General features: G+C 44.1%; 3 protein-coding genes and 1 long non-coding RNA gene across 11 annotated transcripts in view; 1 reads left to right on the top strand and 3 right to left on the bottom strand.

The window, feature by feature from the left end:
- Positions 1-558: 558 nt before the first annotated feature.
- Positions 559-64,652, top strand: HIP1R (huntingtin interacting protein 1 related). The gene is made up of 32 exons (XM_082203679.1): positions 559-744; positions 24,892-24,955; positions 25,671-25,813; positions 26,053-26,109; positions 26,725-26,805; positions 28,703-28,779; positions 29,578-29,639; positions 32,948-33,088; positions 36,769-36,826; positions 37,341-37,416; positions 37,709-37,849; positions 39,194-39,252; positions 40,294-40,366; positions 43,531-43,714; positions 44,793-44,881; positions 45,272-45,388; positions 45,916-46,017; positions 47,308-47,502; positions 48,404-48,551; positions 49,131-49,217; positions 50,379-50,486; positions 51,319-51,455; positions 52,423-52,533; positions 53,413-53,471; positions 54,978-55,008; positions 55,293-55,355; positions 56,328-56,428; positions 56,549-56,654; positions 58,240-58,363; positions 59,975-60,036; positions 61,094-61,294; positions 62,418-64,652. The coding sequence occupies exons 1-32, from the start codon at positions 652-654 to the stop codon at positions 62,454-62,456; spliced, it is 3,189 nt and encodes a 1,062-aa protein (XP_082059805.1). The 5' UTR covers positions 559-651; the 3' UTR covers positions 62,457-64,652.
- Positions 26,116-31,529, bottom strand: LOC309521312. Its single transcript, XR_014214614.1, has 3 exons — positions 31,475-31,529; positions 29,256-29,450; positions 26,116-26,629 (listed from the first exon to the last, which is right to left on the bottom strand). It is a non-coding gene; the product is annotated as an uncharacterized lncRNA (long non-coding RNA).
- A 3,020-nt stretch (positions 64,653-67,672) lies between the features above and the next one.
- Positions 67,673-95,276, bottom strand: VPS37B (VPS37B subunit of ESCRT-I; the record flags this gene model as incomplete). 3 transcript variants are annotated; one of them, XR_014214664.1, is made up of 5 exons in its annotated part: positions 67,673-67,950; positions 67,989-72,023; positions 74,527-74,609; positions 75,535-75,706; positions 95,172-95,276. XR_014214664.1 is itself a non-coding variant. In XM_082203858.1 (4 exons), 4 exons carry the CDS (start codon positions 95,274-95,276, stop codon positions 71,529-71,531), a joined length of 855 nt encoding a protein of 284 aa, XP_082059984.1. In that variant the 3' UTR covers positions 67,673-71,528. The 3 variants fall into 3 exon arrangements, 1 of the variants encoding a protein (XP_082059984.1); XR_014214665.1 differs by having other exon boundaries at positions 67,673-69,101; positions 69,137-72,023; XM_082203858.1 differs by having other exon boundaries at positions 67,673-72,023.
- Positions 95,277-107,819: 12,543 nt separating this feature from the next.
- ABCB9 (ATP binding cassette subfamily B member 9) overlaps positions 107,820-117,077 on the bottom strand; it is a 32,678-nt gene continuing 23,420 nt past the window's right edge. For all 6 annotated transcript variants that reach the window (XM_082204131.1, XM_082204134.1, XM_082204136.1 and 3 more), the window contains 7 exons: positions 116,822-117,019; positions 114,023-114,151; positions 112,763-112,951; positions 112,332-112,505; positions 111,595-111,754; positions 110,112-110,248; positions 107,820-109,147 (listed from right to left, as the gene is read on the bottom strand). In XM_082204131.1, coding sequence (XP_082060257.1) covers positions 108,857-109,147; positions 110,112-110,248; positions 111,595-111,754; positions 112,332-112,505; positions 112,763-112,951; positions 114,023-114,151; positions 116,822-117,019 — 1,278 coding nt within the window. In that variant the 3' untranslated portion in view covers positions 107,820-108,856. The remainder of the gene's footprint in view (positions 109,148-110,111; positions 110,249-111,594; positions 111,755-112,331; positions 112,506-112,762; positions 112,952-114,022; positions 114,152-116,821; positions 117,020-117,077) is intronic.

The raw sequence follows: 117,077 nt of genomic DNA, 5'->3' as shown, positions 1-117,077 counted from the left end.
CTAAATGTAAAATGTAATAATAAACTCAAGCAGACAATGATCTGGATTAGAAATGGTCACAACTTTAATGATTATATACATATAAACTTTTAAAGAACAGGAGCGGGTGGGTATCAAGATCTCCATGCCCTGCGCTCCTTGCAGGCCGGGCCGGATCCCGCCGCCAGAGGCAGCCGCCCCACCTGGCCTCCAGGAAGAAACCTGCGCGCCAGGTTTGTCCGCCTTCCTTCGCGATGAGGCCGCTTCCGACGAGGCGCCTCCTGCCGCCTGGCAGCCCGGGGGGCGGGGCTGGGCGGCGAGGGGAGGGCGCGGATTGGCTGCCGCTCGGCCCGGGGGCGTGGCCCGCTTGGCCTGGTGGATGGCCGGCTGCTGCTCTCGGGCCAGAAGGCGCGCCTCGAGGAGGGAGGAGGGAAGAGGCGGCGGCGGCAGTGGCAGTTCTCCGTCAGGCCAGCAGGGGGCGGCCTGGTGCGAGTGCGCCTTGGCATCCACGGGAATAATCCGGCGGAGTCTGGCAGGCCGAGCCGGAGTCGCTGCTGCTGCTGCTGCTGCTCGTCTGGCGGGCGAAGCGGGCGGGCGAGGAAGGGAGCGGGGCCGCCGAGAGCAGCTGCTGCTGCCAGCCCGGGCCCAGGAGGCTTCCTGCCGCCTGGCACCATGAACACCATCAAGAACGTGCCGGCGCGGGTGCTGAGCCGCCGAGGGGGGCACAGCCTGGAGGCGGAGAGGGAGCAGTTCGACAAGAACCAGGCAAGGGATTTCCTGGGGCTGGGGGAGGTTTGGGGGGGTGGCCGGGCGGGGGGCGTGTTTGTGCCCCGGGGTGTGTGTGTGGAACTGCATGGCAGAGCTGGAGGTGGCATCGAAAAGGGGGGTGCAGAGTGTGTGTTTGTGTGGGGGAGAGACGGCGCGTGCATGTTATTTTAGTGGGGGGCGAGAAGAGAGACACCCCCCGTTGCATGGATGCACCTTTCTCTCCCCTCCCCCACTCGACCCTGTGCAGGATCCGTCCTGCTTCCTGCACGGCTGCCCCCCTCCCGCCGCCACCCAGTGAAATGGATCCTTTATCTTGACACACACGACTTCTTCCTTAGCGGGGGGGGGGGGGGAGTCTTGCCAATAGAAAACATCCCTCCTGCTTCTCAAATATTGAATGCACCTGGTGTGTGTGGGGGGGGGGATGGAGAAGATCCGTGCACTGCGAGGGTCTCCCTGTCTAGGATTTGAGGTCGATTTGCTACGACTATGCACAGGATTTGAAACATGCACGGAAGGTGGGAAGGGGGGGCAGGAGAAAGGCAGAGCATGAGGGGGGGGAATCACCTTGATCAGAACTAGGTGAGAGAGAAGGAAGGGAGCAGGGAGGGAATCCTAAGAATAGCCGGAATCCCAGATTTCATTTAAAATTATTATTATTAAGGTTGCAGTCCTCGTGGTAGGGAGAGGAAAGGGAAACAAGTCTCCCACATCCTGGGAGGAGGGCAAGAAAATTATTTTTTTCTTCTGAGGTGGCAAAAGGAAAATTGAGAGGCTATTCATTGAAACATACGGTGTTAATTAATCATAATAATGTTGTAGCCCTCTTGGTTACAAGGAGGAGAAAGGAGAGCAATTTTCACATGTCTTTGATGTTGTAAGGGGGAAATGCTTCTGAGGAGTCAAAATAAAAATTGAGGGGCATTCATTGTTGTTCTGCATGACTGTGAGTTCTTGAAACTTAAAAATTAACAGATGCACACGTTTAAAAAATAGTGTGAGGAGGTATTGGTTGGAGCAGCATGTGTTTTGGGTATACATAAGGCTGAATAAAGGGTGCTCTCTAAAGAATGTATTGGGGATTGAGTGATACTTGCAGACAGGAGTTTTGGAGAGGGAGCAAGAGACTGTCTATCATGACCCCCAATGTAGGTTTGTGATTGTCATCCACCTCAGCCCACCTGCAGTCTCCATGCCTCACAGCGGCCTGCTTTTTGAAGCATAGAATAGTTCAATTGTCGAACCATGGAGTTGGAAGGAGCCACAAGGGTCATCTAGTCCAACCCGTTTGCGACGCAGGAGTCTTTTGCCCAATGTGGGGCTTGAACCCACAACCCAGAGATTGTGTCTCTTGTGGCAGAAAAGCATTGGTGTGTGTCTTCCTCTGCTGACGATTGGGGTGTCCCCTTGCGCAGCAATGTGTTAATCGGTTCTGTGTTTGTCTTATGCATGTGTGTGTATCATCCAGGACATGCAACCCTAATGGTTTGAGGTGGGAGGCTAGATTTATAATTTCCAAGAATGACACTTTTCTTTTTTAAAGGGGGAAGGTGAGTGGAACAAACACAAACCTGAGCTGTGACTTTCCCTCCATTTGTAGTACTTTGCCTCTGGCCTGGCCTGTTTTTTGGTGTGTCTGGAGATATTGCTCATAGCTTCAGCCTGTGCATTTCTCTTTGACATTCCTGGGCTATCATGTTTGAGGCCGGGGTGTAGCTTCTCAACTTTAGAGGAGGTTCTGGGGTTCCTACAAGCCACATCCTGTGAACCGGAATTCCTATACATATATACTACTGGGATAAACAATATGGATTTATATACGGTTTGGGTAACGAGAATTTGTCTATTGTTTCAGGGTTTGTAGGGCTGATTCTGTGTAGGTTATCCTGTGTACACTTTTTGTGTGTGTGGCTTTTCCTAGAGACAAACATCTGGCCCTGTTTCTATCATAGGCAGAAGTTGCTTAGTTTTTCTGAAAACAAACAAATCAATAATGTTTTGTTAGTTACCTGTGCAGTCTTGAAGAGGAATGTATTTATTGAGGCAGAAATTTGTGCAGCTTGTGCAGGAACCTGATGAAATGACCCGTATTCCGCAAAAGCTTCCAACATGCCATATCTTTTCCATATTACCATGCCACAATGAACCTGCTTACCCAATCTGAAGCCTTTTCTGCTGGTCTAGATCTTTTCCCATGCCCCAACTTTAAGGAAACAGATGTGAAATAAAGTACAGTGAAGTGGAGTGCCTCTGAGCATGTGCAGAGTCCCTTGCCTTCACCAAAGACAACCTTCCCCAAACACATAGAATGAGGGAGGGCCTCTCTGAGACAGATGGCACACATCTCAAGGCACCAGGCAAGATGGCGACCCTTTTCTCTCTCCCCCTCTTGCACTCTCAGTTCCATACACAGAAATGGACCATTGCTTCAACCCTGCCAGCAAGATGTGCATCTGGGACTGGCAGCAGTTTTGAGGCTGCAGAAAACCAAGGCTGAGGGGCTGTGGAGCTCTGCCTCACCTTTTCTCACAGCAGAATCGAAACACTTTTATTTCCTCCTTAGAAACTGTTGGAAGCAACTCCCACCATTCCTTGCTATATTGGCCCTGCTGGGCCTGGCAGGGGCTGATGGGGGCTGGAATCCAACAAAGTCTGGAGGGTTATAGGGTCTCCAGAGCCATTCTGAAGTCTCTTCTTAAACTTACAGCCACTTGCTTTCGAGGAAGGTCATTTACGTCCATTTCCAGGCAGGGAAAACCAGTGCTTTTTGGGTGTGAAATGTGCTGTGTTTATTGCCTCAAGGTATCTTGGAAAATCCTCCCTTGGAAGGATAGGGAGGGTGCTTTGACAGCCCATCAATTTTTCACTGCAGCGCACCTGTACGCCACAGGTACTCCGTGAACAGCCTGTGTTGACTCTGTGCCTGTATGTGTGTGTGTGTCTGTCAGGAATTCTGTGTGTGTTTCTGAGCCTCGAGGAGAAATAGTGAGAGGGTTTGTGGGCAAATGTCAGGAAGTGTGTGTGTTGGGGGGGGGGTCTTCCTTGAAACTCCCATCTTTAGTTGTCAAAAATGAACACTGGAAACACTTTTTCCTTCCTGGCTGTTTATTTTCTATTTGTTGTGCAGTTTCTCTTTCCCTTTCTCACAAATGTTATGGTCCCAGAAACCTCTCTTGCTTCCTAGTTCGTCTGGTCTTGAATCCAGTTTGGCATTCTCCAAGACTGGAGAGGTGAAGAGTTTGTCGAAGGTTCTGTCATTGGGGCCCAGTTAAGCGGTGTACTTATTGAACCCTATAGCCTTGCTTTGAACAGTTGGGTGGCACAGGTGTTTTGCATTTTTTAAAAAATCAATTTACATACTTTTTTTAATTAGCTGCTTTCTTTGTAACAAATTGGCTGCCCTCTTTTTAGGAGATGAGAATAATTTATATTTCATGCATAAACCTCTGGGCAAAAAACCAACTCTTACCCAGTTATTCATTGCTTTTATAGTCTACCTTTTCCTCAGTGAGTTCAAGGGAACTTAATTAGTTATTTCTATGCCCTTAGAATCTTTGCAACAACCCTGTGAGGTAAGATAGGTTGAGAGAGAGAGACGGGCCTAGTTTCCACAGAACACTAAGCCATGTTTAATGCTAACCATAGTTAATAAACATTGGTTAAACCTGGGACTCCTGGCAGTCAGTCACTTAAACCTCATTTCATTAACCCTCCCCCCATTAAAGCAGACACAAGCCAGGAAGATCCACTCTTCAGCCGTGGCTCGGCTGCTTTTGGGTGGTGACGGTGGTGGGAGGTTCTGGTTCGTACCTCTAAACTCTGGTTAACGTTAACCGAGGTTTGCAAGCCAGCTGGGTTAGGTTCTCACTTAATGCTAAGCCACGGTTTGCAAAAACATAGTTTGGTGCTGTGTACAAACCTTTTTTTATATGTATATACTTTTTTACAAAACAGGCCAGTCATTGGCTTAAGGTTCCCAAGTTAGCTTCATGGCTGAGTAAGAAATTGAACCCTGTTCTTCTGCATTGGGACTCAGGGGTGTGGGTGTGTGAGATATGGCTGATCTCCAGCCGCTGTTGATGGGCCTGCCTGTGCAAATGATATGCAAATGATGCAGGTTATTAAAATAGGCAAATTGTCCACAGCCCTATAGCTTTCAGAGTGGTAGTTCTGGGAGTCAGGGAGGTTGTCTGTTGAAGCTCATTATGGTTCTGGGTGGTGATGAAGTTCTGGTAATGATTTGCTGACCTGCTCTGATGTCAGAGAAGGACAAAAGAAGGAGGGCAATCAGACACCAGGATCCTAGGAAACAAAGAGCGGAAGATGAGCGTATACACAGGAACAAAGGTAAGAGGAGAAGATCAGAGCGAAGAAAACGAGGGGGTGATCTTTCTGACCTATGCTTACAGCTTTGGGCCTCTGGTGATAACAGTAGATATTTAAAGTTTAAAATGTGCTGCTTTTGTCTGCCATCTTTGAGCCCCATTTAGTCAGTGAGTAAATTGCCATCATGTCACGAAATCTTTACAAACAAACATTTAAGGAGGATGATTTTGACAGGAAGATTAAAATCAGTGCAGCTGCTGCAAAGGAAGCAGAGCATTCATCTGGCAGGGTGAAAACCTTGCATGGGGCCTAGAGATGGAAGGGACCAGGGTGCTCAAAGAGAAAACGAAGGAATATGGCGTGCCTGTAAGGCCAGGAGAAAGATGGACTTAAAAAAATATAGTATTGGTCAGCAACTGAAGCCACCTGTTCTAGATGTGGCCCACCACGTCACCCCTTTGTTGATACCTGAGAGGTGAAAGAGAGTTGCCAATATAGTGGCATCTGTGGCAAGAGCCACCTGAAGGTGCCCCTATGGAAATTGGAAGTTGAGGCCCTGGTCTTTCAGCCCAACTCCATTGTCGAAGTGATTCTCTGAGAATGAGCACACATGGCAGTCAAGGCAGCTATCAAGACAGACAACTGGTCCGTCTTACTAGCCCAAAACTGATGACCCCCCATGTCCAGGGGTTCTGCAAGATCTCAACCACACATGCACCTTTCTCAGCCCTCTCGCGAGCAAATCGGCTTGAGCTGGAGTGACCTAGAACTTTCCACGTTCAAAATGTGTTTTCTCTACTGAGTCCCTGTAGTTGCTGACCAGGGAGCAGCAGAGAGATGAAGAAGAAGGCTGAATGCTTATAGGCTGTAAGGAAGCTGGGGGAATTGGGGGGTGAGGGCATATGCAGGGTGCTTTGGGGCAATAACGGCCTGCGGAGGGTCGCGAGGATCAAATACTCTGTTCTTAATTGCTTCTTAGAACGAATCCATCCCCGCTGAGCAAATCTGGATTTATTCATCTGTTACAATTAGCATTTTAAAATACCCTTGTGTGTCTGGAAGATTTGGGTTTCTCTGGGAAGATCTTCTGCCTGTGGGGTTTATTAACTGAAGTCCAAGTTAGTTGCTAGATTTGAGTAATGGAAGCAGTGGGCAGAGGGGGATATGTGTTGCTGATTGGTAACTGTTTCCTTAAATACCTCTTCACTTGGAAGTAGGGAAGAGGGGTTTGATTCACTTCTCATTTAAACGTGAACCTATCTTATCTGCTGTTTTCAGAACAATACAGGAGCTGAAATGCAGGCACCTTTCAAAATCTGCTCTTCTCTGAATTTTTCAGTGCTGTTCTGCACCCAAGGAATGTGTATACAGTGGTATCTCGGGTTACAGACGCTTCAGTTTACAGACTCCGCTAACCCAGAAATAGTACCTCGGGTTAAGAACTTAGCTTCAGGATGAGAACAGAAATTGCGCACCAGCAGTGCAGTGGCAGTGGGAGGCCCCATTAGCTAAAGTGGTACCTCGGGTTAAGAACAGTTTCAGGTTAAGAATGGACCTCTCGAACGAATTAAGTTCTTAACCCGAGGTACCACTGTACTAGGACATAGTTTGCACTAACAAACATATATCACTGAAAAGAACATACAAGTATGCATTATATTAGGAGATAAGGCATACCAAAACTTGCATGTTATGAAAATCCATCAGCAAATTTCTCCTGAGGATTTAAAAATCTGTATGTTTTCAAACTGATGTGAAAATGTGGAGAACTGAACCTCAAGACAGGAAACATAAGGAACGTAGAGAAATCTAAATGGAGAGATTTGCCCCACCCTGGGTGGATGTATACAGTCCTTGTCTCCCTGCGAATAACTACCCTGCCTTGTCTGCCTGTCCCCCTCCGGTTTTGAAATGCGGAGAAGATTTAGGAGTCATAATACAGTGGACAATCTCCTTCATCCCAGCCCAGTTTATCTGCTACTACAAACATGCCTCCAGTATTTGCGGAGAAGGGATTAGAAAGTTTTATGGCAGTGTGCTAAGAAGGGAGAAAAGAAGTGGAATCTCTCCCAGCTGAGAAAGCCCTCTGAAGGTTACAGAAACAGCAGCCCTGGCAGCAAAGAATGCTGAGATGGCGGTTTGTTTGCCACACGCCCAAAGCACAATTCGGGCAAATCCCTGCCCTCCCACTGACCTGACTGCTATTGCAGTTCATAACCCTGGTTGGAGATGAGGAAATCTCAGCTGTTTTTGTCCCAGCAACATATTAAAAGATGTTGTATGGATTTTATGGATGTAACAGTAATCAGCAGTTTATAAGCTTCAGGCACAATCTGGCTGGAAGCTTTCCTGGAAAAGGTCTATTAAAATGAATGGTGGCTTCCTGATGGACTTTTATCCATAAGCCACATTGAGTCACTATCAAAGAAAAAGCTTGAGTACAAATAAATGTATAACAACAACAGCTCCCTCTGCACCAGCCAACGCACAGGTATTTCAGTCCTGCATGATTTGGGTATGCAAGCAAGTTTCCTGCGTACTCAAACTGAGCAGAAAGCAGGACTGAACTCTCTGCTCATCGTCATCTTATGGGCAGAGAGGTCAATCCTTCTCAGGACTATCCCCCCTACTCTCCTTGGGCCACCTTGGACAGGTGGACAGGACAGTCATTTGATGCCTTTATGACATCAGAAGAGTGATAGATTTGACCCCCTCTCTAGGGCATTAGAGGAGAATCTTTCCCAGCCATATTTAGAGATGCCAGAGGTGGAACCTGGGTCTGTTGCATGCAAAGCACGCACTCTGCTGCTGAGCTTGGCCTCCCCAGCAAAATGCACAATTTTAAAATGCAGTGGAGCAGGATATAAATTAAGCAAATTATGTAGAACAGAGCATGCAAGGGAAGCATGCACTGGGAATCCCAGGAGCAGATTTGTCCCTATGAGTGCTGCAGCTCCTACCTGCTTCCCCTCATTACAAGGCCAAAAGAAGTGTGGAGAAAACTGATAACTGAACTGGTAGGCTGCTTTGGCTAGTAGGGTTGACATGTAAGATCCCTAACCTGTGAGCTCATCCTCCCTGGCTAGTAAAATATCTACCATGGAACAGGGACAGGCTGCCAGTCTCTTTCTTTCTGAGAGAGGAGAACCTGGTGCCAACATCAGAGGTGGAGCACAAGTTACAGGCAAATTTGAGGGGACGAGGTCTAACCACCACTAATAATAATCTGTAATAATACTAATACTACTCTGCCCACCTGGCTGGGTTTTCCCAGCCACTCTGGGTGGCTTCCATCACATATAAAAACATAATAAAACATCAAACATTAAAAACTTCCTGATAAAGGGTTGCCTTTAGATGACTTCTAAAAGTTGTATAGTTATTTATCTCCTCAACATCTGGTGCGAGGGCGTTCCACAGGGAGGGCACCACTACGGAGAAGGTCCTCTGGCTGGTTCCATAACTTTCAACTCAAACCAAAACTGGCCCAAGCAATTATTTTTGTCACACCAGCAGCATTATTTGGAAAGCCTAAGCTAAAAACGGAGGGACACAGGTGGCGCTGTGGGTTAAACCACAGAGCCTAGGACTTGCCGATCGCATGGTCGGCGGTTCAAATCCCTGCGACGGGGTGAGCTCCTGTTTCTTGGTCCCTGCTCCTGCCAACTTAGCAGTTCGAAAGCATGTCAAAGTGCAAGTAGATAAATAGGGACCGCTCCGGCGAGAAGGTAAACGGCGTTTCCGTGCACTGCTCTGGTTCGCCAGAAGCAGCTTAATCAGGCTGGCCACATGACCCGGAAGCTGTACGCCGGCTCCCTCGGCCAATAAAGCGAGATGAGCACCGCAACCCCAGAGTCGGTCACAACTGGGCCTAATGGTCGGGGGTCCCTTTACCTCTAAGCTAAAAACAAACCTGTTTGCTCCCTTATTCATCTCTGTTGTTGGTTCTCCCCACTGTGACCATGAGGACTATAGGCTTTCATTGATGCATACTGAAATCTGTGATTCTCGTGGTTTTTACATTAGCTGGTTTAGTGCTGGAATGGCAAAGCTGCAGAAAAGTTATAATAATAATTTTAAAAACTATGAATTCAGCCTAGATTGGGTGGCTGCTGTCTGCCAGAGTTACCCTGGAGACTGCCAGTCACAGCAGACGGTATTGGGCCCCAATGGACTAATGGTCTGACTCAGTTTGAGGCAGTTTCCGGTGCTTGTAACTAGTACAACCTGCTGAAGACTAGAACTCGCAGCTGCTGAAGAATGTAACTCAGCACGTGAGTTAACCTCTGTACTCATTGCAAGCTTCTTAGTCCACAAACGTTGTGCAATGTTTCGTTATTTGGAAATGGTATCTATGAGCTAAGCATTGCTCATTGGTTCTCCTTCACCCCTGTGCCTGTCGCTTAGTGTGCACACACAACTAGGTTTTCCATAATTGCAGGTCTAGTCAGTCTTAATTGTACCTGTTTTAACGGCAGGAAGGCTGGGTGTTGTGGGGGGCGGGGAGACACAAATTGACTTTTTAAACCAGAAGTGGGGATCCAGATGTCCCTGACCATTGGCCATGCTGGCTAAAGGGGCTGGTGGGAGCTGCTCTTGCTAATTTATTTACCACATTTTCTCCAAGTTTATACTCGGAGCAGTTTACAATGAAATAACAGACCAAAACAATGCCACAATAACCACAATGCACACAATTAAAATTATAATACAATTTACAACACCAAATGAACAGTTCAGTAATGACCAATTATTGTTGATTCAGTTAAAATGCATCCAGAAAATGAAACCTTAAAGACACCAACAGGCCAGTTAATACACCCCCCAGTAGCCACAAAGCTGATGAAAGTGGGAACTACAACAGTCAGATTTCTCTTCAACAGATGTATTCACGAAAGGGAGCACCAGGGATGGCCTTGCCTATTCTTGTGGGTAGCCTTGCAAGATCACTGAGCCAAGTTGTAGTTCAACAAGAGCTGGAGTGCCTCACGTTCCCCCTCCTGCGTTTGGGGCTGCAGCTCAGCTGCTGAGGACAGGCGTTGCACGCAAAAGGTCCCCTGTTCCGTCCCTGCTGCCTCCAGCTAAAAGGATCTCCAGTTCTGAGAAAGGGTCCCTCTTGGGAGAGCCACTGGCATGAGAATTGGACAGCAGGCAACTAGATGGACAAGCGTCCAGAACTAGCATTCGCTTGTAGCTGCTCAGGCTGACTGAAAGCTGTGATGAGGCCTGGTCTGGCTTTGGGCAGATCCACACCACACATTTAAAGCACACCCCAGACACATTTAAAGGATATGACTTCTGCCAAAGAATCATGGGAACTATAGTTTCCCACCTCATAGATACAGTTCCCGGCACCCTTAGCAACCGAAGGATCCCAGGATTATAGAATCATAGAATTGTAGAGTTGGAAAGGACCCCAAGGGTCATATAGTCCAAACCCCCTGCAAGGCAGGAATATGCAGCTGTCCCAGACGGGGATCGAACCTGCAACCTTGGCATTATTGGCATTGCGCTCCAACCAACTGAGCTGTCCAGGCTTTAAAAGTATGGTGTGGATCAGCTTGGAAAAGTTTGAATGGCACTGCGGGAAATTTTTAAAAACGGAAAGCCAAAACAGACTTATTTACACCCTCATTCTTTCTGTTGAACTTTGAGTTGGTGATCAGAAAGGAAATGAGGTCACGTTGAAGGAAGTATCCTTTTCTTTTATTTGCAATCAGGAAGGCTAAATGCGTTTGCCACCTGCGAACCAGAAATACCAGTTTAGTTTTGAAAACAAAGCAATTACATCCTTGCTTCGTGACTTCATCACCGCTGTGGTTCCGAGCTGTTTCTGAGTCACTTCCTTTCCCTGGGTTGGCTTGGGAGAGCAGGGTGGGCGGACACATTGGCATCTCGGAAGCTGTTGCCGGCTGGCAAGGAGAGTGGGGCTGACACAAGATGCTTGGACCTGGGTAACACATTGCTAAAGAATCGGCCAAGCGTCTGGATTGTGTTCATGGAGGAATAAGTGTCTGTTAGCTTTGATACTGATGCAAAGCTTAAGAAGGGACAAATTGTTATCCAAATGAGGAGGTTAATGCCCAGATCCTATTTACCAGATTTACTTGAATCTAATGCTCACTTTTTTTGGCTAAATTATGTTGCGAAAATTTAAGGTGTGCATTAGATTTGATGTCATATTTACATTCACCAGAAAATACTTTTTTTGGTTTCACGTTTATATCCCACCTCTCCTCCAAGGAGCTATATACAGTGGACACTCGGGTTGTGAACGTGATCCGTGCGGGAAGTTCGCAACCCGCAGCGCCGCATGTGTGCATGCGTGGGTCGCGATTTGGCACTTCTGCGTAAGCGCTGAAACCTGGAAGTAACCAGTTCCAGTACTTCCGGGTTCGGCGCGGTGTGCAACCCGAAATCGCGCAACCTGAAGCATCTGTAACCCGAGGTATGACTGTACATAGTTATTCCCCCAGCATTGTATTACCACAACAACACTGAAAGGTAAGTTAGGTGTGTACAGACAGACAGACAGACAGATTCACCCCGTGAGCTTCATGGCTTGTCTAAGTGGCAATTTGAACCCTGGCCTCCCAGGTCCTAATCCATCACTCCTCCACTGCACCATGTTGACTCACTTCATTTGGATTTTATTTGAGTTTCGTTGGATATAAGTGCCCCTTTTGTGTGTTCTACTTGACTTGTATGCAATGCTTTGCCTAGTATGCCTTCAGCTGGGGACTTTTCAAAGTGAGCTTTGGGGTGTCCTGTGGTGCTGTAACAGCAAATTCGTCTACACAGGGAAGCGTTGCCGGCTCTGTTTGTCTTTGGAGGCTGTATGCCAGGGAAGGCCAGTTGCCAAGGAGCCACAGCAGGAGCGGGCTTTTGTGCCCCGCTTGTGGGCTTCCAGGCAGCATCCGGTCGGAAAACAGGGATGGAGCTAGCTGAACTTACACGAGGAGAGGCTGCTGGATCAGGCCAGTGGCCAGTCCAGCATTGTGCTTATTGTCCCTGCCACATCCTGTTCTCACAGTGGCCAACCAGAGGCCTGTAGGAAACCCGCAAGCAGGATTCAAGCGTAAGAGCACTTGCCCCTCCTGGGATTTCGAGCAACTGGTTTTCAGAAGCAGTTCATCCTCCAACTGCGGAAGGCAGAGCGTATCCACCTTGGCTGATAGCCATCAATAGCCCTGAATTCGCCCAATCTTCTTTTATTAATATATGTTTTTATTGGTTTTTGAAAATACAGCTGTAAATGGGACAAAAAGGACTGATAATCCCGGGACGGGGGGAGGGGACACTGGAAGAAGATTGGATTGTTTTTATTCTCTTTTTTTATTGTCAGAAATGTTTTTATGAAAGTTGCAAAAATGCTGAAATGAAATTACTAGGCTCTTCTAAGAATGTTTAAAGAATTAGGTAAAAAGGTAATGGTTATGAGAAGCTGGTAAAAATAAGATTTAAATTTTAAGTTTTAAGGTTTTATATAAGATAAGATGAAAATAGAGTAAGGTTATGTATTGACAGAATATTATGAACTATGGGAAGGATTTGCTGTGACAATTATCAATTAAGATACAAGAGATGGGAGGGGGAGGAGGTCATGGAAAGAAGGTAAAGAAAGTGGAGAATTTGAAAAATGATGGTTTTATTTTTTATTTTTTATCTCTGTTTTTGTCTTTTTTCTGTAATTTTGTCTTTTTCTTTTTTTGTGTTTTTAAAAATTCTTTTTCAATAAATATCATTTTAAAAAATATATGAAAATACAGCTGTAAAAAGATGCACTGATCAATAAAAGGAGAATAGAAAACCATAGTTGTAACTGTGTCCATTATTCTTTTAAAGCCATCTAGATACGGCCTATACAGCCTAGGACCCTCGTACCTACGGGACCGCCTCTCCCACAGAGGAACTTACGGGCTTCAAATAAAAACATCAGAGAGGTTAGGCTGGCCTCAACCAGAGCCAGGGCTTTTTCGGCTGCGGCTCCAATCTGGTGGAACGCTCTGTCACAAGAGACTAGGGCCCTGCAGGACTTGACATCTTTCCGCAGGGCCTGCAAGACGGAGCTGTTCCACCAGGCCTTTGGTCAGGGCGCAGCCTGACTCCCTCCTTTGGCAATCTTTACAGAACTTTAGCTTATGGTTGCCATCAATTTGATTTTAATTAATTTTTATAATGCTTTTAGAATGTTGCACTATTTTATTGTTGTTAGTCACCCTGAGCCCAGCTTCGGCTGAGGAGAGCGGTATATAAATTTTATTATTATTATTATTATTATTATTATTATTATTATTATTATTATTATTATTATTGGTGGCCACCGCTACCTCTGCGTGAAGAAGTGCTTAATTGTGGTCTGATCCACCAGGGCTCTTTGTATATCTTTCCCTATTCCTTCCACTCCTCCCTCGCTGAGAGACCTAGCATTCGGAGCCAGTTTGGAAATAGCTGTGGTACTTTAAGGCTGCTATAATCCTAAGTCTTCATATTTGCTTTTCAGATGTTGTGCAGATGAACAACCCCTCCCTCCTACTATCCAGAGGTGCATGCCTCCAATTTTCATCCCATCTCCCAATAGTATTTCAAAGGCTGGAAAGGCCTGGTTGTGTTAGGTGGCAGGGACAATAAGCACAACGCTACTCTGCCTTGCGTGCTGCCCTTGCTGAGCCTCTGATCTAGCTGTCATGGAAACCTGCTCATTAAAGATACTGAGCAGCAAACAAAGCGTAACTTTAATAACAATCAGTGTATTTGCATACTCCGTGCACAATTTGTGTCGCAGTTGAACCACCTTAGTTACGCTCCTGGCACACTTATTCAACAATGTACAGTGGTACCTCAGGTTACATATGCTTCAGGTTACATATGCTTCAGGTTACATACGCTTCAGGTTACAGACTCCGCTAACCCAGAAATAGTGCTTCAGGTTAAGAACTTTGCTTCAGGATGAGAACAGAAATCGTGCGGCAGCAGGAGGCCCCATTAGCTAAAGTGGTGCTTCAGGTTAAGAGCAGTTTCAGGTTAAGTACAGACCTCTGGAACGAATTAAGTACTTAATGCGAGGTACCACTGTAATGGAATTCAACACAAAACTGAGGCCTTTTCAGTATCACACCATATTGTAAAAGGGGTCTGGCAACTTTGTTTTCCTCTTAGAGGCCAACACTCCCAGGGTGTGTGTGTGTGTGTGTGATGCTCCTGCTGATGGACAGAGAGGCTAAAAATGTCCTGGACTTTCAGTTTTCTCTGTGACTACCTCATATTAGGAGGTGTCTTTGGGGTGAGGTGGTCTTGATACTTTTATATTTACTTTGTGGGAGCCTATCCTGGCCTAGCTGTTGAAGCAGGAAAAGTTTGTTAACGGATCTTAAGTTTATTACTTTTTTAAAAAAAGCAAAACACTGGTGTAAGTTTAATTTCAAAATTTACTACAGGATAGCTGCAGATCAAACTCCTCCAGGAATATTTGTTGTTTGGACATATATATATGTGAAGAAGGGAAGGGTAAAAGAAAATAATGCACAAGGCAGTTTGTGTGTTTGCTTTAACAATCACGTGAACGAAAGTAGAGATGCATGTGGGGCCCAGTTTTAAAGTTGATGCTGCGTGCATAAGGGGGAAAAACAGCATCTTCATTCAAGATTCTTGTTCTGGGCCGATGACCTATCCTGGCAGTGGCTGAGGGCCTAGTTTTAACTGAGTCACCAGCCACACGGTGGTGGGGTTTTAAACTGATGCTGTAATCTGTCTGGAAAGATGTGCAGGGCCTCCACCACCACCACCCCGCTAGTGGGTGTGGTGGGCTGCTCTGTTTTTCTTTTCTTTGGTGCTAAATCAAGCTTCAAACTGTTCACTCCTATAGCTTAAGGGGTCAATATAAATGCTTGCCAGATGCTGCTTATTACTCAGAGAACATGATGGATCATGCATGTGTGTGTCTGCAGAGGGAGGCTGCCTTACTTCCCCTCAGCTGAGATGCACTGACTGCAAGACCTTCCACAGAAGCATCTATATTAGTATATCTAGTCTCTGTGCTGGGAGTGTTTTGGTTTTTTTTAATTACCCACTCAGCGAGGAAGTTTACTGGTGTGTCTCTGCACAGCCTATACCTAAGGTGTTGCCTTCTTAATGACCCAGTTCACACATTAATGGTTTGCTGTGAACACACCTAAAGTGGACTGCGTCTTTTCTGCACTTGTGCTGGGAGGAAACAAGCCATGATGATGCCTGCTAGGAAGGGCAAATCTGTCTATTTTGGCTTCTCTCGCTTAAGTTCAGTTCTCCACATTTCCACATCAATTTGCCACAAGTGTAGGGTGAATTTCTCCTAAAATTTTTGCAGAGCAAATTTCCCCAATATAATGCAGTTTTGTATGTTTTTTAAACAAGTATATGCATTTTTCCCCACACTTCACCTCAGTAATATGCACTTCTGTACACATCGCATTGGTGTGGCAGCCGCGGGAGGCTCCATTAGCTAAAGTGGTGCTTCAGCTTTAGAACAGTTTCAGGTTAAGAACGGACCTCCGGAATGAATTAAGTACTTAACCCGAGGTACCACTGTATTTATAAAAGTATTTTTGTACTGCCATACCATAAAGTAGAGTGGTGTGCAACATTAAAACATAAAACACCATTAAAAACAATACAGACCATAAAGTGACTAGCTAATTTAAAAAATGAAAAATGAAATGGCTACAAAGACCTGTTGGCGTAAAAAGGTCTTCAAGAGCACCTAAAAGTCAAAAACAGGGTTTGCCTCCTTTGCTGGAAGAATGTGCCACAAGATGTATATCACTACAAGAACCTTGAACCTGTTTGCTTGTTCTCAGACGAACTGCAGATGAAATAAAAAAATTCCTTCCAGTAGCACCTTAAAGACCAACTAAGTTAGTTCTTGGTATGAGCTTTCGTGTGCATGCACACTTCTTCAGATACATGCACATGAAAAGCTCATACCAAGAACTAACTTAGTTGGTCTTTAAGGTGCTACTGGAAGGATTTTTTTTATTTTGACTATGGCAGACCAACACGGCTACCTATCTGTAACTGGAACTGCAGATGGTAAGTCAAGAACAACCCTCGACTATAGATACTGTTTTTGGGGGAGTAAAACAAACCGCAATCCCTGATTTCAAGGGAACACAAGGCCAGGGATTGTGGTTGGTTTTGTCCCAACACAAGCAGGGAAGAATGAAGTGGGTGCAATTCATTTCTGCACAGTAAGCCTTAGCTTATGGCCTTGCCTTCTATGAACAGGCAGAGTCAAGTGCTCTGGAGGGCAGGCAATGCAGCTGTATTTCTGGAGCACAGATGCACAGGAGCAGAGAAAACTTCCTTTTGCCCACTGGTCCATCAAATCAGAAACTGGGGCGGCTTCTCTAAATCAGGGGCATCCCTGGAAAACAGGGACACTTGGAGGGTCTGTGTTGTGGCTCACCATCTGATGCAGTAGAGAGGCAAGGGAAATGCTGAGGATTGACCTGAGAACCCTCCCAATATATAGGTCTATAGGTTTGCAAGTGGTGGAATGGCAAGCATGCTGCTAGATCTATTAAGAGGGAGGGCTGTTCAGACCCGCCCTGTGCTGTCTGGCCATCTACTTCCCCTGGCTTGCGTTACGTCACCTGCTGCCGTGTGGTTCAACAGCTGCCACTTAAGATATTCAACACTAGGCAACAAATCTAGTACATATTACTCCGAGGTGGAAAATATCACAGGTGTAGGCAGTTCTTATTTTTCCAAGGCTATCTATGCTTGCATTTGTGCATCCTAAAACTGACTCTGTTTATTTGCAGCTTGGATCAAAATGCAGATCACGGCCAATTGTAGGTTTGTGAAGGTACTGAGGGGTTCCTAACAGAATGACAAAGCTGAAATGCATAGGATTCTTTGCTTCCTATTTTATATAGATTTATAGTGGGCTTTAAAAAATAATAATAATAAATTAGCATTTGCTTCCTCCAGTGCCAAGCATGATAATTATATACAGTATTTATTTTTAACACTGATAATTGACTGTAACAAAGAGATTGATTGAAGTACGTACTTATTATTTGAAAATTTACAATTCTCTCTTTCCTAAAATTCTGTATTACAAGATGGCTTACAATACGTATATAAAATACAATAAAATACGGTAAATATAAAACATAAAAATATCAATAGATACTGCTTGATTTAAAGAAAAATTCACATTGTGAAGGCCTGTCTAAACAGTGCAGTTTTCAGAAGGCATCTGAAAGAAGGCAGGGACAGTTCCTATTGAACCTCTACTGGCAGGGAGTTCCACAGGGCAGGGTTGTCACTGCATGTGTCCTAGAAATGAGCTGTGTGGTTCCTCCCCCAAAATTAACCAGGTCACTCTTCCACACACAGTATATGCTGTTAAAAGAGTTCCAAATATTAGTTGAATCCAGAACTTCTGTGTCCAGATGTCGGCCATCTTGATGTTTCCAGAATCTTTATGAAGGCAGACTATGATAGTTACCTGTTATTACTACATTTACCAGTATATCCTACTTTTCTCTCAAGATATGTGCACTCTCCATTTTTATCCTCATGACAGCCTTGTGAGGTAGTTTAGACTTGAGAGACCATGACTAGCCCAAAGTCCCCCAGTACGTTTTATGGCTGAATTGCAACAGGGGTAAACTGACCCTGAATTTCGGGGTTCTTGTTAGTTGCTGTAGCTTGTATAGATGGTTAAAGTTTTATTGGTTTGTTGCAGCTGGTTTATGTGCTTTATTGTGTAAGTTGCTTTGGGTCACATTTATGAGGAAAGTGGCTAATGACTAATGGTCTGTGGTAGATTTGTCCTGGATTGAATTTCAGTGTTCTATAATTTCGGTTTCTGTGGGTGGTGCATGCTAATTAACATCATCTTGGGTCATCTCCTTCAGCCACCCAATTTCACTGGATCTGGGAATGTGCTAGTATCAGTGAGTGACATATTTGCATATATTGCTGAAAAGGAGTGAAGGTCAGGTGTTCTGTCTGGGTGAACTGGGAAGTCCATGAAAGAGAACTCAACTTGATACTGAAAATTCATTTAAAAATTAGCATTTTTACAGCACTCTCTAGCTCTTCAAAGTGCTTTGCAAACATTTACAGCTGCCCTGTCCTATCAGCAGTGTTATCCCTGTTTTATTTTATTTATTTTAAAGATTTATATCCTACCTTTCCCAGAGTGCGACCATTCCCAGAGTGGCTCACCAAGTATTAAAATGAAAAAACCCAACATTATAAAAAGCTCCAAAAATAAATGGATCCAAATTTTATTTATTTCGGGTATTTCTTACATGCTCTTCACCACAAAGTCCAGGGTGGGTGATATTTTAAAAACAAACAAACCCAATTTATAATCAGTATGGAAGAATATGAACATACAATTTTGAAAGAGACGAGCAGAAGAAACTCAGCCACAGCAGAATTAATGTTTTATTTATTGGCTGATGGGCAGCGAGCTAACCCTACTGGGTTGCCTGCATGACCCAGTTCTGCATGGGGAACTTCATCATGTAGCTGATCCCTGAAGAAAGCAGTTTTGCTAGCCCTGTGCCCAGTGCTCTGCTTGGAAAGACCCAACTAAGGGACTTCGATAGGTGGGCAGGATAACCTGCCTTGCGATCATCTGGCAGCTTAATGATGCCAGGTGATTGACAGGTGGGTGATCTCACCCACCTGTCAGAGTTTACCTGTGCGGGGTGGGGTCAGATAATAACTTGGCTTTCCATGCCAAAAATGTTCTTCACCCATGGTTCAGAGCAACTGGAACAATATTTTTAAAATATTGTTCAGCTGCTTGAAGAGTGGGCACCATGTCTGCACCATAACACACAGGTGTGGTACTTCAACCCAGAAGATACCAAATTGGCAGTGTGCAATCTTCAAGGGACTGGCACCCATTGCTTGCTTCTTCTAGACTTGGCTGGGTTGGGATGGTTGTTGGTAGACCAGCAGGCTTCTCTGCCAGTGTTTGAGGGCTCATCCAGACTTCCACTTGCCCTCTCAATCAGAAAACCGTGGGAAAACCACTTGGACCCGTGCCTAGAAAGAAGGGGACAAGCAGAAAACCACTCATGGGACATGTGGAAGTGTGGATGAGCCCTTGAGTCTGGCAGAAGGTTACCGTGTCCTATTAAATTCTGTTACTGTATTGTTGTTGTTATTTTTTAAAGGGCCCAATGAAGTTGACCCTTCTTAAGAGGTTGCGCCAACTGCTTTGAGTTGCACAAGGCTGACAACCTTGCTAGTCTCTTTAAAGCGTAATTTCTTAGCAGAGTGCCTTGTTAAGAATTTAATATCACATAGAAATGAGAGAGAGGGAGTTTTATGTGTGCAAGGCCCACCTTGCTTAGCTAAAACTCTGTCACAGGCAGGATGCGGTGGTGACGTTGTAGAGGAGTGGTTAGCTGAGGAAATACTTTGGATTCTGAAATCGAGTTCCTGGTAAAATGACAGCTTAATGAGAAGGTGCCAGAGATCAAAGGCGGAAGGAGCTTGCCTAAATTAACCGTCACAACTTTGCCCTAAATCTGTAGGTGGGGAGTTGCCCTTGTGGGCGGTTTTTATCATAGGCTGTGTAAATACTGTTTCGGTTTTTCATTGTGTTGGCTGAGACTAACCTATCTTCAATTTGCATAACATTTTTTTTAAAAAAAGTTAAAACACTCTCATTTAACATGGTCAGATTAATCTCTACCTCCTCGCTCTTGCACAAATCTTTGAGGAGATTCCAGTTTATTGATTTAATATTTCTGGTATGTTGATGTTTTAATTCAGATGGCTGTAACCATTGTTTGTCTTTATTTTTATACCAGCAGTTTGGCTTATGAATTGCTTCTTGTTTTTACAGTGTTACCTGCCTTTGATTTTCTTCTGAGTTTTTTTTTATTATTATTATTATTATTATTATTATTATTATTATTACATATTTGCTACCTGAAACCTAGAGGCGCACCTTATAAAACAAATAAGCAGTCGCTAAATTTCCCTAAGCAAAGTAGCTGGCCCTTTCTAGGCCCAAGATGGTGGAAGAGGGATCCTGGGCCAGCTGAGGCACAGGCTCTGCTGTGATGTTACACCCATTGCCCCATTCTTACACTCGGTGAACACATCTGGGTCTGCAACAGCATTACAGCAGCAATCCCTACCGCCCCGCCCCCCGCACGTGTTCATTTTGATGGTATATATTGAAAGTGGGGGACTTTTTTTTCACCTGAGGGCCACATTCCCTTCTAGAGAACCTTCTGAGGGGCCACATTCCCTTCTAGAGAACCTTCTGAGGGGCCGCATGCCAGCGGTGGGTGGGGCAGAGGCAAAAGTGAGCAGAGCTGCAGGTGTGAATTTTGCATTTTGTTCAGTCAGCCAGTTTCTACTCAGGCCCTTGGTCCTCCATCCATCCAAGCAAGCAAGAGACATTCCTGTTGTTCAAGGACACATTCCAGGCAGGCAGAAACAGTCAGGGAGGGTGTGAAGCAGGGCTGGTAAGAGGCATGGCCAGAGAAGGGGGGGAAGAGTCCAAGGGGCCAGATAAAGATACTTCGGGGGCCATAGTTGCTTCTGGTTCCCCATGCCTGGTATGAACAGGATTCCCGTGAGAAGGCGTGTAATGCAGGGCTTTCGCCACACAATTGTGGAGTTTCTGATCCTGTGGAGAGAACCTTGCAGTCATGTAATGATGAGTGCAGAGAGGTGGCCCATGGCGGTTGGGGTGCTGCCACAACTCCCCTCTCACATTTATTGAATGTACGAAAGGGTGAATATAGGCAGTCACCCTTATTGATCCATGAGGCAATAAATAATGTTGAAATATCAATCTGGCGAGGAAATAATTGTATGTAAAACTTCTAAGAATTCAAATTCCCTCTGAATGTGGAAACAGTGTTCCAGAAGTTTCCCCACAAACCTTGTTCTAACTCTACTTAATAGACAAGATATTAATAATGAGCGCCATGACAGAAGTTTATGTCAAGTCAAGCCAAGAATTCACTCTCCCTCGCTCTGCTTTGACAACCAGAGCAACAAATAGCCGTTTGCACTAACAATGTGTAAGAGCATGTCTAAGATGACTCTGTCAGGAATGGATATATAATGCTTTTTTTTGCTACTGACCTGTGGAAATGTTGCAGGTTAAGAAGACAGGACAATTAGTCATATATAGCTCTCCAAAGAGACATCTTCATTCATTTATACAGTTCAGCTGCAGGGCTAGTTCTTGGAATCTAAATGAATTGGTGCGACAATGGACTTCTGTATGAAACGAGGTCAGGCCTGGAGCGATTGAAAGGGAGCCCCTCTGCCTAGTCCTGCCAGTGACGGAGAAACGTCCACAGAAGGCAATCATTTTTGGAGAGCTTTCAGATAAATGCTCATCCAAAATCTGATGGCTGAATTGCACCTTTTAAATATCTCAGGATGTGTGCCGACAGCGAATTCTGTAAATTAATCACATGCTGTGTGAAGATGGCTGCCCCGAATCTCATGCCATTTCAGCTTATTTGGATGACCTCAAGTTGTAGTGTAATGAGAGAGAAGAAGAATAAATTCTCTCCACCATAGCTGTCAACTGTTCTCTTTTCTTGCAAGGAATCCTATTCGGAATAAGAGAATTTCCCTTAAAAAAAGGAAAACGTTGACAGCTATGCTATCCACCCAAAGCATGCATAAATTCTATAAACCTCTTTCATGGCCCATCGTTACTTAGCATCCTTTTTAGAAGCTAACACCACCACTGCAAACATTTTAGTCTTTCCTGTAGTCTTACTGTTGACACTGAATTTTAAGGTTACAGTGACCCTGGGGAGGATATTCTAGTATCAGTTACTCCCGTCTTGTTCTTGGTTCATGAATGTTTTAAGATGGCTGCTGCAGCTGCTTCGACTTTTTGCAACAATATTGTGAGAGTCCTGTCCTTATGGTAGAAAACAGGATTCTGCATATTATTATTTTTTAAAAGAGCTTAATAGGAAAAATATCCTGATGCAGGGATAATGTTTTGGACGTGGTCCATAGAAATCTGGGTTTAAATCCTCACCCAGCCAGGTATCTTGCTGGATGATGTTGGGACAGTCACCTTCTCTTGGTCTAAACTCAAGCAGTGATAGAGCCGTATGACTCTCTCCGGGCAGGGAGTTCCTTAGGCAGAGGGTGCCAGCCCAGAAAAGGCTTCCTGGCTCATTGTCACCCTGTTAATACCTGAAGGGATAGAAAGAAAGGGTATCTGTGGTTGATCTCAATTTATCTCAGTGTTTTCATAGATAAATAAAATGTCACTTGCAGTGGTGCTTAGAATGGAGTGAGACATTTTGTGTGTCTGTGTGAGAGAATGGGGAGGGGGCAGCAGTCCCACAGGTCAGATGAACATAATCTCAAAATCCTCTCCTTTCATTTAACCAAAGTTTCTAGCATTTGTAGAACCAGAGATGTGAAGCAAAATGTTCTCGTTTTACTGTGAGAACATAGCTTCCTCTGCCGTTCAGTGTTTTATCCCCACTCCCAGAGGCAGGGGGATTCTGAAGATGCTTTAATGACCGGCTAGGTAAAAATCTGCCCTGATGAACATGGCTCGGGCGGTAATTCTGTCTCGGTGGGGGATGCACCCCATGAGACCAGCTTGAAAGATTATTTTTGGCACACAGATCTTTGTTAGAAATGTTTCCTGAATTGCGGCCACAAATCTTGTCACCAAGTGTGTGGTTTTGAGACTACAGTGGTGCCCCGCAAGACAAATGCCTCGCAAGACGGAAAACTCGCTAGACGAAAGAGTTTTCCGTTTTGGAGGTGCTTCGCAAAACGAATCTATGGGCTTGCTTCGCAAGACGAAAATGTCTTGCGAGTTCCTGTGGGGTTTTTCCCCTCCCCCCCCTTTTCTAAGCCGCTGAGCAGCTGATCCGATCAGCAGATAAGCCGCTAAAAGCCGCTAATAGTGCTAATAGCACTAATCCACTAATCCGTCAATGGGCTTGCTTCGCAAGACGAAAAAACTGCTAGACGAAGAGAATCACAGAAGGATTCTTTTCGTCTTGCGAGGCACCACTGTAGTTGAGTTGTTTTTTTTTTAAAAAGAGATGTTCTGGTGTTGCTCAGCAATAGAATACAGAAGGAGACCTGCTGGATCAGACGTAAAGGCTCATCTAGAGCCCAGCATCCCATTTTCTCCTGTGGCCAAGCAGGACATGAGCTCAGGAGCCCTTGCCTGCCTTCCCCCCGCAAAAGGCCTTAGGCTGGGGGTGGCACTCGGCCATTTTGACCAGTACCCAGGAGTAGATGCCAGCTTTCATTCTTGTAAATGCAAATGTTTTCATATAGACTGCAACCCTTTGAGAGTCAAGGCATCTCCTTGATTCTGTGTCCATGTATACTTTGAGCATTACAGTTTTCTCTGCAAGCATGAAGCCTAGAAAGCTATTTTTTAAAAAAATAGAGGGAAGAGTTACATTTATTCTGCTCTGAGGTATTTTCCCTGGATGTAATTTACCGGAATAAGATTTTTTAAAGTCCTATGTTAAACTTTGCAGTGCGAAGAATTATTTTTGTGTGTCGTGTATCCTGCCCTTTTCCCTAGGGAGATATAACCAATGTATGTGGGAATATCTCATTTTATTTTTCTTGCAGCAACCCTGTGGGATTAATTTAGAAGGAGAGTGAGTGGCTCTAACGTCACTTAAATCAAGATTTGTGATGGAGCTAAGATTTGAATTTGGGTCCAAGCCCAACATGCTAACCATTATGACAGAATGGCAAATATGCTTGGGTGTATTTTTTGTTCTAATTCAGGAATGGGAATATTTTGAGCACAGGACCATTGAATTCATGCTTAACTATTCTGAATGGTGCTGCCTCCCCCCACCCCAAGTCTTATCAAAAAGCTCCATCTGTTCTTGTATTTCCTTGGGTTAAATTCACAAACATACCTGCTGCCTGATTTTCCAGTTCAGCCAGGATAAGTATTTCGATTCAAAATTCACACATCGAAACATTGACATGAGAAACTAAGATTCGTACAGTGTGAGAGTGAAGAGCAGAAAATAGTGTGTATGGGTGTTCTCTTTCATCAGCGGGCTACAGTTGAAAGGCAATTTGTCATCCAAGAGCCGGAGAAGGACCTTTTTGTCTCCAAACCTTGCTCAGGGGCTCACAGAAGTACAATAAGTGGCTGCCTAGTGCTGGAAACAGGATGTTGGGGAGTGTGGTGTGATCATCAAGCTCAGTGGGCTTCACACTCTCTTTTGGGGAACTCTGGGGTTCCTCAGAACATTCTTGGGCATACCTCAGATAGATGATCAGTAACAGCAGATAAGCCTCACTGGAAGATTGGTCATCCCTACCTGTCTAGTTGTGACAGTATCGCCATAAAATTCATTTCTGATGTTGTTGGACTACCTCTTCCATCATCCTTGCATATTGGCTATCCTGGTTGGAGCTGACAGGGATTGGAGTCAAGAAACACCTTACGTTTCCCACCCCTGATTTATTGGGGTGGCTTACTGACAATTTTGATATATTCAGTGCTTTTTGTGGTAAAAAATGAGCTCCCGGTACTTATATATTGATAAGAGGCTTGTGTACTAGCACAAAATGGCTACCATGCGCAGCTGATGAAAGGTGCCAGGACTCTGTACCAGTGAGTACTGTCACCAAAAAGCCATTTATGCATTTTATTTTAAATGTAGGAATTCTGTGGGATTGTGCACTTAGTCATAGTGTTATCGTCATTGTTACTAGTTGATAATTAGGTTCCATATCATTGTATTTGCTAGAAATGTAAACATCAGTGCTATTCTTAATACTGGCTTTCTCTCCCCTTCCCAGGCTATGAGCATCAGCAAAGCAATCAACACTCTGGAAGCACCAGTCAAAGAGAAACATGCCCGCAGTATCCTTTTTTCCGACCACATCACTTGTTCGCTTGGCTTCCTTAAGTTAAATTTGTTACCAGTGCTATTTAATAATAACACTAATTTAATAAAGTATTAAATTTCGTAAAGTACACTTAAGTACAAATTTATTAAAGTAGACATTTAATAAAGTACACATTCAGTAACGAATATACTATCTGGTGGTTTACAGAGTAACTTCCAAAAATGACAGACCAGTGTCTCATTTCCTCCTCTTCCTCTGTAATATGTAATGCCTCATGTTCTGGGTGCCATTTGCTGTGAGTTTTTTCCACATACATATCAGAAGATGAGGTAAACCAAAGAGTGTATCACAAGAGGAAAACTCAGCAATGCTAAAAATCAAATCCATAAAAACTGTTAAAAACAAACATATTTCTATCAAATTTTGGTGAATACAGAATACAGGATTACTTATGATGTTCTTTATTTAGAAGACAATCCTTCATTGATTTGGTGATGTTCAGAGCAGTGACTCAAAAGCTGTGGTAGAAATTAAGATAAATATTACATATTTATTACATTTATACCCTGCCTTTCCTTCAACACTTAAATGTTTCTAAGTGCTTCTGGGGCTGTTTTTCCATTGTTGGTGATGGGAAAATCTCTTAGGAGGCTGGCCATGTTTCGTTGTCCTTCCTCCCTGCCCCCTTAAACACCTTGAATTTCAAACTGCCCTTGACTCCTATGAAGGAATTATTCTGGGGACTCATCATGAGAAAGGAGCATTTACTTTTTGGTCATATGCAATTGGTCTCCCTTTGCCCAGCAGCGCCATCCTCAGCTGGAAGTTTTGCCACGTTCTCCACAAAGTCCTCCGCGATGGGCATCCAAATGTAAGTTTGCTGGCCTCCTTCCATTCAACCAGTGTGAAACGGAAGAGAAGAGGCTTAGATTTTTTTTATTGTTCTATAAATCTTGTAAAAAATAAAAATAAATTAATTAAGCCTGTTTGACCTTTTATAGAAGAATAGACAGGGATCAGTATAATATCCTTTGGAAAACAGGTCCTGAATTTCTGATGTGGCCAATTTTCTTGTGCTCCTAAGTTTTCTTCACACACTGTCTTCTCTAGGTTCTTCAAGATTGTCAGCGATATCGAAGTAACATCCGAGAAACTGGAGACCTCTGGGTGAGTTCCAGAAATGTGCTTCCAGCTGGATGCTCCAACTTTGAATTTTATACTGGATTGAGAACACTTTCTTCAAATGTTGTCCTGGATATAGAACAAAGATCCCTGGTCAGCAACTATGCCTGGTCTGCCCTGTTGGGGGTTATTTTGAACTGGAAGTGTGGAATTGGCGGCGGGGGGGGGGGGCGGGGCGGCACAAGGCTACCTTCCATCTTTCTCCGAAGACCAGGTGCTGCTGATCTATAGTCTTATCGTGGCTTTTAAAGTTTCCAAGGGGAGCGGGGTAAATGTCATTTCCCAAGAGACAGATTTTGTTTTGAGGCTATCAATTGCTGATCTAAGCCAGTGGAGTTAGAGAGCCAATGTGGTGTATTGCTTAGATTGCTAGATTAGAACTTGGGAGACCAGGGGTCAAAGTTGTCACACAGCAACAAAGCTCACTTTGGCCAGCCACCATTTTTCAGCTTCACTTCAAGGTTCTTGTTGGGTGGGGAGAACTGTGTACAGCAACCCTGAGCTCCTTGGAGAAAAGGTGGGATATAAATGTAAAAATAAACAAATAAACCTGACTCCCCCCCCATCCCTTTTAATGAAACGTTTATTTTTCCTTGTTAGGGCCACCTACATGATCGATACGGCCAGCTCGTAAACATTTATACCAAACTTTTGCTCACCAAAATTTCCTTCCATCTAAAGGTAACTTCTCTTTATGCAGCTCCTGCACACCTTATCTTCTCAGCGGTTTTTTCTGTAGGGTTGCTACTCTCCAGTTTGTGGGAAGGGGCTCATCTAGTTTCAACCCCAAGAGCTGCATCCCAGCAGGGGCATTATGGGAGTTCCCTCCCACTGCCTGTTTCTCCCTCCTGTCAAGCAGGAAAGATTATTGTAGCTGTCTGCAGTGGACCTCCACAAGGAAATTAGTCTGACTTACGAGGGTTGAAAGGCATGCCGACCTGCCTTCAACTGTGGTTGTCTCCCAGCTGGGATTCTGCTTGGGGTCCCTCCAGACTGGTGTTTCATTGTGGACGTACTCGGCAAACATGTTGTTGACAGAATAATAGTGCATTAGTAGTAGATTTATTTTGCTTTGTTAGTAGTTCTGTGATGCTTCCCCAATTCTAGCACATTAGTGCTGTTCAGAGGGGCTGTAAGCACAACTTTTGCAGGAAATTACAGGATATGTACTTCTTTAGAGATGAAGCATCTTTTCTTCAGATGCAGCTTGAATGCTCAATGAAAAGGATGTCTGGAGGGGCTCTAAACTGTGTTGGGTTAGGTAACTAGTACTGAAAATCTGGTAAACTTGAGATTCTGCCTAGCTCAGCTCAGCATTCCACTTACCATTTCTAGCCATTGCCCTGCCAGATGGCACCTTAGCCTTGGCCTCCACCCCATTACCTTTCTGGAGAGAAGCAGTGTTTTCAGTGTTTTGGCTGAATCACATTGTTTAGTTCATGTTACAGGTAACTACATAATACTCATTCCACAGTTGTAAGAAACTATTTTAGTAAGACTGCACCTACACTTTGGAACTGCCTGACTGTTGACATCAGGCAGGTGCCTTTGCTGTATTCTTTTCACTATTCTTTTTGTTTAGGAACCCTATCCTCATCCTATCCAGACATGTAGATGTCAACATGCTTTAATCAATTTTAATGTTAATTAATTTTAAATGTTAAATGTTCTTAATTGATTTTAACATCTTTTTATTGAGAATTTAAATATTTATTATAAACTGCATAAATGTTTTACTACAATCAAGTGGTATATAATTTTTTAAAATTTAATTTATTATGTAGCCCTGAACTGTCCACTCTTACAACCACATCCTGTCGTAAGATAGCCAAGTAAAAATATTTTTCTGGGCATGAGAATTAACCTAATGTATGAATGCACTGGGGACATGTGGGCAAAACAAGGAAAGCTTGTACTAAGGGTTTATCTACACTTACCTTTCCTCTGAAGAAGTGTGCATGCACACGAAAGCTCATACCAATAGCTAACTTAGTTGGTCTCTAAGGATTTTTTTGTTAAGTTTGTTTTGTTTCGACTACGGCAGACCAACACGGCTACCTACCTGTACCTTTCCTCTGTGTGTTTTAAACCTCTGTGTCTGAGTGCCTTTTTTGTTTACTCTGGAGGTTTCCCGCAGTAACCTGCTCTTTAAAGCTGAATTGAAGCAAATGGCAATCTGGGGAAAACTTGAATTGCTGTTTGTTGCACCTCAGCTTTAAAGAGTGGGCTTTTGAAGGGAAAGCTCTGGGAAAAGAGAAAAGGGTGCTCAGACACGGAGCTTTAAGGCACAGACCGTGCCTGGAAAGAACAGGATAAAAGAGAAGTGTGTGAGTCATACCATTTGGTTCATCTAGCACAGTATTGTCTACAGCGACTGGCTGTGGCTCTTGAAGGTTTCAGACAGGGTCCTCTTCCAGACCTACCTGGAGATGCCAGGGATTGAACCTGGGACTTTCTGCAAGCAAGGCAGTTGCTCTCCCACTCTTTCTGTGTCTCTTTGTCTCTCTTTGGGTTTGGTTATGGCAAGGCAGCCATCTCCTAGTGAATGAATGCCAATTCTTATTTTTCTCCTCCAAAGCACCCCGAATTCCCCCCAGGCCTGGAAGTGACTGACGAAGTGCTAGAAAAGGCTGCAGGAACAGATGTGAATAACATGTAAGTTTCCCCTGCCCACCCAGTCCCCCACCTTTCTGGTTACTTGACATCTTCCACAAAGCATAATGGCTGCCTTTGTTCCCTGGGTACAAGTGGAGTGTCCCAAGTGTGAAATGTACCTCATTAAAGATGCTTTGGATAGGAGCCCAAGTAGCTCCTTGGCTGCCTAGTTCTGATATTAACTGATCCTGCCAGATCAGTGTTGCCTAAACTTCCGAAACCTAGATTACAATTTTGTGTTGTTCTTATTCTTCTGGATTAAAACTAGAGGCACAGTTTTGCTCTTGCACTCAACAAGATCTGTCTATGTTCTCAGTCAGCTCCTGGAATGTTGAGCAAGCCTCTTTCTTGCAGCTGTGGGACAGCCCAGTTAATATTATCTCTTGGCATTTCACACTCCCCTTTAGTCTAGGTGCCCAGGAATGGGACCGTGTTTTCTTGGCCATGGGATGCTTCAGAGATCCCCCCATGCCTACCAGCTGAAATGTAGGCAACATCCAGGAATCACTCTGGGTTGATTCAGAGGTAATGCCAAACCATGGCTTGCTCTATCCATTGTGTAGACTTCAAGCTGTGACTTTGTGTCTTCCCCAATGCACAGGCAAACCATGGATTGTGAGGTTTGTGTGTCTCAGCCATGCTGGCTAGGGCTGATGGGAGTCCATCATCACCTGGAGGAGACAAAAGGTTTTAAAAAACATGGTATACCATTTCTGAAAAGGCAGGCTAATGACAGGATATTTTGACAGTCGATGGTCCTTGTTTTATGTCTCTCATTAAAAAAAATTTTTTTTGTAGCTTTCAGCTGACAGTTGAGATGTTTGATTACATGGATTGTGAACTCAAACTGGCAGAATCAGGTAATCTGACTTCAGTTCCTTCCTTTGTTTCCAACTTTCTTTCTCTCTTGTTGCTCATAAAATTGCGTGTGCTCCAGGATTGTCAACAGTGCCCCCACTCAAAAGTTCTGGCTTACTCCTATGATTGTAACAGCAGCAGCTGCAGAAAGTGAGAGTCAGAGCTTTCCACAACACAGCCATAGGCATTATTTGTGAATCAAATGGCTGCTAAAAGTACAGGAGCAAGACAGACTAGTAGTTTTTTGTTGGTTTTTTTGATAGGTTGGCAGCCCTTAGCATATTTTTTGGATGCTAGTGTAATTCCAAAGTACATATTCTGCACAAAGACAGTCTGAATTCAGCAACCTGTGTAAATTATGCATGCTTTTGGAACCCTCCCTCTCCTACAAAACCCCTCAGATGTCTTTCTTTGTCAACTTCGCTTCAATTCTCCAATAAACAGAGGCAGAGCGCTGGTCTCTGCCCCACCTTGGCTTTGTTGGTTTGTGACTACCAGCCAACAAATGTGTTAATACTCCTTTAGAAATTTATTATTACTATTATTATCACTCAAAGTACAACTCAGGACTTACCCACGCTAACTTTTTACTTTGCTCTTTCTAGATAGAGGTCTGCACTTTAGCGCTTTGTGTCCAAGTGTGTGTGTGTTCTTTTTGCCCTAAGCTTTTACAACAAAAACACACTCTTTAAAGCTGAATTGGAGTAAATGTCAATTCAGGTTTTCCACAGCTTAACGTTTGCTCCAGTTGAGGTTTAAAAAGTGGGTTTTCATAGGGAAAGCTCCGGAGTAAAAAAGAAAAGAAAATGGTGCTTGGACATGGAGCATTAAATAATGAACCTGTTAACGGAAAAATCCGAGGGCTCCCTTAGACAAAAACAAAGACACCAATCAGGATAACTTGGAGCAAAACAGCAGCCTGTAGGCTTGGCCTTTATTGAACTGTTTCAACAGGGTGCTCCCCTCACTTGCAGGAGAGAGGAAGGACACAGAAAAAATGGTGTGCAAGGTCTTATAAAGACTTTTGAAATTTCCCTCCTGTAGATCAAGCCCACCCCCAGAGATATCATGCATACATCACAGAAAGGAGGGGTTGAGGGAGGAGTTGTGGTGGTAACCTGAGTGTCCTGTCACTTGGCTGGTTCCCCCTTTCCCCCTCCCCATGAATACTTTCCAGGTGACAGAGGGGAGTTTGCAGTTTCCTGCCCCCAGAGGGAAGAGCTGATTATTGTCCTTTGTTCCAGTCTGTGCTGAATTCACTCCCATATGCAAGTTCTTTGTGATCTTGATGGTCTTCTGTCTAGGACCATCAGGGTTGGCATAGCAACTGGGCAGGGCTCCTGTGGATGTGCTGGTATGCTCAAGGGATTATGTATCAAACTTTCCCCATTTTGTAGTCCTTCCTTCATGGAGTAAAATAAAAGTGGAACAGTGCAAATCCAATGTATGGTTGATTTTCTATGAATTTATAACAGAAGCGCAGTGTATGTAGTGTGTGAGTGTGAGTGTGTGAAGTTTGTACAAACTGAATGATTGGGGTGGGGGGTGGGGTTTCCTGCTACAAACCATGCCTGGAAAGAGCAACGATAAGAGTGGATGTGTCTTCTGTTGGCCCAGAACCTACAGTACTTATGTTCAGACATGTTCAGAAACTACTCTCAGGTTTAAGCTCCTCCTAACCATCAAGGCGCATTATTTCTAGCTATTTGCTGTGATAATGCTAGGCAGAAGCCTCTCTTCTGCAGGAACCAAGGCAATGACGTTCTCATGCCAGACTTCCACATGTGGCATTTCTGAGCACAGTTTCTCTTGGCGCAGAGCATTGAATGGGCCTTACCTTGGGATGTTGCAGGTCATGACTGTGCTGTTCTCAGTCATTTGAATGACCTGGTGTTCTTTCTGTTGCCAGGCAAGGCTGTGTGTGCTCCTAGTTAATGATAAAGCTTTCATAATCTGAGAATATTGTGCTTGGTCCTGCCCAGCAGCAGCCTGAGTAAACAAAGGTGATAGGAGCTGAAGCTGCCAGTTCAGTCACGGGGAAATCACAGTCCTCCGGTGCACACTGGTTCCTTTAACAGGCCAGTTGTCCTATGCCTTTTATAACCTCAGATGTTAACATTTTCAGAATCTAGGAATCTCCCTTCTGGATTCCAAACAAAAGCCCCCATAGATTTTCCTCCCCATCTGCCAAATAAAGTGGTGACTGGTGCTCTTTGGGACTGATGGAGCAGGAGGAACCAGAGCCAATCACAGGCAGAGTCAACAAATTCTAGTTTGTTCCCCATCCTCCTCCCTGCCAAGTTCTACATGGGCAATACCAAGACTAAAGAGGAAGCTGATATTATCAAGGTCACCCCCTGAGCCACTTGCAACTAAGAAGGCAGGCAGGTGAGCACTGACTAAGTGCAGATTGTTGTTGATAGGGCTCCGTTTGCCATAACAGAGCAGCCTCCACTGGCCAAATACGTTATCCAACCTTGCTGCAGGGTGTGAAGGAGGATGCCAACTGCTGTGTTTTGTCCCTGGCATCTGGCGATTAGAGGCATGCGGCCCCAGAACAAGGAAGGTTATTTATTTAGAAGATTTACATCTCTGTTTTTCTAGACTTGGTTACAGCAGTTGTGGAAGCATGCACCATTTTATATAAGCTGCAAAGTTCAGTTAAGCTTCCCATTTGATTTTTATGCATTATGCACATAAGCATGTGTGTGTGTGTGTCATTGGTTTTATTTAAATATGCACAGGCAGAGGTGCATATACTGCCAACTTGTTTGCTGTGCTGTTTAGTTGTGTTTAGGACTAATTGATTGGAGATATAGAATATGTATATGCACACACACAAACTTAGAAGCAGTCAAACAGCAGATGAAGAGATCCTGTTTCCTGTAAGTACATTGTCAAACACTAAGTAATAATATATGAAAAACAAATGATCAAACAGAGAGAGAGAATGCTGTTTAATTAAATGTTTCAGCTGAGGAAGGTTGAAACCAAAATGTTCATCTAAATAGTATTTTAAATCTCTATTTTAATTTATAAACCTACATATAAATAAGCATGCACACATACAATTCTATGATTCTATGAACATGCACACAGATACTGGGGTATCCAGAGACCTTCCAGTAATCCAGCACCACCACCACCAGCAGCAGCAGCAGCAGCAGCAGCAGCAGCAGCAGCTGTATTTGTTATTATTAAAGGCACCATCTCAGTCTTAGCTTTCCATCCATAGAGGATACTCAAGGCAATAAAATGCAATAAAAACAGGCCTCAAATCAGTATTTGAAATTTCCTTTCCTCTGTTCAGTTTTCAGACAGCTCAACACCTCCATGGCTGTCTCCCAGATGTCCGCAGTTCAGTGCCGGCTGGCTCCCCTCATTCAAGTGATCCAAGACTGCAGCCACCTCTACCATTACACTGTGAAGCTGATGTTCAAGCTCCATTCCTGTAAGTCGCTCTTGTGGGGGTGTGGAAGCATACCATGGTTCAGGTGCAGTTCTGGGACATTTGGGGAACGGTCCATGGCTCAGTTGTTAGGGCAGATGAATTGCATGTAGGTTTGTTCTCTCTGGTTCTGTCTCTGGTGTCTCCCAGTTAAAGAAAGAATCTCAGGTGATGGGAAAGAGGCTGACCAGAAATTCATCAGCCAGTTAGAGACGGTGTCAGTCTACCAGAAGATGTTGCCACTGCTCTTAAGGTAGCCATACTTGAACAAGGAAACTGCTAAACCACAATTTGTAAAGAAGTTAAACTCTAATTCACTTGTGGCTGAGTAGAGACAGTGGTTTCGTTTCTCATTCCAGATGTTAATTTACTCCCCGTTGTCAGTTCGATTGTTTCATCACTTGTCACTGCATTCTACCTCTCATTGAATTCTTACTCTCTGTACTTTTTGTATTTAATTTTTCTCTGACCTTACCTCCTTACGACCCTCCTCATCCCTTATCACTGTCTGTGTGCATGTGTGAATGCAACCAAGGATTACACTTCATGCATTTGATGAGATGGACTCTAATTCATGAAAGCATATGGTGTAATAAAATATTTTAGTTCTCTTGGTTGATTTTTTCCAGTCATAGTGGACGATTCTGCATGAACAAAGAGTCTGAGCTGGTATAAGGCAGCTTCTTGGGCTCACAAGTTCAAGTTGTTTTTGCACTCTGATCAGGGAGGTTTTGGAGGACTTCAGATGTCCCGCGAAGGTTTCTCAATAAAAAGAGGAGTCACTGAGCTGTGGCCCTTCCCCACAGCAGGGACTGGGCAGAAAGCTGATTGGGGTCCACTGGAAAATCACCAGATGGATTGCAGTAGATAAGTACTCACCATCATCATTTATTAAATTTCTATACTGCCCTCCACCTGAAAATCACATGGCAGTTTACAATATAAAACCACAAAAATAGATACCGTAATAACAAACAGAAACAATAACACACACACACCCCACACACACAGTTTAAAAGGCCATAGAGTTTCTGACTCCCTGGTCCGCATGGCTTATCTCACCTCTTGTCGCTGCGGCTCACTGAGAGGGAAAGGTTGACATGGTGCAAACACACTGTTGGGAGCACTGGATTGGCTTCAGCAGTGCATTTGCACCGTGCTGACCTTTCCCCTGCAGTGATGCTATCTGGTAAGCCTTACCAACTGCTGCTGCTCTCAGTAGTTTACATAGGGAGTGAGTCAGACCATGGGCCCATCCAGTTCAGTATTGTCAATATTGACCAGCCGTGGCTCTCCAGGATTTAAGGCACTGAGTCTTTCCCAGCTCTGCCTCAAGGTGCTGAGTACTGAACTGAGGATGCAAAGCGGATGTTGTACCACTAACTGCTGAGCTCTGGCCCTTCCCCAAAGCAATGGAAAAATCAGAAGAAGCAGACTCCAAATGCTTGAAGGAAAACTGATTTCTTTATTTAAATCTTCCTTTAAGCACCTGGATGTTATTCCTCTGCTTTCCCTCCCTCTATCCGTGTTTTCTGGGTTTTTCTGATTGGTTTTCAACAATAGCAAGAATAACAACAAAAAGGCTTCCCTTCTGTTCTAAACTAGGCTGGTAAAATTAAAATAGCTGGGGTGCTTGGGTGGGAGAATCAGGTGTGTGGAAGGGTCAGCTGTCAGCTCACTATTGAAAACTAGTCCCTGAGCTGAAAATCTATCTGCTCTGAGCATCATGGTCTTTAATTTTAAGTGTTCTGAGGATGGACCAGTCAGTCAGTTCCTCATTTTTACAGGCTTAAGCTCTGTTTCCTCCCTTTCCACATCAGTTTGCTTGGATTATTTAAAAATGAATTTAATGAAAATTTATCATTTTAGTGTGCACTTCTCCAGATATACACATTTTAATACAATTTTACCTAATACACTCATTTTTACAGTGTTTTCCTCTAATATTCTGCACTTTATTCTGCAACATATGCTTGGCTGGGGAACAGCTTTGCTGTGTCCTCTGCAAAGTATGAGGATGAGAGAGTGAATGATTTGCCTAAGGCTATGTGGGAAATGGGTTTTTTGGGTGGGACAGCTATGGTGAGATTTGAACTCAAGATTTCACAGTTCACAGCATAGCAGCTGTGCCATACTAGCAGCTCAAGGCCTTTGCTTACCTCTTATCCTTTTAGGCTCTTCTGCCAAACAAATGGGCTCTGAATGGAGTTTATGAATAGTATTCTTTAAAAAAAGCAAAGCCATAAATAACACTCGAAATCAATAAACCATACAGTCCAGACTTTCCCAACCTCGTGCCCTCCAGATGTTGCTAAATTCCAGCTCCCATCATCTCTGACTTCACTGGTTGAACTGGTGGGAACTGGAGTCCAACAAAATGGCGGTTAAGATACAGACTGCCCTTTAAGGCTATATAGAGCCTGTTATTTGTATTCCACAATGAGAAAGAATTTACTTGAAAGGTGGGTAATAATAATATCTGTCTTGCTGATGTATGTGAGAGAAATCCCTGCTGATATTTATCTGCTCTTCCCCTTCTTGATCTCTCTACACTAGCTTCCTTCTTTACAGTGGCCTTTCTATCTTTCTTCTTTTTAATTTTAAAAAGGAATTCCCAAGGGGGAAAACCAGCATTCACAGGTTTTCATTCCACCTTCCGTTAGGGAGCTTAAGTATATCCTGCCGTTGGCTTTTCTGAAACCAGGATTCAGTTCCCAGAAGGACAGGACTAACCTTTAAATATGTCATAAGTTTTGCACAAGACTTATGCTAAGGAAAGCCGGAGGATTATTAAGCATATTTGTGTACAGTTGGCCAGATTTGCATTAATTTTGCTGAAGCCATAGAGGGAGAAACTGAAGCCTGGAAAGACCTGCTTATTTTGACTGTGAACGATGTGCTTCCTTAAGAGTTCCAACATCCAGGCATTAAATCAGCCATATTATTTATTTCATAAAATTTATATAAAAAAATTCCTTCCAGTAGCACCTTAAAGACCAACTAAGTTAGTTCTTGGTATGAGCTTTCGTGTGCATGCACACTTCTTCAGATACACATAAAATCATAAATTTATACATTGCTTGATTGTTTAAAAATACTCTCAAAGCATTTTAGAAAACATAAAAGAGTAAAGGCAATAAAAGATCATAGAATCCAACTCACTGTATGTGTTTAAAGATGAAAACAGAAGGACCAAAGCTTAGTATTGCTTTCTTTGCATGCAAAAGATCCCAGATTCAATCCCTGGTATCTCCAGTTAGGGTCTAAAACCATCAGTGAGCTAAATGGAGTTTTTCTTTGGAATGGCTGCCAGGTCCTCTGCTTCCGGAACCATGACTTTTCCAAAAGTGCTTCTCTTCCTCTTCTCCCAAAATTTCACAACCTGCAGCTCAGTGGCAGAGCATTTGCCTTGCAGGCGGAGGGCTTCAGGTTCAGTCTCCAGCACATCCACGTAGAACTGGGAACATTCATTGCCCGAAACCCTGGAGAGCTGCTGCCAGTCAGTGTAGGGAGTACTGAGCTAGATAGACCAATGCCCTGACTCGGCATAAGGTCACTACCTATGTTCCTAGCAGATTGTGAAAGAAAGCCTTGCTTGGGTGCCAGGTGTGCTTTTCTCTGGCTCAAACCCCTGTGTGTGCTTTCTTGGCAAATGGTCCATTCCTTTCTTTTGTCTTCCTCAGGTCTCCCGGCTGATACGCTGCAAGGGCATCGTGACCGTTTCCATGAGCAGTTCCGCAGGTAATATAATAATTAGAATTATATTTATTTTTGTATTTAGCTTTAATCCGCCTATTCCCCTGACAGGGCTCGAGGCAGCTTACAGCTAAAAGCATATTTTAAAAGCAGCCATTAAAAAACAAATAAATACGCATGGGACTGCACTGTAAAACATTATTTTAGAGATAGGAGAGAAAAGTAAGTTTAAAAGAAGCGTATATACGCCCTTCTCTGGTGAAAACCAGGTAATGACTTGTGGCCTGCTTTTCAATCTGTGCCTGGGCTGAACTACATCACATAGGATGGAATGGAAATCTTTGTGGTTAAGCTCACCATTGAGATTTTCAGAAAACACCACCCCTACTAGTGGGCTTCTTGGACACACGGCTTCTGGTTGGCCATCGTGGAAACCACAAAGCTGGAGTAGATGGTCCCTTGCCTCATCCACCAAGATTCCTCTTGGGTTCTTAAGAGTCAGACCACCTTGCTGTTGGTTTCAGTATTGACAATTCTGTTTCCCCTCTCCTCTCTGTAGCCTCAAAAGCTTTTTCAAAAGAGCATCGGACATGCTGTATTTCAAGCGGCTCATCCAGATCCCACGGCTGCCTGAGGTACAGTCTCTCTTCTGCCTTCTCCTGCTGCTCCCCAGCCCTGACAATCTGGGGCTAGGCCACCCACTACCAATGCCCCCAATTACTACTGTTTGTAAAGCATTTCCTGAAATTTACCCTAGTTTACCCTAGGAAATTCACTGTGTGTGAGAGGGGGGTGGAGAGGGAGAAAGCACCTGTCTGCCCGATCCAATCTCTGGGTGTGTATTTGTGAGGCTGCATTTATGAGGGTGCCATCTAGCCTCACCTGCACTGTAAATGTGCCTGACTCCTTTTGTTCCTCCTCCATTAGAACCCACCTAACTTTCTGCGGGCATCAGCCCTGGCTGAGCACGTGAAGCCTGTTGTGGTGATCCCAGAAGAAGAAGCCCCTGAGGACGAAGAGCCAGAGAACCTGATTGAGATCAGTACAGCCCCAACTGTGGAGCAACAGGTGAGAAATGCTGAGGGGGTCTCTGGAGTGGTGAGCTCCACCCACCACTTTTAGGTGCACCCCCACTAGCACTGGATTTAGGGCTGTGCAGATTGTTCCCCACATGAGGTGCTGAGCTAAGGGAGCACAACACTTAGAAGATCCATGGGTGGGGGTTGCAATTCTGGCCTTGCACAGGGAGACATATTGTGAAAGATTACCAAAGACTGCCCCTGCCCCCACTAGAAGGTGCTTATGAGGGAATGTGACTGTAGGAACTGGAAAAGACCATTCTCTCCCCTCCCCCTTTAGTGCATTTGCTGGGTGGGACCACATCATTTTGCTTTAAGGAAAAAAATTATCTGAAAAAGAGTAGGAATTGGATGAAGTGCAGTGGATATAGGGGAAAAGATGCCCAACTTCCCACCAAGCTGCATCCCTTCCCTATAAAAAGTGGTTCTTCGTTTCGTTTCGTTTTAAAATGGTTTTAAGATGCTATTCTTAGCCGACTTGTAAATGCCTTACAAAGTTGAAAGGATGGCTAAGCTTAAAAAGAAGAAAAGAAAGAGATGTGTGTTGACTGCGCTTGGAATAAAGCCAGGAAACAAACTTGGCCATTGTGCTTGGGCAATGCATTTACAAAGCTGTAAAAATTGGACACACAAAATTCTTGGCAGTGATTGCAATGTTTTCCAAATGGAGCTTTGCTTTCGTTCGTTCGTTTCCTGGCTGCTGATGTTTGCTCAGTATGTGATGACGTTCGCAGGCCAAACTGGAAGTGCTGCCAGGGTCAGTCTAGGAGGTGCAGGTCTGGGAACCCTGCAGAACCCAGAGGGCTGTGCATGGGCCAGGGGTGTTCCAGCTTGGCATCTTCTCGTGGGAGGCAGTGCATGGTCATGTGGGCTTCCCAGTGAGAGCTGTGGAGCTGGAATCCAGCATGACAGCTCCAACTTCTGCAACACAGCATTTGAAGAAAAATAAAGACACCTTTGTCCACCCCGTATGGTAAAATAGTGTCAGTGTGTGGTGCAGCCCCACTTTCTCAGGGAAGGCAAGAGTGGCCAGGGGGCAGGGGTTGGAAGGCACTTGTTTCAAGGGTCATGCTGACATTTCTATGGCTTATTCTTTTACCATTGTGGCATCTCAGTAATTCCACACAGAGGAGCTTTCAGAAGCATAATGGATCTCAGGTGTGCTGCAGAAACAGTTCCGTGTGCAATAGTGCAATTTATTTAGTTGTAGATACATGATAAATAAAATGATGTAATACTGTATCTCCCTAGGAATACAAAGCCTTTATACCATATAGCCATAAACATGAAGCTTCCCCTTCATTGTCAGTCTTTTTAATATTTGTTTCCGCAGAATGTGTCTGATATATTTGAACAGACCTTTGGACCACCCAATGGAATAAGAGATGATAGGTAAGGGTGTTTATCAGCAAAATCTCTCTCTCTCTCTCTCTCTCTCTCTCTCTCTCTCTCTCTCTGTGTGTGTGTGTGTGTGTGTGTGTTTTTAAGCTGGCATCTTAATAATAAGGTTTAGCATTTATGCAGCATTTGGACTATTTTAACAGAAAAAGTTGTATTTGCATTAACAGTCCTGTAAAGTAGATCAGTATTATCATATCTCTCAGCGCTGTTGTTATGTGGCCAAAAGAGTAAAACCCATTACCCAAGGAAGAGATTTCCTTGATGGTTCGCACCCAAGGTTTGTAGACATTTGTGGAATTTTAGGCAGCATGTGGGGCAGAACAGCCCAGTGGGAACTGAACCTGGTCAGTAGGTGCAAAATACAGGATGACTGTTGGAGGGTGTGGTGAGATGAAATGGAGTTCCCCAGAACAGGGTGGTCCAATGTGCAGCTGGCCCTCAAGGCCATTTTTTGGCAGCCCTTGGCAACAGTGGATGCCCCCAGCCCTCCTGAGGCTCTGGGCTTTAGGGAGGAGGCATGAGGGTTCTGACAGGGTCCGGGAGTCCTTCCTCCTCCTCCTCCGCAAAGCCTATTTGGCACTTTCCCAGCTTTGGGAAGGAGGTGCGAGGGACCCCAAAGCCCAGCGCCTCACTTAGCTGGCTTGGGGGCATCAGATTTTGGCCTTACCCACCCACTCACCCCCCTTGTGACAAGGCAATGAGTGGCCCACATGTTCCATGTCAAAGTACTATTGCGGCTCACTTGGTATAAAATGTTTGTCCTCCCTGCCCTAGAAGAGGACACACCTTGAACCTACTATGGGGGTACTCCATACTGCAACGTCTTGGTTACAGACCCCACTATCCCAGTATTGCTGGCAGGAGGTGGGTGGTTTGAGGCTGAGACAAAGAAAAGGAGAGGCTCTGATGTGGCCCTGAAGCCTTTGCAGCAGAGGAGAGATTTGCCCTGGAGGCCTTGAGCTCATAGCTCTTCATCACTATACAACATCAACTCAGAGCATTCTTGTGTTTTCAAAACCTTTTAACCCACAGGGATCTCCAAATTGAAAACCTGAAGAAAGAAGTGGATCTTCTTCGAGCAGAGCTGGAGAGGATTAAGCTTGAGGTAACATGGGGCACTCTGTGTGCTTGTGTGTGTGGGCAAAGTGAGATGTCTTACTTCAGTTAATAACTATGCTGCATTGGAATTAAGTGGATTCATGGAGATTGCATCATCCTAAGGAAAAAGCATATACATATTTTGCATTCATAATACCCAGCATAGAATTGATTTCTTTCTAACATCAGCATCATTACATCCCTTTGCTAGCTGATGTGACATTGATATTCCCATTATAGCTGATCACTCAGCAATAATACTGGAATATAATTTATCTAAAAGCCAGGAAGGTATGAGGAGATGGTATCTTAATATAGCATTATTAAATGAAAAAAACTTCATTTAATATATAACCCAAGAAACGCAAATATATTTTAAAAATAACTCCAAATCTTCAATGTCAAGACTGATGGAATGGGAAGGACATAAAACTTACATCAGAGAGAAGATAATATCCTTCTCTGCCAACAAGGCCAAGCTGCAAATATTAAAAGAAAATAATCTAAAAATTTATTTAAAAACACTATGGGGCAATATGGCAAATAACCCATCTAAGGTTACATATAAAAGAATACAACAACAAACATTAGAAATGAATAAAAGAGTAGCTCAAAAAATTGAGTTCAGCCTACTAAGACTACTATATTGGGAACAGGGAGAAAGACCGATATTGAAAGATATTGAAAGGTGGGGACCTCTAAACCTCTCCCTTTGGGGAAAGGTTAATGTCCTCAAAATGATTGTTGTTCAAGAGCTTTTATACATTCTTAGAGGATAACCAGTGTATATTCCCAAATTATACTTCCCAAAAATAAATCAACTATTTAGTGCCTGTGGGGTACAAAGCCACCAAAAATATCACTACATAAAATGCAACTTCCAACTAAGAAAGGCGGATTTGGGCTCCCAAATCTGGAATTGTATCACCAGGCTTACTTGCTGAGTAAGACTAATTATTGGAGAGCTTAGCAGGAATCCCAATTGGGCTACTCTCGAATATAGTTTCTTTGAACCTCTTGTAGGGTGGACTAAACTATTATGCTGGAGACTATTAAAACACCTATAAAAATTTGAATGAATATAAATAAAAATAATAAGGATGACCGCTATCAGAAATTAACAATATGGGCCAACGCAAAATTAAAAATTGGAAATCAAGTAATAATTTGGCAAAATTGGATGAAAAAAGGTATTTTGACATTGATTCAATTAATTGATGAAAATTACAAATTTGTGGAATATAAGACTTTGCAAGTAAAGTATGGATTAACCAGTGAAACACAATGGCAATACATCCAATTGAAACATACGTTGGAAAGGCAGTTTGGCCCAGACGCTATAGCAGCATCGGAAACACCCAGGCTGCTACAAGGTTTAATCTCTGCAACAAAAACAAAAAACTCTATACTTGCACTATATAAAACCCTACTCAACGGGAAGAAATATGATTTAGAATATGATAGACAAAAATGGAGCGAAGAGTTAGGGGTACAGATAACAAATGATATATGGGAGTCAAGTATAAAATCAACAGAAATAGCCTCTATGGATCTAAGACTAAGACTTATTCAACGGAAAATAATATTCAGAGTCCACTGGACTCCAGCAAAACTATACCAGAAGAAAATAACAAGTGCAGACAACTGCTGGAGCTGTGGGAGTAAAAAGGCGAACTTACCGCATTTTTCGCCCTATAGGACGCACCGGCCCATACGACGCACCTAGATTTGGGGGGGGGAATAAAGGGGGGGAATTATTCCCCCCCCCCCGGCGCGAGCTTCCCCCTCCCCCAGCCCCCAGAACGGGATCCAGAGCGATGCCGAAGCTGCGTGCAGCTTTGGCATCGCTCTGGGAGCTTGCGGGGCTGGGGGAGGGTGAAGCCCTCCGCCAGCCTCCAAACCAGGTCAGGAGACAGCGGGATGGCGCGCTGCACCTCCCTGCTGTCCCCCGAGTTTGCGGGGCTGGCAACGGGGAGGAGCAGGCTTCTCCCCCCCCCCCAGCCTTCTAACCAAGTCGGGGGACAGCGGGATGGCGGCAATCCGCCTCCCCGCTGTCCCCGAGCTTGTGGGGCCGGGGGTGGGGCTCTCCTGAAGCCAGGAGAGCGAGAGGGGTCGGTGCGCACCGACCCCTCTCACTCTCCAGGCTTCAGCGAAAGCCTGCATTCGCCCCATAGGATGCACACACATTTCCCCTTCATTTTTGGAGGGGGAAAAGTGCGTCCTATAGGGTGAAAAATACGGTAGTATATATGTTGATTAACTGCCCGATGATAAGATCATTTTGGTGCGAGGTGAGGATATTTATAGCAAGAGTAATAAAAAGAAATTGTTAACTGAATTTAATTCTAAATTATATTCTGGAAATGTGGGAGATTTCAAGGGGTCAAAAAAAATGGATGTACCGTGCTATATTAGAAGCAAAAAAATTTGTTTTGCTGAATTGGAAGAGCCGCAAAAAGATTTCATTGAGCACATAGATTGATAATATGGACATATTAGCTACATATGAATAAATTGCATGTCAATGCAAAATAAGAATGGATAAATATGAAGAAATCTGGAACGAATATTTAAGCAATAAGGCGGATAGTGGTGGGAAGTAGGGGGAGGAGAGGTGAGAAAATATTGTTTAAAAAGGTGTAGTCATAGGTATATCAGTGTATTCAAATCTGAATTGTCAGATTGTAGTATTATTGTTATTATTATTATGATTTTTGTTGTATGTGTCTTTTGCGGTTGGTTTTATCGAAAAAATGATTATTATTTTTTTAAAAAAGTGAGATGTCTTACTTTGGGTGCTACAAAAAGGAAGTAAACTGATAATTTTTTATATTTTTTATATTTTTACTGCTAGGGAGTAGGGAAGAGGCGCTTGTGAGATTTTGTATGTCAAGTGCTAAATGAGCATTGCTTGCCTTGAATAATTTGGCAGGGAGTTGGTGATTGGCATCTAGTGAGCTTTATGGCCATGTAAGGATTTGGTCCCCGGCCGACATTCTTACCATTGCACCACATGGACACTTGCTGCTTCCCCCAGTGGCCAGCAAGATGCCTGTGTGGGAAGCCCCAAAGCAAAGGGCACAAGAGCATCCTGCTTCTGATCTGACAGGTAACACACCAGCTGTCATAATTATAGCCATTGCTTTGTATGTCTTTTGCGGCAATACTCAGGCTCAGAGATACATCACTCAGCTGAAGGCCCAGATTAACAGCCTGGAGGCAGAGGTGGAAGAGCAGCGGAAGCAGAAGCAGAAGGCTCTGGTGGACAACGAGCAGCTCCGGGATGAGCTGGAGAGGCTGCAGAAGGCAAAGCTGGAGGGAGACAAGAGTCGAGGGCTCTACCTAGAAGCAGAAAGTAGGTGGTGCCTTTGGAAAGCAGGTTATGTGTGTTGACCTGTGCTTTTCAAACAGCAATAATAAGAAAATCCTATTAACAGTGGTGCCCCGCAAGACGAATGCCTCGCAAGACGAAAAACTCGCTAGACGAAAGAGTTTTCCGTTTTTTGAGTCGTTCCGCAAGACGAATTTCCCTATGGGCTTGCTTCACAAGACGAAATGTCTTGCGAGTTCTTGCGAGTTTGTTTCCTTTTTCTTAAAGCTGCTAAGCCGTTAATAGCCGCTAAGCCGCTAATAGCCGTGCTTCGCAAGACGAAAAAACCGCAAGACAAAGAGACTCGCGGAACGGATTAATTTCATCTTGCGAGGCACCACTGTATTGTGCTAAGGAATGTGCACTTGGCACTGTCTACCTCAGGGATGGGGAGCCTCAGGCCTGGGTTCCAGATATAGCCCTTCAATTTCTCTGCCTGGCCCCTGGAACAACCCCAAGGCCCACACACGCCCTCTCTTCCCAGGCCATGCCCCTCACTGGCCCTGCTTCAAACCCTGAGTGTTTCTAGTAGGTTATGGAATGGGACCTTGGGCTCTGATGTTGCCTCTTTCTTCTCTGGATGGAGGATAGAGAGGGGTGTGCAAGTGTGTGCAGAAGCTAGCTTTCTATACAGAAGTAGTGATTCACATCTGTTCCTCTGCCTGCTGTTGTCTGTGGCCCCAGCCTCAGGCCCCAGACGAAAAAACCGCTAGACGAAGAGAATCACAGAACGGATTATTTTCGTCTTGCGAGGCACCACTGTATCTGCATAAAAAAGCATGTGTGCTTTGCCTGAGTTTTGACATACCCACCCCAAACACACCACCAGCCGGAAGCAGTTTTTGATGGCACAAATTACTTCCTCATGGTCCTGCAGCCCGTGGAAGCTAGAACGGCTGTTGGCAGTCACCTGTAAGGCAGGACCCACAACCCATTTGCTGTCCTACAGGCCGCTTGTTCCTTGGGGCAGGCTCTTCTGGGCAGCTAGTTGCCCACCATGGCTTCCAAGGTTCAATAGTTGGACTGAGAATGCAGCTCATGACAACCTCATTCCTTTTTCCAGAGAAGGCCAGCGCCACAGAAACCCGCTACATCAAGCTGAAGGAGAAGCACAATGAGTTGATCAACACACATGCAGAGCTCCTGAGAAAGGTAATGACAGTGCTGGCTGCCAACTTCCCACACTGTTCCATTGGGTATTTGCATGCAAGAGGAGATGGGACGTCACCTCCGCATTCATAATCCACAAGGGCTGGCTTCTCTCTTAGTCACAGCCTTCGGTTCCAGCAGTGGTCAAGCATGGCTCTAAGTCTCTGGCTTCTGCCTGCTTCTAGCCCGCCTCGCACACACAACTCTGGCTTTTTGTCTTTCTCACTACCACCCATTTGTCCTCAGGCACAGAGCAGCTTCTTTTGCTATACTAACAATGGTACTCGCTGGATCCAGGGCCCCAGGAATTAGAAGGGACCCAGGCACCATACAGACTATCCCTGCAATCTCAAAATGATGCTTAAAATATGTTTGATGTTTTTTAATACCAAGAACGCAGACACGGCCAAGCAGCTGACAGTTACCCAACAGAGCCAAGAGGAGGTTGCCCTAGTCAAGGAGCAGCTGGCCTTCCAGATGGACCAAGTCAAACGGGAGTCAGAAATGAAGGTTTGCTGCTTTGATCTCTCTTCCCCTGTAACAGGGCAGGGGGCTCCCTATTCAGAAACTGTTGAGGAGCTGTTTTGATCTAGGGGTGGGCTGAGATAATGTTTGGTACTAAACATCTAAAGCACCTGACTTTCTCCCAAAGAATCCTAGGAACTGTAGTTTGTTAAGGGTGCTGAGATTGTAGGCGTGTGAGGGGTAAACTACAGGTCTTGGGAGTCTTTGGGGAGAAGCAGGGTGTGTTAAATGTGCTTTAACGGTATGGTGTGAATGTGACCATGGAGACTGGACATAATTGAGGGGTGGCTCAGCAAGCTTGAGTCCCAAGTTTGTAGTCCCAGGCCCCTGATTCCTGCTGCTCCACCCTTGTTGACATTAAAAAAGAGATATTGGAGGGCGCAGTTAGGTGCACTGCAAAATGCAGTGGTGTTAAGAGCTTAGCCACACACCACCTTGATTTGCTCAGAGGCATCTGAAAAGTTTGCACACTTTTACAAGGATGCACTTTCTCTTTGATTCCCTCTGTGTAGTTAGAAGATCACATGTTGCAGATGGAGCAGGTGAAGAGAGAACTGGAATCTAAGAAAGAGGAATTGGCTCAGCTCCAGCAGTCACTCAGCCGTTCCAAGCAGGTATGCAGGCCGGGGTCGTTTGTGGCCTGTGTTGTTTGTGGGGCTGAGGGTTAAAATCTTGCAGTGGTTTCCCCTTCCCACATGATACTCTACTGAGGAGTCTCTGATGTATCAGCCACTGAGGGGTACCTTTTTTATACAGGACAGCTCCTTATTGGTTATACCCCATGTTAGCTATACTCAGAGTAGACCCATTGGTGTTAATGGGCATGATTTCAGTGGGTCTGCTCTGAGTATGATTTAGTTCAAAAGAACTCCATGCATTGTGAGTTAGATTTATGTATAACTTTTTTTTAAAGACACCTTTCAATTTAGAAAACTTTGAAGTCAGCTGACAACTATATTAAATTATATATATAGTGTGTGTGTGTTATATTGCTTTTGTTTGTTGTTGTTTCAAAGTTTGACTGCATGTATCTTTTGTAACTTTGTATGCTGCCTTGAGCACATGTAGGTATAGTCAAGCGGGATTTCAATCCTGAAATAAATCAAATTAAAACAGCATCCACTCGGAATAAAAGCCAGCATTAAAAATAAAATAAAATAGTAGGGAGCTCTCATAAAATAGCAGTGGGAGTATTTCTGTGGGTTGTCTTGCAAAAAGCCATGAGGCGTCTGTCTCCACTTTGCTGCCCTGCTGTGCAGTCCTTTGCCTTAGCTGGCCCATCTTGCACTCTCCCAATGTTAAGGCTGCTTTGGTTGCGCCTCCCCTGAGAACCCTCTCCACTACTCTCTAGAGAAGCTCATCTCATGCTTTTGATGTGCCCATATACTAGACTGTTTATTGCTTATTGTTTTTTCATTTTATTCACAGCATTTATATGCAGCTCTTTAGTTGCAAAGGCTCATGGAGCAGCTTGGAAATCATTAGAAATAACACAAGCTTACAATCTAAAAAGCCATAATGTAAAAAGGAAAAGGGGTGGGGATGGAAGAGGAGCTCAAACTGGTGTTTGTTTGGAGCACCAAATTGTTGGAAGGCTCTGATAATAACCAGCTGGGATTAAAATAGCCCATTTTTCTTATCCCAAACTCACCAAAAGTTGAGGTTTGTAACTCAAATCCTTCACCTGTTAAGCCTCTTGCAGTGTCATGTGGTTTAGGTGGAGGAAACTCCTCTTAAGCCTTCCCACCCAAGTCATCTTAGGTTAAATTACCTCATGAAGAGGACAATGAGCATGTGAAAAACCGCATTAGTAGGGGGAAGTGATTGAGAGGGTGGGGCCAAGCTGAAGCGGGAGAGCTGGGCAATGAAGCTGTGAGCCAGCAGGTCGCTTGTCCTCCATGCAGGCCGGTTCAGACCTCAACACCCAACTGGAAGCCCTCCAGGCCGAGAAGGAGACACTGAGGAAAGTGGTCAGTGAGAAGGACTGTGAGCTCATCTCGACAAAGGGCCTGATCCAAGAAAAGGAGCTGCTCTTGAGCCAGGAAGCAGAGAAGAGAGCAAAGGAAGTTCAGGAGCTGCAAGGGAAGCTCTTGGAAAAGGTACTCAAGGGAGAAACAAAGTCTTGGCAGTGGAGGCTGGTCCGTCGGGTGTGTGGGATGCTGCCCTGACAGCTCGCTCTGTGCTTGGCCAGACCTCTCCTGCCTGCTTACCTCCACCCAGCCCAGGGGATGATCCTGGCTATCAGCTTCCTCCTCCCCAGGGCTGCTCCAGTATGGTGCTTTTGGCTAGAGTAGTCTGAAACATGTCATTGACACAATAATAGAGCATTAGTGGTGAATTTATACCGGACCATCCACACTTCATTCCGCTTTATTAGCCATTCTGCGATGCTTCCCCAGCGCTCCTCCATTACTGTTGTCTTGAGGGGTGCTCCTGCACTGTAGGGCAACAAAAGTGAGGCAAAAGGACCCCTAGAACATTTGTGGCATGAAAAGTTACAGGAATTTCTGCAGAAGGTTACAGGACATGCGCTGTTTGGAAATGAAGCAGGATGTCTGCCCTGAAACTTTTGTAGGTGTGAACAGTATTGAAAATGGGGTTGTGTATAACCATCCTTATATTATCATGAGCACAAACCATCATGAATGCACAACAAGGATGTCTGGAAGGGCCCCTTTCTCCCAGTACTGCCATTACAGGAGTCAATATGAGATCGGGGGCAACACTAGAATGCATTGGCTCTGTCCGTCATTGGCTCTGGCTCCGCCTGCCATTAGCCTCCTTGCCAGTCCCCAAAAGACACCGGGCACAGCTGAGCCTTGGAAAGCTTTTGTCTGGTTAGGGAAGGCAAGGGAAACAGCGGGCTGAGCAATAGGGAGAGGGAGCCATTTAGCAGCACTGTAGGCCTCCCCTTTGCCCAGTCTGGATCATGAAAGAGCAGTGAATATGTGGGTCCCAGGAGGGCACTGTTAACTTAAACACTTTGGGCCAATCCCACAGAAAGGTCAGGAACAGAACCTGCAGCAGAAACTCCTGGAGGAGCAGTTCAGCATCCTGCAAGGGACAGTGAAGGAGGCTGAGAGCATCATTCAGGACGCCGTTACCAAGCTGGACGATCCTTTGCACATCCGATGCACCAGTTCACCAGGTAGGTCTAAAGGTCCAAGGGCATGGATGAGTCTGACAGTGGCTTGGCTTTGTTTTGTTTTTCTTAACCTATTTTTTAAGAAGAGCAAGTTCCTGTCCCTTGTAACAGCCCAGGAATCCTTGAGTAAACCTCTCAAGCAAGCCTGGCATCATTCAGAATCCTGAGGCAGTGGCCAAGGCCCTCCCAGGGATGCCTGTCCTAGCCCCCTCCTCTCAAATCCAGCCCCCACTCCATGCTCCAATTAGCAACCTGAGAGAGTTGCCTTCTTTATGTCCTACAATGCCCCAAGTGATGCTGCATTCAGGCCATTGGGAGACATTTAAATGGCAGCTGCCCCAGACCTGGTTGTCTGCCTGTCTTGGAGCACTGCCGCTGCCAAGGAATCGCACCAGGGCTGAGCCCCACAACCCCTTTCAGGGATGTAAGGGAGGGAGCCTGCCAGGGGAAACCTGGGCAGCTGAGGCTCCTTCACTCTGGAGCTGGCTCTGCTTCTAAGGCACAAAAAGCACCTGCACGAGAGTCCATTTTATCTTGTTTTCCCATAGGCCTCCTTCTCTGCCCTTTCTTTTCTCTCTGCAGACTACCTCGTCAGCCGCGCACAAGCAGCACTGGAGTCAGTGAACGCTGTGGAAAGTGGACATGGGCGCTACCTGTCCAACCCGGCAGGTAAACATTGCTGGGTTGCCGCTGCAGTTCTCGTACTTGTGGGGCAGGGTGGGAGTGTAGGTTTCTGGTGTTGCTGGCAAAGACAGATTGTGCCTCTTCTGCCATCACAAATGTTGTTTCATCAAATGTTTCTCCCCCCGCTGACCCCCTCATCAAAAAAGAAAAGCTAAATGCCTGGTGACTACATGGAACATTTCACCAAGTGGTAAAGCTTCTGGTTGATTTTTAATCCTTGCACTTTTAGCTATGTTCTAAGCAGGAAGCCTGCGGGGGTGTGGGGGAGTGCTGGTCTGTGGGATGGGTTTGGATGGAGTCAATAAAAGGTGCAGCTGCAAAGCCCTACTGCTCACGAGTTATCCAGTCTTGGAGGTGTTCAGCCTGTGCCCTCCATTGCTGGGGAATGCAGGTGGGGAAAGTGCTGTTGTGGCAGGTCCTTTTGTGAGCTTCCCAGAGACACCTGGCTGGCCGCTGTGAGAACCAGGTTGCTGGACCTTTGGCTTGAACCAGCCGTCGGGTTCTTCTGATTCTTTTTTCTTTTTTCTTCTCAAATGTTTTGCATTGAATTTTAATAACAACAAGCAAATTACAGAAAAAAGAAAGAAAATAGTTTTTTTAATAAAAAAACAAGAAGTTGTCACAATTGCCAATAAAGTATAGGAAACAGCTGTGTGATTTGCGGAGTCAAAAATAAAACATATCAAGAGGAAGAGGATGTGTAGTCTATAATTGCAAAGGGTTCCATGGTCTGAACTGAAACAATTACAAATTGTTATTTCAAAACAGAAGATTAAAATACCTTGAACTGTACTAAACCCAGACACTTGCATAGCCCTGTTTAACCTGAGCTGCTGTATTCGTGTATAAAATGAAATTGGACCAAATGACAAAGATAGTGATCTTGAGCACTTTGGCCCCTGAACTCTTCTGATGTTCTTATGGGATGGCCACAGTTCAGAGCTACAGTGGGGTTAGAAGAGAGAAGAGCTGGGGGAAGAGTTGGACTGAGGTTAACCTACGTTTAACCTGGACAAACCTTCAGGGTCTCTGCTCCTTGTGGTGCTTAGCTGAATGCTGCCACTCTGGGCTTATCTCAAATGAGATGGTTTTATCCCTGTGATCCACTTCTGGATTTCCATCTTGGTATTTCTCTTCATTTCTTAGATGTCACTGGATTGGTTGGTGCTCTGGCCCAATTTGCCCACCTGACTGCAGACACCATTGTGAATGGCAGTGCCACTTCCCACCTGGCGCCCACAGATCATGCAGACAGTGAGTAAATTTGCAAAGGTTCTTTTCCCCCACCCCTGAAGTCAGAAGTGATGCAACTCTTTTCCCATGATTTTCCTGAATGCGAAACCTGGCTTTTAGAAATGGTTGGAACCCAGCGTGTAAGTAAGGACCAGGAGACTTCAAGTGCCTCTTTGCTATCTGGTTTTCTTCTTCTTCTTCGGTCCATTCATGCATCCTCTAAACAGGGGAGGGGCAACTTTTGCCTGGCTGGAATGTGCCCTTGATCTCTGAGAATGCTTCTTGCGTACCTGGATGGGAGGATAGAGAGAGAGAGGCATGAATGTGTAGAAACAAGCCTACCATACAAAGGAAAAAACCACATTTGTTCCTTTGCCCACTTTTGCCTACTGCTGGCATGTGGCCCCTGGAAACAGAGGAGGTGTGTTTACTGTGTGCAAATTTGAGCATGTTCATCAGCCTCTAAACTCATAAATTTAGCACTGAAGGCTTCTGTAATTGGGTGACAATCCTAGAACTTACTATGGGGCTAAGGAGACACAAGCATGGTCATGTGCAAGAATAACACCCATATTTCTGATGTGTGTAATGAACTCTGCTCTTCCTTGGGGCTTGCACTGGGCTCTTATCCAGATTACAGATCAGGCCAACACCCTCATAGCTCCCACAATCCTGCAATATCTGTTATTCCCAAAGCATACCCTGAGCCTCAGGACTTCCACATATTTGTTCTGAAATGCTTCTCCTGTAGCTCCTCCAATGAAAGCTAAAAAATGAGCTTACTCCTGAGCTTCCCACAGTCATGCTAGTTTCCCTTGTATGTGTGTAATTTTTATTTTCTTCTTCGTGCCAGAATTGACTGAAACCTGCAGGGACTGTGGGCAGCAGAGTCTGGACTATCTGAGCAAGCTGAAAGACAAACAGTCTCTCCGACAAGCAGATTTGGCAGATGTGAGGAAGAGGCTGCTAGGACTTCTTCAGCTGGGACAGGTAAACAGAGTTGAGGAATGGAGTGGGGAAATCCATTGGGGAACTCTGTAATCTCACAATTTATGCTTATTAGTATACTTCTACACTTCCCTAACTTGGCCATGGCAGTGAGGAGGCAAAACATAGAATTGTAGAGTTGGATGGTCCAAGGGGTCATCTCGTCCAACCCCCTGCAGTGCAGGAATCGCGAGTGAAGAATCGCTGACAGATGGCCATCTCACCTCTCTTTCAAACCTGCAGTGAAGGAGAGCTCACCACCTTCTAAGGGAGTCCATTCCACTGTTGAGTGACTCGCTGTCTAGAACTTATTCCTAATGTTTAGTTGGAACCTCCTTCCTTATAATTTGTATCCGTTGACTAATGGTTTCTTTCAGTAAAAGAGCAGCTAGCTGTGCAATGCTGGGGGGGGGGGGGACTGCAGCGCTCCATATGTTGTTCAACTACGTTGTCCTTGGCCATAGGCCATGCTGGCTGGGGCTAAGGGGAGTTGGAATCCCAAAAAACTTGAATGGAGGACTGCAGGATCTTCACACTTCAAAGTGTTGGTGTTGACCTTTGAAGCCCTACATGGCTGAAGGAGCATCTCCACCCCCATCGTTCAGCCCAGACCATGTGGTCCAGCACTGAGGGCCTTCTGGCAGTTCCCTCACTGTGAGAAGTGAAGTTACAGGGAACCTTCTTGGCAGTAGTGCCCTTCCTGTGGAATGCCCTCCCAGCAGATGTCAAAGAGTTAAGCAACTATCTAATTTTTCAGAGATATCTGAAAGCAGCCTTGTTTCAGGAAGCTTTTAATGTTGGTTGTTGTTGTAGTAGTAATAGTAGTTGTTTGCTGTGTTTTTGTTGGAAGCCTCCCAGAGTGGCTGGGGCAGTCCAGTCAGTTGGGCAGGGTACACAAAATTTCTTCTTCTTCTTCTTTTCCATTTGAGCCAAGTGTCCCCTTTAAGGACTCACTTTCTCTTTTGACCAGGAATTGAGACCCAAAAGCTTAGACATCCGGCAAGAAGAACTGGGCGACATGGTTGACAAAGAGATGGCCTCCACCTCTGCTGCAATCGAAGACGCGGTCAGGAGGATAGAGGTGAGATGAACCTGGTTGGTTGGTTGATTTATTAATAGTCAACCTTTTAGGGAAGGCCGTGTGCAGCTGAAGCATATCCTCTTGAAATACATTTGAGTGGTAAAAAAAAACCAGAATACTGTAGTAAGCAACTACCAGGATCCAAGAATCAGAGGCATAAAAACATTAAAGGAAGGCAGACTGAACAAATAAGTCTTCAAGACATGTTTGAAGGCCTTTTGTAGTTCTGAAGGGAGTTCCGCTGCACCAAGTAGACCCTGTCCTTTCTCCCCACCACCCTAATTAACAGCACTTGTGGGCAGTCAAGTAAGTGCCACTGTAGTTGAACTCAGGGCTTTTTTGCAGACGGAACTCAGTTCAGAACCTCTTTTTCTAGAAAAATAGCATTGGTTGAACTTAATAAAATGGGCAGATGTCATATGGGTGAAGATGTACTTGAGTGGCAAAAGGAGAGTACAACTCCGCTCAATACACAACTGCTTGACTTGTTATTTGTGATATTTTTAGGATGCAGTAAACTGCTTAGCACTTTTCTTTTGACATGTCAAGCAGTATATAATTTACCTAAATGAAACAAATAAATATAAATTACCCAGATAAATGATTAATAGGTGGACTTCGCTGCCACAAGATGTAGTGGTTGGTTGGTGGCTTTAAAAGGCAATTGGGCATGTTTGTGAAGAAAGAAGCATGTCAGTGGCAATTAGTCCCAATAGCTAAATGGAGGGGGTGGGGGTGGCATCATTGTCCTGCTTAACAGCTTCTTTGAAGCATCTTGCTGGCTGCTATAAAGACCAGGGGCACCTTTGTCAATTAGACCCCAACTACAGGCCTGTTGTGATGCCCGACTGAATGAAGTTCTGTTTGATTTTTCTGCAGGAAATGATGAATCAGGCCAGAATAGAGAGTTCTGGTGTGAAATTAGAAGTAAATGAAAGGTGAGTCTGCAGGATCAAAGATCCACAAGGATGTAGTTTATACTTGGGCTACATTTCTTTTTCATTTGCAACACTTCCAGCTAAAAAAGAATTTCTGATAACACAGATAGGAAAGACTTTTGCCAGGGACCTGGAGAGAGCACGCTTGGAATACCACTTGGAGATTTTGAAAAAAATAAGTGTAATAATAATGAGGATGAGTTATGGTCATCTTGCCTCAGAAACAATATTGTAGAGCTGGAAGACTATGATGGACCTTTGGCCTGATCCTGCAGGACTGTTCTTACATTCTTATCTGCTACCTGTATTTCTTTATTCAAAGAGTTTTCAATACAATCACATTTCAAATCACTTTTCAGCCATGAAGCTCACCCTGAAGGTATATATGGAAGGTATATTTGGGAAAGTAGTTATCTCTCTTGATCTAAGCTGCTAATCTTGCAGGGTTTTTGTGCGGATAAAAAGCAATAATCCACTGTTTGTTGCCTTGAGCATGTGGATTTGCATAATATTGTTGGCACAGACTGAACCCCCAGCACTCAGCGTTTGAACTGAAGCATGAGTTTTCCTGTTTGTTTTGCTACTGAATAACCTCTTGCTGTGCTGTAGAGGTGATTCCTTTTTACTGAAGGGTCTCTTCTCCCATGGTTCAGCTCGCCTGCCTTTTGTTTTGTTTGTGTGCAATAAGTGTAGTGTAGTTCCAGAGACCTGAAGAGGCTTTGCCATAGATAACTGTTGGTGTGCATGATTATTTTCCCCTTCAATATATTCTTGGCTCCTAATGCTGTGTTCTGTCACTAGATGGTAAAGGGACGCAGGTGGCGCTGTGGTCTAAACCACTGAGCCTCATGGCCTTATTGATTGTAAGGTCAGCAGTTCGAATCCACGTGATGGGGTGAACTCCCATTGCTCTGTTCCAGCTTCTGCCAACCTAGCAGTTCGAAAGCACCCCAGTGCAAGTAGATTAATGTAGTGGGAAGGTAAACAGCATTTCCATGCGCTCTGGCACTCCTCACGGTCCTCCATGCACCAGAAGTGGTTTAGTCCTGCTGGCCACATGACCCAGAAAGCTGTCTGTGGACAAATGCCGGCTTCCTCAGCCTGAAGCGAGATGATCGGTGATTTTGACTGGACTTAGCCACCCAGGGGTTCTTTACCGTTACCTTTACCTAGTAGATGGTGCTGCAGTGCTGGCTGTTTACCTCTTTTTATATCATAACACAAACAGCATTGCAGTGATCCCTGGCGAAAGAATTGAAGCAATTCACCAACAAAGAGAAGAGTGAAATAACCACCCCCATGCTTTTTCGTTTACTGTGCACCCTCAGAGAATCAATTTCAAGGTTCCTTGGGAGAAACAAGAAAAAGTGGTTTTACACTGTTTTCCCTTGGTAGTGTAGATGCAAACAACAATAGAATCATCATTATTTAAAATGTTATTTCCAAATTTTAGGGCTTAATCAATCCTTTGAGAGAGTTAAGCATCTTCTTTTTTGTTTCCCACAGAATCTTGAACTCTTGCACAGACTTGATGAAGGTGAGTGCCTTTGTAATTTATTAAAGCCCCAGCTAAGTACTTGAAAAACCCAGCTGTTACCAGATGGCTGGACCTCTGGAGGGTATTCAACACTGCATGGTTAACAAGATCTCTAGATATTCAGCATGACCTTTTATTTCAGGTTAGCATTGCCACTAAGGGAAGTTTCAGAAGTATTGTACTGTGTCTGGAGGGGAGGGTCTTTTTTGTTGTACTGGAATCCCTAAAGCTGTAGGGAAATCCTTCTAGTAAACAGAGTGGTTTGTTGTTTTTGTCTCTTTCAGGCAATCAGGCTTCTTGTGATGACATCTACACATTTACAGAAGGAGATAGTAGAAAGTGGAAGGGTAAGGCTGTTCTTTTTGGACCTTATGTTCTTCCTTTGCATGAAAAGTATGGGGGGGCACTGAACATCTGGCAGGGAGAAGCCTGGAAATGTGGGCTGCACCAGCTCCTTGTGTCACATCATTACTTAAGATTGAAGACTCCCAAGTAATGGTTATGTCTGTTTTCTCGTGGCCTCTATGAAGCATTTAAAGCTATATCAAATGCTATTCAGATAATGCCTCTTCCTTCTCTACAAGAGAACCTGTTTTTATTGCATTCCCAACCATTGGCTATCCTGGCTGAGGCTGATAAGAGTTGGAATCTAGCAAGCCCTGGAGGCCCAGAAGATCCCCATCCATGCTCGAGAACAGGGTTAGCCAAATTTGGGTCTCCAGCTATTGTTGGACTACAACCCCCATCATCCCTAGCTAGCAGGACCAGTGGTCAGGGATGATGGGAATTGTAGTCCAACATCATTTGGGAACCCAAGGTTGGAGAAAGGCTGCTCTAGAGTAAAGAATGCTGAGAAGGAACTCCTCTTCCCTCTCTTCTCTTGAGTCAGTAAAATAACTCTTGCTGCAGACCTGTATTAAGCACCCCACCAGGGCCTCCTCTTGGGGGAACCACTTCCATCAGGAATTGTGAGCCTGTGGCTCTCCAGAAGTTGCTGGACTACAACTCCCACCATCCCTGGCCATTGGCTGTGCTGGCTGGGAGCGATGGGAGTTCTAGACCATGTTCCTCCTAATCCCTGAGCTATTTGGACTTCCTGACACCACTTGCATCCATCCTCAGTATAAGGCGGCTTTGTTTACCCATTTGTGACCTTTCAGTAAGCACACCTGCCACCCCAGTCTTTGAAGAAGCTACCAGAGGGTGTGTTTTCCAGGCAGAGTTGCATCATCTTTTCCATTTTGAAGCGTGTTTTGCTTACCAAATAAAGCTCAGCCTTATTGTGAAAGCTAAGTGTCCTATCTCTCATGGAACACTAGGGGGCAGCAACACCGCAGGAGTTTTATGCCAAGAACTCTCGTTGGACGGAGGGACTCATCTCTGCTTCTAAAGCCGTGGGATGGGGAGCAACACAGCTTGTGTAGGTATCTCAATCGCTTGGGCTTCCTTTTCCTAGCCACCTGCTTTGTGGATTGAAACACAAGGGAATGCAGAGCCGCACCTGGCTTCACTAATCCTGTCTTTTTGCTCCCCACTTCAGAGAGTCTGCGGACAAAGTTGTCCTACACACAGGCAAATATGAGGAACTGATTGTCTGTTCACACGAAATCGCAGCCAGCACAGCTCAGCTTGTAGCTGCCTCCAAGGTAATCACCCCAGAAGGAAAAATAGTCTGCACTCTTCTCAAACTGGCAGAACTGGGTGCATTTCACATGCCTACAGCCCCATCTCAGAAGCAACATGCTTTGCATTGGGCTGGGAATTCTGGATTTTTAGAACTGTACCAAAAACATCCAATGAAATCTCAGATGAGAAAGGAGAGTGAGGGTTCTGTTGCCAAAGTAGGCTCTAGTGTGCCCAGAGCCCCTTGCAGAAGCAACTTCCTACATAGGTAAAGGTAAAGGGACCCCTGACCGTTAAGGCCAGTTGCAGATGACTCTGGGGTTGTGGCCCTCGCTTTACAGGCTGAGGGAGCCAGCATATGTCTGCAGACAGCTTCCGGGTCATGTGGCCAGCATGACTAAGCCGCTTCTGGTGAACCAGAGCAGCGTACAGAAACACGGTTTACCTTCCTGCCGGAGCGGTACCTATTTATCTACTTGCACTTTGACATGCTTTTGAACTGCTAGGTTGGCAGGAGCAGGGACCGAGCAATGGGAGCTCACCCCGTTGTGGGGATTCGAATCGCCAACCTTCTGATCGGCAAGTCCTAGGCTCTGTGGTTTAGACCACGTGCTCAGGTACAAATATGCTTAACAGCTGTAACTCATAAGAACACCGCAAGACCCCTGCTGGATCAGGCCAATGGCCCACCTAATGTCGCATCCTCTTCTCACGCCAGCCAGATGCCTGTGGGAAGCCTGCAAGCTTCCCCACCGGTGGTTCCCTCAGGGGACCATTTTCCTCTGCTACCATCTTCATTTGAAGCTTTTTGCATTTCCTGGGTTCATTCTCAAGGCCCCAAGCCTGAACCCAGAAAAAAAGCACACTGCCAATCCTCTCTTTTCGCCTCTCTACTTTTGCAAAGTGGCTGCAGTTATCAGAGATTGGCCCTGGGGGAAAGATGAAGGTGTAAGGTACCAAAGGAGAGTTCTCTCCCCCGCCTTCACTCCTCACTGGTTTCCACAAATTCAGAGGAGGTTGAGGCTATCAGTGCTGATAACCAGAAGAGATATGTACTACCTCCAATATCTGAGGTGGGTGCTAGGAATCACACCTGGGGAGAGTTGTTGTTGTACTTGGGTCCTGTTGTGGGCTTCCCATAGACACCGGCTTGTCTGCTGTGAGAATAAGATTCTGGACTAAATGGGCCTTTGGTCTGATCCAGCAAGACTCTTCTTATGAGACGCCCCCATTTCAAAGCAACTGTGGAATGGTTGTGCTCAGCTGAATGCCTCCACTTTGAGGAGTGCCTTTGCTCACTTCTCTTGAAGGATTTCCATCAGGATGTGGGACTAGATGGCCCTTTGCTCTGATGCAGCAGGGCAAGACTTTATGTCCTTAACCTGCAGACTAGGAAATAAAACAGCAGAGATTTTTCAGCATCCTAAGCTCTGCCTCCAAGTTGTTTACTGTAACAAGTATGTACACAGCCCTGGTTCTGAAATGAACTGGCCTCAAGCTGCTGCTGCTGCTCAAAGCTTTAGGTTGGACTAGCAGACCTTTTTTTGCTCGTGTTTTCCCTACACCTGGCAAAAGATTTGAAAGAAGCAATATTCTTGATGATGGCAGGTGAAAGCTGAGAAGCACAGCAGAAACCTAGGAAAGCTCCAGGAATGCTCACGCACCGTCAATGAAATGGCTGCCAATGTCGTGGCTTCCACAAAGTCAGGCCAAGAGCAGGTTGAAGACAAAGGTGAGCTGCTGGGGTCTGGGCATGGCAGTGGAGGTGGGCATGGAGGTGGGAAACGCAGTGTGAAATGGCAGACTTGCGTTCTTGAAAATGCTTTTTTAAAGGCTTTCTGGTGCTTGCAAAATTATGAGAAGGAAAGTGTGACATGAGGAGAACAGGGCTTGCCAGTGTGGTGTAGTGGTTAAGAGCGGTAGTCACGTAATCTGGGTAACTGGGTTCGCGTCTCCGCTCCTCCACATGCAGCTGCTGGGTGACCTTGGGCCAGTCACACTTCTGTGAAGTCTCTCAGCCCCACTCACCTCACAGAGTGTTTGTTGTGGGGGAGGAAGGGAAAGGAGATTGTTAGCCGCTTTGAGACTCCTGAAGGGGAGTGAAAGGCGGGATATCAAATCCAAACTCTCTCTCTCTCTCTCTCTCTCTCTCTCTAATATGAAAGGCCGACAGAGTTACAGTGGTACCTCAGGTTACATACGCTTCAGGTTACATATGCTTCAGGTTACAGACTCCGCTAACCCAGAAATAGTGCTCCAGGTTAAGAACTTTGCTTCAGGATGAGAACAGAAATTGTGCTCCGGCGGTGCAGCGGCAGCAGGAGGCCCCATTAGCTAAAGTAGTGCTTCAGGTTAAGAACAGTTTCAGGTTAAATACGGACCTCCGGAATGAATGAAGTACTTAACCTGAGGTACCACTGTATTTATTTATTATTTATTACTATTACCCATACTCAGGGTGGTGTACATGCTGCTCCTCATTTATCCACACAACTCTGTGGGGCAGGTTGGGCTGAGCAACTGACTATCCTGGGCCCCTTCAGGCCGCAGTCTTAAAATGCAATTACCAGGAAGTAAGGCACCATTGAGACTCATTTCTGAGGAAATACAGTGGTACCTCTGGTTAAGAACTTAATTCGTTCTGGAGGTCTGTTCTTAACCTGAAACTGTTCTTAAGCTGAAGCACCACTTTAGTTCCATGAAGGAGGAGGCAGCTAGCCATAGAGACTAGTCATGCTGGCTCTCTGGGGCTGGCCTTGTGCCTCTTGAGTTCCTGGGGAACGCAGGTGGGGGAGGGTGACTGCACTCCTGTCCGGCTTGTGGGCTTCCCCTCTAGAGACATCTGGCTGGCCTCTGGTGTGGCCCATCTTGTCTTCTGTGGTTCTCAAAAAGAAACTACTAAGCTGTTCATGAGAGAGGAGTTATTTTGCATATTAAAAACCCCTGCCTAGCCTTTTTATAGCTGTGAAGTTTTATGCTTGGTGCCATGTGCAACTTCCAGGGAGATGTGGGCAGAACTCCATTGAACTAGAACTAGTGTATTGGACTAGATGTGTCGGGGGCAAATGTGTTCTATTGAACAGCAAGAGACTTTTCTAAAAGGTGCAATAGCACAGAAGGCTTTCCCCAAATGCTGTTATTGCTCAAAATGGTGAAGGTTTCCAGTCTTTCCTGCTACATACTAGGTTGCTCAACACTCCTACTGAAGCAAGAACACACTGGTGAGGGGCTGGGTTTAGGGTAGCAGAAAGTGGCAACTTTTCAGTTTTAAAAAATGCCCCCCACCTCCCTGCTGAAAACATATGTAGTTTCTACAACAAACTTGCTTTTCTCTTCCTTTCAGAGACCATGGACTTCTCTGGAATGTCCTTAATCAAACTTAAGATGGAGGAAATGGAGACACAGGTGCTGTTTGGGTTCTTTGGAAAAACAGGGGAAGTGTTGAAACGATTCCTGGGGAAGTATAAAATAGAAGCTGGGTTAATCGTTCCCAAAGTGACTCTCAGACAAGAGCCAACTGCCCCTTGAGCATCTGAGGGATGAGATGTCGTTAATGGGACATCTTTAAATACGCCATGCAGACGGGGGTTTCATACTGGTGTTATGTAAGCCATGATTTGTTTGCTGAAGAGCAAGTTGAAAGCAAGCCTTAATAAGAATGGGCAGTTGCTGCCTCCTCCCACCGTACTTAAGGCTACAGAGGTTGAGCCTGGCTCTCCTTGCCCAGTAGCCCTTCTTTGGATCTGTCTGCCTACTCTAATCCTTACCTTTTCCCACAACAGTGGCTTGATTTCAGCATGTCAGTTACAGCTGGCAGAGCTTGGAAACACAACTAGCCTTTCAGATGCTGGTGTCCTCCAGCTGTTTTGCACTACAACTCCCATCAGCCCCAGCCAGCATGGCTGTGGGTGATGAGAGTTTCGCATGGTCCAAACCAGTTGAACAAGCTGAGCAAGGGGTGGACTCTGTGAATGTTTTAGTAACACATAACAGCCAAGGGTTTGAATATCACAGGGCAGACAACAGAGCATGGAGAAGCAGAGGTAAATGAGAACAGCGTGTCTTCGTTCAGCTACACATACCGTATTTTTCCATGTGTAAGACTAGTTTTTCCCCCTAAAAATAATGTCAAAAATAAAGGGCATTTTATACATGGGGGCATCCTATAGATGGAAAAATACGGTACTTGGTCCCCAGACCCTATTCTCCAAGCCTAAGCAGTTGTGCCACGGAAGACAAGGCAGTTGAGAAAATGAGGTGTGGGACACGTGTGGAGCTGTGTGGATGCCTTTTCTCCTCCTTATGCCTGGAATTGCAACAGTGGGAGACCTTTTGGCCACCTGATCTATGGATAACATGTGAACTAAGCAAGAGTGACTATGTTCAACAGCTGCATAAGAAGTGGGGTGTCTCTGATATTTCTCACTCCCCATAGCTCAACAGAGAATGTTGCTTGTTGCAGGTGAAAGTGCTAGAGTTGGAAAAGACCCTGGAGAATGAGAGGCTTCGCCTTGGTGAGCTGAGAAGGCAGCATTATGCCTTGGCTGGTATTGACTATGAGAGCGCAGAGGGAGGGAAACCAACAGTTGCCCGCAAGCCAGGCAGCTTAAAGAAGCCTCCGGTTGCTCAGAAGCCTGTCCAGTCCCTGAAGCCAGCCTGTGAGGTACAGTATACTCTCAGCCGCAGAACAAGGGGTGTGCATGGTTGCAGAAAGCAACAGCCTTTTCACAGCAGTCAGGCCCAGAAAACATTATGAGGCTAGCAAGCTTATGTGATTCATTCATTACCAGGATAAGTGCATGTTTGTCATGGTTGTACGGGATTCATGTAGGGAAGCCAAATCGAGTTTTCCCCTCTGAGGAATCCTCTGGAGACTCTGCTTGCCACAAAAAATGGTGATTCCCAGGCAGTGGGCATAATACTGTGGAGGGTGCAGAAGAGCACTGCAGTGGCTAAAGGGAGACTGAGGAACATGCTGGGGCGCGTAATAGTGTCTGTAGAATGGCAACCAATGCTGCAGTAGTAGATTAAAACAAAACGGCCTTCCCTCTCCTATAATACTAGAAATTTGGGGTCACCCCAGTGAAACTGAAATCAGCAATACAGGAAAGCATTTCTTCACACATCTAGTCTGTGCAATCTGCTGCCCCAAGATAACTGCCATTTGCTGAATGAGAACACACAGCCGTTCACAAGCTGCGGCAAGGGTGGGCAACTTGTGGCTCTCCCGGTGCTGCTGGACTGCAGCTCTCACCACCCCTGGCCACTGGTCATGTGGGCTGGGAGACCACAAGCCTCTGGAGGACCACCACAGGCTCCTCATGCCCTTGGGCTCGATGCCTCCAGGCTTAGAGGCAACAGAGAAACCTCAGAAGGCTGTGAATCTCCTGGGGTGGAAGATGCAAGATGCTGGACTTTGGGGATAATCCTCTGGGCTACTCTTACTGAAAGGGTCACAAGCTAGAGGGAGCTTCTTCATTTTCATTTATAGTACACCATCCAGGCTACAGGACGCCCTTTCCAGCCCCTATCACTCCTGCCCTTTGGATCGTTGGAGGGCTGGCAACAACTGTTTTCCATTAACTAACTGATACATCCCTAATTTGATTTTGCCTTAAAAGCATCCCCTCTAGTCTCAAGCACATAGAACTGACATGCATTATCCAAAAACAGTGTGTGTCTTAAAACAGTTGCCACAAATAGATTGATTAAATCTCATTTCATTAAAATTTATTTTAGTTGGGTAGTAACAATCCATATCTTATCATTTTTTGTACCTGGTCCAGGAGGATGGTGTGTTCCAGGCACATGTTGTCAACTTCTAAGGTGTAAATGGCAAACGACTCAACCTGGAAAGGAAGAGAACAGCAGCAGGAGCAAAGGCATGTGGGATTCAGCTTCTAGCCAGCTTGATTCTTCTTCCTGCTGCCCGGAGGGGTTCAGGCACTGTGCCTTGCCTGCTGTTTTCCTGCAGGCTCCAAGCAACAGATTTCTGGGCGGAAGACTCAAAGACTGTTTGCCTTTCCACAGAGAGGGGGCTGCTCTGGAAGGCCCTGAACTATAGACATTCCAACATTTAAAAATGTCTGTGTTTTAAACAGATACAGATTGGATAAATCCTCAGTTGCCTTGTGTCTGGCATTGCCTTTACACTGAAAACTTACTTCCTTGACCAAGAAAGAAGCAAAGGTACCTTTGAATTGTATAGCTTGACCTGATCTGTAGTATTAGAACGACTGCTTTCTTAAAGCAACAGTAGGCTGCCTGTTACCTATGTGGAACACAGATCCTAAATGGGAAGAAAGGGGAGGGTGAGGGGAGAAAGTTTACTTTGTGGATATCAGTTATTTATAAGCAATAGGAATCTTGTGCTGTTTCGAGTAAACGTTTGGTGTACCTATCACTGTACTACAGGAGCCTTTTTCAAGAAATGTGACCCCCCCCCCTTTTTAAGTAGGCTGTTTGGATTTATTTGTAGTGTTTATGCTACAGGCTGAAAAATGTTTCCCCCAGGATGAAAACTCTGAAAAGGATAACAATCTTTTTAGACTGTCAGTTTTTGTATACGTATTAAAAAGGAATAGGATTTATTTACTGTACAGAAAGGTTTGACAACTTCTAGAAGCACTGCAAGCAGAGAAAAAGTCTACACTGGCTTAAGGTTATAAAATTCCAATTTAGGAATAAAATGTAAAAAACGACAACCACCCAACTCCTTTTACAATTATTGATGGAAACAGTTGTAGAGTTTGACATTTAATAGGGGTGATGGTGGGGAGCAGGAGGATTTGCAACTTATAGGAAACCTAAGGGGATGGGAAATGAACCAAATGCTAAATTTTAATAGGACTATTTAGCTTATTAAAATGGATTAATTACCTGAAACCTTGTTCAGTGTTCTGTTTTCCTGATATTTTTCTAGATCATATTTTTACAACTATTACTTAGTACCACCTCCTTGAAGCTGGCTGGCTTCAACATATGGGTCTCTTCTCTACCAAGTTGTCCAGCTTGGCTTCTCCATTTAAGCCATTAATGATATTGCTGAGCAGGTACTTTACAACTGCCAAGTTCAGTCCTTCAGGCCGACTCTATGTAAAGGTACCTTCACTGGGACATTGTTCTTGCCAAGTGTATCTAGTAGAATTGTAGCCAGAGGAAGATTTCTGCTATTGGAACTGAACCATGGCCATTATTTTTGGTGCTCGTTGTACCTGCAAATTGCAAAGGACTTTAGTACCACAAAATAATTATCCTCTCCTTTGGAGTGTATCTACTAGCAAAAACAATGACATTTTAAGCAAATAGCTGGAAGTCTGCCTTGATTTGTTTACACTTTGTGGTATTCTTGTACATAAGCAATAAAATAAGACAAGTGGTGTGTTAGGATACTGAAATTGCTGTGTGAATGTCTGAGAAAACAAATGGGTTATTTCTTGCCTTGACGTTCCAACAGTGGTAGCTGTCAAAATTAAATGGTGCAGTATTCTTTTACAAAGTCAAACCCAACCTCAGCACAGAAGCAGTTATCTGCATAGTTAACATATTTCAAGGTAATATATTTCCCTTTTGACGGTTAACTAGGTGGCTCAGTCACTTTTTTCCATCTTTGTCAATGGGAGAGGAAAGCAAAGCGGCAAAGTGGTACTTTACTGAGCAGCAATCGCACAATGTACACTCATGGGGAAAAGAAAGTACACCCTCTTTGAATTCTCTGGTTTTACATATCAAGGTGTTGCATTGGCCCAGTTGAAGTCCAGACCTCAACTCAAATGAAATGCTGTGGCAGGACCTTAAGAGAACTGTGCATAAACAAATGCCAACATTGTAAAGAAGAGTGGGCCAAAATTACTCCACAATGATGTGGGAGATTGATAAGTCATACAGAAAAAGATTAGTTCAAGTTATTGATGCTAAAGGTGGTTCTACAAGCTACTGAATCCTAAGGTGTACTCAGTTTTTCATACATGGCTTCTCCATTTTGGCTTCATTTCTGTTAAATAAATCATGGAACAGTGTAATGTGTCATGTGTTGTTGTTCATCTGAGATTGTATTTACTTAATCTTAAAACCTGCTAAGGAACAAATTATTGTTATGTCCTCATATATAAACCCACAGAATTCAAAAAGGGTGTACTTCCCCCCCCCCCCGCAACTGTAAGAGTTGAAAAAGGTAATTTTGAGAAGACACACACCCATAAGCCAGTGACACACATTTGTACAAAATCTAGCATTTTTTTATTCGGTAATCACTGCAATCTTGAAATTGTTAACAGCCAATTCTACAAGAAAAACAAACGGCTTTCAACACTGAAGCTCGTTTTGAAACCACATCCTCATCTGTTGTATAGCACAAAGGAAACTTTTACAGACTTGTTACATTAGGAACAGTCCTACTTCCAGAAGTGAGATTCTGCTAGAGGCTTAGTTAACAGTATCCAGTAGCTTCTCTGGGGGTTAGAGGCAACACACTGCATGTCTTCCTAAGACTAGCTTCCCTGGGATGAAGTGTCAAGCAGCCTGCACCCGAGGCACAAGCGACAGGATGATGCCTCAGAATGCAGCCTACTACAGAGGATTACCAAGTTGCCAGCATCTGACACACCTGCTTCTTTATTGGACTTAAATACACTGCCAGCCTCCCTTAGTAAAACTAGTTACCTATCCTAAGTTTGACTCTTCTTACGTACTAACCCCACCCCACCCCTTCTGCATTCTGCTGCTACCACTGGATGTATGAAGCTAATCCAGCAAAATCCACTTATACTTTCCCCACAATATATACAATTACGAAATAGGCATGGTCTAATGTCAAGCAAGTACACTGTGAAATTCCCTTTCACAGCAGACATCCCTCCATGTGTTTACTCTTATAGAAAGGGCAATTAAGACAGTTGTGTATAAAAAAGTGGCTCTCCCCTCTCCAAAACACACACACACAACCCTGCCAAGGGAGTATGGCTTTCTTCACCTCACAATAGTGTATGTTCAATGGGTTTTTTTTTTTAAAAAAAAAGGTATAATGAACAAAAACACATTTGCATTTTTTTATATAAAGGTCAGCAAAAGAGTAATATCTGAAATGGAACACTAAAACAGTTTATATTCTAACGCTATTTAAACTTCTGAGCTTCAACTGCTTTTGTTTATAAAAAAACCTTGTAAAGTTTTCAGGTAACATTTGCCACTTGCAGGCATCTGAAGTCATAAGTTGAAGTGTTTTGAAGAAGGTTATGACCAGGCGGCTCCTAAATCTTTTGCCACTACTGGAATCAAGTCTACTCCATAAAGGGGGAATGCTTGCTTCACAAGGTGATCTGTAGATCAAGAAGCCCCACCCACGGTGAAGTGCCTCCCATTCAAATGCCATTCTCTCCTTTGTTACCCCACAACTGGTTGCTGGTGGCCAAGCCCCACCTGTAATACTTCCTTCTGTATGAATGCAGAATAGAAGGAAGTGGGGTGCAGGATCAGGGTGCAAGCAGCAGGTATTGGTGGGGAAGAAATCATTCATCCATTTGCATCTGACTCCTTTGGTTTCATCTCCACCCAGGTCCCACTTAATCAGAAGAAATGTCCAACAGTGTTCTCTCGTAAGAAGCGTTGCATTCATAGGACCTCACAGGACAGCTTGCTTTCTGTGCTCATCCCCCAACATTTTGCTGAATATTTGGACTTCCACCATGCAAGAGGGAACAAAAGATCTTGCCCTCCTTCACGCAGTTTCAAACATTTGAAAGTATGTCTTGCACAATTAACAACTGCATTTCCTGCTACCACCATTTTGAACACAATGACATCTAACAAGTGCTCCACTGTAGCACCAGCCAAGCGATAACCCCTAAGCCACAACTGCAACACCTTCCTCCCCCTGCAGAGCCCCAGGCGGCTGTTGCCTGCATCCTCCTTTATCTGCCACATCTGAGACAAACAGAAGTTCTTCTGGCAGGCTTGATTTACCAGCCTGCTCACCGGAAGGCCTACTGGATCAGCCCTCCCCACCTTTTCCTTGATTACAGCAGTTTAGTAACAACGGCTACCAACCACATATTTACACTTCTCACCACAAGCAAATTGCAGATACTGCCTTGTGTTTACTTTCAAAATCCTGCAAAATAAACCCTCAGAAAGGAGCCCTTAGAAAAAGACAATTGAATGGCCACTGAATTGAAAGATATGCAGGTATCTTTTATCAGCAAGTCACAAACAGTGATCCTAAGGCACACATCAGCCATGATGCACTGCTGCTGGATACAAAGAGAGTCCACTTTTGTTGCTGGTAGTGTGGTTGTCTTCTCCATGAGGAAACCCTGAACAGTCCAGCAATTGCAAAATACATTGTTGCTGCTTTAAAAGGTAAAATTTCTTTAAAAACTAGTAATGGGCTTTGCGGTTCTTTCTTGATAGGGACAATCGCTGTCTAAAAACACTTTAGAAAGTATATAAATATGTTTTGTGAAATTTGTAAGTGGGCTTTGGCCTCCTCTGTTGCGCACAAAGGATGCTCACATGAGAAGCTATCAACTAAGGTTACACCACCATTACAAACTAGAGAAATATTTAACCCGTTTAGCCCTGGAGAATCTGTGAGAATGCCAGTAATTCTACCACCAGCCCAGCACATGCTATCTAAACTTAAGATGCCTCTGCCTCAATTGGTCTACCTCAATTTAGACATTTGCCTCAAGTTTTTTCTTTTGAGTGTGTAATGCTGAGGGTGGTGGTGGAATAAAGATAGCCAACAGTATACGAACAACCAATTTCTATTGTTAAACAAAACCTATTTTTGAAGGGGTGGGCAGACATAATTGGTACCTACATTGTGTCTAATTTGAGGGGCAACTGACAAGAGTTATAGCACCAAACAGAGGTCTGCCTTTCACTTAGGCACTCAAATATGAGCTCTGAAGCAGCAGGAAAAAGATGGCTACATTAGCTCCAGTGTTTGTATTCTGGTTGCTAGAAAAAGGATGACTTATCATCATGCTGAATGAGTAACACGACTGGCTGAAAGACTCACCCAAGACTGAACTTCTGGGAGAATCAGATCTTCAAAATGAAGTAGTGTTACAACCACGGAATGGCCTTCACAAACCACTATGGCACCCCAAAATGCATTCAAATGACTCATCTGAACAGGTTACAGACAACTTATTTGAAACACAAACCAATTATTCAAAGGCTGTTTCAGAAGCTTCAGTTTATGGCTCTGTCTAGGATTAAGTCAGGCGTCTTACTCATTCAGCCCCCTAAATCTTTTAGAACACAGAAGTGACTCAGAGAAGTCCTCCATGCGCCTCCGAGTACACAAGAAGCATCCTTTACAAGAAAAATTATGAACAGATGATTAAAGGAACCAACTTTTCAAATTCACCAACCCCCAAAGGTTCATATTCCACACACAATAAGCAGCACAGAAAATGAAAATGAAAAAGGGCAAAACACAAGTTACCATGCCCAAATAAGATTATAATAGATACAGAATTCAGCAAATACAGGTATACTTTTGTCACCATTTTTTTTTTAAAAAAGAGATCTTGTGTCATCCATGGAATACTAAAAGCTCATACCTGATTAGACCCTAGAAACCATTTTTCCTACATCAAGCTAGAATTTCACAATTCCCCAAGATTTACACAGTAGGACTGTCATACACCAAGATCAAAATCTTGGTCCTGGCAGAATTAGCCTCAGAGTCCCACAGCCAGATGGGAAGAGGATATCCTGTTCCAAGGCAAGCGTGAATGGCCTCTAACAGAAAAATGGCAGTTCAAGGACAGGCACAGATGCACACGGATTTCCCATGTTTCATCTTTTATCTTCCAACAGAAGATTATGGCTTGAAGAAAGAGGCTTCCAGGCTGAAAGGTTTTTGCATTTTGCTCTTTTAGCCAGCTTACCCAAAAGGGGCAGTGATCAGAAGAATGTAAATATGATACAATATAAAGTTTCTTATGGCGATTTTGTTTTGCAAGGCTGACAAAAAATTAGCTCCAGTCGTAACAAAAAGGGCACCAGTTACAGACTAGGATGGCATGGGGGGGGGGAGAAAAGTGGCAGAAAGAAAACTGGAGGGTGCATAACGAGGTCTAGATTGGCAACTGCTGCTTGGTTGGTTCGTTTTTAAGTAAGTGTTGAAGGGCATTATGCATTAACAGCAGGCCTTCTTGAGACTTCCAGTGTAAAACAGTTAAGGCAGGTTGCTAATGGATGTGCTGCTGCAACAGCTTCACACTTTCCTCCTTGCACTCTTGAGCTGTGAGAAATGCATGCTTTGTGAAAAGCTGATAGAAATGAAGAGTGTCCTACAGCAGCTTTAAGGAAGCTGCCTATGGATGGCAACTGTTTTACTTCCATATTCTTCACAGTCAAGATGCACAAAGCCGCAAATTAGTTTGAAGCATGTTTTCCTGCCACAAATTATTGAAGTCCAATGCAGATTCTCTCTCTCTCTCTCTCTCTCTCTCTCTCTCTCTCTCTCTCTCACACACACACACACACACACACACACACTAAAGTAGCTGTAGCTGTAAACATCAGTTTCTTCTTACTTCTACAGCCTATGTAATTTTTTTAGTGCATAGACACAAGTTTGGGGATCTTGCTCATCCACTTCAACAGCGTTCATAGCTAGAATTCCCACGGTCTATTTTCCTAGCTCGGTTAAGAGGGAGGAAATTGATCAAGATGGTATAATGCTATGAACTAACCCATGACTTTGCACTGCATCTGAATCTGGGCCCATGGTTTATTTCCCCCAGACAAACCACAAGCAGCAAACCAGAGAACAAATCTTGTTCCTGGCAAGCCATAAGGCCAAGTCTGAATGCAACCCAAACTCAACCATGGCTCAAGCTTATGGCAGGACACCAGCAGCAAGACTAGAGGAGGCGCTTCCTTTATGATGGCCAGTTTGAAAATCACACTCATTCCAGCTACCTTGAGATACACTATTCAATAGCATACAAGGCAATCCTGCTGACTACAAAGAAAGAGCAGCAGCAATTTAATCTGCATTTCGCTTCAACTAATTTCATAGCCCCGTATAGAACAAACTACTCCTGCAAAATGCTGCGCTGAAAGGCTTATGGGAAAACTGGTAACAGAAGCATTTGAGAGCAGAAGTAGCTACTCTGCTCTAACTACATTGTGTGTTAACTACTACTGTCTCTGTATTCAACCCTATACCTCTATCACACCTCAAAAGATTTTACTTTTTTCTCTCCATCGGCTTCTTAGTAAGCTTCTGCTAGTTTTATGCTGAGGAATGCAAGAGCATACAAAGACAGTAATCAGCAAGGTTATCTTGACCTGGGATGTGGATGAGTCCCCTGAAAAATTTAAGGCTCAGAACCATTTCCTACTAAATTCAGCAACAACTGTCCCTCTCCAAACACTCTTGAAACATTATTCATTTTATTCATTCATCCACGGTTATTAAAATGAGAGATCAGTCAAACACACCAATGAGCAATGATATGAAATTGGTGTGATAATCCCTCTACGATCTTTTACCCCCTGCTAGACTCTTGGAAGAAACTCCAATACAATGAAAAATTGCATTTAGCATATTTAGCTGTTATTCAGGGCTCTGTCACAGACCCATCTGATAGCAAGAGTGAGCCCTCAGAAGGACTAAAGCAACAATGAAATTTCAAGTCTCTGAAGCTGTCACATGACTGCAAAAGTTAATTAAATACAAAAATCTAACAGCCAAGATTCATTCAAGAGCAGTCAGTCTAGAAAAGTTTGTAAATGGAAGCAGGTCTTCAATTTTAAAAAACAAAAGGTTTGGAAGACTAGAGGGGCATGGAGGGAAGAGAAAGCTCTCTCCTGGCTCAATACGAAACAGATTCGAGGTTCTCCACTGGGGTGGGAGTTTTAGCTTAAGACCAAGATGTGATGAAAATATAAACTGATAGAACTAATTGCCCATCAGATTAGTTAGAAGTCATGACACACAAAAGTGTGTTTGACAGAATTTGCTCTCCACAATGCAAGAAGACAATACAGGTCAAAAGCCTTTTTAAGACGACCCTCTACCCTACATGCCACAATGAAGGAATTTGGGAGACAGACTGATGAAGAGAGAAGGGTGACAGCAAGCAGAATGGGGAGGTTGCAGAAGGTATCCAATGGAACAAAATACAAAATTTTGGATCTGGTCCAAAGATCCAACAAGAGGAGGAAAAACGGGTGTCCATTCACTACTTATTTTTTTAAATCCTGAGACTTTCTGGAGGTCATCACATTTAAAAAAAGTTGATCGATCCCTACCACACATTTTAAAAAGGCAATTTAGGGACCTACTTACACTGGCATCATCTCACTGAAATGAATGGGATTACTTCAGCATGGGAAGCACCTTGTCCCGCATTAGGTGCTAAAGCCTCAGTTAGCAAACACCGAGCACAACACAGAGTCAACAGGGTTGCTGGCTGGTCCATTTTACTGTGTTTTCATAGTCAGAATGTATATGCAACAGCTACCATTTAAAAGATCAGAACAGAGATTTTTTTTTTTTTGCAGAAATAGATTGAAGTTCTTCATGCGCAAATCAAGTAGAGAAAGAGACATGATCCCTTGGGAAGTCACAGTCATTCCACACTGACTTGAAATCTCTTAAGAGCTATGAAAGTTCCCACTTAATATGGAAACAATCAAATTTACAGTTCGGCTGCCCCACCACCCTTCTAAGCAAGTGTTTTATGCAGTTGTTGATTTAAAACAAAACAAAACATGGCAATGTTTTGCAGGATGCACTGATGCACAAGTTGTCAGCTATGATTTCTTGTGTGCAAAGTCTGGAGATTTGCCACTACTTAGGTTTAGTTTGTGGGAGATAAAGAGTAAAAAGTTCAGCACCAAAACACAAGAGTCAGGGCATGATGGCATCTTCACTGTAGGATAAAGCCAGGGTTTGGTGGGAGGCGAGGCGGTGGTCTTTGGGGCAACGCTGGTGGGTACTGTGGGGTAAACGGAGCTGAATATCCTGGAGGGAGCATTTGAGTAGTAGATGGAATTCCTGTTCGAGGGGGGAGCGGAGGGTATGGAACACCTGAATAGGGGAGGGCTGGTCCTGCATTCATTGCTGCTGTAAAGGGAGTCGGGAAGCGTCCTGCCGGGACTCCTGGCGCCAGGGGTGGCGGTGGAGGATTGCGGCGAGGCAGAACAGAAGGAGCAGCATTTGCCTCTGAAGTCTGAATTGCTGGTGGTGTCTCAGTGGCTCTCAGCTGAGGTGGCACCAGGGGAAGTCTTGGTCCCTTCAGCACCATCTCTTGGAGTTTTTCTATCTTTACGCGTCGCAAATGAGCCAGTTTCCTTTGGCTCTGATATTCATCAATGAAGGTGTCCAATGGAACTTCACCATCCAGAAATTTCTCAGCCATGTTCTGTTGCATACAACAAACAAACCATTAGGGGAGGGACACACTGCAGAAATACATTCCCTAATCAAAAAACATCAGGCTCCATCCATCACTGCATCTCTTTCTGCTAAAGAGGGAAGGAGAACCTGTGGGCCTCCAGATGTGGTTGGACTCCAGCTCCTATCAGCTGCAGCTAGTATGGCCAATGTCAAGGATGATGGAAATTGTAGTCCATAGTCATCTGGAGGTCCACAGGTGACCCATCCCTATGCAAAATGAAAGAATATAACTGTCTCAGCTTGCAGCAGCACAACCAATGAGCTGCGCTGCCAAGGCTCGATCCTTTACCTGGGAAGCCAGACAGTGGCTCAGTAGGGCCTATTGTAACCGGCAGGAACTTCCCGAGGTCTCAAGACAGAAATTGCTCTCAGCCCCACTATACAAGATTCTTAACTGCAGATACCAGGACTGAACCTGCTACCAATTACATGCAAAGCATGATGCTCTGCCACAGATCAGTAAGGCCTCTGAAACACTGAGCAGCTCTTTTTAAAACATTTACTGCACTTATATCCCAGCATTTTTTCTCCAAGGTGTACATGGTTCTCCTCTTCCTCCTTTAATCTCCACAACAACCCTGCCAGGAAGGTTAGGCTAAGAGGCAGTGTGTCACCAGCTCTTTTCAAGTACAGATCTGCATCCAAGCAGCATTATAAAAGCAATAATCACCTCCCTGTGGCTTTTGCCAGGAGGGTTAAGTTGGTGTTTCCCTGTCTGTTAGAGACAGGAATGTACCGTGACCTAATTTTCCAAATGGCCAGCCAAGTTGTGCAAAGGCCACGGGGTATGCTAACTGGGAACATATTAATAGGAATATGGATATTTTAAGTATACGGGCACATATGAAGCTGCTTTATACAGAGCCAGGCCAAATAGTCCACCCAGCTCAATACTGCCTACACTGACTCCCAGCCTCGCCTGGAGATACCAGGGAGATTAAGCCCCTAGGACCTTTCTTCACGCAAGGCAGGGGCTCTCCCACTGAACTATGCCAGAGAACACTCTTCCCCACTTCAAACTGGACACATGAAACAAGTTACACAGGTGGCATGAATATGGCGAGAGCATATGCTTACTGTATATACTGCAAATCTCCCCGGAAATTTATTATATAAATTTAATAAATAATGATACAAGTAATAAAGGAGAATGTTTTTCCCAGCAAAGAGCTAGAAGAACAGCCATGAGGGACAGTGGACTATCAGGGCACAGTCTGAAGCTGACTATTTTCCTCCCACTCCTCTTTCATCTTCAGGGGATTTTCTTTCCTGCAGAAGTTACTACTAGCTTTTCTTAAGGCTTCTGAGGCACTTGGAGGCACTGGAAACAGCCTGGGATCAAAGAGAACGAGGAAATTAACTTCTGCCCCCCACCTCCTCCCTTCCCTCTCTGATCTGAACCTCCAGACACTGTCCATATGTTTGCAACCATGACTACCAGAGTACTTTTTTGTTTTTAATATAAGATTCTCAAGACGATTTGCTTAAGAAATTTCGCACTGTTTTTCTGCCAAGAACCTGGCATTTAAGCCAACTTACATAATTGTGTTACATGCACCACACACAGAGCCTTGAAAACATGCAGCTATTTCTTTGCACAATGTGACTGATACAGCCAGGCTCTCTGCACTAACTCTGTAGTGCAGTGGCCAAGGAATTTGCTTGTTTTCAACCCTAAGCAGCTTAAAGCAAGGATAGAGTTTAAAGCAAGGAGGCTGCCATCTGTGGCAGTTATGTAGGCTCTGGACAATTTTTCCAATTCATTTTTTCCAGTAAAAATTTGCTACCCTACAGAAAGATTTAACTATCATTTAATAAAACAAAACTTTGAAACTACCAAGCTCACTTAATATAGGATTTTCAATTAGTACCCACCCATAGTAATGAATTTATGGAACAGAAAATCTTTTGTGAAATTTTTTTTGGAAAATGTTGTGCCCCACACCACTGATCTGCAGTGCTTGTGGCCTCCTGAACTACATTCAGATCACAGGCTGGTGGTGGACCAAGCAAGGTGGAAGGAACTGTCCAGCAGTGCCCAAAATTCAACTCACCAACAGAAGCACAATTTCTGTAAGTGCTCCGACAAGCTGCTCTGTCCTCCCAGCTAGATTTCCATGCCCATTTCCTGGCTAAATCTGAGGAGGAATAATGCCACATGCCCACTTCTACAAGGTCAAGCTGCAGCACAGAATCCTGGGTTCAGTAGGGCTCCAGCAAAACTCCTTATCATGAGACACCCTTCCCTACTTCCCAGTTGAGCCACTGCTCAAGCGGTCCTGTGAAAACAGTCATACTCAGGGAAATATTTAAGTTGGTGGGCTGTTAAAGTAATCTGTATTTTTCTGCAAGCTCTTTCAGTGGAAGTGATAAGCTTGCAAGATTGCATTGAAAACCCAGAGGGGAAAGAGGTCTTCCAATGCCAGAGGCATGTTGGCAACTTGATCTCCTAGGCTCTTTTCACTGACCTCAGTGTCTTCCTCAATTTTAGCCCCTTCTGTTTGAAGCAGTGCTAGAAGGGTCTCCAAGGAAGCATTGCTGGATTGTCGGTCTAAATGGAGCAAAAATCAGTAAGAGATATTAATCAAAGCAAAATTGCTAAATGAAATATTAAACTCCAGACATTTTAGGAAAATAATTCAAAAAATAAAAAATATCCCCAGTAATGGCTGATCTACCATATTTTTCGCCCCATAGGACGCACCGGCCCATAAGGCGCACCTAATTTTTTGGGGGGGAAATAAAGGGGGGGATTATTTCCCCCCCCCAGGCGCGGGGCTGGGGCAGGGGAAGCCCGAGCTTCCCCGGACCCCAGCCCCCAGAACAGGCAGCTCTCCACAAGCCGTGGGATCCCAGCGCCGGGCTCCCACCGCTTGCGGAGAGTTGCGCGAAGCTTGAAGCCTGGGCGCGCTGAGAGAGCTGGGCGCGCGGAGAGCTGCGTGAAGCCTGGAGAGTCCGAGAGCGATGGCGAAGTTGCGCGCAACCTTGCTATCGCTCCCGGAGCTTGCCGGGCTGGGGGGATAGCTTCCTGAAGCCTGGAGAGTGAGAGGGGTCGGTGTGCATCGACCCCTCTCGCTCTCCAGGCTTCAGCGAAAGCCTGCATTCCCCCATAGGACGCACACACATTTCCCCTTCATTTTTGGAAGGGAAAAAGTGCGTCCTATAGGGCAAAAAATATGGTAACTCATGGGTGGCTAACCTGCGGTTCTCCAGATGTTGGCCATGCTGGCTGAGCCTAATGGGATTTGCAGTTCAAAAACACCTGGGAAGTCACCAGTCAGCCATCCCTGATCTAACTGAATAAATGTGGCAGCCTCAGCTACTTACATTTCTACTGACCCTTAGACAGCAACACCCTGTATGCCTTTACACCAACCAACTTAGGAATGATAAGTATGGTTTGCCACAGAGTTCTACTGCATGCCCATTCTGCCAGACACTTCAAACAGGAAGATGCAGAAAGAAGGGTTCATTACCTAACTTCGTTTTCTTTATTTGATATGCTTCAAAGATAACCTGCAGTTCTTGATATTTTTGCGTCAATGCAGCCTTCAGGGCATCCAGCTTTGGCTGATACAAGAGATTGCCTTCTGCCAGACTGCGGTTGCTGGCAAGAGTCATGTCCTTGCTAAGCTGAACGTTTTGAGCCTGCAAAAGAGAGAAAGTGTTAAATGGGCAACATTTCTAAGGATTCTATTACTGACTAAACATAGTAGTCAACACCACATGCTAGATGTCTACTAGCAGGTATACTACCTAGTTGCAGCAAAGGAAAATATGGGACCAGCTAACATTGGCTCCTCCCCTTTCGGTGAGGGAAGGAGGGAGATGGGATGGCAGGATTTGGATGCGACAAAAGACTGCAGAGCAACACAGACAGTTGTGACCTAGAGGCAGCATTAGGCATTAAAATGAGGGGCCCCAGTGAAAACACACAGAACTGGTGTTAATTAGCAGGAGGAAAGGATGTGTTGCTATCGGATTTTCTGCCTCACATGAAAAAGCCTGTATGTGCAGCCTCATATCAGACTAGCCAGAAATGCCAACTCTCTAAAAATAAACCTGCCATTTTAATCTAGTGGCCGAGGGAGGGCAGAGAGAGAAGATAGTTTTACAAGAGAGGGGCTTGAAAAACCAAACACTACATGGAAAGTTGGCTTGGCAGAATCTCGCAAGAGATCTCTAATAAGATTTGTAGATCAAAGGGGAAATTGTAAGATCTGAACTCAGTCATTCAGCAGAAGTGAACAGCAGGATACTGTTTCCTCTAATGGGACAGGGAGGACAAGGCCCTGTTTCCTTGATTATACAAATCTGATAAAGAGCTCTTTATTGCTTTCAGGAGTTAGCATGCACATAAGCTGCGCTCAAAAAAGACTGGATATCTTCATTTGTTGCCTATATATGCTTCCTACATTTTAATGTACACTCGCACCCACACAATTTCTGTCAGTCATTCAAGGCAGCATAAAATTTAAAAAACTATATTACAATCTGATAGGTAACACAAATATGGGAAAGGAAGGAGAACATTAAGTAAGTCAGGTACCACCAAGCCTTGCACAAAATGGACTGTATCCAATTAAATTTACCCATAGTGAACTCACTGGAATTAATGGGGCCTGCTAGTCACACCCATCAATTCCAATCACCAGCACTGGATACAACCCAGTGTTACACAGATTTTACTTTCTTGCCCTTGTGATCTACCTCAGATCTTTTCAAACGGTGTCGCAACATGTTAGCGTGTCAGCCACAGTGTGTAGGTGTGTCTCGCTCCCCACGCTCCTCCCTGGGCTGGAAAGGGGTTAGTTTAACCTCTGGTTTGCTAATAAAACGGAATTACTGTGTCACAAAATGATGCATGTTTAAAAACTGTGTCACTGACATGAAAAGGACTGGGGTGTGCGTACACTCAGTGCTCTGCTGAATCATGCCACCAAACTGAAACACCATCCAAGATGTTAAATCACATAATGAATCACACCAAACTCCCATCTAATCCTATCCTGTTAAGAGGCCTCCTGGAGAAAAGGGGCTAATAGCTGCTGAAAGACCCATGGTGGTGAATTGGGAAATGGACAGCAGCTATTTGGCCACTGTGGGAAATAGAAGCTTAGTCAGGTGGGCCATTGATCTCATCAAGCCAGACTCTTCTGATGGCTCTCCTGAATGGGGTTTTGGGGGGATATTCCAAGTTTAATTATGCCTAGTCCACCAACATTCCTTAAACCCGAAGTTTAGGATCTACTTAAGCTAAGAAAAAAACGGAAAGTATATGATTTAGAGAGTGGATTTCTTCTTTTTATAAATTGTTTATATATGGCTCACTGCACGATTCCCTTCACTAATTCTTCTTATGTGACTTGCTCTTAATAATTATTTCCAATTCATCTGTCTACTATCTCTCCCATCTATTTTTATATCTAGAAGACATTATACACACTAACTCACTCATTCCCAACTAAATCTTTTCCATTATGCAAAAACCCCAAGCTAATGTCTGCTGACTCTGGACATTTAGCTTTCAGAAGCCAGTGTATAACTTATCACCTTAAATATTTCTATTAGACGCAATAAATATCTCTGTGCTCCCAACTGGTAGCACACATGCATTTGCAAATGAAGCAAATATAGGACTACTTTTCCACCCCATAAATTAACAAAGCTGAGTGTTCCTGCCAGCGGATTGCTTGTCACATGGGAGCAATAGCTAAAGCTTACTAGGTTTCTCCAACACAGTTACATCAAGAAGGGTAAAAGATGCTTTCCAAGACATTAAAAAGCATTACATTTCCCAAAATTATTTTTCTTAGAATAATTAAATATAAAATCATTATTTTAAAATGATTGTGCACTGAGTGTCAAATACACTAACAGTGGCACAGCCAAAGTAAAAAAATTATCAAGGACACCAGAGGACCTCAAATGAGAGGCAGCCAAACTTGAAATTAGAATTAAGGTCCCATCTGAACTAGATGTTTAAAGTAGTACTATATACTACTTTTGTTTTTTATTATTATTATTATTATTATTATTTTATTTATTAGATTTATACAGTGCTTTTTTCTGGGGGGACACAGGGGGATGCATACTCCTAAACATTTTGTAAATCTTTGTACTTTTGTCCATTTACTGTATTGATTTCTTCTGATTTGAAATAGTGATTTTCCTGAGTCGAAATAAGAATACCCCTAAACATTTTTAAAGGGGAAAAAAGCACTGGGTTTATATACCACCCTCAGAGCAGTTCCTGGCTTCCTGCCATGAAGAGTTGATAGGAGATTCCCTGTTCCCCTCATAGTTAGTTCCCAGAGTGGTTTAGCAATCAATCCCTCTTTCCAGGGAACTCGGTAAACTGTAGTATTGTGGGGGGAACAGGGGTCTCCTAGTAACTCTCAGCACCCTTAACAAACTACAGTTCCCAGGATTCATTAAGGAATGTCATGACTGTTTGAAAGTGGTGAAATATTGCTTTAAATGTATGGTGCAGATGGGACCTCAAACTGATGAGCAAGGAATACTCTCCCATAAAAGAGGTGATGCATGAATGACTACGATAAACTCCACCAAGCTAATGACTGATGTTAGGCAAGGAGAGGGGAATTATGTAATTGTCCTTTTTATTACTAGATTCTAAATAAGAGTCAATTATGAAACAGCAGTTGGGTTGCTTAGTTCATGAGCTTTTCCTACCTGCAACAGAGGAAGCAACTCATACTAGTTAAAGACTTTTTGTATCCTAAGGCACGTCCTACAAGTTCAGACACAGTGTGGTGGAACAGCCTGTCAAAAGGAAAGCAGGGATGCAATAAAGCAGATCTGCCCCATGCCGGCTCTGTTCCTCTCCAACCCGGCAATTTATAGCCCCAATCCCTGCATGTCCCACCCAATCTCATTATATTTATGCAGTTTCCAGCTCCTGTCAACATCACTAGCTGCTGCTTGCAGGAAAAAATGCTCAGCTTAACAACTTAAGGACACAAAGTAAGTTATGTGATGAATCTGATTAATGAGACAACTTCATGTGATTACCTGCCATTTTACGGTGCCTCAGCTCCATTTTAGGAGGCAGCTAGCTAGCAAGTAGCCAGTTTTAGCAGAATATGCCTGTGTCTTATTTTATTTTAAACAACCTGTAAGTACAAAGTGTTTCTCTTAAGTTGTACCACACATTAAGGGTCTGGAAAACTCAAGACTGTATGTTGGCCCATATATTACTGGGACAGGAGTTGTTGTCAAATTCTATTCCTATCTTCATCACATACAGACTTTGGGAATTCAGTTATGGCACCTAACTTCTAAGCCACAAATTATTGTGTTAGCAAGCACCCTACTCTTGCTCAGAATGATTCCAGTTTAATGTCTGGGGAAACTCTTGACCATGTGAACAAGGACAAGCATGACTATAAAAGATGTAAGATAAAAGATGTAAAATATACTTTAAGTAATATACACGAGAATGATCTCAGGTTGCGTTATCCTCAAGAAACCCATGCCATGACCATGGAATTCTGCGGCCAAGAGAAGTCAATCTTTGTCCGAACATCCCTTTGGAGGAGACCAGTAGCAAAACTTTATTATTTTTAGTTATACACATCCAGAAAAACTAGACAAACTAAAACTGGATTTTTTAGCTTTAACATGCTTATGTTAGTTCTCTCAAAGCTGATGTCTTGGCATGGCCTCAATGTCACTCTTCTTTCTCTTTGGCGATCACTCGTAGCCGAGTAAGATTGTCTTCCATAAACACAATTTTAACAATGAGTCCGTAAGTGACTGTGGAGGCCCATTCTGGATCCACACAACCGCAGTGGGGACATTGGTTTCCGGGAGTTGATCACGGTGTGGATTTGCCAAGCGTGCCTTCCTCTTAGCACGTTTCTGCCTTGCATCCTGAGTTCGAGTGTCTTCAAAGCCCATGACACCTTTGGTAAAGGCTGTTCTCCAACTGGAGCGCTTGCAGGCCAGTGTATCCCAGTTGTCAGTGTTTATACTACATTTTTTTAGATTTGCCTTGAGACAGTCTTTAAACCTCTTTTGTTGACCACCAGCATTATGCTTTCCATTTTTAAGTTTGGAATAGAATAGTTTCTTTGGAAGACGATCATCTGGCATCCGCACAACATGACCAGTCCAACGAAGTTGATGTTGAAGAATCATTGCTTTGACACTAGTGATCTTTGCTTCTTCCAGTACATTGTCTTCCCAAGTAGGAGGAGTTGGAGATGGCATTTATAAGTGGTCCATGTTTCACAAGCATATAGTAACGTTGGTAGTACAATAGCTTTGTAAACAAGCATTTTGGTTTCCCTGTGAATGTCCTGGTCCTCAAACATGCTGCATTTCAATCAGGAAAAAGCCACACTCGCAGAGCTCAGGCGATGCTGGATTTCGGCATCAATGTGGGCTCTTGTGGAAAGATAACTGCCTAGGGAGGAGAAGTGATTGATATTTTCCAACGCTACACCATTGAGTTGGATTTGTGGCGCTGCAGAGGGGTTATTTTGTACTTGTTGGTGCAGCACTTTGGTTTTTTGGGATGTTGAGTGATAGGCCAAGCTTTTCGTAAGCTTCTGCAAAGATATTTAGGATGGTTTGGGGTCATCCTCTGAGCGTGCACACGCTACATTGTCATCAGCACACCGAAGCTTTATGACGGTAACCCTACTCTTTGCCTGCTCAGATTGAAGAGCTTTCCACGGAAGGCCTCAATGTCACTAGGCACAGAATGGCAACTGCTGTCTATTTCTGCTCCTACAAATTCCCTTTTCTTTCTCCTAGAACTAAATAACTTTTTACCACCTATGAACTCTTTGTCAAGCGCTGCATATTAAAACACCTTTAACATTAAAAACACCTTTAACACTTAAAGAGCTTTTCAGACTTGAAGTGCTTTCTCACTTCCCCCAAACCCAACCAGTTCTGCTAATAAGAATCACTTGTTGGCTAACTCACCAAGGCCTGAAGCTTCAATGTTCTACCCATATGAAGCTTAGCTTATATATCCATTTGTTATAAAGCTCTTTTGCAAGGTAAAATCACAGAAAGCAAAGCTTCCAAGATAATGTGCAGGGGCATTTATATAAGCAACTCAAAAACCAGTGGAGAATAAGCCGTGGGCCCACTTACAGCATCACAACACCCAACTGCGCCCTCTGTCACAGCAATTCATGTTCTATTTACATAGCGCTATTACTAAATGATCAGAAATAAACCACACAGCCTCAGTAATCTTTACAGCAACGAATATGTTTAATGTCCACATTTCTGCAGGAAAATCAAAGAAATTTTTTTTAAAACCCACATATATACTGTACAGACAATATAATATAGCTAAGCCTCATGGGAGCTGGAGTCTAACCTCACCCCAGTCCCTGCCAGACACAGAGCAGAGAAATGTGCATCCCTCCCAGCCACCTTTTAGTGACATCGCATTGAAGAATTTCATAACCACCATAAGAAACGGCTCTATTTAAGAACACACAAAGCTCTCTCTGATTTTCCTTTCTCAATGGCAAACACACAAAAAAACCTTTAAAAGCAAAGGAGTCTAATACACATTCAGTCATATGAACCTATCCAAAGTCATAGTAGCGTGATATGGCCACAGTTGAACAATTTCTCTTGGCAGCCCTTAATTTTACAAGGCTTGATGAAAATTACTTCGCCACTTTCATTTCCCCACTTTGCTTTCGAATATTGTAAAAGCCACAAACCAGAGCCACTTTGATATATATGGACTTTCAGGTCCCTATAAACCCAAAATTATGAACTGTGACCAGCATCCTCGATTAATTTTGTGGGCTTTGAGAGTTATTTGCATTTTTCAATATTCAGCAGAGATTGATGTGGACTAATGCTGCAAATCATTGTTGTTCTGAGCTGCAGTTAACAGTAACATGAGATACAATAATAATAATAACAACTATTATTTATACGCCACCCATCGGGCTGGGTTTCCCCAGCTACTCTGGGCAGCTCACAGCATATATTAGAACATACTAAAACATCAAACACTAAAACCTTCCCAGTACAGGACTGTCTTCAGATGTCTTCTAAAAGTCAGATATTTGTTTATTTCCTTGACATTTGAAGGGAGTGTGTTCCACAGGGAGGGTGCCACTACCAAGAAGGCCCTCTGCCTGCTTCCCTGTAACTTCGCTAATTGCAGTGAAGGAGCCAGCAGAAGACCCTTGGAGAACCTCAGTGTCTGGGCTGAACAATGAGGGAGGATACTGGTATACTGGGCTGAGGCCGTTTAGGGCTTTAAAGGTCAGTACCAACACTTTGAATTCTGCTCAGAAATGCACTGGGAGCCAATGAAGATCCTTTAGGACTGGTGTTATATGGTCCTGGTGGTCACTCCCAGTCATCAGTCTAGCTGCCGCAGTCTGGATTAGTTATAGTTTTCAGGTCACCTTCAAAGGTAGCCCCAGGTAGTACAAGCGGGAGATAACCAGAGCATGCACCACTCTGGCAAGACAGTCTGTGGGCAGATAGGGTCTCAGCTGGCATACCAGACGGAGCTGATAGACAGCTGCCCAGGACACAGAATTGACCTGCGCCTCCATGGATAGCTGTGAGTCCAAAATGACTCCCAGGCTGTGCACCTGGTACTTCAGAGGCACAGTTACCCCATTAAGGACCAGGGAGTCCCCCCAGCTGCCCACCCCATCCCCCTAATACAGTACTTCTGTCTTATCAAGATTCAACCTCAATCTGTTAGCTGCCATCCATCCTCCTACCACCCCCAGACACTCACACAGGACATTCACCACCTTCACTGATTCTGATTTAAAAGAGAGGTAGAGCTGGGTATCATCTGCATACTGGTGAATGCCCATTCCAAACCCCCTGATGATCTCTCCCAGTGGCTCCTTATAGATGTTTAAAAGCATGGGGAGAGGATGGAGCCCGGAGGCACCACACAAGTGAGAGCCCAGGGATCTGAACACTCATCCCCTAACACCACTTTCTGGACATGACCCTGGAGGAAGGAGCAGAACCACTAAATAACAATGCCCCCAGCTCCGAATTCCTCTAGATGGTCCATAAGGATGTCATGATTAAGTGTGTCAAAGGCCACTGAGAGATCCAGCAGGACCAGGAAACAGCTTTCACCTAGGTGTGCGGCCTGCCAGAAATCATCAACCAGTGCGACCAAGGCAGTTTCAGTCCCATGATGAGGCCTGAATCAAAATTGGTGTGCCTGGAGTTGTTCAGTGACCACCTGCTCAATCACCGTGTCCAAGAATGGAAGATTTGAGACTGGGCAATAGTTGGCCATATTGACGGGTCCAAAGACGGTTTTTTAAGAAGCGGTTTAATAACTGCTTCTTTAAACAGGTGTGGGAAGACTCCCTCACAGAGGGAGGCATTCGCCACCCCACGGAGCCCATTGCCCAGCCCTTCCCAGCTCACTTTTATGAGCCAGGATGGGCAAGGATCAAAGAGACAGGTGGTCAGTTTCACTCATCCAAGCAGCCTGTCCACATCCTCAGAGGTAACAGAAGGAAACCTGACTATTTCAGTGTCTATAAAAGGAAGCCAAATCCATTTTTATAAAGAATGAGATTCAAGGAATTACAACAAAATGTTGGCTGGGGACATCTTTACATTCAACTAAAAATATGAAGACAAAAAAAGGAGGACTGAAATGGAACTATTTCAAATTCAGTTTTTTTAAAAGAGGCTGACATCATTCAATTTACACTGATTAGCTAAGAATACTTACCACCTGCTTTGCAAATGGAAGTGAAAGTTAAATGGATAAGACTCCTTGGAATATTAGCAATGCAATGGATTCAAAATCAAACTTCCAAATGGTATCATAAGCAAATTCCCTCTGGATCTTTCCAGACAGAAGAGGGAACATTCTCCTCATTTATGGCCCCATTAATTTTATGCTGGAACTCTGGTAACATCCACATCATGACTGAGGGAAAGATTAAGCACACCAGAAGCAACAATCTGGATTCAAGCCAAATTGGAAACTAACTACAAGCCACGTCACACGTGCCAAGAAAAGGGGTAATTCAATAAGAAAGGGAATACAATCAAACCTCGGTTGTCGAATGTACGGTAATCTGTTCTGGAAGATCATTCGACTTCCGAAACGTTCAACAACTGAGGCACACCTTCCAACTGGTTGCAAGAGCTTCTTGTACTCAAGCGGAAGCTGCGTCAGACGTTTGGGTTCCGAAAAACGTTCAAAAACCGGAGCATTTACTTCCAGCTTTTGGGCATTAAGGAGCCGAAATGTTCAAAAATGGAGCCGTTCAAGAACCAAGGTTTGACTGTTTTTGGTGGAAAGGTAAAATTCTTCAAAAGCACACCTTTCTGTCAAGGAAGCAAGCCAGCCCAACAGAAACAAACTAGCCTTGTACTAATAATAGTTCCTTATAATCTGCCAACAAGGCAGGAAAACAGAACAAACTCCTGAGATAAGAACAAGACCAGATTTCAAAACAGACTGGATTCTAATTATATAAGCAGTACTTTGGATCAAAGATAGGAAGGTGCGGCGTGCAAAACCCAACAAGCTCAATTTTTAAACTGAACTACTGGTTCAGAAAGAAGGCTGACCAGTAGGCCTAAAGTGGACAGGACAGGTTAACACAGGCACAACAGAGACTCAAACTGCAGGTGAACGTGGGCCATGAAAACCCCAGTTGGATCTTCCTGTTTTGCAATGGTTGCTCATGCCCTGCCTGTATCAATGTGGACTGGAGCAAAGCACTTAGCGTCAGAGTGCAAAGTCCAGCTGAGGTACTGACACTAATCCCATTTCCATTCTCACATTTGGGTGTGTACGTATATAGAGAGCTGCAGATGGGCTTGCACTCGTTTGCTTCAGAACTGTGTGATTCTCTTATTAAACAGATTAGGAAAACTGGCTCATTTCTTCTCCCCTCTTAGAAAATCTTAAGAGTTATTCAGAGGGCTTAAACAAAAGTGCTTCAACAGCAGGCCTAGACTTATTTTAGAGTAGGGTAGGAGTTTGGGTATTTTCACTGTAGGTTATGATTAAGTAATAACCCTATTAGCAAGCAGCTGCCATCTGGAGCTCTGACCTTCCCCTCTCCTGCAAGAATATGCTTTATTTTGTGTTTTGAAGCATATTTGGAGAAGGGGAAAAACTGATGTATGTAAAAACAACAAGTTTCCTACCACAAAATTATCAGATAACTACAAAATAGTGATTCATACGCAGGATTTGCCAAGCTGAGTTGTGGGAAACAATGCTGGCCCACAAGGAACTATACTAAGGGTACAACTAGAAATACCTTCTGAAATGTGATATCTGAATGAGACTAATCCCAACTGCTCATCACAATCTGGCAAACCAAGTTATAATCATAACCTTGCTTTGGGAGAAGCTACAGAAAGGAATTCTGTCAACGTTTCCATAAGAATTAAAAAGAATAGTAACAAAGGAGTCTTTCAACTACTCTCAACTTTTTACCAGGATAGCAGCTGCTTAATGTTAATCTTGATTTTTAATTTCAGAGATCCTTCTCTCCTGCCCCAATACTAGAACTGCACATTTAGTTCACATACTTCCACATAACAGTAAAAAACAAAAACGCAGCTGGATACAATCCCAGAAAACATTAACTACTACTCTGATGGATATGTTTTTAGTCAACCAAATCAGAGGTTTTTGTGCACATGGACCTTTTGGAATACTTCCTTCACTGCTGCCACATCTGTTTCTAGATCAAGCAGAAGAGGCACAGTCTTGCCCTTCAATGTGCTCCAAGGCTTTGACCCTCTTCTCTTTCCTCTTCTGTGAGGATGCCTCCCTGCCCATGACCATTACTCCTCTAGAACCACCACCTTCAGCCATTGAAAGTCTCCTATTCCCTTAAAGAGTTGCACCTTTTCTCCATTACTGATCCTGATTGCCTGGAATTGACTCCCACTTGTGTGATGACACTTCTCACTTGCTTTTCCCCTTCCCCACAAGCTTCTCTATCAACCCTCTGGTTCAATCCCCAGTTCCCATGCCCTACTACAACCAAACCTTAGCACAGGTACCTGTTAACAGGCACCATATATTTACTATTTGTTTTTATTGCTTTGTTCTATTTATCAATCATTCTGATAATTTAATTGATGGGTGGTATAATGTACTCTTCCTGTTTACCCCTGCCTCCCATCTCATCATTTCTGTTATGTTAATTTTTATATTGTAAGCTCCTCAGGGTATCGACCTGTGCACATCTAATTGTGCACTCTATCACTGAAGAGAATGGATTGCAGCATGAACTCCCCTTCTCCAACTTCACAAAAAGAAACAGTAGGAAATACTTCCTGTTTTAGGAAAGATTGTGGTGGGATGTGTGGGTTTCTTCTCATTATTAGACAGTATGTGTGCTTGTATGTGCACAGTATGTGCACTTACCTTCAGCTGGTATGTATGACCTAAGGTGGGTCAATAACATTTCATGTTCTGTTTTTGTAAGTCCAGGAGTTGGGTAGAAGATGGAATTTCAGTAGGTACCGTTTCTTGACTCTGCACAAGAACTACTATGAGTACATTTCCTTTTCATCTGGTCATGCAAGAGGAGTGGGGAACCTGCAGCCTTTCACTTAATTTCATGCAGGGAGAAGAAACCGGGGGGGACGGGGACTCCCCTAGCAAGTAATAATTTCAGATCTCTGAGAAGAGGAATCTACTGTTCCCACAGTGCAAACTTAGAGAGATAAAGGGGTGGTCCCTCCCGCTGCCTACATGTGATCCAGATCAACCTAGGGGGAATGCAGCCCTCAACAGAAAAGGGGGTCCTCACCTCTGTCCTAGAGACAAAGCAGGAAGGGGGACAAATATAATTAAAAATTAGTGGGTAAAGCATTGAAAGGTTTTCTGGTCAGTAAAGGTTGGAGATCTAACAGGACTGCAGAAGAATCAAAGGACAATTTTCTGCAATGCTGCTATTTAATGACCCATAGTGTCCTTGCCTTGACTGCAAACAGAGCACATCCTGGTATCCCTCTTCCCTCCCTAACCCAGACATTTTTTGTTCTCTATATAACAAGGAAGTGACCTCTGTTTACAAAGCGCAGAGGGAGAAGCCCTATTACGTAAGACAGGCGGCTCAGATTCTATTGTACCAAGTTATTTTAAGGTGGTGTATGTTTTTATCTAAAAGCCCCTTTGAAGCAGCACTCGGTGAGTCCAAAAAGCTTCCTAGAAATATGGAGTAGGAATTCTTCCACAGGAATTCCACCTGTCCCCTAACGTGAATCATTTGGAGTAGGTTCATGTTACTGCAGGAATAAAATCAATACCATGACTATTGTTTGTCAAAAGTCCAACCCATTTGCAAGATTCTGAGACACAACTATCACCTTGAGGAGTAAAAAGCCCATCGTAAACTTGAATGTGGAACCAATTTTACATGTATTACACAGCTTCAAATTAGCGGCAAACCCAACAAAATACTGAAATTCAAAGCAATATTCAGAACACATGGCTGGAAAAATCCATGATAAAGTTGAAACAAAGGAAGCAAAAATATATCTGCATCATTGTAATCCAACACTCACGTGGGTCTTGATTCTTAGTAGGTTAAGCATAGGATTGCACTGTATATCTAACAGAAGAGAACTGGGCCTGTTCACTGAGGCTAGGTACAGTAATGTTTCACACTTATGCAACTGATCATCGAGATCAATTTTAAAAGTTACATTTTGTGATTTAAAATAATCTTGCTGAGCTATTTTTCAAGGGAAGAAATACAGCAGATATTAGATATACAGCAAAGAATCCTCTGGTACCTTTAAGACTAGAAAGTTATAAGCTTTCACAGACTAAAGTCTGATATGTCAGATGCAGCAGATTAACATTTTCCCCACCCTCCCCAACAGGATATGGTTTCAAAATTTTCTGCCCTTTTCCCAGCGCTCAAGCTTACTACAGGTCCAGCAGCTTCCATTTTGGCCACCCAGCAAACATTTTACCCAGGACCTCCTCTGAATTCCCTCCCGTTTCAGAGTGTTTATTGTGCTAGTTTGCAGGTACACGCATAACCCTTGTGGTGCCCTCAAAGATCATCAGATTGCTTCCTAATTTTTCATAGACTAATGCCAACCCCTTCTGATGCATGAAGAAATATTACATGCATACACAAAACATTACCCTGTCTGCACACATTTTAAAAATCAGTTGGCAAATATTCTGTGTATCTTATTTAGTTCAAGACCACAAAAGCTTGTGCCACAATAAGATGCCAAAGGGCATGCTTTCATATGCCCAGTTTTATTGCTCCCCCCCCCCATTACTGCCTTGTGTTGGTGCAAAACTAAGCCTTTGCAGTATCACCCCAAACTGCCCCTAATGTCCTATTCTGGATAATCTCACTAAAACTGTGCAATGAGACTGTATTATTATGCCAGGGTGACATAAGTTTATATCTTGTAGACATAGGCTTTTCCTAATTGATGACCACAAGAGAGAAGAGAAAGCCTGTAGTTATAGGCATGTTTAATTAGTAGCCTTAAAACCTAATTTAATGTCTGCAAAAGAGAACATGACCACATTCATAGTTGAGATGAGGAACAGCACTATGGAGCCAAGGACTTCAGGCATCTATTAACTTGTTTCTTCTTCTTTTGACATCTGTCTGCAAGTACACAAGGGACTGTCCATTAAAGCCCTACCAAATTTACCATCCCTAAATCTTTCAGGGATTCAGTCAAGAACACAATATAGCAATTACAATTAAAATCTTGGAAGAATGATGAACAAATATTGACCACAAAGTCAAACTCCCTTAACAAAATTCAAAACAGCCAATGAAACTAAGACAAAGATATACCAGTAAAAACAAACAAACCATCAGGTAAAAGCCTTTTTAAGCTTCCATATTTTCACTAGTCACCTAAAATAATCAGTGAGAATACAGCTACTGGTAAGCACAGAGTACTCATGCCGGGGGGGGGGGGGAGACACCTAGTCATTTCAGATTCAAGGGCTAAGCATAGGTCTAAATATCTTAAGATAGTAATCAGAATGACAGCTCAAGATCAGTGTGGAAGTACCGTACCAAAGGAACGGAGGAAAGCTTGGATGCTGCTGAGAACAGGGGAAAATTGAACAACAAAAAGCCACATCATCCAAACGCCTCCACACAAAACTCAGAATTCCATAACCACTAGTATAGCTTGAGAAAGAGACTCCACATGAAGTACACCTACTGATTTCATTTCACATGCACATATTCATTTGCTGAGAAGTCACACAACCCCACAAACACTCCAAATGGCATCTCTGATGCTTGCTAAGCAACAAAGTAAGAAAACCTATCAAGTCTATTCAGCACACGGAACTAGGAACCTGCCTTATACAGAGTCAAATAATTGGTCCATTTGCTCCAAAGTGTCTACCCAGACAGGCAATGACCTTCCAGACAAGAGTCTTTCCCAGCGCTCCCTGAGGATGCAACCACATTACAACCCTATTATGCAAAAGACATAATAGCACAAGAGACCTTTTGGACACACACTTTAGAACAGCAAATCAAAAGAGGTACAAGCTGTTTTAACACAAAATTATTACTGAAGACGTTCCACGATAACCATGGTAACTAGTTCTGGGCATTTCCCATTACAATGGTGGAAAGGACAATTTACTATCACTTGAGCATCTTTGGTTGCAGAAATGCTTTCCCTCAGAAGTTAGAAGGACTGGAAATTAAAGCTTTGTTTCATCTAATCTATTACCCAAGGCTGGACATTTCTCAGATGCTTCGCTTTTCATGCCCCTAAAAATCTAATGCTAGTATCTAGGAATTCAGAATATCTATATTTAATCTACCTAGGCAAGGTTGACATTCGTAACATTTCAAGTTGGTTCCTAGGCAAACTAATCAAATATTTTTCTTGCCCAATCTTCGACACTGAGTGAATGGTATTCATACAATGACTTTCACTGGTTAAGAGCCAGTGAAATTTGCAAGAAAAGGCTGCACTGTAGAGTACCTCTACTCAGGACTCCAGTGAGCCATGCCTTTTGGGGGGGGGGTCATCTTTTCAACAATGCCTTCTAGTTTTCCTCCTCCCTCTGACAGGCATCTGCATTCTATAGCCACTAACATGCTCACTATATTCTTTTTAAGGTTCCCCCCTTAAATAATTTTTTTGGCTCTGAAAACCTTGAGGTAGCCCAAAGCCTGCCAATCCCTTCTTTCTGTGCATGGATGGTGCTGTTTTGGCTGTACAAAGATCCACACTGAGAGAATGAATGCTTTGCTGTATATAGAGGAATACCAGCTTACCATTAGTATGCTAGTATATAGAAGAATGGGACGCGGGTGGCGCTGTGGGCTAAAGCCTCAGCGCCTAGGGCTTGCCGATCGAAAGGTCGGCGGTTCGAATCCCCGCGGCGGGGTGCGCTCCCGCTGCTCGGTCCCAGTGCCTGCCAACCTAGCAGTTCGAAAGCACCCCCGGGGGCAAGTAGATAAATAGGTACCGCTTACCAGCGGGAAGGTAAACGGCGTTCCGTGTGCGGCTCTGGCTCGCCAGAGCAGCGTTGTCACGCTGGCCACGTGACCCGGAAGTGTCTCCGGACAGCGCTGGCCCCCGGCCAATAGATGTGAGATGGGCGCACAAACCCCAGAGTCTGTCAAGACTGGCCCGTTCGGGCAGGGGTACCTTTACCTTTACCTTTATATAGAAGAATACTATTACCAGCTTACAATACAAAGCAAGAGCATCAGGCAACATACATGACTTCTCACTTAATCTAAGGCACACTTACTTGAGAGCGAGTCCTACTTGAACTCAGTAGGGCTCACTTCTAAGTGAACACAGTCCAGCTGAAAAGGACATTATATTATAAGCTAGCCTTTGAAAATAAACAAGTTATGGAATAAACTTTAGCCCACACTGTCTAAAGCTACTACCTGCTTCCCCACCACCAAAAAAAAACACATTATCTTTTCAAGATGTCAGACAATACAAGACAAGAAGCACCTGAGTGCTTGCATTCCTTATGATTTTTCACTTGTTGCTTCTTAGGGCATTTCACTCCCATTTCTATTACTATTTGCATTTATTTATTTATTTTAAAAAACCATTTATATACCTCTCTGTCATTAAAATATATCAGCAGTTTACAACAATATAAAAACAAAACCACTAAAATCATAAAAAGTGGCAAACAAAAATAAATTAAAAACAAGCATCAATAAACCATTGTGGCAGATATATGCCTTCAAACGGCAGAAAGCAGAAAAGGACAGTGGATAAATCAGCCGGGAAGGGAGGTGGGAACTTGCAGAACATGCCTGATCGCTTAAGCATGGTTAGGGAACATCACAGTTGTGCTGGACCTACACAGATAGTATTTTGGAAGGTTCTTTTGACCAGAACACATAGAAACATCAAGTTACATGTATGTATACACACAGAGAGGATCAGCCCAAGCAGATTCACTAAACAGGACAGCTCATGCAGCGGAAGGATAATATACATCTATTCTATGAGGAATACACACAACATGCAAAAGGAAGAGCAAGTTTGCAATTAAGACACTTTTATTTCAGACTTGTATAAAATAAAAGTAATAGGCAATGAAGAGTTCATGCAAGATTCATATCTAGGTCTGATTTGACAGTCAACTTTCTCCACAACCCTTCATTTATGCTGGGGCTGTTTGGTTCTCATTTTGATAAATATTAACCCCAGGAGCCTCTGCATCTGCAGAGCAGGAAGTGATGCCTTGATTTGCAGGTGGACCTTACACCTCTGCCACACTTAGTAAGGACCATTTTCTTCCGCCACCAATGCAAAAACAGTCATGCAAAAATATTGTAGAGTAATCAAACTACAGTACAAAGGCACAGCCCTCTGAAAACTAGGTTTGCTTCACCCAGTTCAGTCTCTGCAGACATCTAAACTTTAAAATGTATAGGGGGTTCTTCATTCCTGAAATAGACATGGCTGTTTTATTTATATTTTACTGACTTTATGAAATGTAAGCCTCCTTGTATTGGCTATTCCTAAAGAGGTGGCAGATAAATGAATTTATACATAACTTATGCAGACCCTCTCAATACTTGGGCTCTTTGCTTTTTTCATGTTTGCCTTAACTGAGAACTACGAACAGATCTTAGTTTCATTCAACTGCAAGTTCCCTTATAGCCTTGAAAACAAGAGGAGTATTATCAAAAAGCTGGATACAATCTTAGTTACAGTGAGCATTTCTATAGCTTAGCACAATGACTTTTCAGACCTGTGGCCTCCCCACTCCCCCCCCCCCCCCACATAGGCTGGCTTTTGGGTTCTGTACTAGCGGTTACCAAGGAGTGACTGGAAACTAGAGATCCTCCCTCCATTTATAAATTCCAGACAACAAAAGAGCACAGAGAGAAGCAGCAAAGATTTCTGAGGATTCAAAAGCCCTTTATTTGACAAATGACTACATTACCCAGATCCCAGAAACCAAATCAAGTGAGGAGTGGGTGGGAGGAAGGAAAAAGTTGACACTACATTTATGAGCCTCAAAACTGCAAAACAAATGGAAAGAAAGTGAGGTGTGGATCTGGTTAATTAGCAAAGCTTATATTTGCTAAATTAAACAGAAGAGAAAAGAGATAAACTGTTTTTCTAATCTCCAAGGGAGTTTGCTTTTACAAAGGACAAATAGCTAGATTAACTTAAACTGAAGAAATTTCTTCAATGCATTTCCTTGTGTTTGGAAGTCCAGGACGCTGGTTATGTAGTCAACTCAAAAAGCAATGAAGAACTGCTTTTGTTCCTAGACAAAATGGGGAGGGTCCAGCACTCAATTCATAGAGAAGCAAAGAGGGCTCATGATATTCCCCTTAGTTACAATTATTACTGGAGTGGAGTGGTATGATTTAGCCAGAAGTGAGAGAGTCAAAAGGAATGGGCTTGTGAATCTTACCTTCTCCCTACCTTTCTCTCATCTTCCTGGAGAAGAGGGGGCAGAGAAGAGAGAGCTATTATCTGTCACTGAAGCGAACTGAAATTAACAATGAAGTCAAACTACCCCCATGGGGTAAAATTACCTTACGGTAAAATTACCTTTTAAGATAGTGCCCTTTATCTCAAATACATTACAACTCCAGAAGGCCATAATATGTGCTTTCATTTTTTCATAACCAATCAGGTTCTACAGGACAAGAAAACACAGGTGGGGTAGCTCTCATTATGAAGTTTTCTATTAGGGTATGTCAGACCCACAAAGGGGAAGGAAGGAGAGAACACTTCTTTATCAATTCATTAGCTAAATGAGGAGTTTAAAGGCAGAGTCAGGCAGTGGAGGAGGGCAGGCTTCCATGTATGTTTTAATTCCTATTTTATTTCCGTGTATCAGAAGGCAGTTGCCTAGGCAGCTGCAAAGTCTCAGCTTCTCTCTCACCTACCTCCACAACACCACATAATTCTGAACCACTCTCTTCTCTGCTCCCTAATCACTCATAGACAGACACCTCTCACCCACCAAACAGATTCTAATCTTGCGCTAGAAAGACAGCTGCAAGGCCTGATCCAACTCATGTGAGGAGATTAGTCATACTTAAAGCGGAAGGGTCATTCTGAAAATGGAGTTCACTAAACAGGGACACACCTGCCCCTTACAGTTTGCAGTACTGTATCTCTCAATGGGGCAGGAGAAAAGGTCAACACACAGTTGAAGAGACCCCTAAAAGAAAAATTGCCCAGATCTCAACACACAGTCCCAAACATTTCAACAACAAGAAAGGAGGAGTATTAATTCAGCATTAAAGGTTGGAGAAGGACAATGAGGAAGGCTAGCTAAGTTTCATGACCACCCGCACATCCCAATGGCAAGACAGCAAATAGTTTGGGAGAAAAAAAGGCAGATCTAAAATGGATAAGGGTGCCCTAATCTATGTCTCTACCCAATCTACCCCTAACCTCAATCCCTAAAACCATACAACACAATGGGGCTGGACAGGAAAAAGAACACCTAAGCACTGATTTCCCAGACAACAAAAACAAAAAAGTTCAGTTGTAGATCATAAGACTCAATCTCAGAGTCGTGGGTTCAAGCCCCAGTTTGAGCAAAAGATTCCTACATTGCAAGGGATTTCATACAATGCTATGATTCTATGAAATGGGGGCAATTAAGACTAAGGTCCCTTCACCACCAACATGAAGAGCAGGGGACTGCAGATGCCATAGATGCATAATCTTCCTTCTTTTGCCATCAATTTTTCATTGGTCTAAACTAGTATGAACACTACACACAGGGAAGTCAGCCCCACTTAACTTGATGTGACTCAACCAGAGTCAATACAAACAGAACACTGAGCAACTCAATATATTTATTGTTGGATTATGTTGTTGGAGTGACCTTAGCCTAGCATAGAGGCAACCCTGTGGATCCTTCCTTGGGAGTCAATCCCATAGCCCTACTTCCAAGTAACCACATACATGATCAAACTGCAAGCATATTAAACAGCATTTGGGCTCCGCTGTTCACTTTGTAAACAGGTTTGTGCTTTATCGACATTAAACATACCTTCTTCCCCCTCCTGTTAACAAAAGCAAACTAAAAACGCCTAAAGCCCAGAAGAACATCAAGGATTGCTTGGTATGGTTTTGTTTAATGAACTTCCTATGAGGCTTCTGAGCAGAGAAGCAACTACCGCAGCACCTTTACATCACAAGGATGGTAAACAGCAGCAATAAATATTAAGTGCCAAGATACTCGTGGCTAATATACTAAGCATTCCGCGTCAATACGGCAAACTTATTTTATTTGCTTACAGAATTTACACGCCGCCCCGTTTTCACAAAGTTTTTTGGACGACTTTGCGCTAAGTTGTGCGTGTGTGTTTTATATTATTAAAACAAACAAAAACAAAAAAAAACTTATTCAGAGGAAAACCTTAAAGCCTGAAGTTACAGGGATCCAGCAAAAATGAACACCAACCGCACCCTTAAAGTAAACACATAAGATTTTAACGCCGGTGTTGAAAGCGGGGGGGAGTGAATTTTAAATTAAATGAATCTACTGGCGAGGAGAGGGAGACAGACCCCCCCCGACCCGCCGGTTTCCAAGGCAACGTGACAGGGCTGGCGCCCCCCGCTCTCTCCCCGCCAGCCCGCCTACCTCCTCCATCTCTCTGGCCATGCTCTGGAGCTGCTCCTCGTCGTCCAGCAGCTCGTTCAGCTGGTGAAGGCTCAGGCCCTCCAGCCGCCTCACGTCCACCGCCATGGCGAGGAAGCCAGCTCTCCTCTCCGCTCGCCTCCCTCAGCCAAATCTCCGCTCGCCCGCCCGCTCGCCCGCCCGACTCCTGCGGCGGAGGCTGTTCCCGCCCCTCCCGCCGCCGCCGCCTGGCGCTCCACCGGAAGTGCTGCGGCCGCTCTTCCCTCGTCTCCTCTCCTCCCTCCGGGTTTCTCTCGACGCCAGAGGGAGGGGGAGGAGTGTGACGTCACCTGTCACTCCCTTCTCCCTCCCTCCCCCCGGCACGTGACGGGGGGGAGGGGAAAGAGAAAAGAGGCGGGAAAAGCGCTCGCGCGCTCGCGCCCTCTGAAGTGAACTTTCAGCACCGCTTTTCTCTTAACTTTGTTTGCAGTTCAGTATTTAAATTTATAAGTGTTTCTATTTTTTATTATTATGTTATTCCCTCCCCCCTCTCTCGCTCTGTATACATCTAGTTACCTCTTTTCCATCTGAAGATGCTTCAGGTGACTAACGAAAGTGAGAAACAGATTGAAAAATAAACAAATTAAAAACGCAACGTTATTGAAATTTTAAAAATGAAAGTTTCCCAAAAGAATCGTTCTTGTTAGTTTATCATACGTAGGGAACATGTCTGTGTGTATTCTGTATACTGTACAAAATGGGGTCAATCTGCATTTGTGGCTGAGGAAAAGTTGGTAAAAAATATATGAATACTCTTAATAATAAACAAATCAAACACGCAGGAAAAGTGTAAAAATACAGAATGTCATCTGAAATAAAACTTGTTTTTCTCATTAGCTGTATAATGTTTCTGTTTTTCATACAACTTGAAGATTTCTCTTTCAGTGGCTTTTCAACACCTTACTGATCAGCTGTTTCCGCTATTCCTCTCAACTTCTGGCTGATCAGCTGCTTCAATTCCCACCTTGTGCTGATCTTTCGTTGCTGTTTTAAACTGGGCGTTGGGGCATCAGCATTTTAGGGGTTTGCTTTTCTTTTTAATCTTGCATTCTCTGCTGCAGCCGCCGCCACCACCACCATTTTTGCCTGTTAGCTGCTTTGGTTTGTTTTTGATAAAAATGAAATCAATGCTAATAACAGCATGCCATTTAAAATTGTCAGCGATACTGATATGAAAAGATAGATGTTGTTATCTGGAAGGCAAATTTTCTACAGCCTTGGTGCAGCCACAGAAAAGGCCCTACCTGCCCGCACACCAACAGAAAGAGGCACGAGATCAGGGACACCTGAATGGGCAAGTAGGATGAGAAGGCAGTCCAAGTGCCAATTTCCCAAAGTGATTAAGGCCACAGCCACACCACACATTTCAAGCACTCATACCACTCTTAACGGTCATGGCTTCCCCCAAAGAGGGTGCTGAGAGCTGTTAGGAGACCCGTCTCAGAGCTTCAATTTTCCCAGGATTCTTTGGGGAAATACATGATTGTTGAAGAGGTATAAAGAGTGCCTTCAAACGTATGGTGTGGACATAATCTAATTTAGGCCCCTGAAGTACGGCACGTGTCTAATGATAGCAAATCTTTATTGATTAATTATATGAGTTTTAATTGATTAAATAGGCACAGTTTTCTATATGCATAACACAAAACATGAAATGGGAGGAAACACATTTTCTTTAGTTTGAGATTATGAGATTATTGTAGAAAGTATAATTTTAGAAGACACAATTCAGAAGGGGCTAGCTCTAAAAAGAGGACCTGTTGCGTCTCCCATTTTTATAAGAGCTATTTGCAACCAATCAGAATTTGCCTCCCTTCTTTTACTTTTTGTTATGTATGATCATGCAGGGTGGGGTACAATCTGTATATATGTCATTAATTTTAGTTACATAACTGGGAAACCACCTGTTCAATGACATAAACTGAACTTCCTGTGGCAAACTCCATCAAAAGCTTTCCCCTCTCCTCCTGCCTTCTTTGTGTGGGCTGATGAGTGATTGGCATTACATCTTCGCAGCTGCTGCTACCACACAGACTTTATTATGGGTTTTTTAAAGCGCATTGTTGCTATGACAGCATGAGCATCACTTAGCACCCTTGCATGTGCCAGTTCTAGTTAAAAAAGGAGTGGAAATGCAGCCAAATTAAAATTACTTTTAATCACACCAAAGGAACTCAATGGGAAGAATTTAAGTGCCTCCCTTTATAATAAAATATAATAGTGGACTTTCTTTTATTGTGGTAGAGTTCTTTGAGGGGCGGAATGTGCTTCAAATGTGCTTTAAATGTATAGTGTGTACACAATCTAATTTTACTTCAGCACTGGTGGTGGAACAGCATCCTCCAGCGAACTTGAGCAGGCAGCAGGCTAGTTCAGGGACTTCAGGGCAAGCTGTGGAGAACACAGGGACCTTTTCTCCAATACCCCAACACTCCTTCCCGCCCCTTGCCCAGCCGCTTGCTCACCCTGCCTGCCTAGTGGTAAAGCCAGCCTTGCACCTTGACCTCTGTACATAATTCAGTACAATGTATTCAAGTCTTTTTTTATAAAATTTTTATTGGTTTTTCACAGTTTTTATAAACACACAAACAATACAAGATACAAGCAAACAAACAAACACACAAACAAACATGTATAATTTCATATCCCTTGTTCTTAAACCTTACTTCACCGACTTCCCCATAACCTCCCCTTTCTACATTCCAATTTCCAAAATTATTTCAGCAAATCCTAAAACTTGGTTTTATCAAATTTCCCCTTATTCTTTTCTTTTACTTCATCTTTTACAGCTGTAAACCCCTTCCCCCCCCCTAAAATCTCGACATTTTAGCACTCATTAATTTTACAATATTTCTTAAGATAAGCTTTGAATTTCTTCCAATCTTCTTCCACCGTCTCTTTCCCCTGGTCACGGATTCTGCCAGTCATTTCAGCCAGTCCCATATAGTCTATCACCTTCATCTGCCATTCTTCCAGAGTAGGTAGATCTTGAGTCTTCCAATGCTTTGCGATGAGTATTCTTGCTGCTGTGGTAGCATACATAAAAAAGGTTCTATCTTTCTTTGACACCAATTGGCCGACAATGCCCAAGAGAAAGGCCTCTGGTTTCTTAGAGAAGGTACATTTAAGTAATTTTTTCATTTCATTATATATCATTTCCCAGAAAGCCTTAATCTTCGGGCACGTCCACCAAAGGTGGTAAAAAGTACCTTCAGCTTCTTTACATTTCCAACACTTATTATCAGGCAAATGGTAGATTTTTGCTAGCTTGACTTGGGTCATGTACCACCTATAGGTCATTTTCATAATATTTTCCTTTAAGGCATTACATGCTGTAAATTTCAAACCGGTGGTCCACAACTGTTCCCAGTCAGCAAACATAATGTTATGACCAATGTCAATGTCCCCTTCATGGATCACTGCCTTGCCGTGGCGAAGGGGCTTGAAGAACTCAGAGAAGCTATGAACTACGCCGAGCAGGGCACCCAAGATGAACAGGTCATAGTGGAGAGTTTTGACCAAACGTGATCCACCTGGAGTAGGAATCGGCAAGCCACTCCAGTATCCCTGCCAAGAAAACTCCATGGACAAAGACAACAGGCATATAAAAGTTATGACACTGGAAGATGAGCCCCTCAGGTCGGAAGGTGTCCAACATGCTACTGGGGAAGAGCGGAGGACAAGTACAAGTAGATCCAGAGCTGATGAAGCGGCTGGGCCAAAGCCGAAAGGACGCTCAGTTGTGGATATGCATGGAAGCGAAAGGAAAGTCCAATGCTGTAAAGAAAAATATTGCATAGGAACCTGGAATGTAAGAACCATGAACCTGGGTAAGTTGGATGTGGTCAAAAATGAGATGGCAAGAATAAATATTGACATCCTGGGCATCAGTGAGCTAAAATGGACGGGAATGGGCGAATTCAGTTCGGATGACTACCATATCTACTACTGTGGGCAAGAAACCCGTAAGAGAAATGGAGTGGCCCTCATAGTCAACAAAAGAGTGGCGAAAGCTGTACTGGGATGCAGTCTCAAAAATGATAGAATGATCTCGATACGAATCCAAGGCAGACCTTTTAACATCACAGTAATCCAAGTTTATGCACCAACTACTGGTGCTGAAGAAACTGAAATTGACCAGTTCTATGAAGACTTACAAAACCTTATCGAAGTGACACCAAAGAAGGATGTTCTGCTCATTATAGGGGATTGGAATGCTAAAGTAGGGAATCAAGAGATAAAAGGAACAACTGGCAAGTTTGGCCTTGGAGATCAAAACGAAGCAGGGCAAAGGCTAATAGAGTTCTGTCAAGAGAACAAGCTGGTCATCACAAACACGCTTTTCCAACAACACAAGAGACGACTCTACACATGGACATCCCCAGATGGGCAACATCAAAATCAGATTGATTATATTCTCTGCAGCCAAAGATGGAGAAGCTCTATACAGTCAGCAAAAACAAGACCTGGAGCTGACTGTGGCTCAGATCATCAGCTCCTTATAGCAAAATTCAAGCTTAAACTGAAGAAAGTAGGAAAAACCACTGGACAGGTAAGATACAATCTAAACCAAATCCCTTATGAATACACAGTGGAAGTGAGGAACAGGTTTAAGGATTTAGATTTGCTGGACAGAGTGCCTGAAGAACTATGGATGGAGGCTCGCAACATTATACAGGAGGCAGCAACTAAAACCATCCCAATGAAAAAGAAATGCAAGAAAGCAAAGTGGCTGTCCAACGAGGCCTTACAAATAGCGGGGGAGAGAAGGCAAGCAAAATGCGAGGGAGATAGTGAAAGATACAGGAAATTGAATGCAGATTTCCAAAGAACAGCAAGGAGAGACAAGAAGGCCTTCTTAAACGAGCAATGCAAAGAAATAGAGGAAAGCAACAGAACGGGAAGAACCAGAGATCTGTTCAAGAAAATCGGAAATATGAAAGGAACATTTCGTACAAAGATTACCATAATAAAGGACAAAAGTGGTAAAGATCTAACTGAAGCAGAAGACATCAAGAAGAGGTGGCAAGAATACACAGAGGAATTATACCAGAAAGATATGGATGTCTCGTACACCCCAGGTAGTGTGGTTGCTGACCTTGAGCCAGACATCCTGGAGAGTGAAGTCAAATGGGCCTTAGAAAGCACTGCAAATAACAAGGCCAGTGGAAGTGATGGTATTCCAGCTGAACTGTTTAAAATTTTAAAAGATGATGCTGTTAAGGTGCTACACTCAATATGCCAGCAAGTTTGGAAAACTCAGCAGTGGCCAGAGGATTGGAGAAGATCAGTCTACATTCCAATCCCAAAGAAAGGCAGTGCCAAAGAATGCTCCAACTACCGCACAATTTCACTCATTTCACATGCTAGCAAGGTTATGCTTAAAATTCTACAAGGAAGGCTCAAGCAGTATGTGGACCGAGAACTCCCAGAAGTGCAAGCTGGATTTAGAAGAGGCAGAGGAACCAGAGACCAAATTGCAAACATGCGCTGGATTATGGAGAAAGCTAGAGAGTTCCAGAAAGACATCTACTTCTGCTTCATTGACTATGCAAAAGCCTTTGACTGTGTTGACCACAGCAAACTATGGCAAGTTCTTAAAGAAATGGGAGTGCCTGATCACCTCATCTGTCTCCTGCGAAATCTCTATGTGGGACAAGAAGCTACAGTTAGAACTGGATATGGAACAACTGATTGGTTCCAAATTGGGAAAGGAGTACGGCAAGGCTGTATATTGTCTCCCTGCTTATTTAACTTATATGCAGAATTCATCATGCGAAAGGCTGGGCTGGATGAATCCCAAGCCGGAATTAAGATTGCCGGAAGAAATATCAACAACCTCAGATATGCAGATGACACAACCTTGATGGCAGAAAGTGAAGAGGAATTAAAGAACCTTTTAATGAGGGTGAAAGAGGAGAGCGCAAAATATGGTCTGAAGCTCAACATCAAAAAAACGAAGATCATGGCCACTGGGCCCATCACCTCCTGGCAAATAGATGGGGAAGAAATGGAGGCAGTGAGAGATTTTACTTTCTTGGGCTCCATGATCAGTGCAGATGGTGACAGCAGTCACGAAATTAAAAGACGCCTGCTCCTTGGGAGAAAGGCGATGGCAAACCTAGACAACATCTTAAAAAGCAGAGACATCACCTTGCCAACAAAGGTCCGTATAGTAAAAGCCATGGTTTTCCCAGTAGTGATGTATGGAAGTGAGAGCTGGACCATAAAGAAGGCTGATCGCCGAAGAATTGATGCTTTTGAATTATGGTGCTGGAGGAGACTCTTGAGAGTCCCATGGACTGCAAGAAGATCAAACCTCTCCATTCTGAAGGAAATCAGCCCTGAGTGCTCACTGGAAGGACAGATCGTGAAGCTGAGGCTCCAATACTTTGGCCACCTCATGAGAAGAGAGGACTCCCTGGAAAAGACCCTGATGTTGGGAAAGATGGAGGGCACAAGGAGAAGGGGACGACAGAGAATGAGATGGTTGGATGGTGTTCTTGAAGCTACTAGCATGAGTTTGATCAAACTGCAGGAGGCAGTGGAGGACAGAAGTGCCTGGCGTGCTCTGGTCCATGGAGTCACGAAGAGTCGGACACGACTAAACGACTAAACAACAACAATGTCAATGTATTCAAGTCTTAAGGCAAGATTTGTTCTTCTTTTACGATCCAAAGCCAAGGTTTGTTCTCAGCCTGCCAATTTTGGCTTGTTTGAACAAAATAAACCACAGTCCCTGCTTTGGATGCTACACTAAGCCAAAGGTTGCAGATTTTTGCTCCTGCTCATTAGCAGAAAGGAGCAAAGCAGGATGGTAAATTTCATGGTAAATTCAACAGGATGTAGTCACAGCTAGCTTTAGTTGAATTGGGGCCAGTGACTAGTGGATCAACTATATTCTAATTTAGGGCTGCAAACTTCCATCTATCATATGAATTGGTTTTAAAATCTTTTTAATGAACTAAAAAGGCATCACATTAATTTTGTTAATTTAAATTCAGCATCAGTAAGGGGGAGGCTACTAATGAAATCTGCAGGTGGCAGATGCCATCTTGGAAAGAGGTTATTCCCTCTTCACACAGGAGGGAATAGCGCTTGTAAAATTGTACATGCTGCAGCAAACACATGGACTTTCTAAGAGCATATTTGTCTTCAAATTTATTATTTTAGGAAACGTAACTGTATCATATATGTTTCTCATCTCATCTTAGCAGTTTGCAGAACAACTTACAGGACAAGGCTTTGAGTGGAAAATGTTGTGCGTTATTTAAGCAAGGTGTGGTTTCTTGTTTGTCTGGGAATCATTTGTGTGTGAGAGCATTCACTTGTAGACATATCAACAACTGAGCAGCTGATCAATTTTAGCCAGGGTTTCCTGGTTGTATAACTAAGTTGTATAACTAAATATGCTTGGCTCACATGAAAAAACATGGAGGGGGTGCATTTAGAGACTCAGGAAAAACCATCACAAGGTAAACAAGAGAGTTACTATTCAATAAAAAAAAAAATCTATGCATAGAAGCAGACAAAAAAAATGCTAAGTTCTTAATACCAATATAGAAACTACTTCCAAATGTTATATAACACTTCAGTGTAACCAAGAAACAGAATCCAGGATGCATCCATGCAAATATGATTTGATTCCAAGTAGTTCTCCCCCATTAAGGTTTATGGGACACAAAAAACTGGTTACAATTTGGGGCACAGGTGAAAGGATAAACTTTAAAGCACAACAGAACTACAAGGAAGGAACATAGGAAGTTGCCTTATACAGAATGAGACCCATCGGTCCATCTAGCTCAGTATTTCCCACACTGTCTGGCAGCAGCTCTCCAGGGTTTCAAACAGGGAGTATATCCTAGCTGTACTTGGAGATGCTTGGGATTAAACCAGAGACCTTCTGCATGCACGTCAGATGCTCTCCCACTGAGCTACAGCCCTTCTCCAAAATGGAACCCTTCTTTTACCAAGTCTTCCTCTGATACCGCTTTCTTGTAGCTGATTTTTTTAATGGTGTGGTTTCCCCCCCTGGTTATTGAGTCCTATTGAGAGGAAAATAGTTTAAATTGGTTTGGGTGGAAAAGGAGCATGGGGAGAATAAATGTTTAGCTCCCCACACCTCCGTTGCTTTAGTAGTCCTCTCCAAACCCTTGCTTTGTTTGCCTAGTTTGGGCACCAGTCTCTCTGCATGTACACAACATGAAAATGGGGTCTGACTGCGCATAATGCTTAGCAAAAGCTCTTAAAGTGCAGAGCAGCCCCACTTGCACATCACAGAAAATCAAAGTGAATTATTTACAGCCATCTCACCTCTTTCATTCTCCCTGCTTTTGTTGAGGAAACAAAATCACATCCCCCAATTTCACATTACATCCAAAACCAGGGATCAAAGTTTGTTTCATTCCAGTAAACCACAATCAGTAAGCCAAGAACAGATTGTGGTTTGTTGGAAATGAAACAAACCATGACCTCTGGTTTGGAAGTAATTTAAAGCCAGGCATTATGGTTTTTTCCTGCAACCGTGAGGAGAAGTGGAAGAACCCTAATGGGTGCATTCATGGTAAACTATTTACTGTGACATACTGTGGCATGCAAACGAGGTCAATGTGGCTTCAGTACTACAGGACCACATGTACAGTGATTGCTGGGTTTGCTGAAAATGGCACAAGAGGCTCAGCTAGCAAAAGGACACTTCTAAGCAAGAACTATTACAGTTAGTTCTGTTTGTGTTCATTAAGAGAAGGTGGTGCTAAGGCCTACAGCAAAGATTGCCTGATTGGTCGACTTCAGGACAGCCTTTCTGTTTCATCAGTGCAGCCTTCCACTGAAGGTCTCTCTTCCACATGAAGATCAGCGGGACTAACCACCCTCCTTTACTGAAGGTGGTAAATGTAGCTGGAACTTGTGACTGATTTGTTGTTTAAGCAAATTGAGTTGTATCTTTCTCCCTTTTGCAGTTTGGATTCCTATGGCATTATCTGTTGAATCCGTAAGCTGATATGTATCTGCACTTACAATAAGTGCATTGCGTGTATATGTGTATGCAAACACAGCATCCTTGCATACCCCACCCATTATAATTACAGGCCATTTGTTCATTAGGAAGAATTGGCATCCAGCCAACTTGTATTTAACTGTGATGTGACCTGATTTATTTGTAAATGTGCTCTCTGCATGCTCACCCACACCCTTGACCTGGTATCCTTTCAAGGTTGACTTCAGCATACTTGTTGGGTATATCTGCAATCTATGAGTCACTTTCACAACAGTCAGTTTGTACTGGAAATTTCAGAGGGAATTTAATTTGCAAGTCTAATCTTTGGAACTTTTTAACCCTCTCCTGAGGCGGGTTGCTAATTCCACACAGCCTGCTCAAGTTGCCCTGGAGCACATTTGCTTTCTGCTTTGCAAAAGAATGCTACTGTACAAACATGCTTTTTTTCTTCGTGGTGCTACAAAAACAGAACATAACATAACCTAAATGAGGCATGTCTATGGAAAAAGGTGCACAAATAAAGCTTTATGTGAAGACAGATGAAACCTTTTGTAGAGTGTTAATACAACTCTGGAGCACCATCACTCAATTTCAGGACAGAATCAACTCACTCTCTCCTACAATAAAGTCAAACTCTGGAAAAAAAAATACATTATGCAAGTGTGGATATCGCAGAATGACAAGTGTCTATGATGTCATCAAGACACAGCCCTACAAGCCTCAGCTGTTCTGCAAGTTTTATTTTCTTACAGAAGGCAAACTGGAACTATGAATGACAAGGTGCTCACATGTTGTTTAAAAAAAAATAGTGGATAGCAGGTCTTAAGCATGAATAGAGAGACAAGAGTGGCAGCTGATTCAGTGTCTGATGTGACGCAGTGGAGGGTGGTCTATACTGAGTAAAACTTGGCTGATTAGAACCCACAGTCTATTTGCTTTGGACACCCCAGAATAAGACACTCAACTCTTCTGAACTCTTCTGAACAGGGTACAGAAAACACATTTTAAATTAATCCCATTAGGAATAGGTAGAGCTTTGCCCATCTGATACCAATAAAAATCTATATAAAAACCAAACCAATAAGAGGCATTAGGGACTAGCCCTGGGGGTCATATTATTCTTGTCCCTCATTAGGGTGCCTGTGGCCTACATCACCTCCGATAAGGATCCTTGCCAACTGGCAGTTAAGATGTTTGCTGAAGCATCTTTTCAGAACACAGCCTGAAATTTGTCACAAAGTGACCGGAGCATAAAGCTTATATACAAGTGTGATAAAAATAATATTCAGGTCAGAAGTAGAGTGTCTGGATGTGTAGTCATTTTCGCAGCTTCCATCAAAGACCAAAGCAGGCATTAAAAGGTCTCTGTGGGTTTTTAGCAGCCCCCCCCCATGACTGCATTGGAAGGATTGAGGGGGATGTTAGACCCTGCTTTCCCCCAATATCTCCACCCCAGCCCCGCCCTGAGTTCAGGGGAGCAACTTTCCAAGTTCACTGCTGGAAATGGAACTACATGTATACCTTCCTAGAAGAGCCACCAAGGGGTTTTCAACTGCAGAGCAAGCTGTTTTCCTGCCTATGCTTCTTCTTTTTAATGACATGTCCTTTTAATGACATGATGTTAAACCTAGGATGGATATTTTTGCTGCTCTGGGCACGCTGGATTCATGGTTGTTATAAGGTCCAGCCAACCTGCGCTCTGCACAGCCAGCTTCAGCTGGAGACAAGAAGAACCAGATGCTCCTGAGCTGGATTCCATTGGTGTGTCTGGTCAGGAAGGAGCAGTTGGAGATTCCTGGAAGACTCCCTGCTCAAGATACTTGGCTGTGTCAGATGTGCTTGAGCACCTCATTGTGAACCACTTCCTCCTGGCTTATATCTTTCTTTTGGCAAGTGAGGCAGGATACAAATTCACCACTACATGGGAGAGACTGCCTAAATGCACATACAGAGCCTGGCTTGAGTGTGTCCTTGAACTCTGATTATACCATACCTCTTGCTTGCCCTGAATGAAAGGTAGAGTGCAGTGGAGGGTAATCCATTAGGGCTAATTAGTCTTGATTCCTCCAGCTATATTTTGGTCCCCATGTGCCAGACTTTCTATTACAGAAAAACTGTATTTTAACTGTTAGATGCAGATTTTGCTGAGCGATTTTATTGTACCGAACCTTTCAGAATTTGGTCTATATGCCAATAAAGGTTTGAGACTGATTGATTGTATTGAAAAAGGTTCCCCACCCCTGGTTTGCTATGAAATGCAGAAGGCTTCAACCTCATTAGTAAAGGGTGAACCAACAGCGTTACGTTGGGCAGCATTTACAGCCTGTCAATAATTATGTGATTATCAGCAGTAGACCTCACGTTTTCAGTTGTTTCAAAACAGTGACACTGGCTTCTGACTAGCAAATGCACACCAAGCAGCCAAACACATGGTGAACTGTTTACCATCAAGAACAATGTCCCCTTTTGTTATGTGAGTCACTGGAAAAGCATGAGTGAGAAGTGCCACCAGTGGTAGATGGCAGGACTTTGGAGGCAGAAGTCCAGGACCTCACCAAGCAAAGTGAGGAGAGCTCTCAAGTGCAGCATAGCGGGCTTAAAATACACATTGCTATTGAAAAAAGAGGGCTGCCACAAGACGATTAATTCCATAGAGTAGCATAACCTAAAGTGTGCCACTGAACACTGGCTCTAATATATTGAGAAGAGGGGTTCTCTCAAGCACCTGGCCCTCCGTGGGATTCCCTTTTCCCGAGGAGGCGGAATGTGCAGGAATTCTATCCCACAGTTTCACCGAGCTTTGTGAGTGCTCCATGAAAAATGAGAATAGCTGGTCTTGTGTGCTTGGCAAATGCCGAATCTCTTGCCCATGTGGAGGTAACCATGCCAATAAAACACAACAAACAGCAATAACCCTTCAAGATTCTCAATAAGCTGAGTGTCAGAGGTAGTCTTTATTTATTTTGTAAAGTGTTTGTAAAACATCACTATATGTAATTTGCCAACAGCAAAAAAAATCTGCCAAAAACACAGCAGCATCAAAATATCAGAAAGGAATTAAAATGAGCTAAAGTGCTTGAGCTTATTTTGCAACTGAGTGCAACTGGAGAGACTTGAAAGAGAAAGATTTTTAAAATTGCTCAATCCTCAATTCATAGTCTAGTTATTTTAGTAATTTCCCAGCCTGCCACCTGACTCTTTAAGCACAGTTTTGGAGGCCTGTGAGCTCTTCCAAATCATTTATGAAACTGTAAAACGACTGGGTCAAATTAGGCAGTGCAAAGTGGAGGTATAACATATTTCCTCCTTGCCCCCCTTGCTTTGCTACAACAACAACAACAACAAAACACAACACCAAACAACAAAATGAACAGAATAATTCAGGCGACCAATGCCTGACAATTAAAGAATGTAAAAAATGATTCCCAGCCCCCAGCAGTTATTTGGGATTGCTGGCAGAACCCACACCCTGAACAAGATCTTGTTGGGATTCCCCAAACAAATCTGGTGACAAGCCATTGAGAAGGTCTCTTCTGCAAACCTCATTGAAACAAATAGAGAAGAATTGGTACACTGCTCTTACTCACGTAGGAAAGTTTCCCAGTGGATTGGGGGGGGGGGGTTTGTTTCCTGCCCGACTTTATGCATTGAAACCAAATGAAAAAGCCTTGACTGCCCTCACAAAAACAAAGTTTTGAAAACAGGATTGTCTTATTTGCTGCAAATGTTGGTACACAGACTGACAGTATGCAACAACTGATAAGTGCCAACATAAATTTAAACCATTTAAGTTGTTTCTGTTTTAAAAGTGTGCACCTCCAAATATCAAAAGCTAACCAAGGGAAGAAGAATCCCTCTCAGGGTTTATTTCCATATATGTAATTGTCTGTAGGCCAGGGACACAATCCACCATTTATCCCCATCTGCTGCAGTGCCACTTAGGGGACTGGAAGCATAGCTTTTCAAAGGAATGATTCTGGATGCTTCCTTACTTCTAAAAAGCCAGCATGCATATTATTCACTATGTGAATATGGCACCATATTAAGTTGCACACTTCAGCTCAGAGGTATCTAGAACAACTAGTCATTTTTGCAATTTTTGGGTCTAAGATGGTCAAAACCTGAGCCAAGTGCCCTAGAGAATGTCTGTTTCAGTGAGGGTGCCATACTTGAGGCATGGCATTAGCAAGGGTATCTACAGGCACTGGAGTGATCCCAAAGAGCAACTGCTGGCTTAGTCCCAAGGCAACATTTCCCTTCCCAGTCCACACAATCACCCTCAGAGATCCTCAACTGGTCATCCTTCTTCCCATACAATTGCATGCACCTAAAAGAAACAACCGTTTATAAATAACAGCAAGTTTTGCATGCGTATCAGTGGGAAAAGAAAACACAGGAGCTGTGGTGGGAATAGTTGACCCACTGGTTCTCCTCTCAGATCAGCAGGATACTGCCTGCTGGGAGTCATGTGCACTGGACATTTAGTGCATAACACTGTAAACGGTCAGAAAACATTGGTGAAGCTGTGCTAAAGAGGAGAGGTTGACTCTTCCAGTGGGATGCCAATTGGATTCCATAGTGCTTTCACCTCTGAGCTCAGCTGACAGCCCATCTGTGCAGTTCAAAATTTTCAAGTCCGGCACACATGACATCAAACTCTGAACTCTTCAGCCAGTCCTGTCTTTGAAGACTCTCTCCGGATGCCAGGCAAGCTGCCATCCTGACAGCTGTCCCCCGTGCCGGACTCATGGCCGAGAATCTGTCTTTGCACTAGCTTGTAATAAAGGCCACCTTCTTCCATGAGCTGCTTGTGTGTCCCTTGTTGTACCACACAGCCCTTGTCGAGAACAATGATATTGTGTGCCTTCTCCACAGTGCTCAGTCTGTGGGCTATGACAAGCACTGTGTGGCCCTGGACATCCCCATAAATGGCTTGCTGGATCTGCCAAGAGAAAGAGGTTGTTAAAGAAATGCCTCACAAACGTCGTGTTGATTTCCTTGTGCACATGTCCAGACAGACCTGCCCCAGAGATTTATGACAGGTAAAGGGACCCCTGACCATTAGTTCCAGTAGTGACCGACTCTGGGGTTCATCTCGCTTTATTGGCCGAGGGAGCCGACGTACAGCTTCCGGGTCATGTGGCCAGCATGACTAAGCCGCTTCTGGCAAACCAGAGCAGCACACGGAAATGCCGTTTACCTTCCCGCCGGAGCGGTACCTATTTATCTACTTGCACTTTGATGTGCTTTTGAACTGCTAGGTTGGCAGGAGCAGGGACTGAGCAGCAGGAGCTCATCCCATCATGGGGATTCGAACCGCCAACCTTCTGATCGGCCCTAGGCTCTGTGGTTTAACCCACAGCGCCACCCGCGTCCCCCGGGTGACAGGTAAATTAAATGACAGGTAAATTAAAACAATAACAAAAATACCACCAAACTCCTCCCTCTCAACACATACACAAACCAGGTTTGAAAATAGCCAGCCAGGGGCAAGTAACAGCAGCCTGAAGTTGACAAGGCAGGGAAGCTGATGTAAAAAAAAAAGTTTAAACTGAAGCCTCTGAAGTCCACATCAATACTCGGGTTCCCATATCTCTGTATTTTTTGCTTTGAATTTGCCCTGGCTCAATGTTTGCAACTGGATTCCTCCCTCCCTCTAAGGAGGGGGCTATAGCTCAATGGCAAACCACCAGATGTTGCACAGAAGGCCTGAGGGTCAGTCCTTGGCATTAACAGGCAGGGCTGAGAAAGACCTCAGCCTGAATTCCTGGACAGCTGCTGCCAGTCAACAGTGGGCAACATGGGTCCATCATGGTAGCACAGTATGGCAAGCCCTTAAAACTGTATAATTGGCACCCTAATGCTATGCCTGAACAAGAACACTCCCTCCAAACAATCATGCTCACCGCATGTTCACTCTCTGCATCCAGGGCACTTGTGGCTTCGTCCAGTATCAGGATTGGTGGGTTTCTGATTAAAGCTCTCGCAATAGCCACTCTCTGCTTCTGACCACCAGAAAGCTGGGTTCCCTTTTCACCAGCTTCTGTTGGTTCAAAGGAAAGGGAGGAATCAGCATTAAATCTAAAGGAGAAGGGTGGGCTAAGACAGACAAGGAAGCCCTAGGTTAAAAGGTGCTGAGAAGTCAGCAGGGAGGTCTTATGCAAGCCACATTTCTCACTCTCGGCCCACCCTCCATCATCTGCAACGTGAAAATAAAACTGACAGACCTCATAGGCTTGCTGTATGGCAGGAGTGGGGAACCTTTTTTGCTTCATGGACCACATGCTTATCAGGATCAGCCTTGTGGGTCAAATTTGACAGCTGGGTAGAGCTGCCCTCTCAGTGACATTGGGTGCAAGTGGTTTGAAGTCCCAAAGTTGGAACTTCAAAGCACCTTGCAAGACATTGCTAAAATAAAGTCCCCCCCCCCTTAATTTAACAGGGGATTCCATTGAACATCCCCTGTTAAATGAAGGGGGAAACTCTTTGTTGCAAGGTGCTTCAAAGTTCCAACTTTGGGATTTCAAAACACCTTACATCTGACATCATGGTGAGGGCAAGTCATTCAGGAAAGGGTCTGCATGGAATCCTGCCAATCTGAGCGGGGTTTAACCCCCACTAATCAGTTGATGAGTGTGCGCTAAATACTACTGTTGTGGCCGTGTGCCTGTTTCCTGCTGAAACCAAGGGTGCACAGCCAGTGCAGGATTTAACCTCGTCCTCCCACCTATCACATGATGTCACAAGTGGTGAGGTTAGGGGAAAATGGCCTCACAGGTCAACGTGAACCCCTGGTGGGCCAAGATTGGGCTGGAGCTTCCCCATCTCTGCCCTTACCAGGACATATTAATGTGCTGTGAGAGGATGGATTAAAAACACACACCAAACCCTTACCCACTACTTTTAGGACTGTGGTAGTGGGAAGGCCTTGTATTAGTACTGATTCCCTCTGTCAATAATCACAAGGATTCTCCAGCATATCCTTGCTTAAATATAATCTGCTTAAATATAACCTGAACCTTTTTCATATGTTTTGTGTGTGTAATTTCAGTTTTCATGTGAATGTCTTGTTTCCTCTGTACTGTATTGTTTCTTTATATTAATATGCTATTTATGGTAATTATGCTTTTGATTAAATAAAAGTGAGTATTTTTAAACAAGTGGTTAAATATAAGACCAAAATATGTATATGTGTGTATGACACAGTTTGAGAGGGGGAAAATACATGAGCACACACTTGTTTTAGGGTGTCTAGGAGCTCTGCACACAAGAAGCAGAGAAGCACCCATCTCCTCCTCCATCCCACAAGATCACCACCATTGCAAGTAAGTATGAATCTGGGCTCAGCTGCTGGTTTCTTGAAGACACAGATAAGCAGAGTTTCAATACCTGTGTGGTAGCCATCCTGTAATTCCGTGATAAATGTGTGGGCGTTGGCCTTTTGGGCAGCATGAACGACTGACTCATAAGGGACAGAGGCCAAGCCATAAGAGATATTTTCTGCAATAGATCGAGCGAAAAGGACCGGTTCTTGGCTCACCAGAGATATCTGCATAGAGAAAGGGAGGAGGGAGGGAAGAGAGGAAGAAGAGTCAGCTTAAATGACTATCCTTGCTTGTGAAGGCATCCGTTGTTAAGCAGAGTGAATTCCAAGCATTAATTACATGACTTCATTGTCCTGTGTGAGTAATACAGCCTCTTCTAACCTCCTTTTGCAAATATCTGTCATTAGCCCCTGCACTGCACTTCCTCACCAAACACTACTGCTCAGTGGCTAATAGCTACACAGTCCTTTCATGTTTGAAAGGTAAGAGGGAGAGATTCTGAGCAGGTTCATTCAATTTAATCAGTTCTGCAACCTGTATAAATTATATTATTTTCCATAATGTCTTCCGGTTTTGCAAAATGTAGGGAAGAGGTACACAGGGCACTACCTCCAAAAGCTTGTTCAGTTTCTGAGGTTTCAAACCTATTTTCGCAGTCATAAGGACTAGAAACTCTCCTTCTTTCTCTTCTTGAAAGTAAAGTAAAATTTTCAGGAAGCTCAAGTCTGCACTTCAACAGAATTGGCTCAGCCTTGCCCAAGGCCATTTAAGAGCTAGAATACGGTTACCAGCGAGTCGTACCACTGAGTGCAGGTACTTGTGCTCATACATGTTAATAGGCTGTCCATCCAGCAGGACTTGCCCATCTTCAAGTGGGTAGAAGTTTTCCATGATGCTGACACAGGAACTCTTCCCGCTGCCTGAGGGCCCCACCAGCGCAGTCACTTTCCCAGGATGAAGCGTGAAGGAGACATTCTGTAAAGCAAAAGGATGTCTCTGCATGACCAATAGGGGTTATTTCATCCTTTCCCCAACCTGCTGCTCGCCATATGTTTTGGACTACAACTCCCATCATCCCTGACCATGGCAGTGCCACTTTGTTCTTTGTTTATAATATATGTATTTTATCTTCCCTTCCCACTGCCAAAGTCTTTAAAGTAACTATTAGAAACTGGCTATCCATGGCCACCAAAGCCAAATGTGCAGCAACAAGGCAGGTGTGAGAAGCTTACCTGCAAGACCTGGGTTGCAGGTCGAGTGCGGTAAGCAAAGGTGACATTTCTGAACTCCACTTTGCCTTCTAGCTGGTTGGGGGCCAGAGTGCCATCGTGCACCATGGTCGGCTTGCGGTCTATGAACTCAAATACTTTCTCGGCAGCTCCAACACCTTGCATCAGCCCACTGTAGACTGAACCAATAGACTAAAAAAATAAAAGAAGTGGAGGACATTACAATTCTATGAACCTCTTAAATTACAAGGAAGGAACAAATCAGGAACATTTCCTGCTTTTGAAAAGATGTTTTGCAAATAAGTCGTCATGCTGTGAGAAGGTTCATTCAGAATTAAAAGAAGGCTGTCCCAAGTGGTTAAGCCAGGAAGGCATGGTCAATGCTGACATTTACTCAAGTTGCCTCACTCAGTTTTGGACACACCTTCAGTAATGGGCATTGTTAGAGGGTGACGGCAGCCCAGGATGTGTGTGGCTCAGGGGACCTGAGCATTGGACCTTCCGTGCTGGATCCTTCTTCCCTTCTTTCGCCTTTTATCTAACTTGGAAGTTTTACGAGATGGTCTTTTAGCAGACCAGTGGAGAGGCACTGTGGCACATCTCACCCTTTCCTCCACAGTGGAAGCCACTGTGAGAAGCTGGACTGTTAAGGATCTTCAGCAGGGATCTTCTTACATACTTAAGCCATCATGTTTAATCAATAGCGTTTTTAAAAAATGATTATTTTGTGTATGTTTGAAGCTATCTAAGTAGTTGCTGGACTCCAGCTCTTATCAGTCCCAGCCACCATGGCCAATGGTCAGGGATGCTGAGAGTTGTGGGTCAAGAGTATCAATTTTAAATTATAGTTCAAATCAAATAAATAAATTTGGTTGCCCCTAGATCCTTCTTCATCAAAAGCATGACTGCACATATGGCCCATCTAATTCAGCATTCTGTTTCTCACAGTAGCCAGCCAGATGCCTATGGCAAGCCCCAAAGCTGGACCCAAGCTCAACAGCACTGTCCCCACTTTCAGTTGCCAGCAACTGGCATTCAGCCTCTGACAGCAGTGGTAGAATAGATAATCTGCTAGTACACTTATGAAGATATAACTATATACCCGAAGCTCAGGCTAGGCTGGAGCCCCACATAAGACTGGAAAACAAGCACAGTTCGTGGGAGAATGCTGAAGACCCTGATAAGAAAGAAACTCCACATAGATCAGTTACTTTAGCTCTCTTAAGACTGGGACATAGATGCTTTCAGATGGGTGAAACTTACCTCCATGCAGTCTCCAAGGACAAATTCATAAATAATGAAGGATATCAGGTTCCCACTGGTCATCTGGTCAGTGATCACCAGGTGGCCTCCGTAGTACAAAATGCTGACTTGAACAATGAGGAGTGTTAGCTGAAACCGAGCATAGAATCCAGATTCAAAAACAGGAGACAGAGTATCTCCTGGGTTCAAGAAACCAAGGTTTCACCTTAAATGGCAACCATGTTTGGGTTGGTGTAGACAAGATGAAGGCAAGGGACAAACTGAAGCAGTGAGGGGATAGAGGGCATTGGTCTGAGCAGAAATGCACTATACCAGGAAGAGGAGAAGTTAGTGACATGTTTGGTATACAACTGATAGCGTGTAAAGCATTAAGATTCATGAACAGCTAAATGCAGGAATAAGGACTGGATGAGTGGTCTTTTGGCAACAAAACATGCAGGGAGTACAACAGTATCGAAGGAAGACATCCATTGTGCTGTATCAAACTCAGGGACAGGCTAGTTTGTAGTAGCAGGAACCAGCTGCGCACAACACCTGTGGCCTGGTGCTTGCAATATAACAAAACAGCATTTCCCTCCTCCCTAGAGCAGAGTTTGGTCTTCATTTTAAATACTGCAAGACTGATACCTAACTCCCAGTTGCACTGGCCTTGAATTGACTTTATGTATGGTATTGTTCTAATTTTCATACACATGCACACACATTTTTATATATGCAGCTGTTCTGTATATGATTTTACTGTATTGTAAATCACTTTGGGATGCCTCATGAGAAGAGATTCATAAATGAAGTACGGTAGTATAAAAATAATAAATTTCATGGACCGGAATCCACCTTATCAGATGCATGAAAGCTTATGCTACGTTAGCAGGGGGGCATTTATGCACGCACACGCTTATCTGCTAACATAAATATAAATATTTTTAAACACTTAATTGTCATAATCATGCAACAAATATATATTGTTATTTGTTGGGGTGCCAGAGTTTTGTGGGTGTAAGGCACCAATAATTCTTGGGTTTAGTAAAAGTTAGAATTAATCAAGGTTTGATTAAACTGTGCCAAACGTGGCTGGATGCAGTTTATGCTAATGAACCAGCCTGGCAGGTCTACATGAGTGTAAGCCATTAAGAAACAAACACCAGTGACCAGTGGCAGAGCTACCTGCTCCGGCACCAGGAGTGGCGTACATCCGAGGGTGTGGCTGGCGCGCCCACTGCGGGGGGGGGGCATGGCACGCATTGGGGGATACGCAGCAGGTGGCGCATGTCTCAGGGGGCACGGTGCATGTTGGGGGTGCACGGCCAGTGGCGTGCGTCCCAGGGTGTGAACAGTGAGTGGTGAGCATCCCAGGGGGCAGGGGTGGCCATGATGTCACCCCTGGTATGGCGCCTGTGGTGGATGACCCCCCCACCCCCTCCTTCATCTGCCAGGGCCTGTGACAGCCCATCAAGGAAACCATAAAGAGAGAGCAAAGACTGCCAGACAAGGAGGAGAGGGGCCCCTCTCTCAGTTGTGTGTTGGTGGGCAGAGACCAAAGCGGTTGGGATTTCTGGGGAGGTTTGACAAGCAGAGAAGGGGGGGCAGGACACGATGTGTGGATGCTCCGCAATCCCTTCATCTAGTTTCAGGTTGCATATGTGTGTAAATAAACCAAATAACATGAGGATATCACTCACTGTGCTGTGCCTTATTCCCAAAGGAAGCACTGGCCTGGAACCCCTGAAGCCTCTGGCACTGCTGAAGGGGGATTGGGGTGGCGTGTAAAACACACTCTCTCTCAATGTTGGTTTCACTCAGCGGTACATCGCTGATGAGACCGCCACACGCCTGAGTCCCTCTGCTAGCAGCGCAACTTCATCCAGGGGGTGCTGCTAGCAGAGGGACCCGCAAGAATGGCAGTTTCACTTGCAATATACTGCTGAATGAAACCGACTTCGTGCTCTGCCCTCGTATGGCACAGAGGGAGAAACAAGCTGGACCATCGAGGTGCTGATACGACTTGTTCCTCTCTCTGCATCTTTAAACTGCTCAGCCAAAGGGCGCCTGGTTGCCATTCCCTTCAGCCAAGTATTTAACAGAGCCCCCAATCCAGTGCTAGCTTCCCAAGCTGACAGTGAGGGAGGGGCTCTGGGAATCTGCCCCACCCAACTGAGCACCCCTGACGCCTCAGCAGCATTGGATCAGCTGGTGTGGGGGAGGCTTCTTCTACACCCCAGCTGCACAAAGCCTGATGTTGCTGAGGAGTTGGGGCTGACTCAGTTGGGGTGGGGGGAGCCCTCCCGACGCCAGCTGAGCAGCGGCCCTAGCCTACAAGGACTCGAGCTCTGGTGGCGAGAGCTGCGGCAGCTTCACCTGTGTCTAGCCGGCTGGGGCCAATGCAGATTGTTTTAACATTACGGTATATTGCCAATCTGCAATGTCTGGCTGGTGATACATCACACTGTTGAAAATCGAACATCGCCCAGCCCTACTCTCTCTATGAAACAATATATATATATATATATATATATATATATATATATATATATATATATCCCTGACAGGGACTCACGCAACTTCACATGCATGCATGCACGCACACACACACATTTTTAACAGAAACAATTATCATCACCAGGCATCTGCTGACATGGATGAAAGTTTGTGCCATGATACATTTGTCAGTCTTTAAGATGCCATAAGGCTCTTTTTGTTTGCACAGAACCCACCCATGATAAGGGGACAGGTAAACATGACGACAGTGAAGGTGAAGACAGTAACCTACAGAGCAGCAGCGGGGAAGGAGTTTCCACCTACCCCACTGGACCACACATAGTAGGTGTAAGCCATGGCTTCTTTTTTGTTGAGTTTGTAGACTTGCTGCAGTTTGTCCGAATAGACGTTCGCCTCCACTTCCTCGTTGGCAAAGCTGCGGACAGTCTTCATGGCTGATATGGTTTCCTCAGCGGTGTTGTTGGCTTTTGCCAAAGCATTCTGGACCTCTTTGGAGAGTTTCTAAATAGTGGGCACAGAGAGGGAGGAAAGAGAGGAGGGCTGTCCCATAACCAAGAAA

Source organism: Podarcis vaucheri, assembly GCF_965113315.1.
Source record: "Podarcis vaucheri genome assembly, chromosome: 16".
Taxonomy (NCBI): domain Eukaryota; kingdom Metazoa; phylum Chordata; class Lepidosauria; order Squamata; family Lacertidae; genus Podarcis; species Podarcis vaucheri.
The sequence above is the reverse complement of the archived record's forward strand: the minus strand, read 5'-3'. Positions and strand labels throughout refer to the sequence as shown.

Bases quoted from the DNA above. Each gene is read 5' to 3' on its own strand.
- HIP1R (XM_082203679.1), top strand. From the start codon at position 652: ATGAACACCATCAAGAACGTGCCGGCGCGGGTGCTGAGCCGCCGAGGG. The intron at 24,956-25,670 runs GTATCCTTTTTT...ACTCCTATGAAG, and splicing joins CAAAGAGAAACATGCCCGCA to GAATTATTCTGGGGACTCAT. The intron at 60,037-61,093 runs GTGCTGTTTGGG...TGCTTGTTGCAG, and splicing joins TGGAGGAAATGGAGACACAG to GTGAAAGTGCTAGAGTTGGA.